The 115,686-nt window shown below is 39.5% G+C and overlaps 3 protein-coding genes and 1 long non-coding RNA gene across 12 annotated transcripts; 2 read left to right on the forward strand and 2 right to left on the reverse strand.

Annotated features, from left to right (window-relative positions):
* Positions 1–8,059: 8,059 nt before the first annotated feature.
* On the reverse strand, positions 8,060–13,765 carry LOC148846446 (L10-interacting MYB domain-containing protein-like). Of its 8 annotated transcripts, XM_088952985.1 has the most exons (7): positions 13,476–13,765; positions 13,165–13,207; positions 12,769–12,873; positions 10,387–10,706; positions 9,015–10,291; positions 8,690–8,924; positions 8,060–8,602 (listed from the first exon to the last, which is right to left on the reverse strand). In XM_088952985.1, the coding sequence occupies exons 5-7, from the start codon at positions 9,495–9,497 to the stop codon at positions 8,145–8,147; spliced, it is 1,176 nt and encodes a 391-aa protein (XP_088809111.1). In that variant the 5' UTR covers positions 9,498–10,291; positions 10,387–10,706; positions 12,769–12,873; positions 13,165–13,207; positions 13,476–13,765; the 3' UTR covers positions 8,060–8,144. The 8 variants fall into 8 exon arrangements, with proteins under 8 accessions (XP_088809111.1, XP_088809112.1, XP_088809113.1 ...); XM_088952986.1 differs by lacking the exon at positions 10,387–10,706 and having other exon boundaries at positions 9,015–9,501; positions 13,476–13,609; XM_088952987.1 differs by lacking the exon at positions 10,387–10,706 and having other exon boundaries at positions 9,015–9,501; positions 12,766–12,873; positions 13,476–13,607.
* A 158-nt stretch (positions 13,766–13,923) lies between these two features.
* Positions 13,924–17,212, forward strand: LOC148846447 (pentatricopeptide repeat-containing protein At5g27110-like). Its single transcript, XM_088952983.1, has one exon. The coding sequence runs from the start codon at positions 14,652–14,654 to the stop codon at positions 16,101–16,103; it is 1,452 nt and encodes a 483-aa protein (XP_088809109.1). The 5' UTR covers positions 13,924–14,651; the 3' UTR covers positions 16,104–17,212.
* Positions 17,213–20,556: 3,344 nt separating this feature from the next.
* On the forward strand, positions 20,557–21,636 carry LOC148846448 (uncharacterized). The gene is made up of 3 exons (XR_016102394.1): positions 20,557–20,798; positions 20,875–20,997; positions 21,135–21,636. It is a non-coding gene; the product is annotated as an uncharacterized LOC148846448 (long non-coding RNA).
* Positions 21,637–36,875: 15,239 nt separating this feature from the next.
* Positions 36,876–92,765, reverse strand: ALG3 (asparagine-linked glycosylation 3). 2 transcript variants are annotated; one of them, XM_088952994.1, is made up of 15 exons: positions 92,603–92,700; positions 92,300–92,506; positions 81,639–81,818; positions 81,512–81,546; positions 81,289–81,426; positions 77,989–78,057; positions 55,508–55,665; positions 55,363–55,429; positions 55,181–55,234; positions 43,084–43,172; positions 41,971–42,087; positions 40,330–40,418; positions 40,140–40,218; positions 37,328–37,384; positions 36,876–37,231 (listed from the first exon to the last, which is right to left on the reverse strand). In XM_088952994.1, the coding sequence occupies exons 3-15, from the start codon at positions 81,781–81,783 to the stop codon at positions 37,060–37,062; spliced, it is 1,269 nt and encodes a 422-aa protein (XP_088809120.1). In that variant the 5' UTR covers positions 81,784–81,818; positions 92,300–92,506; positions 92,603–92,700; the 3' UTR covers positions 36,876–37,059. The 2 variants fall into 2 exon arrangements, with proteins under 2 accessions (XP_088809120.1, XP_088809119.1); XM_088952993.1 differs by lacking the exon at positions 92,300–92,506 and having other exon boundaries at positions 92,603–92,765.
* Between the last annotated feature and the right edge of the window lie 22,921 nt (positions 92,766–115,686).

The raw sequence follows: 115,686 nt of genomic DNA on the forward strand, positions 1-115,686 counted from the left end.
TATTATTTCAACAGTTCATTTGAATTATGGGTTATTTCTTCTTCCTTGTCATGTGTGAGAAAATGTCTGTTCAAATGGCCAGTACCACCCTTGCTAAAATAGCTAAAGTCTTTTCCACATTTTTGGCAAACTTCTCTTTTCCCGTTTCCCTCAACATCCTCTATTTTAAATATTTTCCAAACCGGGTTACTAAACTTGGGGAATTGGTTTTGGGAAGATCAGACCATTTTTTTAAATTCTAAAAAAAATAAAATTAATTTAATTGAACTTACTCGGATTGCTGTTTTAGAAACCCGACTTGATTTCAACGGTTAAAGCCTTTCAATGTCCAAGCCTCCCAACTTGCTAACTTGAGATACTTGAGCTGGTTGAGCAAGGCAACAAGCTTTCTTCTTATTGAAACTTCAATAAAGTTGAGACTTGAGAATTGGAGAATCAGACTATCAAAGTTCACTCAGATTGTAGAGAATATATGAGAGAGAGGGAAGAGATTAAGAGAATTGTTGAATGTTGAATTGGTGTGATGAGAAGAATGGTGGAGGATAGGGCTATTTATAGGAATTGAAAATAATTTAATTGCCTAAAATACCCTAAAAACTAATTATTTTTAGTTGTTGGGAGGGGTATTTTTGTCATTGTAAAGTTATTTATAACTTAAACAAAAAAACCCCCCTAAACTAGTTGTTATATAGCTATTAGGGGGCGTTTGTGTCATTTTTCCCCTTCATAAGAAAAATACATAAATACCCCCCTATATAGTTGTTGGGGGGGTATTTATGTAAAAAACTCCCAAAAAGCTGAAACTAGCCATTGGGGGGAGGGGGCCATTGGGCCGGATGGCTAGTTTTCAGATAGGCCGTGTGCGGCCCCCTACAGGCCTTGTAGGTCATGCCGTGCCGACCCGTGATGGGCCGTGCTGCGGGCTGGGCCATGTCGGCAAGTGGGTCGTGGGTGACATGGCACACAGAGTCGTGTCATGTCGTGGGCAGCATGGCACGTGTGTCCATGCCATATTGGTCCATGGACTACGAACCTCCGGCCCAGCACAACACCGATCATTGTGTTGGGCCTGACATAGCTCGTGGGCTGTCGTGCCGTACCGAGTTGCAGACGGTACGACCCAATTTACACCTACTAGCAAAAAGACCTCAATGGGTCAACCAAAATACCTCTATTGGTTGCTTCAAGAATTGATGTAGAAAATGGGCCATAATGGGACAAATCGAAAAATGGGCTAACAAGGGCCAATAAAGACAAGAACTAGTCAACAAAATGCCTTCTGCGCAAGGCCACAATGAGTTTAAAAAAAAATAAAATTACCACAGTGTTTTTGTTTTTTTGTACTTGAGATGGCCTAGGCCTTAGAGGTCCAAAAGCATGCATTAAGAAGCACCAATATGCCTCAAATTAGTTGATAAGAGAAATATAATGGGCTTCAATGGACCAAATAGGAAACAAGAGGTTTATGGAGTCAAAATGGTTTGAACCGTTCATGCAGAATAAACGGCCCAAACTGACTGATTCAAGTTTGAAAGTGATTCACCATCTTCATCATCAAATTGTTGTCTTGTCAAAACAGACTAAGTATCAACGCTCTTAGCAACAATAACACGCTATTTCAAGTACGCTATGGAAGACATTGTTTTAAGAAACGACCAGAAAATAGAATAGTTCTCGCCACTGGTTTTTGGGTCCAATTGTCTGATTGGAACAGACGGTTTGTTCTAACAAAAAAATAAAAAATAACAATTAAAATAAAAAAAAAAAACTGTCAAAAATCATTGAATGGTTGATGATTTGACCATCTGGGTCAATAATTTGTTGACTTTTTCAACTATTTTTTGTTGATAATTTGACCACGTGAATCCTACATTCAAATATTTATTTTTGATATAAATTATAGGACCCCTTGTAATATGGGGCCAGTGACAGCTACACTTCCCCTGAACTTTCATTTACAACAAAAACAAAAACCACTTGAACCCACTTGAACTTTTACTTTGTGACAAATATTCCCATCATTAATGCTCCATCAGCTAACTTTGAAAAGGATTCTCATTCAATTGTTTAAAGTTTTTTAAAATTTCAAACTACCTTTACTCCAGTGTTTTCCATGGTTTTTAAAAACGAATTGGAAATAGAACCAGTCAGGGGACTGGTTTTTCGTTAAGCAGTTCAACCATATGAGTCGAACGGTTTGACTTGTGATGTCATAAATAAATTAAAAATAAAAACTATATTTATAAATAATAAAAAATAACATAAAATTAAATAAAAATCAGAAAATTGCAGAAAATAAAACTATCTAAATAAAAAATAATACAGCAAAAAACACATAGAAAATATAAAAATAAAATACAGAAAAAACACAAAAATATAAAAATACAAAAAAAAAGAAAAATAAAACAATCTAAATTCAAAAATAACAAAGTACATAACGAATAGAAAGTACAAAAAAAATACTGAAAAATACAGAAAAATAGAAAAATAAAACAGAACATATAGAGATTTCAAGAAGAAAACCCTCAAAAAATTCTAAGTCAGATTACAAGAATACAAAGCTCTATATTTGGATTCAAGAATCAAGAATCAAGAACCATACGAGATACTATTATTAGTTGGAATCTAATATTCATTGTGTTACTTAGAAATCAAAAGAAAAATCAAAGGAACTTCCCAACGTATCACATTTTGAGCCTGTTGTAAAAATCAAACAGCACCTAACAGGTGAACTCTTAGAATCATCAATCACTCGGATTTTTAGTTCAGTCCAACCTCTAAGCAATAGGACTGTTCAAAAGTTTAAATAATCAGAAGTTTGATGTCATTTCGTAGTTTATTATCCTGTTTAACTGAAAGCAAAACTTCCTTATGGTAAACTATTTAGAAGAAAGAAAACGTTTGTAAATAGACCCGTTTTATCATCTACCTTCAGGGTTCAAGAGAAGCAAGCAAGTTAAGATCCAAAGAAAGGCCAGTTCTGCATGTTTTGTTCTTCAGCTATCAAGAGTAGTCGGCAGTGAAAGAGTAATGGTGGTGTGACAGTGGGCTAGCCGCCGGTGGGCTCGGGCTTGGTCGCAGGTAAGTTGCCGCAGCAAGTGCTGCTCCAACTTGCAGAATCACCAATGGCGGCGTTACTGCCACTACAAACTCCCCACCCGCCACTGCAAACTCGCCGGACAGCCACTGCAAACTCGCCACCCGCAACTCTTATTGCTGGAGCTTGGGAGTGCTGCAAAATATGCTAGCCACCGTTGTTGGCCGCTGTAGGTGATCGGTTGGGTGTGAGGGTTGAGAGGAGGGAAGGGTTAGAACGAAAATGGGGTTCTAACCCTAAAGGGCCTAAACTGAAATTATTTTATTTTTTGTTTTTTATTTAAAATAATGAAGACAAAAAAGAATAACCTGCGAAACGTTGTCCAAGACTCAATCACCATCTTCATCGTCATTGTCATCCATTGTCATCTAACCTGTAGCCATCAAAATCCTCTTCCATTTCTTCTTTGACATCAACTTCTTCCCCTTCTTCGTCTTTCGATTGAAGTTGTTTTGGTCTTTTGTCATCAGCTATTGTTATTCTCGTGAAGTTGAAACTCTAGATATTGTTTACCTTATTGGCTCTTCAACTCCAAAAGCATGAGCAACATCTCCCCATTTTAGTGTATAATCATCAAACATCAAACCATTTTCTGTACCATCCACATCCCGTCCTATCTCCCTCATTAACCATTCATTACTCTTATCTATATCTTTTAATATAACAGGGTCATTGGTGCTACGTGAGTAAAAACGTTTTTTAAGCATTTGATTGAACTTAACAAATACCAAGTCATTCAATCGCTTCTAATCCAACCGATTTCTTTTCTTATTATGAATCTATAAATTAAAAAGATTAAACAAGTGTAAATATAAGATAGATTAATGTCGGTATTCTAGTGTAGTAGCTTGGAATACATGCTCAAATACGCTCCAATTTTGCTTACATCTAGATGCCCTACATTTAAACTTAAAACTTTCACTACAATCTTTTGCATATTTAAGGTAGAAGCACCAAATGTGGTCCACCAATCTGAAAAAACAAAAGTAATCGAATTTAGTGATTAAACTAAAAAATATATTAAGAATATAAAATATTATATTAAATCAATATTATCATTTACCTGGTGCTTTAATCTTCCTCTAGGAGATAGTCATATCAAAATGAAAAATGCCTTATGCATTCTTGTACTTGGATAATTCATCAATTATTACACTTCTCTTGTTCTTATCCTCAATTACTTTAAAAAAGGCAATCATAACCTCTTCATTTAGATTCAATTAACTCTTCATCATCATAATAAAATTGTAATTTGTTGCATGCAATGGTTTAGTGGAGTTGGCATTCCCACCTCTTGTCAATAATTTCAAAAATGCCTTATATTTTTCTTTCCTTCCACCAAATGCTTTGTCAATGGCTTCATAACTATAACCCAATGAAGGTTTCTTTTCACAATCCACCAACCTTAATACATGAACAAGATGACCATGCACATTAAGTGTAAATATGGCATTATTCCAAAATGTGGGCATCATGACTTAAACAATCTCTAAAATTCTTATTTTCCCTTTTGCTTCTTTTATCCATTTGCTATCATTCCATTCTTTTGACTTAAACAATCTCTAAAATTCTTATTTTCTTTGTATATACCCTGCAATGTGAAAAAGGTAGTAGTTAAATAGGTTTTTCCTGGCCTAATCAATTTTTTTTTTCTTTTTTGATTTGTAAACTTCCTCATTATGTTTAACAAACCTGGATGGTTATAAATGTACCTCATAAGTGAAATTGTCCTTTCAATTGTTCTCTTCACAGTAATCAACTTTCCAATGTCTTCCAATATTAAATCCAGACTTTTTTAAGTGTATGATATTCAAAAGAATATCAGCTTAATAAAACCATCTAGTAATTTATATATATACTTGCTATCTCCCTTCTTTATTATATGCATCACTAATAATGGTTTGCTTCATCTTTTCTGCTCTCTTTTCAAATTCACAATTTCTTCTGCACTTTGAGTAGAAAAGAATTTATCCAATAACCCCTTTTTTCCTTTTTATGGCGGGTTATTTAGAATTTCTTCTTAAACTTGAAGTAAAATTTACATTTCCACCAACACTAAAAATGTAATTATTACCAAGCACATCCATCTTGTCCCCCATCTCATGTTCATCTTCAATTATGTTTCAAAGTCATTAAAGTATGGAATTTTGCCCTCTTAACCTCCAGCCATGTCATTGATTTTTTTTTTATCTACATGTACGCTAATATCTCTTCTTTCACCTCTTTTAAACTTTTTCATTTCCCCTTCCACCAATTAAATGCTATTTTGCTCTGAAGATCCCTCCATTTGTCACTTTGCCACAAAATTTGCAAATAACTGAATTTGTGTTCTTTGGGTCTTGTAAATAACAATATTTCTATTCCGGGTCTTTCCTGTTGTTTTCTTGAGTATTGTCTAACTTTTCTCCCATCTCTTTACTCTACTTATAATAAATTAGTTATCAATCTAAAATTCTAAATTAAAAAAATAATAATAATAAAAATATGCAATTGGTATGGTTACAACTTGCAAATTGCAGCTATTAATAATCAAATTTAAATAGGCTCAAACTTTAGACTTCAAAAATAAAATAAAGTATTCTATTATTTACAAATAATTTACAAACTCTACTTAATAATAAATAAATAAATAAATAAATATTCTACTTTTTATAAATAACTTACAAATTCAAGTACTAGAATGTGTATCCACAAGAAAAATGGGTGAAGCCTCAACTTTTGCACAAAATTTGATATAAAACAGATACAACCCCTGTTTTAGAGGTAAAAAGTATGAAAGTATACAAAAAATAGATACAAAAAATCAAATCAAAACATGCACAACCCCTATTTTAATATAAAAATAGTGGAAAAATAATGAAGAAGAAGAATAAGGATGGGGTAGAGACCCTATTTTAATGTAAAAAAGCAGTGGAAATAATGGGGGCGGATCCCCTTTTTTGTGTAAAAAAATAATGGAAATAATGAAGCGGATATCTCCCGATTTTTGTATAAAAAGCTATTTTTAAAAAAAGAATGAAGAAGAAGAAGAATGGGGTGGATCCCCTATTTTCAATGTGAACAAATCCCAATTTTAGTGTAAGAAAAACAATGGAAATAATGGGGTAGATCCCCTGTTTTTGTGTAAAAAACTATTGGAAAGGAAAAAGGAATTTGGAAGAAGAATGGAATGGAGCCCCTATTTCAATGTTAAAAATCAACGAGAGAAATGGGCAGAGCCCCTGTTTTAATGTGAAAAAAATCAAAGGAAATAATGGGATGGAGCCTCTGTTTTCATATAAAAATCTATTAAAGAAGAATAATGGGGCAGAGCCCAGCGACAAGCTTCGGTCCATTCTTCATTGACGATGACAAAGAAACAAGCTTCAGTTTGTTCTTGACTTCTTTCTCTAGCGATTGCAACAAGTTTCAGTTTGTTCTTTCTTTTTCGGAGACAACGTAACAGATGTGAAAGGAATTTTTCTTATTGAAAAATTTTCCTTTCTTCGGCAACGGCATAACAAAGAGAATCTTAGTTGATGAACAAAAGTATTTTTCAAAGAGAAGTGATGGAGGCATAAGGATATTTTGGTAATTTAATGCCTTCTGTCATTTGTCATCTGATTTGACGATCAAGCTTTGTCACAATGTGAAAGTTTAGGGGTATTCATGGTTTTCAAAACCGGACAGGACCGGAAAAACTGGGAACCGGTCCATTTTTCTCCAAAACCTCTTTTTTCCCTAAAATCATTGATTTTGGTTAACAAATCATTGAACCGGCCAGCTAATCGTTCAAACCGTTTGAACGGTTCTAACTGTTTTTCAAATTTTTAATTTTTTTTTATTTTTTTGTCAGACGAACGACCGAACCGTTCGAACCAATAATTGGACCCCTAACCGATTCGGTTTTAAAATCCATGAGTATTTGTTGCAAATAAAAGTTCAAGGGGTAATTGTGATTTACCTTTATTTTTTTTAATACTACATGGACATGATCCTTGCCTACAACTATGCCACCTGTCTTTTGAATGCCACCTACATAAAGCTCTTATGTTTGCATGGCAGGAGGCAATTTCTATAAGGGTTGTATCCCTTGTCCATGTATGAAATGTATATGAATACTACTAATAAGAAAATGTAGATAGAAATGTAAAATTTAAGAAAGAATAATTTAGTAGTAAGAAATAAAATAAAATAAAAAAAAACAAACAAATTGAGAGAAAATGCCAATCTTTTAACTCTGTTGATGTAATGTATAACAATAAAAAATGCTAAGGACAAGTGTGGAAAGAAGTATGAGAGAATAACCTTCTTTCTTATATATGTATAGTCTTAACTGTCCTTGGGTATATATACCCAATGGCACCTTATGAGAAAAGGCACTAAACATAAAAAGACACCTATGAATAGTTACTAAGTTTAAAGTCAAAAGACACTTAAATAAAGAAAATGTTACAAATGAATGATTGGTAATTGTGAAAAATAAAAGGACACTTTCAGATGAAGATTTGAATTAAAAGAAAATTTTAAAGAAACTTTAAGGCTTTGGTTTAAAGGGAAAAGTAGGAAAAAGGAAGGAAAATGTAGGGAAATCTATACAAAGTTTGTAAATGTCTTCCTCCCTTTCTCTTCATTTCACTGCTTTTTCCTTCAAACCAAACACAGCGTAAATGAAAATACACTTTAAACTGAAAAGTCATTTAGAGTGAGAAAAGCCAGTTAGGGATGAAAGGTCTTTTCTTTTATAATTTAAATTTAAATTTAAATTCAAAAACTGTTCGAAAGAACTTTGGGTAAATTGCACATGTTTTAAAATTTGCAAGCATATGAAAAAATAAAAAGACAAAATTACCACTATAAAACCTTTGAATCACATACATAAAAAATAAAAAATAAAAAAAAATACAGCAATCTAATCAAGTATACTAGGTAAAAAAAAATTAATATTAAAACCGTGAACCATTTCATCTATGCACTATGTTATGGAACAAAAATTGATTCATCCATTTAAGTTCCACTTTACCAAAAAAAAATGTTCAAAAATACAAAAACATAGGAAATATTTAAGTTATAACACAACTAATTCACTAGCAATTTGGTCTCGTAAATTGTACATGAAGGTTTGATCGAATGGTGTAGTTTCCTCATTAGTAACCGGCATATCTTGAGTCTGGATGTTGTCATATTCTAATTGAACATCTTCATCCTCATATTGTTCAAACAATTTATCCATAATAGCTGATCTTCGAATAAAGTTATGTATTGCTACACATGCGATAACGATATTCCTTTGTGTTGGAAAGTCATAAGGTGCCATTGTCTTCAAAATTGGAAAACGTGCTTTCAATACCCCAAATGCTCGTTCTATAACATTTCTCAATTTTGCATGTGCATAATTAAATTTCTCCTCTTTAGTTGTAGGATGAGGACCATTCCGAAAGTCAGGTAGCCAATAACGTGCATTCCGATATGGTGTCATAAATCCACGTGTATGCATATATGCATCATCACACAAGTAATATTTATCTGTATAAAAAAAAAAAAACACAATAATTAATGTTATTAATATTAATTTCAAAAACAATAAATGCAAATTAAATGTGACAATTTCACCTGACGGAGGAAGTGGAAAGTTATTCTCTGGATTACTCATGGTCTCCATTAATACTTGAGAATCATATGCAGCTCCTTCCCATCCAGCCCATACAAATGTAAAAATCATATTAAAATCACAAATTGCGAGTACATTTTGACAACATACTCTCCCTCCTCTTGGCAAATATGATATTTGACTGTCTCTAGGTATGTATGCATTTACCAAGATTCCATCAAGTGCTCCCACAGCTCCCTAATCAAATAAGGCCATTATCATCAAGTTAAGACATAGGAAAGCCACAACTGTCTGTGCCAATAGATTATTATAATAATTTTTACTTACCTTGAATACTTGTCTTAGTTGTCTTAGTTGTGTATGGGTCTGAAATTGTAAGGAATCTTCATCAAAAGAAGGTGGCATAATCATCTCCTTTGAAAAGTGTAGCATAGCCCGCAATACAGCATGAAAATACTTGGACATCATTTGACTAGAGTGTTTAAACCTTTGCTTCACAAAATGGCTTCTTAAGTTATGGTTCAGTGTGAATATAAATGTTGCCATCTTTTCTTCAACGCTTATATACCGGCTATCTTGAAGCCAACCCTTTTCTCTGAATAAAGCACACATGTTTAGAAACACTTGCCCATTCATTCTCATAACTTCTTCACACATGTTTGAGTTGCTTAACAAAAGCCTCTTAACATACTCAGCTCCACTCTCTGTAAATGCAATATTTGTTTCCTTGATCCTACGCTTCTCAAAATACTTCTTCAGTATGAGTTTCACCCCTATAATTACGAACAACCTGTTCTGTTCTGGTTTCATGGTTCTGAAAATTCATATATAGATTGCCTTTCAACATAAAACATTCAAAACAACCATAATAAATATAAACAAAACATATTATTTATTAATTTAAACATAGACACTGAACATAACCATAAAAAAGCTTGATACAACCATCCAAAAAGTTTAAACCTCAAGTGTCTAAAGCACCTATTGGTCCGTACAGTGTGAACATAACCATAATACCACACAAAATAATACATCTGAAAAGTTAAACATCAAGCGCTAATGTACCCATGTTTTTTCGCTAACATGGTAAGCCACTTCAATTTGAGGTTTTCTGGCTTTAATTCCATCTTCACCCACTGCTCTCTATAGTGTTTGTTCTCACAAAAGACTGCAAGAGCGGCAGCATACAGATCATCTTCTTCTGTTAATGAAGTCCGTTCATCCAATATCTTATTGCATTGCTCTATGGAGGGCCCATCCTGGGTTGACATGGTATCTAAAAATGCCTGCAATTCAGCCCTAATATCCACATCTTCATCTTTCTTGCGGCGTTTCTCAACAGGCTTAGCCCTTGGGTTTTCTTCCTGTAGTAGAGGCATTTGTGCCAATGGTGTAATAGGGACATCTAAATCAAGGCCAACAGCTACCTGTGATATACCTTCTGCTGGTGTATTATTGGATGATCCTACAACATCCTCTGGCATTCCTTCTTTAGATGGACCCCATCCCATTTCTCCAGTGGCTACTACATCATCAAATAAAGCTCTCAACTCATTTGCAAACTGCAATCCGGCATTGCGAAATTGTCTCGCATCCGGGTTTGCCTGTCATACAATTAATGTGGCCACCACAATGTTAAACACTTGTTCCAATTTAGCAACAAATATTATTAAACATATGTGAGAAGATTCACAGTTACCTTCAAATACTCATCCCAAACTTCATCAGGCCAATCAAATGTGTTGGTCACAGGATTGTACCCACGCCCCGGTTTTTTAAACATCCGGGACCATATTTCGTATTTCTTCTTTAAGTAATCCCAACGATTCTTGACTTGTTTGTTGGTAACATGTACCCTCTTTTCATTTTTGAGTGCTGCAACGATCTTATTGCAGGTTGATTTTGTTAAGTTCCCTCCTTTCTTCCCTGTAGCATTTTTATCCTCAAGGACCTTGTCAATAATGAATTTTGTAAGCTCTGGTGTCCAATTCATTCTATCCACCTCATCGGAAGCCATCCCTATGAAATCAACATAACCAGTATGGTCCAGTCAAAATCCATTACCTAATCATCATACATCTATAATTTCCATCTGTTTGACAACCTTTTGTCGTCCAACATGTAGCAAGGGAAAAGTACCCTCAAAATAAGAAAAAAGAAAGAAACCAATGCATCCATGGATGAAGAGTGAAATAACACCCAAAGAATGTAAAAGACAAACACATGGAAGGATATTTTCTGTTCATCTATGGCAACACTTGAGAAAGATGCAAGTAAATGGGGTAATTGGGCAATCTGTTGATCTTTTCAAGTAATACATTCGTGGTTCTCATCCACCTCACGCTATAAGGAATGCTTATCCACTGTAGGTCAAAACAAGTATGACATAGATGATTGTTCATACTCACGTCAGCTTGGAATATCTGCTACGCTCCAATACCCAATAGGATTGTTTTGAACTTACAACCATTCATTCTAACTAAATGGCAATAAGGTATTTCAAACAAACCATTGCCCTCTAAAGCTCTAACTTGTTCATTCTGAATTCAACAATCAATTTTATGCAGTAACATGTAAGTAAGAATTCAAGTGTCCAATGCCATTCATCAGATCAGAGCATCTTTGAATCTTGCTTCCAATGCTAGAGGGTTGGTTAATCAGATTCCCTTTTGTTGATTATGTACTCGCCTTGGCCATAGAATTGGCAGTCCAACTTACTCCCATTCTATATACAAAATCAGCTTGTCCAGCCTAACCCAAACAAAACAACATATCATGGGATCTCCTGTCTTGAAACCAAGAGATTGGAATATGTATATTGTTTTTTTTTTTTTTCGATAAATATTGGAATATGGGTCCACCTCTTGTTCCAGTCTGATGGTTGTTGAAGTTTCCCAAACATTATGGTGTAAAAAACCATATATCTGATGCACTTATGTCAACTGCAACTCTTCAACTCCCCCCAGACTGGAACAAATATAATGTATGGTCAATTCATTACTCATTCCAATCAGATAGCCGTTAAGAGTTTTCAAATATTTTGGTTTAACAGCTCCATAAACCTGATGCACCTCTATGTCAATCAATACTCTTCAATGCCCCTCTTACTCCCTTAAAAAATAACAAAAAGGAACTATATCATATCAAATGGGTATGATTGTTTATATGCTATTGACATCCAAATCTAACAATATCCTATGATGGATTCACAAAAGAATTATACAATATTCTACATATAACTTTTGCACAGTGTACACTATTGATCATGAATATCGGGAAGGTATTATATTTTTGTGTTGCTGATCAAAAAAATATATCATGAAAGTATTTTTGATGATTGATAGCTCAGATACATTATCAATTAATTCAATCAACGTCACTTTCATTTATTTATTTATTTATTTATTATTTTTTGTGGGAGGAGGTGTCAAATTTGGAAATTATGTCACCTGTTGCACTTCTCTGGCCCCTTCAAGACATGAAAACACATCGGTCTTCACCGGTGAAGCACAAAGTGAAGATCAAGTACGCATTGACATTGTGAAGCAGTCAGATAGTGTTCCGTTGTGCAAAGACTCGCATGAATAGTGACTGATCTTCACCATGTCTTCAATGGTTAAGGCCTGCGTGTCTTCATCTCCTGAGCGCACCAGACAAGTAAAGCAAGAGGGAAAGCAGATGATCCAGACATTCAAAAACATAACCCCTTATGAGCACATCTGGACTTGCCAGTTGCCACGGTACATGCCAACAACTGACACTTACTAAGACAGACTCATATTGTACCGTTTCAGCAACCAATAGAAATGAAGAACACTCGTACAGTAGCACTCATTCCCAGTTTAAAATACCCCTTTAAAAGGTTCATATCCAAGGACAAACTAGTTAATCTGATTTCTAAAATTGGAAAGTAGCAGCCTATACAGAGCTTAAGTAAGAAGAAAATCTCAAGAATATAAACCGAATAAAGAGGGGGGAGAAGGAAAAGAGAAAAAAAGAAATGAAAAGGAAACGCATAAGGACAAATGGCAGAAAGTAAAAGCGGAACAGACAAGCTCAAAGAACGGAAATAACTTACAACCTCGGGGAAAGATCCAAATTTCCCAGCAAATGATGAGATGGATTCCCCAGAAGCAAATCCCAACAGCGTATTTAAGGGGTTCTCCTCCCCAGCGAGTTCAAATATCTGTTGGACACAGCAAGAACAAAGTCGGACAAGACGAGAGACAGGACATCAGTTTCCACTAAAAGAAACAGAAGATGACACATAAACAAAAACCCATTTCAGTTCCAAAAAAAAAAAAAATCGTGGATTATATCAAGGAGAAAAATCAAAATAACCTGAACTAGGCACAGTATACGTATCAACCTATTGAAATAAAAGCAATTAAGAAATCTCAAACTGTGGGTACGAAACAAAACCTAACTTAAAAGTAATTAAAGAAGGAATTAAAGAAAACAAAAAATCACTCCTAACCTGCTTCTTCTCCTTCGTACAACTGTTCGCGGGCGATCAAAACCTGAAACAAGAAACTAGATCAAAACCCTAGTCCGGCGAGTAAGGAACAAATACAGAGAATTTAACTCATAATGCCCGACGAGAGGACACCCAAGACCTCCATAAGAAACAGAAATTTCAAATTAAAGGACAACGCGACATAACAAGGAACAGAGAAGAAGAACTTTAGAGAGAGCGAGAGAGCCACACCCTACAGCCATCAGAAGAAGAAGAAGAGAAAGAAGAGGAGGAAGAATAAGAAGAAAAATGGTGAAAGCCCCTTTTATTACCAGCTCAGCTGTACACGCGCAGGCACAGAGAGAGGAGAAGAAGAAGACAATGAAGATGAAGATGACGAAGAAGAAGAGAGAGGAGGAGTTCTGCACCTCCGTGCAACCCCCGATGAAGAAATGCTGAAGCTCTTAAGAGGGTAGAAGTGGCCGTGAAAAGATTCACATCTTTATTCCAATCCTACGTCTCACAGTCGATCACAATCGAATGGCAGGTGTGACAGCAATTAGAATACCACCCACCAACCTGGGCCCACCAATCCATGCCTGATCCCCGTGAATCTCCTCCAAGGTCTAGTGTTGGAACTTCAGAGTTTAAACCATACAGTAGAGACATCTTTATCCAAATCCAACGTCCTATAATTAGCACGATCAACGACCCAAATGACCGGTGGGACCCACCCCATAAATGTATAACAATGTGAGAGAGAGAGATTGTGATGTACTGATGTGTAGTAAGAAACTTTCAGTTCTCAGGCTAAAGACAGCGGCATTCTCCTTCTCCACCTCCCCTTTCTCCCTCCTTTCCCTTCAAAACCACTCTAAAGACCAACCAACGTCTGTACTATGCAGAGAAAAAGAGCCCGTCAACCAGGGAGTTCAAATGCTTTCTTGCCACTCAAACCCAGAAATCGCTGCCTTTGGCTAAAAAGGGATTCTCAGAAAATACCAGTTTAATTACTGGGAGAATTGTACATGCGATTTGTATCAAGGAACGAATCCATTTAAGAATCTTCCATTCGAATACACTGATAAATATGTATTGAAAATTTGGGAATATATATGTTGCCCGGATATTGTTTGATAAGATGCCTCAAAGAAACAAGGCGTCGTGGTATATCATGATATCTGGTTATGTTGGAGTGGGCTTATACACAGAAGCAATTGAATTGTTTGGTGAAATGGAGAATCGGGGCATCAGTCCTAATGGGTATGTGATAGCCAGTTTGATACTTGTAACAGGTCTGCTTCGATAGTCTGTCAAGGATTCCAAATTCATGGTGGTGTTCTTAAAGCAGGACTATTATTTGATGTTGAAGGACTTAGTTGCAATGAGAACTCTTTGGCGACAGTGATTAGTTCATGTGGGTTGCTCGAGGATGAATCACTAGGTCGTCAGGTTCTAATGTTTCTGTTGCCAATTCTCTTATATTCTTGTTTGGCAGTGTTGGGAGTATGGAAGATGCATGCAACATTTTTTATCAGATGGAGGAACGTGATACAATATCATGGAATTCAATGATATCTTCATATTCACATAATATATTTTATGAGGAATCACTAAGATACTTTAATCAGATCCGTCATGCTACTGTGAAACCCAATTCTGTTACATTGTCTAGTTTGGTTTCAGCTTGTAGTTTCATTGAATATCTGAAGTGGGGCATGGGAATTCATGGTCTAGCTGTTAAAGTTAGACTGGATTCAGTTTTTTATGTTGGAAGCACTCTTATTACTCTGTATTCTGAGTGTGGAAAATCTGAAGATGCTGAGCTGTTGTTTCAAGAGATGCCTGAGAAAGACTTAGTTTCATGGAATTCCATGATCGCTTGCTATGCACAAGACGAGAACTACCAAGGTGTCCTAACGCTCTTGTCAGAATTATCTAGGACAAGCAAAATAATAAACCATATAACCTTTGCTAATGCCTTGGCTGCATGTGCTAGTCCCGCAACTCTGATCCATGGAAAGACCCTGCATGCCCTTATAATCCGAGCTTCGCTACATGATAATTTGCTTTTGGGGAATGCACTAGTCACCATGTATGGAAAGTGTGGCACAATGAGAGTAGCCAAACTGGTTTTCCAAGCAATGCCCAAGCCTGATGTGGTTACATGGAAGGCACTAATAGGGGGTTATATTGAGAACAAAGAACCGGGGGAGGCAATAAAAACCTTGAAATTGATGAGAGCACAGGGAACGATTGCAGACTTTATTACCATGGTGATTATTCTTGGCGCTTGCCTCACTCCAAATGATCTGTTGAAATATGGGATGCTAATCCATGCCTACACAATTTTAACTGGATTGGAAATGGATAATTATCTTAAGATTTCTCTGCTAACAATTTATGCCAAGTGTGGTAATCTAGATTCAAGCAATTTCATTTTTGATAGATTGCTTAATAAAAATATTGTATCACGGAATGCAATTATTGCTGTAAATTCCCATCATGGCTGTTGTGAGGAAGCTCTGAAACTTATTGTGGATCTGCGTCGTGCAGGATTGGAGTTGGATCAATTCAGCTTATCTGGAGGGCTTGCAGCTAGTGCTATCTTGGCAATATTGGAGAAAGGCCAACAACTTCATGATCTTGTTATTAAGCTTGGGTTCAACTCTAACCTCCATGTTATAGATGCAGCAATGGACATGTATGGGAAATGTGGAAAGATGGATGATGTTCTTAAGTTACTTCCGGAACCAAGCAGAAGATCACGAATATCATGGAATATATTGATATCAGGATTTGCAAGACACGGATATTTCAACAAAGCTAGGGAAAGTTTTCATGAAATGGTACAACTGGGACAAAACCCAGACCATGTCACTTTTGTTTCACTTCTCTCTGCATGTAATCGTGGAGGTTTAGTGGATGAGGGTCTTGCATATTATTCTTCAATGACTTAAGAGTTTGGTGTCACACCTGGAATAGAGCATTGTGTCTGCATGCTTGACCTCCTTGGAAAATCAGGGAGATTCACTGATGCCAAAAGGTTTATAAAGGAAATGTTAGTCCCACCAAACAACATTGTTTGGAGGAGTTTATTCTCTGCACCCAAAATCCATGGTAATTTGGAGCTTGGTAGGAGAGATTCCAAGCATCTTCTTAAGTTGGACCCATCAGATGACACAGTATTTGTTCTTCTATAAAATGTGCATGCAATTAGTGGGATTTGAGAAATGCAGAGAACATCAGAACGATAAAGTGATCTAATTTGTGATGAGAAATCAGTCCAACCCACAGACTATCCGGATCTATCTGAAGTTGAAGGAGCTCAAGAAGATTATATATTAAACAAGCAGGTTATATTCCTGAGATATCTGCATTACATGACACAGATGAACAGAAGTAACATAATCTTTGGAACCACAGTGAGGCTTACTCTAGAAGTTTGTTTGATTAATACTCAAGAGTAATCAAATATCAGAATATTCAACAATATTCATATTTATGTGATTGGCACCCTCCTTACAAGTTTGTTATTGAAGCTGTCATTCAGGAAATTGTGCTGTGAGATCCTATCCCTTTCACCATTTTAGTGGGGGCAGGTGCTTTTGTTCGGTTTTGGTAGTGAGGATACTGTGCTTAAAGAACAGATGTACAGAGATTTAATGCTAGAACACTGGAACAATTAATCAATGTTTTAGGAGATTGTCCCATAATCTCATTAAGGATATTGAGATCAATATTTATATCCTTATTATTATAATAGAGGGGAAAACCTGCTGCTTCAGAAAAACCCACTTTTTTTCACCCACCCAACACTTTCCACCCCATTTTGCCCTCTCAAAATTTTCAACCCCTTGAGGTCATACAATCTAAAGTAGGCCACTGCCTAAGCCCAGTAATGGTCATGCAATGCCCAAGGAGGAGGCAGTAGAATGGAATGCTCCGTCTTTCTCTCTTGGTCTGTATTTTTTGTTGCTTCTCACATGTATGGATCAGGTAACAGTCATTCAGGTCTTTCTCATGCTTTAATTTTCTTCTCTTTTTAATGATCATCTTTGTTGCTTTATGCCTTTATCATTTACACCAACAGAGACCACTTTTTCCTTGGTTTAATCCACTTTTTCATCTCAAGAAAAGTCATCCGACCCTAAACAATTGCATCCTACAACCCAAAAGGCTTATTCTTTTATGCAGATTTCTCAAAATACAATATCTGTATTTTCTGTAATTACTCAAAAAGGAAACAGGGGCTCTTCCCCTTTCAATTTTTCTTCTTGTGCATTGATTCTTGGTTATTTTTAATAGCTTTTAAGATATAGGCTTTATAGCAATTTCTTTTCTTTTCTTTTCTTTTCTTTTTACTAATAAAGTGCTATTGAACTGAAAATTGCCTTATGGAAAGAAGGTTGAACCATTGATATAAGATCATAAGAGTATCGCAGTCTTATATCCAATCTGGTTTGTCATCTCAACTTCTAAAATCCAAATTCTCTATGAGTTGCATGTTTAGATCAGTTATTTGTTAACTAATTGTTCAATTTTCTGGTAGTTTTTTTTCCCTTCAATTGCTCTATACTTTATTAAATATTTATTTCATTGTAATATTGTGCTTGAGATATTGATATCAGAAAAATGCATTTGTATATATGATAATGCTAATTATCCAACAATGACGACTTCATCTCCTTGTCCAAGTGACTCAATGACTCTCATGACATCAGCCTTACCAACTATCGAATTTCTTAATTTTCCACTTATGCTGTGTTTGGCTTGAAAGAAAAGGTAGATAAAGAATGGGGGAGTTCAATCCAAACACAACCTTAATGGTCCCAATAATGTATACCGTCTGCTATCGTGTTTGTCATTTTTTGGCTAACCGGCTATTTGGCTTCCATCAGAGCAAACCTGTGCCCACACTGTTCTAACAGCCTTTCCCAACCTTGCATTGGGAATATCTTCTCATGAAACAAAGCACATAAGTATGGAGATATTCTCAATGCAAGACAGTTTTAAAAGATACATTGTGATTAAGATACACATTGAATAGTTAGGACCAACATTGGATAATGAATTTTTTTAATGGAAAATAGAAATCTCGTTTCAACTTAATAAGCTGGATATATACTTATTTTACATTTTTAAAAGTATTAACGAAAGTTTAGGATATCTATACATGTATTGATTTTTGGATTGATATAGCGTGGGGTTTGCATGGGATTGAATTTGATATTGGCTGATAGCCTAACGCTCAGACAAATGTAGTACCTATAGATGCCCTACTAATATGAGCAATATAACCCCATTAATTTCTGTTATTTTACTCTGTTGAATCCCATGCTGAATTGCTAATCCTATTATCAGCTCTCTTAAATCGTACTTATTAAAATCATAGTAAGAAAAGGCATTACCAACCCAAAATTGTTCTCAGCTCTTGAGAAGGTAGATTGGATACAGTTCTAACGTTTGTCATTGTTTTTGTCATAAAGTGGCTGCTCTCAAACTCAAACCCATTATTGTACTTGTCACCCCAAGATTTTATAATTACATCAAGTAATGGTTCCTTATTAAAATCATATAAGGTTTAAAATTTTGATATGATATGCCCGATATGGGGTGTATGGTATTGTATCTTTGAAAAGCAGATATGAGATATGCATAGAAATCAGGCGTCTTGTCTTTTTTCATGTGTATCAGACTCATATCGGATGGTGTCAGGGGTGTATTGTTAGTGAAAAAAAAAAAACAAGTGTGAATCATTACTTCTTTTAAGATTTTTCAAATTTTGAAAAATATGGCAAAAATAGGTAAGTTTTTTAATTTTTTATAATATCTTGTGATTTATTTTTTTCTTGAATATTTAAATTTATTTTGATCTACATTTCTTGTATTCAAAATCACTTTTTTGTATTATAAATAGATTTATGGAAATTTCATGAAGATATTTGGAAAAAATACAAATTAACAAAATATTTGAAAATATAATTTTTTCTCTACCTATAAAGAATAAATAGGTTTTAGTTATCTATCATATCCATAGAGCAATTGGAAATTTATTCTCTAATATATTTTTTTTATTTTTTATTTTTTTAGAATTAAAAAATAAATAATAATTAATTATATTTTATCATTTGATCACAACAATTGAATATATTATAATTCTATGGATGATCTATCATATCCACAGACCAATTAAAAATTTTCTTTAATAATTATTTTTTTATATTTTAAAATTAAAAATTAATTAATTAATTAATTATATGTTATCATTTGATCACAATGATTAAATACATTATAATTCTATGGATGATCTATCATATCCACAAATCAATTGAAATTTATTCTTTAATAACTATTCTTTTAATTTATGACATAATGTTTATTTATTTTTTGGAAATAAATAATAAAAAACAATTATTTAAATATAAATAATTAATAATTATATTTTCACTTAAAATTTGTGCTAGTGCATGTATTATGGTTTGATAGGAGATTTGGGTTTTTCCCATCCCATAAAACATTAAAACTTAAGAATTATAATTTATAAATTATAGTTAACCAAAGGATTTTTAATGAAATTATAATTAACTACAATATATTTTCTCATAAAACCATTAGAATATATTACTTTAATGTATATACACCTCATTACGGTCTTATATTTCATGTTATTGATGTATTTTTATGATTTATTAAAGTATTTATAGCGTTTCCAATCATATTTATGCATATCTTAGTTTTTCTCCGATACACATGTGTATCCAAGACATAACCCGACACATCTCTTAAAATTGCCTTTCTGATACACTTAGCATTTCTGATACTTTAAACCTTGAAATCATACTAAAGAATATATGGTGTTGCTAAACTAAGTATTAAAATATTCAATACAAGACATATCATATCCGTTTTTGAAGAAACACACACAATGACCCAATTTCTATACCATGGACTAGGGTTGTTCATAATATATTGTAAACCGACTAAATCGACCAAACCGAACCAACCTGATCCAACATGGTCAATTCTAAAAAAAGACCGGTCGGTTTTAGTTTAAAAAATGGTAGAACCGGACAATTTGGTTTAGCTGCGGTTTTTGACCTTGTAATCCGACTTCAAACCGATCGGAACTAAGAAAAACTTTTAATGTATACGTAAAAGTTAAATAAATAAAAGAAAAATTTTTAGAAAAATATTAATATATTTATTTTGGTAGACTTTTGACATGACCAACTGACTGAGATGCAATTGTAGGGTATAGTTCGTATAGTTATGAGTTCAAATCTGCGCCCCACCCCCCACACGCCAAGCGTCCGCCATCCGTCCTTTCACACGCGGTCGGCATTCCCACGTGCGGGCTAACGAGACGACCGTTAACCTCAAAACTAACCCAAAACCAAGTCAAAACCCTCATTTACTCATTTCTACATTCCCGCGTGCTTGAACTGGCCTTCCCTGACCCCATTCTTCTCCCCTCACCCGAGTTCTCCTTATCCGGCACCGGCGACCGCTCCGGTGAATTCATCTTGACCAGGTATTCTCCAAAGATATTGGCCGTTCTCTGAGAAATAGTCGTTCTCACCCAAAGATGGACAAGTGTGGCAAATCAATGGCCAAATCCAGCATGAAAGCAATTGTTTCTAGCAAGGGAAACGGTAACTTTACTTCGAATCTTCCTAACTGTGCATTGATTTCGCAAAACCTGATAAATATCGATATAACTTTTTGCAGGTGGCGCTGGCAACCAAGAAGTGAGGCCATTGAAGCTGCATCTTCGTACAAAACAGAATTTCCACATTTCGCAGCACTTTGTGGAAAGCCGCACTTTGTGGAAAGTCCAGAAGAAGCCATATGGTGAGTTCTGGTCCTTATATTTTATTCACCAAAAAAAAACGAAAATTCTGAAAATGTAATTACTTTAATTTTGTTTTCTTCACATCTGATCTGATCGCCCTTTTGGTTAATTTGTGTTGGATGATGAAATAATTAAGGTTGTTCCAAAGGCTATAGCAAGAAAAGTTGGGATCACAGGCAAGGGAAAAACAGTGCTGTTGGATCCTAAAGGGAGGTCATGGCGTGTGAGTTTCTCTCCAAGAATGGATGGTCGTGTAGATATTATAAGCGGGTGGGCAGGTAGAAGGTAAAGCATGCCACTTTGAATTCATCCAAGGAACAGTTACAGGGAAAGTGAACATATGCGACAATATATTCCGAGTTGCGGGATTCGGAGAACTCGCTCGCTTCTCTAATGTTATACCTATGGCCTTCTCCGGCTTGCCAACTTCGATGGTGAAGATGTTAGCTTGTAAAGCAGAGGCCAGCGTATCTGAAACTGATGCTGCACAAATCACTTCTTCTCTTCTCTGTAATACTGTAATACTGATAATGAAAAACAAATGGACCAAATGATCGACTCAGGAATGCATTTTATGCTTTTGAATTGTAAATAAGATTATCCAGTAGTCTTTAATCTCTACTAAAATCTCGTTCAAAGTCTCTCTCTCTCTCTCTCTTCTCTCTCTCTCTCTCATACTTGCCTTTTCTTTTTTAATACAATAGTTAATTTGACCCGACCCTTTGAAAAGGTGACACATAGACATGACTCAACAGAAGTAACAACTCAGCACAACGTTCTGACTGCGACTAAGTAACAAACTTGCAAGACAGTTCGCTACGTTACAGCTCGCTAAAACACGAGCTCGAGGACCCCTGACGTATTGAAGGGGAATGCTCCAAGACAAGTCTATCCCAGCTCGCGAGCTACGATAACCAGCTCACTCTGGTACTTAGGCAAGAAAACTACCCCAAAGACAACCTCGAGAGGAATCGCCTCGAAGTGCCCCTAGGAGATCGCTACAAGGTAGCTCGTAACATGATAGATCGCTACAAGGCAGCTCGCTGTTAAGCAATGTAACGCTTTCAGGAAGCTTCTATCTGACAAGACCGTACTCGTCAGACTGCACCACGTCTCCTGACTGACGGCGTAGTCCCTGCCAGCCCGGCAGACTGCACCCACGTCTCTCGACAGGTGGTGGCGTGTCTGTCCTCCCGGGACATGTCACTCATCCGATTGGATAGTACTCTGCAACGGTTACCTGCGCAGCCCTAGTAAATAACGGATGCGACAGAGGTTCAGTGGCGGTTACGCCCGATTTGTCAAGAACGCCCATATTTAAGAGCCCCATGGTCGAAGGGAAAAAGGTATCTTGAACATATCTTGATCTAATCTTGAGTAAACCTCGAACTCTCATTGATCTAACGCTACTTGCACTCTTAGTCTTCTTTGCACTCTTTACTGCTCTCAGAAGCGTTCTAACTTAAGCATTGGAGTATTCCCATTGGGCAAGTCCCCTAGGAATCCTTCACCATCTTCTTCTCAGGTACGGTCCGTCGCCATCTAGGAGCCAGTCAACTGCCAACTAGGAGTGCCCGGATCGAGCAGCATCATTTGGCGCCGTCTGTGGGAATGCTTCAAAAAGCCTTCCTCTAATCTCTGCAACTCTCTCTCTGAAAACTTAGCATCCATGGCTTCTTCAAGTAATTCCGGGCGCGGTATCTACCAAAACGCTTCAGGGGAACAATCCCAGCTCCCAACTGTCTGCATTGAACAATTCATTGTTCCCATCTCTATGGACAGAATTCCCAACTTGAACGTGCCCCTCACAGTGGCACCCGTGAACGCTCCACTCCCTTCCGCGATTGGAGCAACCTTCGTTGAACCTTCCGTTGTTCCCTCAACGAGCAACCAAAACCAGTTAGAGGATCTAGTACAGTGCGTGCAAGCTATACAGGCTTAGATGTAGCGGTTCCAACAGTTCCAACTCTACCAGCAGCAAGTGTTGTATCAAGTTTATCAGTACCAATACCAGGACCAGTTCCCCTCACTGCCTTAGGCCCAGCAGCCACTCCCTCCCCGACATCCACCCTCAAAACAAACCAAGTCGTCCCGCCGGAGCGAACGTCCTCGTCGAGGGGAGGCCTCTCAAACCCATAATCCTTCCAAAAGCCAAGCCTCGTCTCATGGCAGGAAGGAGAGACCAGCCACCCCCGCCTTGCAGCCTGCAGGCAGGTCGGGGGCCTCCCAGCCGGATCAAGCCCACATCACCTCGGCACTTCCATTTCGATCTCCCGCTCGTAGAAAACCAGTTTGAGGTCCTAGCCATAGATTACAGGCAAGGGCCTTCGGTTCAGAGCTACTATCAGCAGTCCGAGCCCATCAAGCTAGGTAATACTGAAGAAAGCAGCACCAACGCTGAGCCGACGAAGCAGCAGTAGAGGCGCCGATGAGCTCGCCGAACTGCTACTCGCGTCTTGCCCGAGCACAGAGGTCAGGAGGAGGTAAGCTCAGATGAAGTAAAGGCTACTCCTCTCCTTTCAGTTCCTCCCCCCCTGTCACCATAACTTCTTATTGTCCCCATGTCAAGGGACTTCAAGCTCCCTCCTCTGAATAAGTACGATGGATCCTTCGATCCGAATGATCATGTGGACGCCTTTCAGTCCCAGAAGCACCATGCAAGAGCTAGTGAATCCTGTATGTGCGTGGCTTTTTCCACCACCTTCAAAGGGGTGGCCCACACCTGGTACCGAAATCTTGCGCCCGGATCAATAAGATGCTGGACACAGTTTGTGCAAATCTTCACCTTCCATTTTGTCACCAGCAAGAGATGCCCAAGAACCCAAGAAAGCCTCCTCGGCATAGTTCAAAAGGAAGGGGAATCCATTTGGAGTTACATCAAGTGGTTCAATGACACTTGCTTAGAAATACCCGATCTAGACCCTCCAGTTTGCCTCACCACGGCCAAGCGAGGTGTTACCCATAAAGAATTCAAGTGGCACGTGGTTGTCAATCAACCTAAGACCATAATCGAGTTCCTTAAGCTGGCAGATCGGTTTATAGGGACGGAGGAAAAGATCAGCCAGAAGGGCGAGTAGGCCCTTGAGAAAAGGAAAAGGGAAGCTGAGCCCCTAACTCAAGGGGATAGCAAGAAAAAGAAGGATCCAACTCGGGGGCAAGGCTGAATCAACCCTTCCGAGCTCCAGCAACAGAAAGAACGGACTGCACACCCCTCAATGCGAAGCGGGCCAAGATCCTCATGGTGACCAAGGATGCGCCATACATGAAGTGGCCACCTCGGCTGAAGGCCGACCCTAATGTAAGGAATAAAAATTTGTATTGTAGTTTCCACAAAGATCACGGTCATAGCACCGAAAACTGTAAAAACCTCCGTGGTGAGATAGAGGAACTCATCCGTCATGGATACTTGAAAATTTTTGTACAAAATAATAATAATAATAAAGCAGGTCGGCAGGGGGAGCAGAGTAGAGATGCTCCCGAACCCAGCAAGCAAGCAGAACAATCGTAGAAGCAGCCCCCACAAGAGAGACCAGTTCGGGGGACCATCCATGTGATTGTCAGAGGTTCGATTGTAGTGGGCTGCACTTCAGCTGCAACTCGGGCATCAGAACCCCTAGAAGCGACCAACACACGTGGGGTCCACTACCCCCATGATGATGCGCTCATCATAAAGGTAAAGATCAACGACTTTGAAGTCAGGCGTGTCCTCGTCGACTCGGGTAGCTCAGCAGACATTCTCTTCATAGCAGCCTTCGACCAACTTCAACTCCAAGAGAGCGACCTAAAGCCCGTGAACACTCCCCTGGTAGGCTTTAGCGGAGAGGAAGTCAGGCCCCTGGGAAGGATTACAGTACCTGTGGAAGTTGGCACTTGGCCTAGCATAGTGAGGCTCAACCATGAATTCTTAGTGGTTGGAACCCCCTCCCCGTACAATGCCATAGTAGGTCGGCCGATCACCCATGCCCTACGAGCTGTGGTCTCCACTTACTACTTGCCCATGAAGTTCCCCACGGACTTCGGAATCAGGATAGTGCGAGGTGACCAGCTTGAGTCTCACAAATGCTATGTCACCGCCCCCAAAGGGAAAGCCAAGGTGGCCGTCAACCTCGAGCTAGAGTGACCTACGGAGCAGTGTGAGGAGCGAGCTACGCCCACAAAAGAGACTGTCTCCATCTCAACATCGACGGAGGACCCAACCCGGATGATTCAGATTGATCTAAACTGGTACACTTCTTACTTGAAAACTTAGATGTTTTTGCATCATCCGCGACAGAAATGCCCGGCATAGACCCCAACATTATAACTCATAAGCTTAATATTGATCATGTAGTTAGGCCCGTTAGACAGAGGAAACGCAACCTAGCCCTAGAGCGATGGAGGGCAATCGACGAGGAGGTCGGGAAGCTCCTCGCAACCGATTTTATCAGGGAAGTCCACTACCCGAGCTGGGTGGCCAACCCCGTTCTGGTAAAAAAGGCAAATGGTAAATGGTGCATGTGCATTGACTACACCGACCTGAAGAGATTGCCCAAAGGACTGCCTCCCACTCCCCAGGATCGACCGTCTGGTGGACGCGACATCAAGGCATGAATTGCTGAGTTTTCTAGATGCCTATTCAGGCTACAACCAGATCAGGATGGACCCAGCCGATGAAGAAAATACTGCCTTCATAGCCGAGCTTGGCCTGTACTGGTACAAGGTCATGCCCTTTGGGCTAAAAAATGCCGGGACAACCTTTCAAAAACTGATAAATAAATTGTTTGATCCATTGATTGGTCGAAAAAAAGAATGTTATGTAGACAACATGGTCATCAAAACCCAGTTTTTGCATGATTTAATACAAGACTTGCATTCAGTTTTTGAAATTCTACGTAGATTTAACATGAAATTGAACCCGAATAAGTGTGCCTTTGGTGTCACCTCGGGTAAGTTCCTGGGATACATCATTAACCAGCGCGGCATTGAGGCTAACCTGGATAAAATAAAGGCCATCTTAGGCATGAGACCACCCCGAAAAATGAAGGAGGTTTAGAGGCTAAATGGCCGAATAGCTGCCCTAAGTCGCTTCATGTCCAAGTCGGCAAACCGCTGCCTACCATTCTTTAAATCAATTAAAAGCAAAGGGTTTGAATGGACCGAAGATTGCCAGCTCGCGTTTTATGAGCTCAAAAAGTACTTCGCTAGCATACCAGTCTTAACCTGGCCTGAGGAGGGCGATGTTTTAGAGTTGTACCTCTCGGAAAGTGACGAAGTGGTCAGCTCGGTACTGATAAAAGAGGTAGGTCGAGTCCAACGACCGATCACTATGTTAGCAAATTGTTGTAGGGAGCAGAGATGAGATATCCGAAGATAGAAAAGTTGGCCTACGCATTAGTTATTGCAGCCCAGAAGCTTCGTCTGTACTTCCAAGATCATACTGTTGTCGTCCTCACCAATAGACCCCGGAGGCAAGTTTTACTCAAACCCGAGGTCTCTGGTCGACTGACGAAGTGGGTCATTGAACTTAGCGAGTACGACCTCCAATATAAGCCACGAACTGCTATCAAGGCCCAAGCCTTAGCAGACTTCATCGCAGAATGTACTTTCAGCTCCGAAATCCCTAGGCCGATTGAGCACGAGGCCCCCAGTTTGGGCAGACCCGATGCTCCCAAGCCCGTTGAGCTCGAGCACCATGAGGTAGAAACCAGTGCGGCATCTCTCCTAGTTAGACCAAGGGCGAATTGGGATGAGGAGCCATGGATTCTTCACGTAGATGGCTCCTCAAACCAGTAGGGCAGTGGAGCCGGAATCATTCTGTACGGCCCAAGTCGCACAAAATTGGAGTATGTGCTACGCTTCGAGTTTGCGGCATCCAACAATGAAGTGGAGTACGAGGCATTAATAGCCGGGCTAGCTCTAGCCAAAGAAGTGAAAGCCAAACATATCGTCATCTGTAGTGATTCTCAGCTCGTGGTCAATCAAGTCACAGGCGAATAAGAAGCTCACGAACCAACTATGATTGCCTACTTAGCCAAAGTAAGAGAGACTCTGCTCAACTTCCAGTCACACTTCAACAAGCAAATCTCGAGATCAGAGAACGCTGAGGCCGACGCCTTGTCCCGGTTAGCCAGATCCAGTGATAATACCATGAGAACCGTGTACATAGAGAACCTGCCTCGGCCTAGCATTCTCAAGGGGGCAGAGGAGGTTGCTCCTGTCATTCAAGCAGAGCCGAGCTGGATCAATCCACTCACAAGCTTCCTGCTACACGGGACCCTCCCTGTAGACCGCAATGCTGCCAGAAGGGTAGAGTGCCAGGTGGCCAAATACGTCATGATAGACGAACGATTGTACCAAAGATCCTACACGCTTCCCTACCTGCACTGCTTGAGACCTTCTGAAGCCGTGTTCGTGCTTCGTGACACTCATGAGGGCCTGTGCGGTGGACACTTGGGGGGCAGGGCCCTTGCCCAAAAAGCGCTACGACAGGGGTACTACTGGCCAACAATGAAGATGCTATTGAGCTCGTCAAAAAGTGTGACATGTGCCAGAGGCATGCCAATATCCACCATCAGCCCGCTGCCGACCACAAGTATCTCACCGTCCTGTGGCATTTCGCACAATGGGTCATCGATATACTCGAGCCATTTTTACTAGCGGTAGGCCTGAGGAAGTTCTTAGTGGTAGCAGTTGATTGTCTCACCAAGTGGGTAGAAGTTGAACCTCTCATAACGATCACAGCCCGAAATGTATAGAACTTCTTTTGGAAAAATATAGTGTGCCACTACGGGTTACCTCGAGTACTGATTTCTGATAACGGTAAGCAGTTCAAAGACATTAAATTCTAGAATTGGTGCCAAGACATGGGAATTCGGCAGAACTTCACTTCAGTCGCACACCCTTAAGCAAATGGTCAAGCAGAAGTCACAAACAGAGCTATCCTCCGTGGACTGAAGACACAGTTAGAACAAGCTAAAGGACTATGGGCAGATGAGCTACCCAGCATTCTATGGGCCTACCGAACCACAATGAAGACCACCACAGGAGAGACCCCCTTCAACCTCACCTACGGCACTGAAGAAGTCATCCCAACCGAGATCGAGGTTCCCACGCTATGACTAGAAGCATATGATGATAAGGCAAATGAAGACGAGCTACGTACCAACCTCGACCTGCTTGGTGCTTGGGGTCGATCCCTCCCTAGCTGGCGGGCTCCTTCGTGAAGCCACGGTGAAATCGGCAACACTCTCCCAGTTCCCGGTAGGGAAGTGCGGGAGAGCGAGGGAGTGGGATTGCTCAGGCGGAGGGAACTGCCCTTGTGCCAGGAGCTCGCCTTCTTCAAGGCCACCTTCCATGGAAACTCCCTCGAACAAGACCGAGGGAACCTCAGGTGGTGGAGAAATGAAGGCTAGATCAGTAGCCTCAAACTCAGCGCCCCCAAAAGTGGAAGCTCGGTCAGGATGCGACCTCTTCATCTTGTGCTTCTGGTTGCTGGATAGAAGGTAGCAGGCGTCAACACCATACATGATAGCTACCAAAAATTACAAAGGCATTAGTCCAAAAAAAATTTGCAAGACACTATGCGACCTAAAAGGCAACCTATCGAAGCTTAGGCCGGCCTACACGAGCTTGTCCTCAGTCAAGTAGTCTGACAAATGAAAGCCAACTGCTGCCCAGGACTGCAGTGTTTCCTGAACTTTGGGATCCAAGTTGAACCCCGAATCCTAGATGGTGGCCCTCCAGTGAGTTGGGAAGGGCCACCCCTTGGGGTTGCAAACTACAAAATAGTCCCGCTTCAAGGCCGAGATCCTGTTCGAAAGCTCGTATAAGAACTTGAAGCCGCGACAGGGAGAAAAATAGTAGGAACACCTTTCTGGAGGTGCTCCGGGGGAAGCATTCTTAATGCAAAGAATGGTGGAGAGGGTGTCAAGGTTAAGGGGAATACAATACTCATAAAATAAAGAGATAGTCCCAACTACATTTCGGATGGAGTTGGGGTGAAGCTGGTCAACAGTGACGTTGAAGTGATTCAAAACCTCCACTATCAGAGGATGCAGAGGAAGACAAAGGTCAGCGATGAGCTACTCCTGGAAGATCACTATCTCATCAAGACCGTGCTCCCAGGGATAGTCACCGGAAGAGAGACTATAGATAAGGTCTCTAGGGAGGTTAAATTGGAGAACCAAGGCCCTAAGTCTCTCCATCGACATGGAGGAAGGACCAAAGCTATCTGGCTCCCTGGCCCGAGAGGAAGAAGTAGCCTCGCTAGAAGCCTGCTCCCAAGCTCCCCCTGAGTTCGAGGGGGCGTCATCATGGTCATCACCCCAGGAAAAGACATGGTACGGATACCCAGACATACTGACAAAATGATAAGACTCACTAGGGAAGAGATGAACCGAAAAGACGGTGTGAACAGAAGAAGAGCTCGGGTAGCTAGATGAAGACGCGGCCTCAGAATCCAAAAACAAGGCAAGTTAGCGTAAAAGAAATGAGGCCTGGGGCCCTCCAATTTATAGCCACCATGCCCTCAAATCGATGGCACAAATTGAGACGGATCTGACAGTTCATAGTCAAGCTGACCGCACACCTCCTGAAGCTGAAACGTGACCGGCTGCACGTCTCCCATGATTAAGGTAATGATAGTTGCACGTCTTCCGGAATTGAGAACCGCTTCGGCACATTTTTTGGCATTCAAAAGGTCCAGAGACCCCCTGACTTCTGTGTGCGTATTTAATGCGATCAATCAATCAAGTTTGAATTTCGGGTCAAATCCACCCGCCACACTCCATGAACTCCTCGCGCCAGAATAGAACCCTTGGCCCGAGGAGTGGGGGGCAATTGATAGAGGGTGATTTGACCCGACCCCCTGAGAAGGTGACATGTGGACATGACTCAATAGAAGTAACAGCTCAGCACAACGGCCTGACTGCGACTAAGTAATGAGCTCGCAGGACAGTTCGCAACGTTACAACTTGCCACAAGATGAGCTCGCTACAGCACGAGCTTGAGGACCCCCGACGTACTGAAGGGGAATGCTCCAAGACAAGTCTATCCCAGCTCACGAGCTAGGATAACCAGCTCGCTCTGGTACTTAGGCAGGAAAACTACCCCAAAGACAACCTCGAGAGGAATCGCCTCGAAGTGCCCCTAGGAGCTTGCTACAAGGTAGCTCGTAACAGGATAGCTCGCTACAAGGCAGCACGCTACGGAATAGCTCGCTACAAGGCAACTCGCTACTAAGCGACGTAACGCTTTCAGGAAGCTTCTATCTGACAAGACCGTACCCGTCAGACTGCACCACGACTCTTGACTGACGGTGCAATCCCTGCCAGCCCAACAGACTGCACCCACGTCTCTCGACAGGTGGTGGCATGTCTGTCCTACCGGGACGTGTCACTCATCCGATTGGGTAGTACTCTGCAATGGTTACATGTGCAGCCCTGGTAAATAACGGCTGCGATAGAGGTTCAGTGACGATTACTCCCGATTTGACAAGAACACCCATATTTAAGAGTCCCATGATCGAAGGGGAAAAGGTATCTTGAACATATCTTGATCTAATCTTGAGTAAACCTCGAACTCTCATTGATCTAGCGCTACCTGCACTCTTAGTCTTCTTTGCACTCTTTACTGCTCTTAGAAGCGTTCTAACTTAAGCATCGGAGTATTCCCACCGGGCAGGTCCCTCGGGAATCCTTCACCATCTTCTTCTCAGGTACGGTCCGTCGCCATCTAGGAGCCAGTCGACTGCCAAGTAGGAGTGCTTGGATCACGCAGCATCAGTAGTGATCCATACGAGGTATTGCACTCACAAGCCCTAGGCCTCTACCCAAATTTTCATTATTTGACTCGCCATTCCAAACCGTATATGGACGGTGGTTTCTCTGATTTCTGAAAAAACAAAATATCATAAAAAAATAAGAAAAAAATAAGAAAATGTGTGAAAGAGTGACGATATGAGAGTTGGAGAGTACCTGTGACAGTGAAATGGTTGGATGATCGCCAGTGGTTATTTTAGATGACCGGTGGTTTCTCTGATTTGAAATGAGAAAACAAAATATCAGAGAACAGGGGTTTATCTAAGTTGAAATGAAAAAATAAAATAGCAAAACAAAAAATAAGAGAATACCTGGTCAAGGTGAACTCACCGGAGCGGTCGCCGGTGCTGAAGAAGGAGAGCTTGGGTGAGGGGAGAAGAATGGAGGTCAGGGGAGGCTAGTTCTAGAAATCAGTAAATGAGGGTTTTGATTAGATTTTGGGCAAGTTTTGGGGCTAACTGAACAAGCTAACAGCCATCCCATTAGCCCCGCACATGGGAATACCGACCACGTGCGAAAGGACAGATGGCGGACGCTCGGCGTGTGGGGCGTTTTTGGGGTGAGAGGCAGTGTGGTGCGGATCGATTTGAACTTCATAGCTATAGGCTAGTAATAATTGTAGGCATAGCCATTAGAGATTGGGCCAATCAACAATTGACTTTTTTAAATAAACATTAATTACAGTTTGGTTTAATTAAAACCGATTAAAATGATTTCAGGTAAATGAAAAAAGAAGTCAGTTTTCTTTAGTTGTTGGTCAGTTTTGGTTGCTCTTAAAGATAACCCAACTTTTTTGGTTTGGTTGATAATATTAAGTAAAACTGAACTGAATCGACCCATGAACAGCCCTAACATGGACATATAATCCAACACAATGCCAAATTCTCCATTCTATATTTAATGCAATCTATATATTTAATTTAATGCATTAACTACATACAATATTTCAATTAACATTGTATGGGGCACAATAAAGCAGCCAATAAATAACATATTTAGAAAATAAGTGCTACAGAAATGAAAATGTTAAGATGGACAAGTACGAAAACTAGAAAAAGATAGGATCAGAAATAAAATCATGTAAAAACTATATTGCACTCTACCTCAGAATTCTAAATTCCATTGTAGATCTACAACAATTTAAAATTTTAAATATCCCGACCTATAACACCAATACCCACCCATGTACTGGCATCAATTCCGAGTTGGCACCTACCCAATTGTATAGTAGAGCTAAGATTTGTTGGGGTGGACTGAACAATAAAAGACCCTAAAATTATTTGTAGAAACTTAGGAGTAGATCCAATAAGTGATAAAATGAGAGAGAGAGAGAGAGAGTACTAAGATGATTTAAGTACGTGCAAAGAAGATCACCAACAGCTCTAATTAGAAGAAGTGATTTATTACAAGTTCAATGTTTTTTTGGGGGAAATTTATAGTTAGAGTCAAATGTACATTTAAATTTATGTTGCTGGTTGGTTTAGAAACCAACAAAACTCCAACAATCGGCTGTACAATTCAAATTATAAAAACCCCCGCCATGTCATTGGAGACTTATGTGGTTGTTGCCAACATGGGACTCTTAATCCATGTTGGACACACCATGGATTATTTGAAAAAAAAAAGAGTTTTCACTTTCTCTCCCATTCCCTTTGTCTCTCCCACTCCCACTCCCACTCCCTCTCGATCTCCCTCCCACTCTCTCACTCTCACAATCATCTCTCGACCTCCAACTCCCTCTGTCTCTCCCACTCTCTCAACTTTGGTCTACAACTAAATCACTCTCTCTCTCTCTCTCTCTCTCTCTCTCTCTCTCTCTCTCTCTCTCTCTCTCTCTCCCTCATTTTTTATTTTTCTTAAGAAACTTATACGATATTAATCAGACCGTATAAGTTATAAGTTAGTCAAGAGACCAACAACTTGTACAATCAAATTATAAATTTCTATCAAGTTTGTGTAGATTTCATAGCCAAGAATTTCTTGTGATTTTTTATCAAATTGGATTGAAAGAATTAGAACCGCACTAAGTTTGTCTTATATTCTTTAATATGGTCAGGTTAATACCATATAAGTGTATAAGAAAAATAAAAAATAAAAAAGAATGGGAGAGGGAGCACGAAAGAAACTAAGAGAGAACGATAAAGATTGAGGGAGGAGAGATTGACCGAGAGAGAGAGAGAGAGAGAGAGAGAGAGAGAGAGATTAAATGAGAAACAAAGTGAGAGATATTGAGGGAAAACAGTAGATTGACAAAGAGGGAGAGAATGAGAGAGATTGACTGAGAGAATGTAAAAACATTTTCTCAAATCACAGTCATTGAGTTGGGAAAGACGACTATTTGAGTGAGAGAGTGGGAGGGAGATCGAAAGAAAGAGGGAGTCGGAAAGGAAGTGAAAACCCTTTTATATTTTCAAATAATCTATGTTGTGTCCAATATGGATTAAGAGTCTCATGTTGATAACAGCCACATAAGCCTCCAATGACATGGTGGGGGTTTTTATAATTTGAAATGTACAGTTGGCTCTCAAAAGTTCTATTGGTTTCTGAACCAACATGTAGCGTCATTTTAAATGTTGAGCTGGCTAAAACTATAATTTTCCCTTTTTTTGGTAGGCAAGTGAAAAGCGGTTATAAGAGCTAGGGATAGACAAAAAAAAAAGATGAATTATAATAAGAAATGATTTAAGCACTAATAATTTTATAGTGGATATGACTTTAGAATGAATTGAAAATAGTCAACCCCATATAATATTGGAATAAGGTGTGGATGATGGTGATTCCTATTAACACCAACTATTTAACACCTTATTGAACTCTCCTATTGAAAGTCTATATTTGACGTCTTATTCAACTTTACTATCCAACTTCGTGTATCATGTCTTTTCTGCACCATATCGGGTTGTTGGTTGCAAACGTTTAATATGGAGTTTCTCTTTTGCACGGTTCTTTGGACTCCTAGGTAGGGCAATAAATCTGCCCATACACTTGCTAAACATGTCCTTACAATCTCTTATTGTTTACTTGAAATTCTACTCCTTCCTTTTTACAACATATTGCAATAAATGATCTGCCGAGCTTAATTAATAGATTCCCCCAAGCAAATTGCTGGGGTTTATTCTTTACTAAATTTATTATTATTATTATTATTATTATTATTATTTCAACTATAATTTAGACTTCACATAATACGCTTTGTGAGACTTAATTTCTGTATCATTTATATGCTTTGTGAGCACCCTAGAGTATTCATGTGTGGCCTAATCATTCCATTGTTTCCATGTGTCTCAAAGTATATCCTATGTATCTCAAAATTACTGTCTTTGAACTTTAATTTGAGTCCAAGTCATCCATGTAAAAGCAAGGTTGTATCAATATGCATGTGTGTCTTCTGCCTCTATCGATCTGTGTTGGTTCCTATTGGTCTATTCAATTATTACAAATTAGGAGTGATCATTTCTCGATTAAAACCAAAAAACTGAATCGAATTATTTAGGTTTTTGGTTACTTCGGTTCGATTTATTCAGTTTTACAAAATGTTTCAGTTTCAATTTTCGACTATGAAAATTCGGTTAACCAAAAAACCAAATAAATACAAAGTTATTATTTATATATAATATATATATATATATATATATATATATATATTTATATATTAATTTGATATTAACCGAAATAGATTAAAATCAAACCTACAATTTCAGTTTCGATTCGGTTTTTCATTTAAAACTTCGGTTTTAAAATTTCTTATTTATTCGATTCAGTTTTAGACCAAATAAACTGATTTCTCACCCCTATTAGAAACCAACATACAAATGCTACAAATCGACATCGTTAATGGGTCAATTCTGCCCTATTGAGCAAAATGAACCAAACCAATAATGCTGGTTATGGTTTCATGATTTTATCCTGGGTGATATAATTGGGTCAATTGTAGTTCATTCCTATTCTAAACCAATTCAAACCCGAAGCCAATTATTTTTTAAAATAAATATAAGATTTTCTTAACTTTTTTATAATTTTTATCATATTTTATGTTTGAAATGGAAACTTGATAGATAACATATAAGGTATTAAAAATATTTAATTTATTATCATATAAATAATTTAGTATCTTACCGTCATTTTTATTAAGGTTATATACTCAAAATTTAAATCTTAAGTTATTATTTCAATAAATAAATATAGTTTTTCAGTATAAACAGTGGTAGACCGACTATTAAAAAAACGGTTCTAGGTCTCTGATTTTGTCCCGATTAATAATCAGTTTGGAATTGGGACCACCCTGTCGGGCCTGTCCTGACCCAAACCCAACCTGTTGACAGCCCTAACCATGCTCATTTGTAACAAAAGTATTAAAAACCCATTCTTAACTGTTACAAATTACAAATTGACGTTCAATACAAAAACACTGTTACAAGCCCATACTTGAGCTTTACAATCCATCCTCAAAGGTGTCAGCTATTTCAAACCATATTCCACTATCACATTACATACCAAAAAATTGTTAAATAATTTTTATCCACTCTCAACAAGTCATTTAGTTGAAAAAAAAAATTGTATACGATGAAAAATATTCACTAGGTTTCTTTTAATTGTCCTAAACCCTGGTCCAATTTCAATTGATAGAAGTAACCTTATCAGACATTATTGAAAATTTTCACCTAACGTTTAGACCATTTTCCCCCCAATACCTTTCCATTGTGCAGGGGTGATCTGCTCTGCTTTAACTCACACGCTATTGAAAATATGGCATTTTATTTAGACTCAAAAATACAAATGTATACAATGCAAATGCATAAAAAATAATACAAAATATAAATATAAATATGCAGATTGCAGACTGCAAAGCCTTTTTATTTTGTTTTATTTTGTATGTATTTGTACTGCACATATTTGTATTTGTACTTCTTCGGGCCTAGATACAAAAGGTTATAAAGATTAAAAAAACAAACAAAATACACATATAATTAAGTAAATATTTAAGTTGGATTGTTGGTTATAAAAAATAAATTGTCTGTGTTTTTCATATGTATTTGTGTATACATACATAAACTAGAGTTCAAATATCAACCAATCCCATTAAGGGTCCGTTTGGTTCATAGCCAGAATCGAAGTTGGAATCAGAGTTCTTTGGAATCAGAATCAGAACCAGAATGGTCCAAGGTTCAAAATATCGATACGTCCGATACACCAATATGGGCGTCTCGGGCGAATCGATACAGCTTTTGATGCTTTTTTTTTATTTTTTTCGCAACCAGTTCAGGGTTCCTCCACCCCTTGAACCGGTCAGACCACCGATACACCCACTGTAGGGGCATATCAGAGGGGCCCCAGAACGATAAGTATCAACCGATACGGGCCGATACGTGTCAATACTTTGAACCTTGAAATGGTCCATTCCCATAGTCTATTTCAGACAGAAATGAGAATGGAAATTGAAATCAACAATAATATGATTTCATTCCCATGAGAAGCAGAGAACAAGAATGGGAATGAGATTCCAATTCCACCCAACCAAACAAATAGAATCAGAATAACCCATTCCGATCCAATTTCAGACCCCTATTCTTGCAAACCGAACAGGGCATAAATCCTATTTTTCATTAGTTCAGATTTTACAAAATGTTCTTTAACATTTACAAGACATCATCACATTCAACCAATTCCATCTTTCCTTGCACGGTGCAATGGACGCACCATAGATATTGGCTAAAACAAAAATATTATGTAAAGCCTTAGCCTCTTCAACACCCAACCACATCGCTCCCCCTTTACTCTATTAAAACCTTTATTAGCATTTTTCCATAGGGGGATATGCATTAGGATGGCCAATACAAACTGACATGGATAATATAAACGGCATTAAAAAGTGATCTGCTCCACTCATAACACGTGTCTATAAACTCGAAAACCACATGGTCAATACACATTGTATATAATGGAAAATTTTATTATACCGGAAGAGATTTGACCCATCAAAACAACCATAAATTTGATGAACAACACCTGATTGGTCACCTTTTATAGTCGAACCCATTATATAAAATAAGATGACTCAACATCCACAATCAACCGGACAATGCAATTAAACTTCAATCATTAAATTAGTTGGTGACTTACCCAAGAAAACAATAAATTAGTTGCACATAAGAAGAATATCAATATACAAGGGGCAGAATAACAAGTCATGAAAAGTACACTGCTTCAACTTTTCAAAAAAGCATCTTGAGCTGCTTTCTCCCGTACATGGTTCCAAGTTGAATCTTATTCCTCCTTTCTTTGAATTGATGATTTGATCTTCAAATAGGGGTATTCACTTGGTGCGGTCCAGAGACCCCACAGTATGGTTAAATGGATGCAGAACAGAACAAAAGAAGAGTAGAAATTTGAAGGATATATGTTCCAGCAAAGCTCTACGCCTAAGAACAAAATGAGCCTACATAACAAACACAAAAAGAATTACCGATATAAAAAGAAAGAAATGGATATGAACTCATAAAACCTTTTTAGAACTTGTTGGGTCATAACATACCGTAGTGAAGTAGAAAAATTTGTTTTCCACAGTAAAAACGGCAAGCTGTAGAAGTACCTGCACGCCAACAACTCTCACAGTGAGCTTTATAACAGATGGAAGCCCATAAGATGGCAATGGAGCAGGTTCGGGAGGGTTTTAAGAATTCTAGACCCTCTCCGCCTCCTCAAACCTCTCAATCCATACCCTTCCCAAAATGTACAACGGGTTGATTTTCAGAATCCAAACTCTCCCTGCACATGAAAATGCAAAATCCTCCCCAACCCTATCCTCATTGCATTTAAGGGTGGGGTGGGTCAGGCCCAGGACCTGCATCTAATTTCCTGTTATTATAAGCAATAAACAAGCAAAATCACATGAACAAACATCAAAGTTTCCAGTGATGCAATTATAAAATAAAGAAAACACAAACCATCAACTACCCTTGACATAAGATTCAAAACATTATTGAATTCAATACATAATACATAATATCCATTGTCCAAGATTGTATATTATGGATTGCAACAGATCTGGGAGGGTTGGGTTTAACCTAATATAATACTGTACCCTACCCCAAAATCTGCTTTTCAAACAAAAAACCCACCCCATCGAGACAGATAGGGGAAGGTAACCCACCAGGTAGGGTAGAAATTGCCATCCCTACCATCTAGAGAAGTGTTGACATGCAATGGTTGTGTCTGTATACTACCACAAACACTGCCATCTTATCTGCATAATATCAGTAGGTTCAAACAGATGACATTTTCAAAGGATTCATGCCCTCGTTGTTCTGGAGTAGAACATCCAGCTAAAGATTTGAGAAAGTACGATTTTTCAACTGATCTCATGCTGGCCATCCTATGTTACTTTTCCAACCTATACATGGAAAAAATTTGAGCTCAAAAATCCTTGCCACATGATCAAAATTAGCCCTTTTTACCAGTAAAGTTTATCTTTGTCAACTAACATAAAATTGAATAACAAATCAAGAAGAAATAGAGAAAGCACCAAGCTTTAACATGGTTCGTCTCAGTAGCCTACATCCACAGGAAGAGGGAAAAATATCCACTTTGAGAACAAGGCCATGTTTGGAAGTGCTTAAAAATAAATGCTTACTTGGGCCGGGACCACACCATTAAACACTTATTGGTGTTTGGGAAATAAGCCCAAAATAAGTGCTTATTTTAAAAATAAGGGCTTATTTTTTTAAACCCAAATATCCAGCTTTTTTTAAGTGCTTAAATAATAAGCACTTATTCTATTTTTTTCTAGCAACACTTTCCTCATTTAATTTTTATAATTCCAACAATGCCCTTCAAATGTAAAAAGGTATGGTTTGGGCCATCGATTGTTTCTTCTCCATTGCCCTCTGTAACCAGCAGCATAACTTGGTTCTCCTTGGCCGAATAATCATTCCCGAAGGCGGAGATCTATTACCGGCGTAACTTGGTAGGATTTTGTTGAGAAGTGGGGTTTTCTTTTGGGTTTTGTTTTGAGAAGATACACAGTTGAAGAAGACAAATAACAAGAAAGAAGAAGACTTTGGCGTTGCGAGTGGGTCGTTTCGTGTTGGAAGAATGTCTGCAGCTGCATCTTCACCGGTGGAAATGAGTGCGTCCAGATTTGTAAAGTGTGTCACAGTCGAGGATGGGGCCATTGGAAGCCGTAAACCAGGAAATTGTTCGAACCCAATATAAACAACAATGAAGGAAGTCGTAAACCACGGATTTTACTTCAATACAACGCAAAGTACTTGAAATAACCACAACAAATCTAAAATATCTCGTCAGAACAGACAAAACAACTGTGTAAAACAAGGGTTCAAATCTGCAACAGAGAAACAAGACAGAAACTGTAAAGTAACATTGATTTCTGTAAGGCTATGATGGAAGGTAGTAATGATCACATTGGAAGAGCTGCTAATAAGTTCTGAGAGGAAGACATCCTTGTTGCTGTAGAAGGTGTTGATGATCAGACTCAGCAGCTGGTTGATCTCAGCCTGGAAGGCAAACGTCTCGGTATCCACCATGATGAAGAAAAAATGAGAAAACAGAGTTGAGATCGTTGTTGATTAGGGTTTGTGAGAGAGAAAAGGAAAAAAGAGAGAATGGGTTTGGAGTCGAACTGTGTTGATATATAGGGACTTTACTCGGTGAAAAGGAGAAAAATGGAAATTATGGTATATTTTGAAAATTTAAAGAAAATGAAGGGAAAAAGATTACAAGTGCTTTTTGGAGAAAAAACCACCAAATGCCCAATATGAAATAAGTGCTTATTTTTTAAAATAAGCAATTGAAAAAGCTGGGTACCAAATGCAAAAAAGTGCTTATTTGAATAAGCACTTGTTTTTAACATAAATACTCCCAAACATGGCCTAAGAGATACACGGCTGACTTCTCTACAGATTCACAACAAAATATCCACTCTCACTCAACCTTAATCCCATAAAACAATGGTTTAAATTAGCAAAAGGGCAAATTATATCAGAATTTCACATAGGCCCCTCTTTCTCCCATAAATATATACAAGTCCCCAAAACTTATCAACATTACAAATATACCCCTATAACCTCCAAAAACCCAAATACAATATATCTCTCTACAATCTTTAAAAAAAAATGAAACTAGAATGGCTAGTGTAAGTTGGAAAATCCACCAAAACAATTAATTATGCTAAATTGACACATTACAAACCAGCAAGACCCTATATTAAGTATCCAATTGATGATAGTTGAAATTTGCTTTGAACTAATTAACATGCACAACATAATATATAAGAGTATCATCCTAAAACAAAATAAAACAAAAGAAAATACTCAAGGAAAAATTACCATGAATAAAATTGATAATGCAATGATCTGGCACATACAATTCCAATGAAGTTACCAACGAACATAGTAGTTGCAATATCTGCATTAGTTCCAAAGCCATTTTAGTCCTAATTCAGAAGAAAAGCATAGAAAAAAATGCCACTAGGAGCAAAAAGTATCATCTTATAACCCCTAGAAGTTTGTAACTTACGTTCATTAGTGAGAAGATTGGAAGTAGCAATTCTTAGAGGCATAGAGACAAGTCTAGAGCGCAAAAAACGGATAAGTCCACCCTCATGCCTGGAAAAGTATTATAAAGTGAGTAAAATATTGTTAGGTAACTAAGATACTGACAAACCCAATTGCCTTTTAATAGGAACAACTGATCAAAAAGTATATTTTTCTTCCATAACAAGAATTCTTCAACTTCATTTTTTTATCAATATTCTTCAACTTCATTTTACAACATCCTCCTGGTAACCTCAGTCATAAACTACCGAGATCCTTGAGGGCCATGGCCTTGAGACATGATGCTTTGGCAATCTTAACCATTTAGTCTAGAGATTGACATAAAAAAGGAACCAGCAGCTAAGACTTCAGACCAGAGGGTGTTGAATATGAAGATTTCCAGGCTATAAAGTCCAAGAGGAGAGTAACACAATTTTAGTTGAATAGACATTCCATAAGAAACTGTGAACATGCTGGGATAGTTCTAGCTCAAGTGGTAGCATGATATGGACCAATAGTGGCCCCATTAGTGACACGACTCCATCATAGAATGATTTGAGCCTATAGTAGCCCTGTTGGCAACATGACTCCATCAGAGCTTAAGTGATTGAACTCCTTAGTTGTTCTTAGTGCACATATTCTGTAAAGATTTAAACTATTATCCCTTGCTGAAACTTGAAAAAAACTGACACAATTAATTACAAAACTGAAACTGCCGGATTATCCAAAAAGTGCTTCTAAAAGCTAATAGGTTACCTACGGCCAAGATTGCGTAATGACCCTTGTGTCGATGCATGTGATTATCATAATAAGACACTTCTACATAAAATATTACTTTGTTTCCTTAATAATGTAACATATATGAACAGAAAATGTACAGAATGGGTGTCATTTTTTCTTGTAGAATGTTATTAAGTAATAAAGATAAACTTCTAGACCTATGGTGAGGAACTTTGCTACCTAATTACAGCAAGGGCACAGCTGGATTTGGTATTGCATACAAAATTTACACTAAAAATTGAAGTATGCAACATGATACAACACCCTTGTACAGGTAACCAGGTATCATAGGTGAGAACACAGCTGGATATGTTGTCGGATATGAAATTTACACTAAAATTTGAAGTTGTCCAACGCAATATAATACCCTGGTACATACTGATCAAAAAAAAATACAATACCCTGGTACAAGTATCCAGGAATCATAGCCTTTTCCTATGGGCATATAATGTTACAATTTAAGTAAGTATAAATATATATATATATATATATATATGAATTTTTAATAGTTTAATCTTGTCTACAAACATGTATGTGAGTTCGTGCTTTTTCATTTTAGCAAGACTCCTGGACACAGTTGGGTTCTAATTCCCCTGTCCTTGTCCATGCAACACTCGTACAAATATGCAAAAAAGTGAAAGTAGCACAACATACAAATAAAACACAAAACTTCCTTGTGTACCTTGCTTGTTTTTAGTTCTATACTTCTATAGTTCTATATTGTGCTATATCACATGTAAATCCCCTTCTGTACTTTTACCACCCATTTATTTTTTTCCAGATTCATTTTACATCCTGAATGCAGACATAGTGACACACACAAGACGAGATTTCGCATACTTACTTGCACCACCTAAAATGAGCAAATGCTGTAAGTAGTAGAAGATGAACAACCAGCAAGGAAAACGCAAACTCCTTTGATATAAAGATTGATTCACGGATGAATTTGAAGTTCACAGACCTGATAAATTACAGGAAATCTGATTTTTCAGTTTGATAGTTGAGTATATAGACTATGTTGAGAAAAATTAAAACATCACCAATGTTGGGCAATATTTTATGAGAAATTATAATGACAAAAGAAGTAGAACCAAATGAAGATACAGGATGTATGCTCCAATTATATTCATATTTCTCTCATTCTAAGGAATAAGTTGTTGACGAATTTATATTGTGTTAGGAATGGTGCAGCAATGGAAGCACAATATCCGTTTACAGCAAACTTTTGCCCCATTTTCTGTCATTCTAGCAGATTTTCGAATTTAGGGTGTTAGTAATTCTAGGAAAAAAACCTGATTTTTCACTTCCCATTGCCTCCTCAAATCCAAATGCAGACCTAAAGTTTATCACCCTATTAGCCCTATCAGAAGACTTATCACCTAAGGTAATTGTAAAATAGCTCAAAAAGGCAATCACGCCAAGGTCAGATGGAAGATTCATGATGAAGGGAGGGCTTCAATATCTCATCTACTATAGCAGAATATGTCAACATTAGTTGGGCCTTCTAGGGAGTAGATGCAGATTGTTGTAGCCACTCTTTGATTATCTAAAACATCTTCAGGCTTATAAATTTATCTTCTGATTAGACAAATACAACACTAGGAGGATGACCAGATAGAAAAATACTGCCTTTCTTAGGGTATAAAATCACCTAAATCAAAACTCACCTTGCAAGAGTGCAGTATAGCTCCCTTATTTCTAGGCCTGAAGATGGGTTAAAGTGCTCCATTTTTCTTTTACTCTATTCATTCTTCATTATTTATTAATACAATATTATATCCATAGATTAAGCACAGCCTAAGCAGAAAAAGTACATGTAATAATTACCAATAAATACCCAATCGGCATAACATTGATAATGTGTTGGACAAGATTCACAAGAAAACTAACCAAAGAAAAATACAATATTTCAATTAATAATGGAAAAAAAAAAAAAGCATCCAGCTAGAAGATGTACCAGAAGTGGATGAAGACACGACCAAGATTGAATGCTCTAGAGATATATGCTACTGGATGTGATAATAAAAATGGCAACCCCAACAAAATCTGCAGAAATTTCAACAAATCATAAGACCACTTATGGATGTGATAATCAATACAACACTCATGCTGCAGCAATGCTATTAAAGGTTTTTCCCACTTTGCCTAACCAAAATAAGAAGGAAAAATAACTCGACACTGCCCCATAAGCAATTTGTGGACAGCTCTTACAACCTTAAATTTTCAAACTGACCTACAACTGCCTTGTTCAAGCCAATATCCCAAAATCAGGAGAAAGCAGCTTTGTCTCTTCTATTGATCAAAGTGCACAACTGCACGTGTTAAGAGATCAGTCTTTCCAAGCTCCCACATTATTTTTTTTTCACCCCAAACGAAAGAAATGAAATTAAAATGGAACCAAAACATCTCTCAGTCCTTGTTAAAGACTGAGAAGGCACAACCTAATTAACTCCATGCACATAAGCTGGTTAACCCACAGGCCTTGTATGGGAGTAATTACAGGTGGTCATGAACATTGTGATTGGAAACCATAACAGACACTCCCAACCTCTTCATCTTTCCCATTCTGCAAAAAGCTTGGTCTAGCACCCAGCCCAAGTCTAACTACACCCTGCAAATTGTCTCCCATTTAGCTCTGAAGGTTTTCAGCAAGAGGAAGAAGAAACAAGAGAAGGATTTAGAGAATGGTGCAGCAGTCTTATTCCCTGTCCAGCCCTAATTGATATTTAAAGGAGTGTTTAAAATAATGTACAAGTAATAATGCCCCTCATTAGGAGGGCAGAACATAAAATATTTAAACATATAAAGCTCAAGGTCATTCTTCCCAATAAGAAACATAAAAGAAAAAAAGAAAAAAAAAATAGTGCAAGAAACAGCCAACCCAATAATAAACAAGTCTTACAATACTCCCCCTCAAGTTGAGCATGATATCTATCATGCTCAACTTGCCCAACAATACATGGAATCTTGTCTTACATAATCCTTTCATGAAGACATCAGCTAGTTATTTTCCAGAAGGCAAATAGGGAATGCATAAGGTTCTTGAGATGATCCTTTCCCAAACAAAATGCCTATCAATCTCAATGTGTTTGGTCTAACATTCTGAATAGGATTATTTGCTATGCTGATAGCAGCTTGGTTGCCACAATAAAGCCCCAAGGGACCATCCATCTGAATTTCCAACTCCTTTAGCAGAATTTGAATCCATAGTAGTTCGGTTACACCATGAACCATTTCTCCATACTTTGCTTCAGCACTAGACCCAGTCACAACCATTTGCTTCTTAATTCCCCAAGTGACCAAATTTCTACCCAACAAATGTGCAATATGCAATAGCAGACCTACTGTGCCAACAGACCCTGCCCAGTAAGCATCAAAATATGCTTCAACCAAGGTTCTAAACATCAATACAGGCTGATACGCCGGTAGGGCGTATCGACATGTATTGGTGCTTTTTTATGTTTTTTTTTCTTTTTTCAAAACCGGTTCAGAGGGGTCGGTTAAAGCCCCGGCTACCCTCTGAACAATGGCCTGACCTGATACAATCCCTGTAGGGGTGTATCGGGAAGGCCCCGATATGATACGTATCGACCGATATGGGCCGACACGTAACGAAATTTTGATACTTGGCTTCAACTACTAGCTTGAAATGTTTCTTGAACAATAAACCCTTTACTAGATATTCTTTTTGGTGAGGTGAGAAATTCTGGGAGCATGCACAAATTGGCTTACAATATGAGGTCTGCTGAGGGACAAATAGAGAAGTTTAACCACCAAGCATTGACACTTCTCTCTATGAGTGTACAGTTTTTTTTTTAAATTGAAATATATTCCTTATCAAGAAAGTATAAACTGACACAGTAGACCAGAGAGAGGTGCAAGGTCCGGCCCCACCCTTAAGTTAATACAACATCAATAAGTAAGGTATTAAATAAGATAAGACAAGATTACAAAGCAGCCCAAAAAGTTCCCTGTTTGCCCCTTGTTTAGCAAGACAATCAGAAAATACATTTGACAACCTACCCTCCCACTGCTTGAAAGTCAAAATCAAGGAGTGGAATATTCTCCACTTTGGAAGGTCAGTGGAATATTCTCCACTAAGGAAGAAACATGATGTTTTGGGGATCGGGATAAAGAACTGAGGTGGGAGCTAAGGAAGAGTCTGGAGGACACAATTTTCAAAGAAGAAATTAGTTGGAGGCAGAAATCTAGACATAAATGGGTGAAGGAAGGAGATAGGAATACAAACTTTTTCCATGCTATAGTGTTACAGGCCCGAGAATAGGATCTCGTCATGGGTCGGTCCACAGGGAAAACCTCCTGTTTTCCCTTGTTCCTCCCTTTTCTTGAGGAACCTATCTTGGCGCCTTAATGGTGATTTGTTCAAGAGATCACCAAACTCTCCATTGCTCTCTTTCTTGACTGAAATTTTCGATGCCTTTTATTGAATAATATCAGCTCCTTAAATAGGAGATTACAAGAGGTAAGAGTCCTACTTTTAGGAAGACTCCTTACTAATCTATACTACTGAATAGATAAGATAAGAACACTGAATAGAAAAGACTCCCTACTAATCCCTACTACTGAAACAGATAAGATAAGAATACTGAATAGATAAGACTCCCTACTAATCCTATTACTGAAAATAGAAAAGATAAGAATGCTGAATAGGTAAGATAGAACTTTATCTAGCTGGAATTAGATAAGATGAGAACTGAGAACACCCAATTACTGCTGCTGCCGGCGGAGACACTTCTTCCCAATAAATGCGTCCACATCATTACTCCCCTCCTGGACTAAGAGCTTGTCCTCAAGCTCGAAACCTAGATAGGTGTCTTGAAACACAGTCAAAGGAATCTAGGATAGGTGGAATGATTTTGCCCTCCCGGATCGAGTTCCAATGAAGGGGGTTCATCCTCATCTTCCTCTTGTTCCACCAGGAGGCAGAAAAGTCTCTTGCACTTGTGCCCTGCTGAGTAAAGTTCATCACAATTAAAGCACTGTCCCCTCGCCCTGCGTTCCGCCATCTCAACCCTGGACAAGTGCTTAATAGGGGGTGCAACAACTCTGCTCCCCACACTGGATGCTGATCTGGAATTGTTGCTCGTCTGTGGTTTCTGTTCTTGGCTGACTGCAGAAGAAGGGGCCATTCCGGGTGCTTTCGGGGGTGCCCATGATGTCGGCGGCCGCCCTATACTGAAGGTTCTACGGCTGAGTTGCAGCTTGCATTCGAAGGCGTGAGCTAGATTCATGGCTGTAACCAGGTTGGGGGGATGTTGCATCTCCACATCCACCCTTAAGGGTTCTGCTAACCCTACAATGAACATGTCTACCTGCTGGTCCGGTCGTACCGATGCTGCTCTGGCAAGGAGGGTCTGGAACTGGCGCTCGTATTCAGCCACCGTTCCCGTCTGTTTGAGGTTGATCAATTCACCTAATGGGTTGCTTGTTAATGGGGGCCCAAACCTAAGAAGTCAGCAAGATTTGAATTGGGTCCAACTGAGCCCGGGTTCCTCTTGTTCCAATCGATAAAACCAAAGCTGCGCCTCCTCCATCAAGGGAAATGCGGCTAGACTTACCTTGTCTCTGTCCTCTATCCGTTGGTTGCGGAAGAACTGCTCACATCAATACAGCCACCCCAAGGGATCACCCGCGCCGTTGTAAGAAGGGAACTCCAACCTGCTGTATTTGGGAATGACCGCGGCTCCCTGGGTAACGATCTGTTGTTCGCCGGATGAATCCGCCATGTCTGGTCGACGACTGTTAGTGGTTGTCGCCCCTTCTGGGTTCCTCTCCTTGTTAGAAAAAAATAACTCCATCAGGCGCCGTAACTCTCGGACATCGTCCTTGATTTCGCGTACCTCCGTATTGTTCTCCACGAGCCGGTGCTCCAGTTCGTGGACCCTGGACATCAACTACTCCAGATCACCCATGACGCCTTTGCTCAGATACCAAATTGTTACAGGCCCGAGAATAGGATCTCGTCACGGGTCGGTCCACGGGGAAAACCTCCTGTTTCCCCTTGTTCCTCCCTTTTCTTGAGGAACCTATCTTAGCGCCTTAATGGTGATTTGTTCAAGAGATCACCAAACTCTCCTATGCTCTCTTTCTTGACTGAAATTTTCGATGCCTTTTATTGAATAATATCAGCTCCTTAAATAGGAGATTACAAGAGGTAAGAGTCCTACTTTTAGGAAGACTCCTTACTAATCTATACTACTGAATAGATAAGATAAGAACACTGAATAAATAAGACTCCCTACTAATCCCTACTACTGAAACAGATGAGATAAGAATACTGAATAGATAAGACTCCCTACTAATCCTACTACTAAAAACAGATAAGATAAGAATGATGAATAGATAAGATAGAACTCTATCTAGCTAGAATTAGATAAGATGAGTACTGAGAACACCCAATTACTGCTACTGCCGGTGGCGATACTTCTTCCCAATAAACGCGTCCACATCATATAGCTAATAGCAGAAGAAAGAAAAACACCATCTCTAAGCTGGTGGTTGATGGGACAGTTTTAACTCAACAGAATGAGATTGTCGGGGCTTTTGTGGAATACTTTAAATCCATCTTTAGGAAGCCTTTGTTTAAGAGATTAAGGATTGAAGGGTTGGATTGGCCTAAGCTCCCTGATGAGTTGATTGTGTGGTTGGAAAGAGAGTTTGACCTGGAAGAAATAAGGGATGCCATTTTTTCTATGGATAGATCTAAAGCCCCGGGCCCTGATGGTTTCACAATGGCTTTTTATCAAAGACTGCTAGGAGATAATTAAGGCCAACATTCAAAATGTTTTCTCAGAATTCTTTGAAAGAGGAGTGATAAACCCTGGCCTGAACTCTACTTTTATTGCTTTAATTCCGAAAAAGGAGGAAGCTTGCCACCCTAAAGAGTTTAGACCCATCAGTTTGGTTAATAGCCTCTATAAGATCATTGCTAAGGTGTTATCCAAAAGAATTAGAGAAGTGCTTCCCACAATTATATCCCACAATCAAGGTGCCTTTGTGATGAATAGACAAATTGTGGACCAAATCTTAATTGCAAATGAGAGTGTGGAAGATTATAAAAGTAGAGGGGAGAAAGAGTTGGTGTGTAAATTGGATCTAGAAAAGGCATACGATATGGTTGATTGGTCCTTGCTATTGGAAGTTTTAAAGTCTTTTGGGTTTGGGCAGAGATGGTGTAATTGGATAAAAGGGTGTAACAGGACATGCCACTATTCTGTATTATTGAATGGCAAGGTGGTAGATCATTTTCCAGTTGTTCGGGGTATTAGGCAAGGGGATCCTCTTTCCCCCTTCCTCTTTACCCTAATTGCTGAAGTGTTAGGAAGGCTTATTGGGAGGGCAGATTCAAGAAGTTTGACAAGTAGTTGGAGAGTTGGGAGGGATAGGGTCCCGGTCACTCACCTACAATTTGCAGATGGCACAATTCTGTTTTGTGGTGGAGATGAGATTAGATGGGTTAGCAACCTAAAGATGGTGATTAAGGTGTTTGAACAAGTGACCAACCTCAAAGTAAACCTTGACAAGAACTGTGTGATTGGCATTAATATGAGTGCTGGAGAGGTGGAGGAAAGGGCCCAAGTGCTGGGTTGTGAGATGGCTCAATGGCCATTGAAATATCTGAGGCTCCCATTAGGGCATAATCCTAGAAAAAGGAGCTTTTGGAATCCGGTGATTGACAGATTCACTAAAAGGTTAGCTTCTTGGAAGAAGAACAGCCTTTCTTTGGGGGGCAAGATAACCTTGATTAAGTCAACATTGGCAAACCATCCAGTCTATTTCCTGTCTGTGTTCAGAATTCCTGAAGGAGTCTGTAGAGTGTTGGAAAAACTAATGAGGGCCTTCTTATGGGAAACGGGGAAGGAGAAAACGGACCATAGAGTTAGGTGGGATCTGGTTACAAAATCCAAAAGTGAAAGGGGACTCGGGTTGGGAAATCTGTAGAAGAAGAATGAAGCGCTTTTGGGGAAATGGTTATGGAGGTGGTCCAAAAAAAGGGAGAATTTGTGGGCTAAAATAATCCTAAGTATCCATGGGCAAGAGGCAGCTAGCTGGCTGGGATTCGGGGATATCATCTAGGGCTTCAAGAGCTTCTCCTTGGAAGTCGATCCATGCCATCCTTCCTTCATTTCTTCCCTTCATCAGGTATGATCTTGGCTCTGGTTTGTTTGTGAACTTCTGGGAACACACTTGGGTGGGAGACATTCCCTTGAAAGAGCAGTTCCCTTCTTTGTTTGCTCTTTCAAGGTTTAAAAATGATCTTGTAGCAACCTTTGTTACCTTGTCTAATTTTGCTATTGATTGGAACTTGGGTTTTAGAAGGGCTCTTAGAGATTTTGAATTGGAACCCATTTCTAACTTGCTTAAGATCTTGGACGAGGTAGTTCTTGACCTCTCCAGTGTGGATACTAGGGTTTGGTCTCTTGTTCCTTCGGATATCTTCTCCTGTTCCTCTTTTTTCAAAGCATTAACATAGTCTAGTCCGGTACTTGGGTCTCCTTTTCCAGTTAAGGAAGTTTGGGGTAGCCCAATTCCTCCTACGGTAGGTGCTTTTTACTGGGAAGCTATCCTAGAAAAGTGTAACACTTGTGACCTACTTCAAAAGAAAAGGCCAAATTGGTGTTTATCCCCGCACTGGTGCATCTTATGTAAGAAGAATGGTGAAAGTCGTTATCACTTGTTAGTTTCTTGTCCTTTTGTTTTAGATATCTGGTGTAGTTTTTTTCTTTATTTGGTTGCAGGTGGCCCTCCCCTTCAAGTGTGCAAAGCTTGTTTAGTTCTACTTCAGTGAGGGGTTTAAAAAAGAGAGATAAAATCTTGTGGAGATGTGTTAGAGATGATGTTTGTTGGACGGTTTGGGAGGAAAGAAATCAAAGAATATTTCATGAAAAAGAAAAAAGCAAGGAAGCCATCATTGATTAATATATGTTAGGGTGGCTCATTGAGTCAAGTCTTTAAAGCTCTTTGAAGCCTATTCAATAGGAGACAATAATAAGAAATTGGGAAGAAGTGGCTCGGTCAGCTCCCATGTCTACTACTCTTAGTCCAGCTTGGACTCCACCAAATTCGGGTAACATCAAATTGAACTTTGATGGCAGCAATGAAGGAAATCCAAGCCCTTCAGGCATAGGTGTTATTTTCAAGGATGAAGAAGGTCGAATTATTGCTATGTTCTCAAGACCTATAGGTTGGGGGGATTCACTGAGAGCTGAAATCTTGGCAGCTCTAGAAGGGATTAAAAGAGCTAAGCAGTTGAAGATCAGTTAATTTGCTGGTGGAAGGTGACTCTCAGCTGATTATTAGATGGTTGCAGAAGGAAGAGTCCAGTTTGTGGAAGTTTTCAAATGAAAAAAAAAAAGAAAATTAATCAGTTAACTCAAAACATGCATATAAGGGTTCAATGGGCCAAGAGGAGTGCTAACTCTATGGTAAACATTTTGGCTAAACAGGGGGTGGGAAGAGCAAAATTCTTTTGGGCTCTTTTGTAATCTGTTTTTTCAGTTTTGACAGGGAGGGTTAAGACTTTTTACCCCTCCATTCTGGTTGTAATTTTCCATCTTATTTCTTAATAAAAATTACTGTTATTGATCAAAAAAAAAAAAAAAAAAACTACCCTCCCATTGAATCCTAATAGTCATGTTTCTTGTTAGCCATTTAAATTTTTTACTGAGATCCCTGTAGCACCAAATGACTAAACCCAGATTAATCAACCACCTCACTACCACTTTGGAGTCTCCTTCAACTTATAAATTCTCCACACCAATTTGGCATGCAATCGTAACAGTTTTAAAAGCAGCTAGGTGTAAGTGCAGTGGTCAGGCTATGTGAGAGTAATCTCCTTGAAAGGCAAAGGAAAACCGGTGGCAGGAGGTAAGTTGAAGGCTAGGATAAATGAGAATGATAAGGTGATAAGGCCGAATGAGTAATGGAATGATTGAATGATGACTTCGTTATGAGATGGTCTCTAATTTATGAGGGATCTCGAGGTCCCGAAAGGAAAGAGCCAAAAGTGTTTAATTCCTACTAGGAAAGGGAACATTGGATTCGTTGTTGGTCATTAAGGAGCATTGCTATGGTTTCACCACGTGTCTTATGAGATCTATCAAGGTCTAACTTTCCTTTCGTCCGAAGATTCTCATAATCCGCGTGTGCTACTTCCTTTAGTGACCCATTTAACCAACGTGACACTGGTGACATCGTCATTTAGCGGGCGCACTTTTATTAGACCCATGTGGCACCTTATCGCATGTGTAATTAAAGATGGACGTGTAACCGATATTTGTTCCCAGTCTACAGTGATCCTGCGGTTCTGTAATGGTCTTGGATTCATTGCAATTCCCCGCACATCTGAAGTTCATCACAGAACCACGCGCCTAAAGTTCTTCGCGACTCGTCTTAAATACGAGTTTGTCTCAATCGTGCGATGAGTTATACATTCATCGCAGTCGTCCGATGGATTATAAGCTCATCGCAGGCAGTTGATGAGTTGTGAACTCATTGCAAGAGTCCATGGGGTACCAATTCGACCCTAATAGAGTTTCCAAAACCCACTAGGCCCAAGAAAAAAAGCTACATTGTTGTCCTTGTCTCACAAAACACCTCCTATGCCCAAGGGTCCTAGGTTACCCTATCTACTTCCATTAAAATTCAGTTTCACAACCCCTTTAGGGGGAGGAGTCCAAGAAACAATGGCCCAGTGCTTTAAAAGTGAAATGTCCAAAAAAACGCAAGGGCCATTTTGCACCTAATGCGCAACCTACGAGGCGAGGTGCACCCCTTTTTGAAACAAGGCACAAAAATGAAAAAAAAAATCTAAGAAATCCAAAAAAAAATGCCAAAGATTCAAAAAAAAAAACTATTATCTTAAATTAAAATACATAAACATAACATGTAAAACATATTCAAGCATGTAAGTTCTTAATCTCTTATTTTTTTCCCCTTACATTACATCAAATAGCTAATGTGTTGTAAAACATTATGCATTCTTGATTCTATGAGCCGCCTTTGTACCAAGCCCCTAGAGGAAAGCCCAAACAAGTCCATATTAGGGACTAAATTTCTTAATCCATATTAAAAAGAAAGATTTTATAACCTCAAGTATCTTTTAAAAATATAAAATATCTTTTATTAGGGTGAATAAATGAGTAAGATTAGCAAATATGGGGTTTTGAAGCTTCGGTGAGCGAGTGAAGTGAGCAAGTCAACAAATTGCAAAGGGGACCCTAGTCCCAGCTGCTAAACACACAACAAAACAAAAAAAATGCACAGATTTTCAAAAGGTGCACACCTGGGCTGAAGCGCACCTTAAAATACGTCGTGCCTATGCACCTAGGCGCGCCTAAGGGGCACCTTTTAAATCATTGTGATGGTCCTTCCATAGTAGAATGACTGGAAGCCACAGCCAACTAGCTCAACCAATGTATTGCCCTTGTCAAGATACAACCCTTAACTTCTATGAGACTCCTTTCCTTGAAAAATTCTAGCATTCCTTTCTTCCAAAATTGTCCAAAGGTCAGCAGCTCTAATACATCTCCACATAATACTCCCTCTTTTCGTAGGCCACACAAAGGAAGGCGACTCAAATAACAAAGCTACTTCATTGGCAAAGTCCACCTGCACCCAAACAAGGCAAAAATCCAATTCCAAATATTTGTAGCAAAGAGACATGATATTAGCAAGTGGTGAAAGTCATCACCATGTGATTTACAAAGAAAAACACCAATTTGGGGGCAAGCATAAAGAAGGCCTTCTCTTCTGCAAATTATCCGAAGTATTAGTCTTCCCATGAAATGCTTCCCAACAAAACACAAAGATTTTTAAGGGAATAGGTCTAGTCCAGACCTCCTCAACAAGGAAAACCTAAGGATTCGAGGAGGAGCAAAGGTAACTAAAGGAAGCAACCGAAAAAAGAACCTTTGGGTAAGGGGGACCAAGTCCATATATCTGGCTCAAGAGGACCCAAACAGACCAGATGCCAAGAAGTCTTTTAGCGTATAATTCATCATCACCTTCTTGCAACTTAAGTCTTTAACCTCAAATGTAATGCGAAGAAGTCTTTCAGTATTTGAACCTCCTCTGAGTCATTTCCAATGATCACCATATCATCAACATGCATAATCAAGGCAATTGGACTATCATTTTCCTTCCTAACGAATACGGTGTAATCAGCACTACTTTGCTTGTATCCCACATTTTTCATGGCTCTACACAATCTTTCATATTATGCTCTACGAGATTGCTTCAAGCCATGTGATACACTCTTCAATTTATACACATTTCCTTTCGCCCTATCCTAGAAGGTGCCTATATAAACTTCTTGAAGGCCTCCATTAAAAAATGCATTCTTAACATCTAATTGATGCAATAAAGTAGAACCCATATATCATTTATCTTTACAACAAGAGTAAATGTCCCCTTATAGTTAATGCCTTCCCTCTGTGTTAACGCTTGAGCAATCAAACCTTGCCTTATATCTCTTAACTAACCCATCTGCCTTGTTCTAAAACTAAATTATAAAACCAATTTTTGGCAGGGATTAAGAATTTAAGACCCTAGCATGGACTTATTTGGGCTTACCTGAAGGGCCACAATGCTTAAAAAAGTACAAAAAGCACCAAATGTAACAAAGGTGCACGCTTGGACTAGGTGCAAGGCACACCAAACACAAACCTTTTAATCACTACTAATAAGGTCATGTATCATGTCTTTCATATTCAATTCCATATCCAGCCATGTCCTCGTCATTAGACCTGTTCATGGGCCAGACTCAGGCTTGGTTGTTGCCAAAATTTCACTAGGCCTAGCTCGAAGCCCGAGCCCGACATAGTGTAAAGTCAGGCCCGAAGCCAGGCTCGTGAATCATCAATCGTCATATCTAGGTAATATAGGTCATTTTCCTTATTTTGATTATACTCCACTTGTTGGCCAGATAAAACACTTCCTTCTCTACATGAGTCTTCATGATTGTTTTCCATTACTTCACACCATAATGTCCTTCTTGGTAACTTGGTTCCTAGTAACCATTTGTATTTCTAAAACCCCTTTTACCCTACCAACATATAGAAGCCTATTATACACTAACCTAACACATGGTTAACAAATCTGATATCAATGGACATTTCTCCATGTAGATATTGAGAAATTTTAAAGATATGTCGTTAAGATATTTGAAAAATCTAAAAAAACAAGATTTTTTTCTAGAAACATGGAATTAATTATTAAACCATCAAATAATTAGTAGAATAAATATAAGTGCACATTTAAGGCTCAAAAAAACAAAGCAAAGAATTGGATAATCAAATAGGAGAAAATTTAGAGAATTCACTGATTTCTTTCTCTTTGTTTCTTTTTAGTCTTTTAGCCATCTTCTTTTCATTAACTATGTCAATTACTTGCAATATTGACCTCCTTTTTCTTTTTAGTTACCTTATATTTTGGATAATTTGAGAATACCCATTTATAGCTATATGAATGTTACTTTTTCTTTTGAATTATAATGACTTAGTAAGTAAATAATATCAAAATAATAAGCCGATTATCCAATCACCAATTCCCCATGGTCCTTTTGGGAAAATATTTAAAAAAAAATGATTTTAACAAAATATCAAAAATTTTTAGTAGTGTTCTAAAGTTTTAAACCTTAAATATATAGTCCATTAATGAAATCTGAAATATCACCAATTCCCCATGGTTCTTTTAGGAAAATATTTTTAAAAATAATGATTTAAATGAAATTTCTAAAAGCTTTTAATAGTATTCTAAAATTTTAAACCTTAAATATATAGTCTATCAAGGAAATCTGAAATACCCCTGACATATCAGCAAAGTACCAGAGATATTTGGGAAAAAAAGATTCTTGGAAAATTTTGTATTGCCACCTAGCAAAATGGGGATATTTCGCCAAAATCGTTGATGTTGCAAACCATGACTTAACACATGATAAGAAATTAAAACCTATACAAATTTAGCATGTCCATACATTGCCGTAATACTACATGCCTTGTGTAAAACAGAAAAGGAAATCATAGAATACAAACCTGAACCAACGCTGCACCTGCCAAGGCCATTATCACCCTGCAAATACTCATAGCCTGCACCAGAAATGTTCAACAAACAAGTAAGAATCATAAAAAAACTCACGTAAATAAATTCAAACTTCATGACCTATGAATACATTCTTTACATACATACACAATTTGGTTAAAATCATACAGTATACCTTTAGCATGAGGAGTAATAGAGGTGGTGCGTAAAGAAGCACATTCATCTTTATTGAAACAGCTGCACTATATGAAGAAAGACAAAATAAGTTGGACCAATTCTTATTACACAACTTAAATATATGGCAAAGATTCAATTTCAACCTGAATACCATCAACCCCAAATGCCATCTCTCGTAAAGAATTAATGCCAATGAAGCATGAAGGAAGGTCATGGCAAAACAATCATTGAAGAGCCGGAGCACAAAAATGGAGTGAACTCTTTTAGACAAACAGAGCAAGGAAAAAGCCCAGCACGGAAGCTGCAAGACAGTTCATAGTTCCAGAACAATCAAATACAAGAGTGACGTTGAGAACAGGCTGCCACACTCATAGGCATAATCAAAAATGTATATGTTAAAAGGGAATATATAATGTACAAAACAACAAAGTGATGTGCAACAACATACAAGTTTGCTTACTCCTATGGATCTATAAAAGAGATTTATCCATGTAAAGGATAACGGAACTTGTTTACATATATACAAGAAAGCGACATATACAAAGGAGTCTTTTCATCAGTAACCAAAATAATTTATTAAAATGGAAGTTAAAATACAACAAAATATACTAGCAGTATGATCACTTTTTTATGTACAATCACAGTCCTTGTTGTGCTGTACACTCTATACAGAGTGGATCCTTGATAACAACACCATTTCAACCAGTTAAGTACCAAAGTAGATTATTTTTTATCAATAACAGGAAAATTCCATTAATGAATAGGAATCAAGTACAAAGGAGGGGAGAGATAAAGAAATACAAGATTACAACGTAGCCCAAAGCAAATGATTTCTACCCACCCCTTGTTTGGCAAGAGCATCTGCAAGGAATTAGCACATCCTTTTACCCACTGCAATCTCACCTCCATACCATGAGTCAGCATCTTGAAAAGTCTTTGTTCATTGATGTAAGTCCACATACTATCATCTTCCTTCCCCAGCCTTCGGATTACAACTTTAGAGTCTCCTTCAATGATCAACCTGTTAAATGTAGTTCCCTAGCCCTTTTCATACCCTCCATCAAAGCCAAAATTACTCTCAGTGAGCATCACCAATTGGGCCAGAAAACAAAACTATGACTGAACCTCCCTCTGACCTAAAAACTCCACCAATCCCTGAAGGTCCAGGTTCACCCTCACTGTTACCATCAAAGTTTAGCTTGATAAAACCTGCACAAGGTGGAGACCATAAAGGCTGCACAATTCTTATGCCCAGAGCTGAGGTTACCATTTCCTGCCAATTATTCAATAGAGTCCCTATGTGAATGTCATTAAATAACTCCACTGTTTTTACCCAGTGAACAACCCTGGAAGTGATCACTTCTATGACTGCCTCTCTATTTCTCTCCTTTTCAGCAAATATTCTTTGGTTCCTTTCCTCCCAAGTTGTCCAGCAAACTGCCACTCTAGTACATCTCCATAATATTCTACCCCTCCTCTTTGTCCAGCTCATAGTTGTCAAGGCGACGCCTAGGTGGGCGCCTAGGCGACAAGGCGCCCTTGGAGGCTCGCCTCACCCAGTCACCAAGCAGTTTTGTGAAGTGGGTTATAAAATACTTTTATATTTTTTATTTTTTTACATTATAATTATAAAATAGCCATTGTTAAACTAGAACATTCATATTATGTGTTTATATACTAATTTCTTTTATTATTTCTTATTTTGTTAGGGTTTAATCAACGCAAACATTGCTAACTGCTGTATTGAACCCATGGTTCAAAGTATCGATACACCTCTGTGTATTGGCAGAGGTGTATCAGTACTTATAATGATACTCCCCCTATTTTATTTTTTTTATTTCTTTGGTTTTCTATTTCATTTTTAAATATATATATATATATATTATTTAAAAAAACGGGTCCCCAAAAACACCTGTAAAGAGGTATTGGGACCCCAAAGATACAATACAATACACCCGATATGGGGTGTATCATATCAAAATTTTGATCCTTGACTGAACCCTCAAAATTTTCAAAACCTGAACCAATAAGCAAAGGAAGAGCTTAAAATTTTGTCTAATCAACACATTTTCTTCTTCCACCTTTTCTTTTCTTCTTTCCTATAACAAAAGTAGGGGTTCAGGCCCTATATTTTATGAATTTTCTTTCCTTTGTTCTTTTTCTTCTCATAAAATGTTGATTTTCTAGACTTAAACATGAAATTTATACTTCTCTCATGAAAATTATGAATAATTATTAAGGAAAGATGGTTATGAAACCTAGGGAACTACCCTAGTATATATGGTTTTACTTGAAAAAAAATCCATTGCCTAGGCGTCACCTAGACGACTAGGGGACAAGGCGCCCCCCTGTTGCCTAGCCTCGCCTTGGCACCTTGAAAACTATGGTCCAGCTACCAGCAGAAAAAGTCAAAGAGGCCTTGTAGACTTAGTGGGGGAGTCCAGCTGCAACAAAACAAAGAGAGAAACCAAACCCAAATATAAGTAACAAAGGGCCATGAGATTAATAAGTGGTAGTAAGACTCACCATTGGCTTTACAAAGAGTACACCAGTTAGTAGACAAGCACCAAAAAGGCTTCTTCCCTTGAAGTTGGTCGCAAATGTTAATTCTTCCCAAGAATATTTCCCAACATAGTGCCCCAACCCTTGGGGTATGTGCCTCGCCTAGGTCCTAGGCGCACCCCTTTCAAAATCATGCGCCCAGATGTGCCTTGTGCCTCAAACCAAGCGTACGCCTTTTTAAAATTCTGTGCCTTTTGCCTTTTTTTGAGTCTAACGTTGTTCATTCATTCATTCCAATAAAATATCTTCTTAAAAGGCAATTGAAGTTATAAAATCATTATCCTTCATGTGAGAAATAAGAATTTCAAACCCTAACATGGACTAGTTCGAGCTTGCCTCGAGGGACGTGGTACAAAGGCAACTCATAGAATGAAGAATGTAATATGTTTTACATCACATTAGCTACTTGAAGCAATGCAATTAAAGAAAAAAAGAGATTGTGGGTTTTACATGCTTGAAAATGCTTTATATGTTTGCTTTTATTCTTAAATTTTCATTTGAAGACGCTTTACATGTTATGTTTATGTATTTTAATTTTAGATAATTGGTATTTTAAAACATTTATTTTAAAATTTATGTTTATATTTTTTATTAACATTATGTTTAATATTTTTTGAATTTTTTGGCATTTTTTTTGAAGTGTGAGAGTTGTGAGTTGGCAAAGCATTGTAGATCAACTTACTCACAAAGTAATAAAAGAAGTTCTTTTCATTTTGAAATTGTAAATACTGATGTTTGGGGCCCTATCATATTCCTGCTATGGATGGGTACAAATACTTTCTATTGTTTGTTGATGACCACTCTCGATTTTCATGGATTTACCTCATACTGAGGTTCCCACTTTGACCTGCATTTTTCATCAAATGATCCTGACTCATTTTGGGGTTAAAATAAAAAATCTCAAATCTGATAATGTCAAAAATTTGCAAAACCCTTATCTTCTTATCTCCTTGAACATGGAGTGATTCATCAGAGCACTTGTCCTAATACACCTCAGTAGAATGGTGTGGCTGAGAGGAAAAATAGGCACATCCTTGAAGTTGCAAGAAGCATCATGATGAATACTAATGTTCCTATTCATTTCCAAAGGGATGCCATTCTTACTATTGTTTATCTCATTAACAGGATTCCTTCACGAGTCTTGTACATGAAAGCTTCTTTTGACTTGTTGTATCCTGATAAGGAGCAATTTTCTATTCTTCCCAAAACCCTTGGTTGCACTTGTTTTGTCCAAATCCTTGGGCCTGCCCATTCAAAATTTGATCCTAAGGCTGCCAAATGTATCTTCCTAGAGTATGCACAAAATCAAAAGGGGTAATTTGTATCTATGGATGTCACCTTCTTTGAAGATGTCCCCTATTACCCTAGGGTTTCACCTTAGGGGGAGAGTGGTGAGCAAGGTGTGTTTGCTCAAGATGTTCCTTTGCCAATTCCTACAACGGGAGGGGAGTGTAATGAGGGAAATTGTCAAAAGTTTAAAGAATTGAGGGTGTTCCACAGAAGATGGTGGTGGAAAGTTGGTTCTAGTAATGATCAATCCAAGCTAGTTCCTATCTCTTCTACGGAACCAGATTCAGGTATTGCCTCCTCCTTACCCACTCTTACTATTGATGGCATACCCTCTTCCACTACTGTGCCTCAGCCATCCTTAGATGACCTTGACCTCCCGATTGCAGTACGTAAGGGGAAGCATCGGTGTACCTCATCCTCTGCCCATTGCATCTCTCATTTCCTTTGTTATGATCGCATTTCGTCATCATATAAGTCCTTTTTGGTCTCCATTGCTGCCATTCCTATTCCTAGACAAGTTCAAGAGGCCCTTTTTGTCCCTGAGTGGAAAGAAGCAATGAAGGTTGAGATGGATGCCCTTGTAAAAAATGGTACTTGGGAAGTGGTTGATCAACCAAGAGAGAAGAAGCCTATTGGGTGTAGGTATTCACAGTGAAGTATAATGTTGATGGTATAGTTGAAAGATATAAAGCTAGACTGGTGGGTGGTGGCTAAGGGATACACTCAAACTTATGGTATTGATTACTTGGAGACCTTTGCACCAGTTGCAAAAATGAATACCATCAGGGTTTTATTGTCTCTTGCTGTTAATTTCTCTTTGCCTCTGTTTCAAATGGATGCTAAGAATGCATTTTTAAATGGTGACTTGCAAGAGGAGGTGTATATGGATTTACCTCCTGGTTTTTATGATGCAAAGATTGGTAAGAAAGTTTGCAAGTTGAAGAAAGTTGTGTATGGTCTAAAACAATCTCCAAGGACATGGTTTGATAGATTCAGACTTGCTTTGGAAAGAGTTGGCTATGTTCAAGCCAAATCTGACCACACTCTGTTCATTAAGAAGAAAGTATTTACTTTGACTCTCCTAGTTGTGTATGTGGATGACATTGTTGTGATAGGAAGTGATGTTGATGAGATTAATTCCCTTAAGAAACTTCTTAATGAAGAATTTGAAGTAAAAGACCTGTGTGAGTTGAGGTATTTCCTTGGGATTGAAGTGGCAAGGTCCAAGCATAGCATTTTTGTTTCCTAGAGAAAGTATGTTCTTGATCTCTTGGAAGAGAGGAAAATTGGGAGTTAAGCCTGTTGATACTCCCATTGAGAAAAATCATAAGATTAATCCAGAGGATGGTGAGCCTCTAGAAGATAAAGGTATGCATTAACGGCTTGTAGGAAGACTTCTCTAACTATGTCTGACTTGCCCTGACATTTCTTATGTTGTTAGTGTTGTTAGTCAGTACATGCACTCCCCCAAGACCTCACACCTCCATGTCATCAAGAGGATTTTAGCCTACTTGAAGAGGTATCCAGGCTGAGGTATACTTTTTAAAAATAATGACCATATGGAGATAGAAGTATACACTGATGCAGATTGGGCAGGTTGTATTGATGATAGGAGATATACTTCAGGGTATTGTGCCTTTGTTGGAGGAAATTTAGTTTCATAGAGGAGCAAGAAACAAAATGTTGTTGCTCAGTCCAGTGCTGAAGTTGAATATAGGTCTATGGTTAATGGTGTTGCTGAAATATTATGGCTGAAGTCTGTCCTTACAGAATTGGGAATTGAGTTTGAAAGACCCTTGATATTGTATTGTGATAACCAGGTGGCCATTAACATTGCTCACAACCCAATACAGCATGACAAAACCAAACACATGGAAGTTGACAAACATTTCATCTGAGAGAAAGTTGCCTATCAAGAAGTGTGACTTCCTAATATGCAGCTTGCCGATATCTTCACCAAGGCAGTCAACAAAATCAAGCTTGAGTCAGATTTAAGCAAGTTGGGAATGATAAATATATTTTCCCAACTTGAGGGGGAGTGTAGAGAAAATGGTTGACCAGCTCGTGGTCCCCACTTGTTCATATGTTTATCCTTTGTTTATAGTGTTGTTAGAATTCTTTTTCTATTGTTTCTTGTGACAGGGGCATTCCTATCATTGTACCACTTATTGTTATAGACCTATTTTAAATATCACTTGGGGTGGCAGACCAAGCCTGACCAAACCCCTCCTTCTCTTCTATTCTCTCTTCCTCCTCTCTTCTTCTCTTCTCTTCTCTTCATCTCTGTTTTCTTTTGTTTACTAAACAGGTCTGGACCTCCTTGGTTTCAAACAACTGTGGGTAAAATAAGCACTCTTTCCCCACAAACTCTCCACCCTCTCACCAGAACACTCAAATCTGTTCTATGGATTAGAATGCCTAGCACATCAGCTACTGAGGTGAATAAAAAAGCTGATAGGGGGTCCCCTTGTCTAATTCATTTGATAGAAGGAAAGTGGTCCACAATTGTACCACTAACCAAAATTGAATGGTGTTAGGTCCTTACACAGCCATTAACCCACTTGCACCATTTATCTCTAAACCCATAGTTCCTCATTACTTCAAATAGAAAGTCCCAGTCCACCAAATCATAGGCTTTCTCCAAGTCAAGTTTACAAATCATCCCCTTCTTTCCCTTCCTTTTCATCTCCTCCACACTCTCATTGGCAATAGGGATTTGATCAATGATCTGCCTATTCATGATAAAAGTTCCTTGATTTGGGGAGATAATGGTAGGAAGCACTGATTTAGTTCTCCGACACAGCACCTTTGCAATGATTTTATACAAGCTATTCACCAAGTTGATAAGCCTAAATTTCTTAGGATGAGTTGCCCCACCTTTTTTTGGGATCAAAGCAACGAATGTAGAGTTCAAGCCTAGATTTATTACCCCTCTACTAAAGAATTCACTGAACACCCTTAGGATATCCTCTTTTATGATGTCCCAACAATCTAGGATATCCACTTTATTCTGTTTTTCTTATTGGATATTTACCCAAATGGCTCATGAAATCCGATTGAATACAAACAGCTCCAGTATTCTTATGTGGAATCACCATCTTCCATTAATGATAGAATGTTTTTCAAACACCCATGATGCAAATTCACAGAATAAGGAAATTCAAAAGATGCAATATTAATAGATGCCAGGTTTAACCATCAATGTGAAATAAACCCAATCTTGTTAATGTGTAACATTCTTTCAAAGAACCTTCCACCACCACATCAGAGCATAGTGAAGCAAAATTTCCATCAAAATTCAAGTTATATTCTACAGCATATAATTTTGACCAATAGATTACCCCTACTAGATTAATCATCATCTAGGTATATGTGCCAGCTACATGAATCCTATTTAGCCACTCCATTCTATTCAATGCCACATATGCCCTATCATGAGCATGAAAAGACAAATCAGGATCCATGACCATGAGAGTTTGGCAAAAGTTGTAGTGTCGGCTGCCAACCTGACACAACCCTCCTCCTTTATCCAGGCTTGGGAATGACAATGTAAGATAAGTTCACACTAGTGGAGTTTAGATTTCCCTATTATATACCCTATAAATATATTTGTGAACATATTAAATTCATGGAACCAAGATAGATCAACCTTATAAGTATATAGCAGGAAATGGCTTCAAATAAAATAGTTTAAAAAATGTCAGAATTGTTAGAAGTAGTTACAGGGGCAGTATTGTCTTTTTCATGTTATTCTTTCTCTCTTATATCTAACGTAATTTTCCTAAGGGTATTGTAGTCATTTCAGCCTTAACAGAATGTTAATACAACCTGGGTCGATAATAAGGAGAAGTGAACAGATTTCTCCTTTCTTGTCTTCCCTCTTTTCTTCTCATTTCAGCCTTAATAGAATGTTATACAACCTGGGTCGACAGTAAGGAGAAGTGAACAAATTTCTCCTTTCTTATCTTCCCTCTTTTCTTCTCTTTCCCTTCCCTTTCTCTTCCTATCATCTTCTCTTTCTTTCTTCTATCCTCTCCTTCACTTTTTTCTTACCATATTAAAGTTGGAACATGGTATCAGAGCCTTGAGGTTGACTGTACTGTTCGAGGCACTGTTCACGTCCCAAGTTGCAGTTTTGTGTGAGTTGGTGGTGTTTTTCTAAAAGCCCTCTATTCAGCAGTTCGAAGAGAGCAGCTTTGTGATGTGTGGTGATTTTGTAGTGGTTTGTGTTGTGGTGAGTATGCAATTTTTCCCAAGTGTTTCTAAAGTAGAAGGTTGTTGATTCTTGGTGTTTTTCCTAAAGAAAAAGGTGCTACAGTAGTTGCACACTAGCAGTTGACAGTTTGCCAAGGTGAAAAATCAGTGGTCTCCTCTCACTCATGGCTTCATCACATGGTAGCACTAAACCTACAGTAGTTGTACAATCAGATTTCATGACTTCTCAATTAACTACGGTGAAACTCAATGGTACTAAATATATCCCATGGGCCAAGTCGGTTGAGGTATCTCTCATTGCAAGAGGCAAGTTGAAGTACATCAAGGAAGGTTCATTGAAAAGTGAATCAAAAGAGTACAATGAATGGGTACAAGGGAATGCCCAAATTATAACATCACTTTGGAATATCATGGAGAATCACATTACTGTAAACCTTATGTTTCTAGACACGGCCAAAGAGATTTGGGACCATGCCAAGCAATTGTACTCTGACAAAACATTGTCACAAGAAATTACCAGTTGTACTAAGACTATTTTTCTCTTCAACAAGGGGATAAAAGTGTTGAAGAATACTATGCTTCTCTAAAAATCTTAAGAAATGAGCTCAATGTTTATCAACCCCTATCCACTGATTTGAAGACTCAACAAGAACAACGAGAACATCTAGATGTAGCAAGATTTTTATCTGGGTTGAGGTCTGAATTTGAACCAGTGCGAACCCAAATCTTAGGGAGTAGTGATGTCTGAGGTTTTCTCTCGCATAAGGAGAGCCTCAAATCCACATAGTGATCATCCCCCACCTTCAGAGAGAACAGCCATGGTGGTTTCCAAATGAGGCTTTCCTGGTAGACATATGCGTGTTAGAGATGGAGGAAATGTGAGGGGTTTTGACCATGGGCCCAGAGGTGCACGAGGAGGTGGTAGAGAGTTTGGTTGTGCAAGAGGTGGTGGTGGTCGTAGTATTAGTGGTCGTGGTTCAGCTCATGAGTACTCACATTGTGGACGAGAAGGTCACACAATCAACTTTTGTTATGATCTTCATGGCCCTCCATCCTCCTGGGCTAACCAAGCAATGATGGAAGGTGATTATGGGAGTCTTAGTGTAACTCAAGATGCTCATACTTCCGATGTTGGTAAGGATAAAGACATAATTTCTATCTCAGGTGAGGAGTATGAAAAGCTTCGCCAGTCTGCATCTTCTAGTTCTGCCACTGCGACACTTGTGAAGTCAGGTACTGCTTGTCTTGCTTCTAGTTCTTCACCTTCACCTTGGGTAATTGATTTTGGAGCTTTAAGCCTCATGACTGGCTCCTCAGATATGTTTGTATCCTTGTCACCACCTTCTACCTCTCAAACCATTATCTCAGTTGATGGCTCTTCTTCTACTGTTACTGGTACTGGTAATGTGTCTCTTGGTTCTGACCTTAGTTTACGCTCAGTTTTTTATGTTCCTAAGTTTCCCTTTAGTCTCTTGTCTATAAGTAAGCTTACTCAAACCGGTCATTGTTCAATAACATTTTAACCATCATATTGTGTCTTTTAGAATCTCAAGACGGGGAAGGCAACTAGTGGCGGTCGTGAAATTGGAGGACTATACTACTTGGATGGCCATGGTCCTCAAAAGGCTCTTCATTCCTCTCGTACACCATATCAATGGCATTGTCGTCTTGGTCATCCTTCTCTGCGTGTTTTGAAAAAGCAAGTCCCAACCTTGGAGTTTGTAACTCAGCTAGATTGTGAGTCATGTCAGTTGAGTGAACATCATAGAGTGTCTTTTGTTCCCAGGGATGATAAGAGAGTCTTGAGTCCTTTTGCTTTAGTCCACTCAGATGTTTGGGGTCCTAGTCGTGTGTCATCTTGTAGTGGATCAGATATTATGTAACATTTATTGATGACTATTCAAGAATAACATGGATTTACATAATGAAGGATCGTTTAGAATTGTTCTCTATTTTTCTACCTTTTCATGTTGAGATAAGGAATCAGTTTGGTGCATGCATTAAAGTGTTTTGTTCAGATAATTCCAAGGAATACTTTCATAATAATTTTCAATCTTATTTTGACTCTCGTGGTATTATACATCAATCCTCATGTTCACACACTCCTTAGCAAAATGGTGTGGCTGAGAGAAAAAAAATCGTCACGTGATTGAAACTACTTGAGCCTTGTAGATTCAAATGTCAATTCCTAAAATTTATTGGAGTGATGCATTTCTCACCTCTTGTTTTCTCATAAACCGTATGCCTTCTTCAGTCCTAGATGGCGAGTCACCTTTCTCTATCTTGTTTCCTTCCATCTTGCCTTTCTCTCTTCCTCCTCGTGTGTTTGGTTGTGTGTGTTTTGTTCACAAATTGGGTCCAGGCCATGGTAAACTTGACTCCAGAGCTATTAGATGTGTTGTTCTTGGTTACTCTCATACTCAAAAAGGTTGCAAATGCTATGATCATGTTTTACAGAAAGCCTTTGTTGCTCCGAATGTTACCTTCTTTGAGAGTTTACCCACTTTTTCTGGACGTGAACCTTCTCCTTCTATTCCTCTTCCCTCTAAATATGTTAATGTCTTTATTCCTTTGGTTACTATGGAGGAGCCTATTCGACCATCTATTCACAGAGTTTACTCTAGATGTGATAGACAACCAGAATTGTCGCCAGTAGTTGATCCAGCTCCAACTTCTAACATGCCAGCAGAGTCTGTCGTCGATAGATCCACAATCCTCAGATCTTGATCTTCCTATTGCCCTTCATAAAGGTAAGCGTACTTGCACAGATGACCCCCTTTCTCAGTATGTCTCCTTTGCTCACTTGTCTCCTTCACATCAACGTTTCATTTCCCTTCTATCCTCTGTTTCTCTACCATGTTCTCTATAGGAAGCCCTCCCATCTCCTAACTGGAAGAAGGTGATAGATGAAGAATTTCATGCTCTTTAGTCCAATAATACTTGGGATCTCACTTCCTTACCACCTGGGAAGCAGGTCGTTGGTTGTCGATGGGTATATACAGTTAAACACCATCAAGATGGTGGTATTGAGCGGTTCAAAGCTCAACTTGTTGCAAAGGAGTATACTGTATGAGAGCCCATTTCTTTAGCTGCCCACATTGGTTAGCCAAGGAGTATACTGTACGAGAGCCCATTTCTTTAGCTGCCCACTTTGGTTAGCCCTTATTTCAACTTGATGTTAAAAATGCATTCCTCCATGGTGATCTTCAAGAGGAGGTATATATGGAGCAACCTCCTGGGTATGTTGCTCAGGGGGAGTCAGGAAAGGTGTGTCGATTGAAGAAGGCTATCTATGGGCTAAAGCAATCACCGCAGGCATGGTTCGGTTGTTTTAGTAGTGTGGTGCAAGATTTTGGCTTAAAACAATGCAGTATTGATCACTCTGTGTTTAGTAGAACCTCATCATCTAGGAAGATCATTCTAGCAATGTATGTTGATGATATTGTTCTCTCTAGCAATGATACACATGGAATTGATGAGTTGAAACAGTTCCTACAGCAACACTTTCAAACTAAAGATCTAGGAACCTTGAAATACTTTCTTGGAATTAAGGTAGCTCGATCGAAGTGAGGCATCTCTCTGTCCCAAAGATGTATGTTTTAGATATGTTTGATGAAACTAAGTTGTTAGGATCCAAGCCAGTTGAAACTCCCATGGATCCAATGTGAAGATGACTGATAGTCAAGGGGAGCCATTAAAAGACCCTACAAGGTATCAGAGACTAGTAGGCAAGTTGATCTATCTTACCATCACTAGGCCTAACATCTCCATTAGTGTTGGAGTCCTTGGTCAATTCATGCAGAATCCAACAATTGCTCATTGGGATGGTGTTATGAGGGTGCTGAAGTATCTAAAGGGTGTCCTGGTCGAGGGATTTTGTATAAGAAAGGGGGATATATGTCACTAGTAGGGTACTCAAATGCAGATTGGGTAGGGTCTCCGATGGACAGGAAGTCTACTACAGGTTATTGTACTTTCTTGTGCGGAAATCTCATTACTTGGAGGAGCAAGAAGCAGAACGTAGTTGCTAGGAGTAGCGCTGAAGCTGAATACAGGGCAATGGCCCATGCTACCTGTGAGTAGTCTGGTTGAAGCATCTTCTTCGGGAGATGAATATCACAATTTGTCGACCCATTAAATTGTTTTGTGACAACTAAGTTGCAACACATATTGCCTCTAATCCAGCGTTTCATGAAAGGACTAAACACATTGAAGTTGATTGCCATTTCATGAGAGAAAAAGTGACAAGTGGAGAGGTTGTTACACCCTATGTTAAATCTAAAGACCAAGTAGCTGATATTTTTACTAAAAGTGTGGGTCGCTCAAGGATGGACTATATTTGTAACAAGCTGGAACTTTATGATATATATGCTCCAGCTTGAGAGGGGGGATGGTCAGAATTGTTAGAAGTATTTAACAGGGGCAGTATTGTCTTTTTCATGTTATTCTTTCTCTCTTATATCTGCTGTAATTTTCCTAAGGGTATTGTAGTCATTTCAGCCTTAATAGAATGTTAATACAACCTAGGTCGACAGCAAGGAGAAGTGAACAGATTTCTCCTTTCTTGTCCTTCCCTTTTCTTCTCCTTTTCTTCCCTTTTCTCTTCCTATCATCTTCTCTTGCTTTCTTCTATCCTTTCCTTCACTTTTTTCTTACTTTGTTAAAGTTGGAACAAAAAAACAGAAAGAAAGAAAAGGGTTCAACTTGAACATTTTAGAACAAATTTCTAGGTCCTTGAAAGCTAGAAGATCCAAAGGTTTCAAACTAAGCTCCCACCCTCCAGCCACAAAAAAGATAAAGGAGTGTCATTATCATTTAAACCTCAAAAAGTAAGCTCTCATTTTTTAAGAAAAATAAAGAAGAAAATGTATTTCAGAAGAAAAAGAATACAGAAAAGGTGATAAATAATCACCACCACCCACCAAAGAAGAGAAAAACGAACCCAAGAAACAACCAAATCAACCTTCCTAGCAGTTCCTAAAAATTTGAAGACAAATGCAACCCAAACCTTGACAAAAAAGAGTCCAAAGAAAAACCTTACTGCACACCCTCTTTCCCTTTCAACACTTTTAAGCTCAACCTAACCAAACTTATTTTCCCATCTATACTTCAACCCCTAAATCCCCGAGACAACAAAAAAGAAAAAAAAATGAAAAATGAAAAAAAGGAAAGCTCTATTACTCAACTGTTTCATCAGCTTGGAAAGAGATCTCATTGTTTTTCTTAAACAAGTTTCTTTGATTTCTTCATACTCTTAATTGAGCCCATCCCAAATAAACCCCCTTCAATCTTGCAAAAACTTTTGACACTTGAACTGAATCCTGATTCATCCACCTTCTAAACCTTCTGACTGCTTTAAGAATCCTCTCAACCCCTTGCATACCCCCTACCTTATCATTAATCCTCTCAAGTTCCAAAACAACATTTTTCTCAAAGACCTGAACTGCCTTCTCTACACTAACCCGATTGTCATCCTCTTCCCCAAATGTATTCCATTTCTTTTGAAACTCATCGTAATTTGCCAAAGAGCTCCCCCTCACCAATTTCCAGATTTGTTTTCCTTTTTCTCCTTCTTTTGCAAGCAATCTCTGCCCAGGAAGGATATACCCAAAATTTTACTCACCTCCACCTCAGCTGAGACCAATCTCCAAGTCAATAGCACTCTCAACTTCATGCATTTCATCAATAATTGTACCTTCCTTAGTTGAATTGAGTTTCCTACCATCCTCATTTTCCTTCTCTCTACCTTCTTCTTCAACCTCCTTTCCTTTCTCTTTTGTAACAACTCATGTTCTATACTTCCTTTTTCTTTTATAAACCCTTGACCAACCCACTTTGCTAACTCCTTTCTCCACGCCCCTTCTCCTTCCTTCAATTTCCCTTTCTCCAATCCATCCGCACCCTCTCCCTCTGTTTGTTATATCCAAGTTCTCTCCTTTCTTGTTTTCATCAACAACCTGTCTCAAATCCACGCCTTCGATCAGAGCGAGTTTCCACCAACACTTCACCAGTTTCTCTACCTACTTCATTTCTGCCACCACCTTGACACCCATCTGGATCCAATGTCTTCTCATCAGAGGAGGACGATGATGGACCTGGAATAGTGTCTATTTTTTATAAGCGACAGGGTAAAAATATTCATTCAACACCAAGTTAGTATACAGCCAGAAAAGCATGCAGCACTAGCCCTGCCAATAGAGGCCACCCTCAAATGACAACAGAGCACAAACAAAAGACAAAAAACAAACGACATAGATATTACAAATTAGCAGTCGATCCTGGGCATCCCCAATCTAAACAAGATTTCCCAACCCCAGCCTTAGCCAGAGAATCAGCCAACATGTTGGCAATCTTAGCCACCACCTTGACACCCATCTGGATCCAATGTCTTTGCATCAGAGGACGATGATGGACCTGGAATAGTGTCTATTTTTTTATAAGCGACAGGGTCAAAATATTCATTCAACACCAAGCTGCACACAAAGTATACAGCCAGAAAAGCATGCAGCACTAGCCCTCCCAATAGAGGCCACCCTCAAATGACAATAGAGCACAAACAAAAGACAAAAAACAAATGACATAGATATTACAAATTAGCAGCCGATCCTGGGCATCCCAATCTAAACAAGATTTCCCAACCCCAGCCTTAGCCAGAGAATCAGCCAACATGTTGGCACTCCTAGGCACCCATTTGAATGAAGCATTGAAATCAGCACCTAGAGCTTGAGCCATTCTGACTAAAGGTCTAAATTTCCAAGGAATCTGGCCTTGCCTTGTCATCCAGCAAAACTACACTTGACAGTCAACCTCAACTTCCACATTCCTTATTTTAAGGGTAAAGAAAAATTTATTGAACTGCCTAGTCAACGACTTCAAACCCTGAACCAAGGCCAAAAGTTCAGCTCTTGAAGAATTCCCTTGTCCCACCAGACCTGGAAAGGTTAGAATGATACTGCCCCCATGGTCTCTAACAAGTCCCCCCACCCCTGAGGGCCCCGGGTTTCCAAGGCTACCAAGTTAAGTTTGAGCACCTCTAAATCGGGAGGGGACAAATCTACTGTTGGGATTCTTTGCTGTAAATTAGCTATAAATTAGGCTACAAATCAGGTGTAATTAGCTATATAATTGTTTCCTTATTTAGAATATATTACACAAGATTTTCTCTTCTAAAATAGGGAACAAGTCCTAATGTTTAGGACTCCAACTGTATACAAAAACATGTTCTGCTGGAATATAAAAAAAAAACAGGTCATTCAAACCTAATTATTCACATGGTATCAGAGCAACCCTAGACGCCTCCTGTTCTTCCCACAGCCGTCCTAGGTCAGTTCTCTATCTACTGCTTTTCCAGCAGCATTCTACACTGCTTATTCCAGCAGTATTCATCAGCCATCCTAGCCTTTATCTCATTCCCGGCAGCAACATCAAATACCATCCAAGACAAACACCAAGGAATCTTCAATTGGAACTCCAAAATCCTCCTCCTCAAATGTCGAAACTGTTATGTTCAACAACAATGGCGGAGACTTTACAAACTACTCATCCACACCCATCACCATCTACAAATTGAATGGCTGAAACTACATCCAATGGTCTCAATCCTTCATGTTTCATGTCCGCAGCAAGGAGAAAGAAGATTATCTCACCAGAAATATCACCAAAACAGATGAAAAAGATGCTGGTTATCGGATTTGGAAGAGAGATAACAGCCAAGTTATGTCTTGGCTAGTGAATTCCATGGAGCCACACATAAGAGAAAATTTTCTCCTATATGAAACAGCTGCAGAGATCTGGGAAGCTGCAAAAGACATTTATTCTCACAAAGATAACACCCCCAAACTGGTGACAATTGAGGGCGTCTTGCATGATCTCCGACAAGGTGATTTATCTGGGACCGAGTATTACAACAAACTCCATCAAAGCTGGCAGCACCTGGACGCTTTTGAAAAATATTCCTGGGATACTACCGCTGATCTCAAACAATACAAGAAGATAATTGAGAATAAGCGGGTCTACAAATTTTGCTTGGGACTAAATTTAAGTCTTGATGCTGTAAGAGGAAGGATATTTAGCACAAAACCACAGCCAAGCTTACGTGAAGCATTCTCTGAGGTCCGAAGGGAAGAGAGTAGACGCCATTTGATGTTGGGGATGGAAAAATCAGCTGCTGGTGGTGAGTCATCAGCCTTGGCTGCCCGAAACCAGCAGCAGCCACGCAAAGGGGGAAGGCCATGGTGTGAACATTGCCGCCACCCTGGACATACCAAAGAAACCTGCTAGAAACTCCATGGAAAACCTGCTGATTGGAAGCCAAAGACAGCAGCAGAGAAGGAAATTTTAGCAAAGAGGAACTTGATGGACTGAGAAGGCTGCTGCAATCACAGCAAAATCCACCAGTTGTTGGGTCAGGTTCCATAGCTCAAAAAGGTAACTTTCTTACGGCTTTGACTGTAAAACAAGAGCACTATAAACCTTGGATTGTGGACTCTGGTGCTTCCGATCACATGACAAGAGATAGGCGAGTTTTCCACACATATTCTCCTTGTAATGAAACTCTCACAGTTAGAATTGCAGATGGTTCTTTGGCAAAAGTTGAAGGAACTGGTTCAGTTGTGGTATCCAGGGACATAATACTCAAATTTGTTCTATATGTTCCTAATCTAGACTGCAACCTACTCTCCATAAATAAAATTACCCAAGATCTTAACTGTATAGCTAAATTTTCTCCTTATGTCTGTGAATTTCAGGATTTGACTTCGGGGAGGATGATTGGCAGTGCTAGGAGTCATGTTGGGCTCTATCATCTTGAGGTTCAACCGGATTCTGTAAGACAATCTCATCTAGGAGTGAGTGAACCTATTTCTTGTCACAATAATTCTTGTGTGTCTGTTAGTGAGTTGAAAAGTGAGAGTGATGGTGTGGCATTACAGGTTAGGTCACCCAAGTTTTATGTACTTATCCAAACTTTTCCCAAGTTTATTCAGAAATAAAAGTGCTAGTTCTTTTCAGTGCGAAATTTGTCAATTTGCAAAACACTCTTGCATTTCATACCCAATTCACCCATACAAAGCATCGAAACCTTTTTCTATGATCCACAGTGATGTTTGGGGTCCATCTCAAGTTCCAAATGTCACAGGAGCTCGTGATTGATCTCTTTCATAGATGATCACACACGACTCACATGGATTTTTCTCATGAAAAATAAATCAGAAGTTCCTCAAATATTTAAGAATTTCAAAACAATGATTAAAAATCAATTTCAAACTTCTATTCAAATACTTAGAACTGACAATGGAAGAGAGTTTTTTGCTCTAATCTTGGCTCATATCTATCAATGAGGGAATCATACACCAAAGTTCCTGTGTAGATACCCCTCAGCAAAATGGGATAGCCGAGAGAAAGAATACACACCTTCTAGACATTGCCATGTCTTTGTTGTTTTCATCCAATGTTCCAAAACGTTTTTGGGGTGAGACTATACTTATAGCAGCATACCTAATCAATCAACTTCCATCCAAAGTACTAGACTTTTCCACTCCAAATCAAGTATTTTTACAACACTTTCCTCAAAGTTGGCTGATTTCCTCTCTTCTGCTAAAAATATTTGGGTGTACTGTGTTTGTGCATATCCATCAACAACATCGAACCAAGCTTGACTCTCGATCCACCAAATGTATCTTTATAGGGTACTCTCCCAACCAAAAGGGTTACAAATGCTTTTGTCCTAACAACCAAAAGTTTTATCACACCATGGATGTCACATTTTTTGAAACCAAACCCTATTACCCCAAAACTGATATTCAGGGGGAGAGTTCTAGTCAAAGTCAACCACAAGAATATCAGTTTTTCTTGGATAGCATAGATTGCACACCAGAAACACTGGAAACACCTTCTCCAAGTGTACAAATTGAATCTGAACCGAAACCAACTGATTTTGAACCTCCCGAGATAATTGTCTATCACAGAAAAAGGGGAGAACCGAAGGAATCAGAGACTCTAGCAGATTCACAAATACTGCCAGCATCTGAACCTGAGGTAAAAATCCCTACATCTGACTTACAGACTGTGGAGGAAAATTCTGCAGGTACTAGTTTAAGTGATCACGATAATTCCGATGAGAACCTACCCATTGCACTCAGGAAAGGGGTGAGAGAATGCAGAAGTAGGCCATTGTACCCTATTGGCAACCATGTGAATTATGAGGGACTATCTTCATCTTACCAAGCATTCACCAACAAAATCAATTCTATCTCCATTCCTGGTTCAATCCAAGAAGCCATGCTATCCCAGAATGGAAGACGGCAGTTAACGAAGAAGTTAATGCTCTAGTGAAGAATGGTACTTGGGAAATTACTGATTTGCCTCATGGAAAGAATGTGATTGGGTGCAAGTGGATCTTCACTGTAAAAACAAAGGCAGATGGTAGTATTGAGAGATACAAGGCTCGATTGGTAGCTAAGGGATTTACTCAATCCTATGGCATAGATTATGAGGAGACCTTTGCTCCGGTTGCAAAACTCAACACTATTCGGATACTTCTCTCTCTTGCAGCAAATTTGGATTGCCCCCCCATCAACTAGATGTCAAGAATGCGTGCTTGAACAGAAATCTAGAAGAGGAGGTCTATATGGACATTCCCCAGGGACTACAAAACTCATCAAACATCAACAAAGTTTGTAGACTAAAGAAGTCACTTTATGGTCTCAAACAATCACCTCGAGCTTGGTTTGAGAGATTTACCAGAGTTATGAAGAGTAATGGGTATATACCGGGACAGTCTGATCATACAATGTTTGTCAAACATTCTTCAGAAGGACTGATTTCTGCGTTGATTGTCTATGTTGATGATATTGTTCTAACAAGGGATTATGCTGAGGAGTTTCCAAGAGTCAAAGAATTTCTGACTAGAGAGTTTGAGATCAAGGACCTAGGTAAACTCACATACTTCTTGGGAATGGAAGTGGCTAGGTCTAAGCGGGGCATTGCAGTTTCTCAAAGAAAGTATGTACTGGATCTTCTTAAAGAAACAGGTATGCTTGGGTGTAAACCTGCAGAGACACCTATGGACTACACTACCAAACTCGGTTCAAATAAAGAAAGTGCTCCTGTAGATAAGAAGATATCAAAGGCTTGTAGGGAAGTTGATCTATCTCTCACATACTAGGCCTGACATAGCATTCTCAGTAAGCGTTGTTAGTCAGTTCATGAACAACCCTACTGAAGAACACATGACAGCGGTGTACAAAATCTTAGATACTTGAAAATGACTCCAGGAAAGGGACTGTTATTCAGAAAAAAACTCAAGTAGGGAAATGGAATTGTATTCTGATGCAGACTGGGCAGGCTCAATCACAGATAGACGATCCACTTCTAGATATTGTACCTATGTTTGGGGAAATTTGACAACATGGAGAAGTAAAAAGCAAGTTGTGGTGGCTAGGAGTAGTGGAGAAGCGGAATTTCGAGCTATGGCTCATGGTATTTGTGAAGGAATTTGGGTGAAAAGAGTATTAGCCGAATTGAAGATACCTTTTGAGGGAACAATCCAGCTACTGTGTGATAGTCAATCTGCCATCAATATTGCTAAAAATCCAGTTCATCATGACTGAACCAAGCATGTGGAAATAGATCAGCATTTTATCAGAGAAAAGATAGAAGGGAAAGTGATCAAACCTGTTTACATTCCTTCTAATCTTCAGACTGCCGATATCCTAACTAAAGCACTTCCAAGGGCGCATTTTGAAGATCTTAGTTGCAAACTGGGTATGATAAATATTTACAGCCCAGCTTGAGGGGGAGTGTTGGGATTCTTTGCTGTAAATTAGCTATAAATTAGGCTACAAATCAGGTGTAATTAGCTATATAATTGTTTCCTTATTTAGAATAGATTAGGCAAGATTTTCTCTTCTAAAATAGGGAACAAGTCCTAACGTTTAGGACTCCAATTGTATATAAAAACATGTTCTGCTGGAATAGAAAAAAAAAAAAAAAAAAAAAAAAAACAGGTCTTTCAAACCTAATTATTCACATCTACCATCCTTTGTTGTCATGTATGCTGAAACTCTGTCACCACCTGCCACTCCCTAAGCAGATCATTGATAGAAACCCCTTGAAAAGCCCCACAAATCATAGGTCAATGAGCTACCCTTACTTTTGTAAGTTCAAACACTTCCTCCACAGGTTTGCACTTTTCTTCAAAAATCTTCGCATTTCTTTCACACCAGAATCCCCATAGCACCACCCCACGAATGCATTGCCAAGCAATCTTTGTCTTTGTGTAGACCCTCCAAAGACATCAGATTTGAATAGATCTACCGCACCTGGTGCCACCCAAGTTTTTCCAAACAGCGAGCGGAAAAGCTGCAACAAACTAGAAGCATAGGTACAATGTAAAAGTAGATAGTATTTTCACCGCTCTTCAAGCAAAGAACACACACATGACGAGAGAAAGCCCAGTGTTTCCATTTCCATTGGAGCCTTCCATGGGTGTTGATGATTTGGTTAACAGCCTCCCAAGAAAAAGCCATTACTTTAGGGGAAATCGGGCTACATCATAGCTCCTTAACTGGGAAAGATTGAGCCTCTGTAAGGGGAAGTAAGGATTTAAAAAAGGAGGCACAAGTGAAACAACCATTTTTTAAGCCTTCGCAAGACTTAGTAACCGTGGGCCCAAATGTCAGTCCAACTTTCATGACCTCAGAAGATATTCCAGCCCTAATGGACCCAATAGAAGACCCATTCATCTGTTCTAAACCTCTAGCCCCACCCACGTCACGTGACAATATAAAGTAACGTGTGAAACAGCTTGAACCGTCAGCCCAGTGAAAGATCCTTGATTCAAGACATGCTCTGCCTCATAGATGGGACTAAGATGCTTTGAGTTCACATGAATTGAAACAAAAGACAGCCTAATAGAATCCCCTGCCAACACCTGTTCTTTGGGCCTGTCACTCTCCATGCTTGGACCTCTGACACCTTTCCCATTTTGTCGAAACTGAGCTTCCTCAATAAAATTTTCATTTTTCCAATTTATAAAGACCGAGTCCTTTCCACTTCCAACATCCTGCCCGGCAGCTTTTGGTCTTTCCAGCCTTTCCACCTAGTACCCTTTCAGACTTGAGTTACAACCTAATACATTTGAATTGGCCTCTCCCCTTCCACCATGTGACATCTCCTTTTCTATCACTTCATCTTCTTCTTTCTGTCCTTCCACAGTTCTGCTTCAACAGAAGTTGCTAACCAGACACTGTAGGACAAACCATCCAAAAGGATCTCCACCTTGGAATTTCTTCTGGTCTCACTCCAGTAGGTCAAATCAACTCAGAAGAAAGCCTCCAAGCTGCCCCCACAAATCAATGGAATGGATTCAAAGGTTCCTTGCAGCCACAAGTGGAAAGGCAGTCCAGAAGCCCTAACAATGACCCCCTTCCGAAGATTAATCTCCTTCTTGTTGGAAAGAGGGCGCCACTTAGCCACCAAAAACATACCACTTACCAGAAGGAGCTTGAAGATTAAGTTATACAACCTCAATTTTGTCTTCTAACAAATCTAACAAGGCTTTGAGCCTATCAAAAGGAGTGATGATTAATGTACCACTAAATTTTAAACTTTTCACAATAATATTGGCAATCTCAATCCAATTTGAAACTTCAAAGCTTACCACCACAACCAACTTAGATTCCCAATCTTTCTTACTCTGGGTTGTTACTTCAAGATCCAAAATCTTTGGGATCTCCTGTACTTCAAGATCCAAAAACTTCTCTTTGTAACTGCACCTTGTTTATCATCCGCACTGCTAAGTTCCAAAGAAAGGAGATACTCGTGGAGCAGGCAAGAAATCTTCCTCCAACCCTCACTTCTTCTACCTTCTGGGAAACATACAAAATGCTTTTTTTCTTTCCAAAAAGATCCAAACAAAACAATAAACCTGCCTTTTGTATTGAACCTTCTTTGAGCCCAGAATCTTCTATCTCCTTCAACCACAGAGCTTCTTTACTCTACCTCCTTATTGGTGTTGCAAGCGCCTGCAATGAAATCTTGAAACCGACCAATATAGCCTTTCCTACCAGAAAAACTGTCAACCTCTTCCGTTCTTCTATCTTTTAAGCATTTGGCCCTTCTACACTAATTTCCTCAACAAAAAAAAAAAGCTTTTACCTTGTACCTTCAGCGATCTTCTCCACCAAAACTCACGACCCATTTTCTTACAAAAATTAAAGTGGCAGAGACTAGTCACTAAGACTCTCACAATCATGGCAACTTCACCTATACTAGTTTTATGAATCAACATATATAATGAATTTGTACAACAAGATGCATAACAAGAGAGCAAGTAGTTTGACTGATGCATTAAACAAGGGGTAAACAGAGCTCAATTGTTTTGAGCTAATTTACATGTAGAAAGTATGTAAATAACAAAGGAATTGTTAGGTGGGATGCTTGGCATATTTTAAATATTCATTTTATCTGTATATTTAATAAAAGCATGACAGTACGATCAGAGAGAAAGACAGAGTATACAGTATTCTCATCAGAAAATCCAAAAAAGATTTCATACCACACCAGTCTTCATATATATGAATAAGATAATACCCAAATTAACAATGTAGAGAACACCAAAGAGAATCTGCAATGACATCAAAGGCAACACATTATGAGGTGGGTTATTTATGCAGAAAATAACAGAATCTAGAGAAATTTTTGCCTACTGAGATATTAAGAACCCTAATATTTAAAAAAAAAAAAAACAGATTTCATTATTCAAATCAGGCAAAGCTTAACCATTTAAGCAACACAAAAGAAAACTAGGATATATTGATAACATTTTGCTAATTTCACGATAACCGCATAATTTCTACCTTAAACAAGAAACTTGTAAGATTTGATGGCATTTAAATATTCCACAATTATGCCACCATAACACTATTCTTTTGCCAAGGGGAAAAGTAGGTAAATATTCTTTTTTGAATAGGTAAGTAAATATTGAAATAATTAATGTAAAAATAAGACTTTGTAAATCATTTCAATTGTTCATAGGTTCTATGTTCATCACAATATATCATGTCTTCAACATGAATATTAAAACCAAGGTTCAAAGAATCGATGCTCTCGATACACAATTTTTGTATCAAGAGTTTCAATCAAATGAAATACTTTCTTTTTTAATTTATTTGTTCCAACCTTTTGTCAGTGGAAACACCATGTCGCATACTATCGGTTAAAACAATTGATATCCTTCAAAACTTATCTAGCATATCAGTCACCCTGAAAACCAATACAATGCACCCCATATCAAGCATGTCATATTGACACTTTGAACTTTAATTAAAACAGTTTTCTTTTCTTTTTTTGAGTCACAAAAAAAATTGTTAAGGTAAAACCTTAAAATACAAAGGAACAGGCATCCGGAGGTTGAGATGACATGATTGCAGAATATATACATTAATGGGTACTACCATCCCCCCAAAATAGATTCCCTCTCTCTAAACCTTATTTGTCAACCCATCTGAGAGACCATTTGCAGATCTGTATACCCAGTGTGCTGCAGCCACTCTATTTCTTGTGTGAGTTCTTTTAATTCTTTCAGTAAGTTCTTTGTACTGCCAAGGACACCTTGCTTCATCTTGATCCCAGACTACAACCACTTCTGAATCCCCTTCTAATTCTAATATGATGGTTGCATAATTCATCCTCTTTGCCAATTTCAGCCCCTGTAATACTGCTAATATTTAGACTCTGATTACATTTCCTTGGTCTTCTGTCCCAGAAAAGAGTGTTAAAGTGTCTACATTACTGTTCCTGAATACTCTTATTATAGAAGGGCCCGGATAATCCCTGCTGCAACAGTTAATGGATGCCAATTGCCTGAACTTTTTAAGAATTTTTTTACTTTTTGTTTATTGGCTACCGAGTTTTTTTTTTTTTTTGACAAGAAACAGAAATTTCATTAAACCAAACACAGTATGGGGTACAAATTCAACTCAAGCCACCAGCAAAGAGGCTTAAAACAAGCACAGAAAAAGAACAAGAAGAGATAGAAATGCAATTTCACAGATTATAAGCTGGTCCTAAGCAACCCAAATCTAATACATCTCTCCCAACCCCAGCTTTAGCCAAAAAAATCAGCCACTGAATTAGAACTCCTAGGCACCTACTTTAGTTACCAAGTTTCCTTTTTCTCAGTTATTAAAAAATGGGCAAATTTCTTAAAGTACCCCTAAGTTTTAGGAAATGAACTAACTCTACACCTACCGTTTACATATTGTCTTAAAGTACCCTCAAGTTTTCTGACAATTGACTAAATCCTCCCTTGCTGTTAGCATCCGCTAGAGTACCATCACAATCCGTACACATGTGACACCACGTGATGTACAAAATATTTTTAAAACCCAATATTATGGTCAATTTTGCCCTCCATTATTCTTCAAATTTTCAAAATAAAACTCAACATCCATCTTCTTTTGTAACAGTGGAGGCCAGCGGGAGTGAAGTAGGAGAAAAAGGTTTCCTCTCTATGGTCAATTTTGCCCTCCATTATTCTTCAAATTTTCAAAATAAAACTCAACATCCATCTTCTTTTGTAACAGTGGAGGCCAGCGGGAGTGAAGTAGGAGAAAAAGGTTTCCTCTCTGTCTCTCCCTCCCTCCCTCCTCAATTCTCTGGAGATCAAGCTTGGTTGGGTTTGAAATCTGGGAATTTATTTTTGGATATCCAGACTTAACTTAGAGAAATTGTTCCGGTTCCAATGTTGAGGAGGTAGTGATTTGGTCATTATTTTAGCGACACAACTACTAGGTTGGTTTGTAGAGGTGGGGGCAATGATGTAAGTTTCAGTTTGGATAACACACTGATCAATAATGTGTTGGCTTAACACTTGGAGAGAGAGAGAGAGAGGATCAAGTTTGAATCAAGAATGTCAATAGCTTCAAGGTCAACGACAGGCTGTGGCTGTCTAAAGACATAGTTCAGAGCTCCTCTCTCCAGTATTTTGTCTACCCAGTACCCACATAAACAAAAATCCATTATAACCCTAAACCCAAAATAACTATGACTGAGAACAAAGACCACCTGCTATACCTTGTAGAAATTCCTTGTAGTGGACAGGATTTTTCCAAAACTGAACTTGACCGATGTTTTGGCCATCAGAGAGATGTTCCTCTTCAGGAAGAACACAGCCCAAAACCAGCTCCCAAAACATGTTTCTTCTATAAATTGCTAAAACAGAGGAGCTCACAGAGCCCTGTTCGAATTGAAGGCTTTGCACAGCTGTTGATAGGGCCCAAAGGAGGCAACGCATCCTGAAGGTGGCTTGAGACAATTTTTCTACCAACCTACTATTACTCATCATGAGAGAGACAGAGCAGGTTTTTGCAAGTCCAAACTGTGCATCTTTTATGATCATGTACAGAGTTCCTGTTTAAGTTGAAGTGTCTTTATTTGCACATTGTATTTGGTTCCGGCCTTGGGTATCAAAAGTAACTAAATAAGAGACCAACCAGATTTGATCTGGACTTGAGATTCACGAGGGGAAACTGCAACAATTTACTCCAAAATAAAAATTATCTTTTATTGAAATGTTTCATTTTGAAAATTTAAAGAAGAATGATGGATTAAATAGTCTTTTCCATCTTTCCGTTAATGGATGCTAACGGTGGGAGGATTTAGTCAATTGTCAGAAAATTTGAGAGTACTTTATGACAACTTCTAAACAGTAAGGGTGAATAAGTCAACTGGTACTTTAAGAAATTTTCCCTTAAAAATCCCTTTATTTTTTATCAGTTACTAAGTAGTACCTGTTACCAAGTCATTCACACCAAGATTGACAGAAAGAAATTTATTGTAGTTACAGGCAATTTACCTGTGCTGGATAGACATCCCCCCCAGTAACGAACTGAATGGCAGAGTACACATAGAGAAAACCAGCTGGATAAACCAGAGGCCCTGTATCCCCCTTCAAGTTCTGGTAATCTCTTTCTCCTTCAAGAAACCCACTAACCTGTTAATGAAGTATAAGCCGTCAGAATCAATCATTGATCATGTAATCCAAAACAAAAATGTAATTTTCTCTACTAAATTCATACCTGTGACATATAAGCATCCCAATCTATCTTTGTATCTAAAATTAAATAAAACAAAACAAATTAAGAAAGGCTAATAAACAGAAGGATAAAATTAGATAGAAGAGAAGGATTAGTAAGTCCAACTTACATGGGACATAGGCAATGATAAGAGCTACAAGAAGGGCATCTACAAAGAGCAAAGAAAAAGCAAAAGCTACTTTTGAGATTTTATATCCATTACAAATGGATGCATTTAATCTGTAAGAGTCTGGTAGTGCTAATTTGACTTCCATTGTTATGCTGTTGTTGTTGAACTCTCTCTCATTCCCTACATAAAAGAGGACAAGTCACATTATAAAAATTCATGCCATATGAATTATAACTACATAATACAAAAGATATGCTAGACTAACAAGGCGCAAATATTGTCTATTGGCTAGAACTAACTGCTGCTTCTACTCAGTACTGAATGCATAAACCAACTATGTTGGATGTACGCCACCAAGTCAGTTCTCATGCATAAGCCAATAGCATGGAGAACATGCATATTTGGAATTGGGAGTACAAAAAGAAATCCTGATACTAAATTATAATAATTGCAAGATTATATTTACATAATTTTTTCAGAATTAGGGAACATTACTGTGATTACAAGCATGAGATAAGGTACAAGTTACATCTTTTTTTATTGGTAACGGAATTTTATTACTATTTAAGAAAAAATAATATATTTGCAAGGTTCCATTGACCCACAAAAAGCCCCAGATGACCTGTACACCAAAACCTTGTAAATACTGCCAATAAGACTTATTGGCCAAAAGTTCTTGATGTCAAAGTTTCTTTGCAACATAGGAATTAGAGAGATAAAAGTAGAATTTGCCACTGATGTAATGTTTGCATTGTTGTAAAAGTTCTGCATCAATTTCATGAAATCTTCTCTCCTAAAACCCCAATGTCTTATAAAAGGCTATGGGAAAGCTATCAGGCTCAGGTTTTTTTTATCAGCAACACAAAAGATTCATTAATTTAAAAAGTCATGTACAACAAGAAGTTGTGGGCGGACAAGCAGTCCAAAGTGTCCCACTAAATACACCATTGCCACAAACAACCCAAGTGCCAATCCCTTTAGTTACAACACAGCCCAAAGGGTAACCCAACAGAAACCTCCGCTAATTGTCTTTGAACTCCTTGTTTAGCTAGCCCATCAGCCATGTTATTAGCTGTTCTTCTAATCCACCTTATTTGAATCACCATGTCTTTAGATGACCGTTTGAAGCACCTGAGCTCATTCCTTAGTTGCCAACTAATTCCTTCCCCTGTCTTCAACCAGTTCACCACAGTTTTTGAGTCCCCTTCAACAATCAGCCTCTCAATCCCCATTTCTTTAGCTTTCTCAACTCCAAGCACTGCAGCCTTCATTTCAGAAGTCACCACATCACCATGCTGAATAGGACCTGAGAACATGGCAACCAAATTTTCTTTCTCATCCCTAATCAGTCCACCAATGCCCACTGGCCCCGGATTTCCCAAACACCTGCCATCAAAATTTAGTTTCTTCCACCCAGCATCTAGAGGGGACTAGGATTCAATTACAATAGATTTTCGATGCAGTGTTTGCAATTGTTCCCCAAGATCTGAAAAAGTCTTCTATCTTAAAATCAGCAAACAATTTTAGTGTTTTCACCCGATGCGCCACCCTTAGAGTTATCACTTCAATCACAGTTTCATTACTCCTCTCTTTATCAACAAATATCCTCAGATTTCTTTATCCCCAAATTGTCCAAGCGATTGCTGCCCTAGTGCATCTTCCCATGATTCTGCCTCTCCTTTTAGAACACCTGATTAGTGAGAGGAAAACCACTCCCAAATGAAGTTATCAAAAGGATAGGAAATTAAAAGATGAAAGGCAGTCTCACCGTGCAGCTTACATAAGGAGCACCAATTTGGGGACAAGCACCAAGTTGGTCTTTTTATCTGAAGCAGATCACAGGTATTGATGGAACCATGGAACACTTCCCAACAGAACGCACTAACTTTAGGAGGGATGGGGCGAGTCCAAATCTCCTTGACAGGCAAAGAAGGGGAGGAATCAAAAGCAACTCGAGAGTTAAAGAAGGATTTGCAAGAGAAAGACCCTAACAGATTGAGTGCCCAAACTCTAGAGTCTGAACCACTGTCCCCCAAGACCACAGAGGTTAGTACATTAACCAAAGCAGAGACACTAGACAATTCAAATTCTCTCAAATTTCTAACAAAACCCAGATTCCAATTCAAATTTGAAAGTGAGGAGGAAGAAAAAATAAGGTCACTAATGGGTTTTCCTTTGAAGCTGGAGAGAGCAAAATGGGAAGGGAACACCTCGGACAAGGGGGAATCCCCAATCCAAATGTCCTCCCAAAATCTGATTTTCTGACCCAAAATCAAATCATACCTGATGTGGGTAGAAAGAAAGGAAGTATTTCATGGATGCCTTCCAAAGAGCAGTCAAAGTAGCTCTATGCAAGCAGCCCGCATCCCAGCCATTGCTTGACAACCCATGGATACTTGAAATAACTTTAGCCCATAATTTCTCATTTTCTTTAGGGACTCCAAAGCCATTTACTTAACAGAACCACATTTTTCATCTTCACATTTCCTATTTCTAAACCCCCTTCCTCTTTCAACTATCTCACCTTTTTCCACCTAACCAAATGATCTTTTTCCCCTCCACAAGCTCCCACAAGAAATCCCTCATGATCTTCTCAATTCTTTTAATCACAACTTGTGGCATCCTAAAGACTGTTATGTAATAGACTAGAAGATTAGCCAAAGTGAATTTTATCAATGTTATTCTCCCTCCCAGGGGGATATAATTCCTTTTCCAACCTGCCAACCTTTTTTCAAACCTTTCCACTACTGGATTCCAAAAGCTAACTGATCTAGGATTTCCACCTAGGGCAGTCCCAAATATTGCAGATGCCATTCCCCTGTTTCACAACCCAACACATCAACCCAAACTCTTAAAGCATCCTCTTCCATATTGATACCAGCCACTACTCTTTGACCAATTGATTTTCAAGTTGGAAATCCTTTCAAAAAGGCTCACAACTAGCTTTAGATTTTCTACACCATCACGGCTCTCTCCATCACAGAAAACCAAAATATCATATGCAAACTACAAGTGTGAGACCAAAACTTTGTTTCTCCCTACTGTCCAACCTTTAACCAAAAGCATCAAATTAGCCTAGAGATTAACTTACTTAAAACATCAGCCACCAAAATAAAGAGGAAAGGAGAGAGTGGATTTCCTTATCTCAATCCTCTAATCCCTTCAAAGAAATCAAGTATAGTACCATTGATTAGGACTGAAAAATGACTTGTTTGCAAACAACCTCTTATCCACTTGCACCACAGATCCCCAAATCCACACCTTCTCATGATATCAATCAAGAAATCCCAGTCAACAAGATCATAGGCCTTCTCCAAATCCAATTTAATTGCTACCCCCTTCCTCTTTAGTCTTTTTTGAGCCTCCGCACATTCACTTGCAACTAGAATTTGATCGATGATTTGTTTATCTTGGACAAAGGCTCCTTGGTAAAGGGAAATGGTAGAAGAAAGAACCTTTTTAAGCCTTAGAGATAGCACCTTAGCAATTATCTCGTAGATACTAGTCACTAAGCTTATGGGTCTAAAGTCACCTGGTTGGGTGGCAACTTGCTTCTTTGGGATCAAGGATAAGAAGGTTGAATTCATCCCAAGGCTGATTACTCCCCTCCTAATGAACTCCCTGAACACTTTCATCAAACCAAATTTCAGTATATCCCATCAATCTTGATAGAAAGCCAATGTGAAACCATCAGGCCAAAGAGCCTTAGATCTATCCATAAAGAATATGGCTTCTTTAACTTCAGCTTCCTCAAAGTTTCTTTCCAATGAATGTACTTGATTCTCATCCAAACACTCCCAGTCCAATCCATCCAAGGTCCACCTCTCAGAAATTACAAAAAATTGATCTAAAATGATCTACAAAGGCTTTAGCTATTTCCTCTTGATTTGTGATCTCAGCCCCTTCCACTATTAAAGAGGAAATATAGCTCTTCCTTTTCCTGCCATTTGCTAAAGCATGGAAAAATTTTGTGTTGCCATCACCCTCCTTAATCCATTTCTATCTTGACTTTTACTTCCAACCGATCTCCTCTCTCAACAAAAGATCCTCTAACTCCTTCTTTAGAGACCATCTTCTTTCTCTTTCATACCCTTCCAAAACACCTTGCACTTCTTTCCTATCACGCTCCACAATTTGAGCAAACAAGCTACCCTTTTTCTCTTCCAATCTCCCAAACTCCACTCTATTCCACTCTTTAATCTCCCTTTTTAGCCCATGTAATTTCCTCAAAAACTTTTCTCCTTCCCAAATAGGTTGTGGACTTTGGGAAACCCACCACTCCTTAACCTTTTTCTTAAAGTTCGGGTGGGTGAACCACATGTCAAAAACTTTTGTCCTTCCCAAATAGGTTGTGGACTTTGGGAAACCACCACTCCTTAACCTTTTTCTTAAAGTCCAGATGGGTGAGCCACATGTTCTCAAACCTAAAAGGAATGGAGCCCCCCTCACTAGACCTCTGAAACAAACAGATTGGCCAATGGATTGATGTGATTCTGGGTAGAGACTTCCCCCTGAGACCAACCCAATGTTGTTCGCAGTCAGGAGACAAAAGAAATCTATCCAGTTTGGAACAAATAGGATTAGCCTAGAGATTGGACCAAGTAAAGCAAGACTTCCCTAGTGGGATATCTCTTAACTCAAAGGCCCCAATAAAATTGTTAAATTTCCTCATACTTGAAGTGACCCCCTATCTTCCTCCACTTGACTCGCTCACAACTCAGGCCAGGTCTTTGTCCCCATCTATCTCTTATATTGCATGCAACACCTTTTCCTCATCAACACTTACTTCTAACCAATCTCATGCATCCTGAAGAATGATTAATGAGATCAAAATTAATGCCTTCTAATCTAGGCCTTATTGTTGAATGAGATGAACACAGATTTTTGTAAAAATCAACAATTGCCTTGCTTACTCCTTTCCTTCATAGGAAACATCTCCTACCTTAATTCTTGTGATTATGTTGCCTCTTCTTCTTGCATTGGTAATTTTATGGAACCAAGCTGTGTTCTTAATGCCTTCTTCCAGCCACATCACTTGAGATTCTTCTCGCCATGAAATCTCCATACAACTCAAACAACAATACTCTTCCTTGACCAGTAATGACAGATTTCTCCCTTCATCAAATATGGAAGACTTTTACTCTTTTTGATCAATTTCTTCAATCTGTTTGAAGCCCCATTCCAAAAGCTTCAATTTGTTCCAGAAATTGTGGCATGGGCCCAATCGATGGGGATACTGCCACCATGTCTACAATTCTCCTAAAAACCCAGAACCTCAGAGAGCATAAGCTCAAGCTATAAAGGAGCAGACCTTTCTGGGAAGCGCTTCTATTTGAAGAGCAATAGGCCTGTGATCTGAAATTGGTTGTGGTAAAGCCTCATGAATAATGTGGGAGTTTTCTTCCCAAGAATCTATCAAGTTTGGAAAAGTAGGGTTCTCCCTAAGATTACTCCAATGTTTTAAAACATGAATGCGTGATGCAACACTTTCCACTACCTGGAGGCGTGAGGCGTAGTTCAGAAAGCAAGAAGAGGAGGCCTGAATGCGAGGCATGAGTAGAGGAGTCAATTGACTGGGTTTGGGTTGGAAACCATCCAAATCAAAACCAATTTGAATGGATTGGATGGTATGGTCCAATAAAACATATTGAATTGTACTGGTCTAGACTTGATGGTCCAAAATATTTATTGGATTGGTCCATCTATAATGATATATATTGGACTGGGTCAAGTCAAACCAATATCCAGTCCATTGACAAAAGATAAGAGTAGGGGTGTCAATGAACCAAGTTTGGGTTGAACACAATCAGAATTAACCAATTTGAACAGGTTGGAGCTGGACAGTCCAACAAGACATTGAATTGGACCAATCTAGTCCAAAATATTTATCAGATGGGATGGAACCTTGTCCATCTCTAATGAACTCATGTTGGACCGTATTGGGTTGGACCAATATCCAGTCCATTGACAATTTGTCGCCGAATTATTCAATCTATCATGGACATTTTGTAGTCAAATTCTTCAGGTCAACTCCAAAGTCAAGGCTAGGTGAGATGAACTCAAGAAAAGTTCCCAAAAAATGAAAGGCAGGAAGTCTGGTCAACCTATAACCCGCTATAGGAAATAAAGCCCTTCACCCATCAAAAGAAATCAGAGTAGCTGAATGAAATGGGATTGGAGGTGTTCATTGACATCAAGAGAGTTAGCAAAATGGAGGAAAGAATGGGGGTGTTGAATGCATGTCTGGTCAGCAGAGTTATAGGGTGACAGAACTAGAGGTGAACAAAGTAGAAGCATGGGTGATCTTAGAATGGGGAAAGGAAAGGGTCGTGCGGGTGAGAAAGCTGAACGGAGGTTTGTTGCTTTTCCATAGTAGGCAGGGATAGGAATGGCAACGGGGCAGGTTTGGGACGAGGATCATATTCCCCGTCCCCGACCCCGATTTTGAAATTAACCTCCATCCCCGTCGGGGATAAAATTTGTCCTCCATCCCCGATCCCCAACGGGGATGCATTCCCCTACAAGGACCTGAATCCCTGAAATATTTTAAATAACAGTATTTTTTTGAAAAATAAATTTACTTAAAATAAATAAAAAATTAAATTATAAATAATGTTTTAAATATGTTTTGACTTTTGATATATAGAAATAATATAATATATTTAATATAAATAACATTTAATATATATAATCGGGGTCAAGGCAGAGCGGGGACCTCAATCCCCATCCCCGACCCCGACCCCAATCGGGGATTCCTATTATTCCCATCCCCGTCCCCGCCCCGCCAAAACAATCCCCATCCCCAACCCCATCGGATCGGGGAAGTCGGGGATGGGAAAATTGCCATCCCTAGGTAGGGGTAGGGTTGACAATGGGTTGGGGTTGGACCTGACGGGCCCGACCGGAACCGATTGGGTCGGTTAAGATTAGAGGAACTAGAACTGACATGATATGCTGTCCCGATTCTTATTAGTTCGGAACCGGTTCCACCCAGTCATGAACCAATTCAGACCCGACCCAATTAAATGTATAATTAATATAGATTTAATATATATAATATATTAAATTATATATATTATTTAATATATATATATATATATTAATTAAAGGAATGTTATATGTATATATAATATTTTCAATAGGTTTATTGTAATTGAGTCCATCAGGTCAAACCCGATTGTCCTAAGAACCGATCAGTTCGGTTCTAGGTCTAAAATTGCAGACCCTATCAGGTCCGATTTGGTTCCAAGTCCTTAGTATTTTTTGTCAGGCTGGTTTTGGTTCTAGCTAGACCTGACCTAGACGGCTAGACCCGACCCTTTGATGGCCCTAGGCAGGGGGTAGAGTGGATCATAGAGTCCAAGATATAAAAGAAGAGAGGTATTAATCTAAGACTTAATTGGTGGTTCCTAGCAGCAAGAGAGGTTTCCAGAGGTAGAAGAAGGGTGGTGTGGGTTGGGGTGATTGGCATCCCACTACATGCGTAGAGCATCTTAACCTTTGATGAAATTAGTAACCAATGCAGTAGATCGGTAGATCCCTAAGGTATGAACTATGATGATAAAAATAGATCTTGGGAAAACCTAGATATGGCAAGAATCTTGACTGAGGTGGCGGATGTTTCTATAATCCCAAACAAACTGAAACTTGAATTTGTAGGGGAAAGTTATGGTTTAAGAGTTATAATTGAAGAGGAGGAAGGAACGTTCCTAACAACAAAGAAAGGAAGTGTCGAGGGGAGAAGAGGTTGAGGGCGAGGTGTTGGGGAAGGAAGAAGGAGGAGCTAGAGTTATAGACAAGTTTGGTTTCAAGGTGGAGGAGAGGGCAAAGGAAAACAAGGAATTGGAGAGTTGTGAGGAGGGAAAAGAGGGTGAGGTGGCATATTTGAAAAAATTGAAAGATGGTAACATGGAAGGTCTAAGTCTAGGTGGACAAGTAAGAGTACACATGGTAGGAGAGTTATGTGTGGCAAGAGAAGCCCAAAAGTTGGGCAACAAGGAGGAGATAAATTACAAGTTTTAAAAATTAAGAAGAGTATTAGGGTGGGGCCCACATCTTTAAGAAATCAAATAGGGGCTTAAAGAAAGGAGTTGGTATAAAAAATTACAAGTTATAAGGGGTATTCTTGGAAAATTGAGGTTAGAGTTGAAGAACTTGAGAATCCAACACCAGCAGGTTAGAAAGAAGAACAAGGGGCGAAGAACTTAGAAGATGATTGGGTTTGGGTCGTGGCAAGATTTGAAGACAGAAGCAAAATGATAGGTGGAAAAGCCAAGGATTTGGAGAAGGTGGTTTTGTTGGAAGGGTTAGAAATCAAGTTTCACATGGCCAAACCAGATTTGGTAGCTGGCCGAATTTTTAAAATTTTTCAAACCCAACCCAAGAACCAATTTCCTAGTGATTTTGAAATCTAAAATTTCGGAGTCGATCTTGCACTAAACCAAACAAGATTTGAAACCCAAATTAAAATTCATCATACCTAATACGGAGAGGGTTTGGTGTTGCTTGAGTTTGCACAAATCTAGAAAGAAGATTCCTAGGGGCAGTTTATGGAAGGTTTTGAGTTTAGACGTTTGTAATTTGAACAAATGATCCTGATTTGTCTTTTTTTGTTTTCTTTTTTTCTAGTGGAGCATTGTATCTAGGTGTTGCCTTACCACCTATTTAGTCTATAACTTTTTTCATTTTAATGAAGTTTTATTTTTACTAACAAAAAAATATATATTCGATCCATTGGCAGCCCTAGGCATAAGCCTCCTCAAAAAGAGGAGGAGGAGGAAGATGAAGAAGAAGAAGAAGAAGAAGAGGTTCTTTGTTTTTCTTTTCTTTTCATTTCTTTTCTTTTCTTTTATCGAAAACTGTAGAACTTCATTAATGAGAAAGAAGATAAAAAAGAGTACAAAGAGTACCATTACTATATAAAGTCAATGAGAGACAAAACCTCTTATCTCTTCCCGCAACAAGTCCTCTCATTTACAAATGTGCCCAGAAAATAGTCTCTTTCCCCACCCCTTGTTTGGCTAATGCATCAGCCAATGAATTAGCACTTAATCTAATCATTACTTCAATGTCTCCTGTTAACCATTTGAACTTCTTGTTTTCATTGCTATATGTCCATAGCTTCATCTACTCACTTTGTATCCGGCTCACTACCAGTTTTGAATTACACTCAATAATCAGTTTTTCTAATGTTTAGTGTTTTCACCCTTTGTACACCTTCCATCAATGCCAATACTTCTGCTCAAAGAGAATCTCCTTCACCAACCAGTCCTGAGTATGGAGCAAACATCTTGCCCTTCTTATCTCTAAGTACACCTCCAATACCTAGAATTCCTAGGTTTCACATGCTACAACCATCAAAGATAAGTTTGATAAACCCACTTCTGGAGGAGACCATTGATAATTAATAACAATCTTATTCAGCAAGAGTCAGTCATGTCCTTCCAGTTTCTAAGTATATCATCCATTGAGACATTTGAAAACGTTTCCAAGGATTTCAGCCAATGTGCCACTCTAATCACTATTGATTTAATTATGTTTTCCTTACTCCTCTCCTTTTCCAATAACATTCTTGAGTTCCTTTCTTCACAAATTGTCCATATTGTTGTCGCGCTTGTACATCTTTACACGAGTCTTCCCCTTTTCCTTTGCCATGCAAAGGTAGTTGGAGCAAAAGAGGTTTTGAACATTCACCAAGGATTCCACCTACACCCAAACAAGGAGGAAAACCATTCCCAAATAGAAGCAATGAAGGGACAAGCAATTAGTAAGTGGTGGCAATTCTCACCATTAACCTTACACAAAGTACACAAATGAGCGGATGGATGAGCACCACCTTGGTCACTTTCTTTGAAGCAAATCACAAGTATTAACCTTTTCATGGACAACTTCCCAAGAAATAGCTCCAATCACAAGTATTGTTTATTTACTACCAAAAAAATAGAACTCCTTGTCACCCCCTGTTTTTCCAACCCATCTGCTAAACCATTAGCAGCCCTAGGTGTCCACCATATGGTGCACATATTACTCGCAATTCGCAAATGTAAGCAATTTGACTGGACCAAGGTCAGTTCATTGTAAATATAGACACAATTAAAACAAATTAGAATAAAAAGGAGCCCAGAAAAAAATCCTAATTCTTCAATATTACCTCCTCAAACCATCTTTAATAAAGTGTAAAGGGTTCTACTTTCCAAGGAAAAAACATGAAGCAGTAGTATGATTTAAGAAGGGCAAAAACTACACAAAATAACCTTATCAATATCTATTGTAGTGAGTAGCAAACAAGATTGACTTTCATGTGAAGTTATTTACCATTAACTGGTTCAACCATATATAGATACTAAAGATATAAAAAAGGGCATTCAAAGTTTCCTGACAAACCCCAACTTTCGTTTTGGTAGAAACATATTAATTTCCATCGAAACTGGCCATAGCTGAGGAAGGAAAGGATACAAGATCAATCCAAACAAGCTAAACAGCACAGACAACAAACAAACTACAACAAAGACCAAACAAACGGATTAAAAGACAAACTACAAATCAAAAAGACCGAGACGAGTGCAGCTTGATCAGATCAACAAGCCACTCAGGGCCACCAGCAACAAAAACACCCTGATCATTACAACCCCGATAAGAGAGGGCGTCAGGCACCTAATTACCAGATCTCTTCACATACGAGAACGAGCAAGAAAACTCTGCTAACAATGACAAAATGTATTTAAGCAAAACGAAAGCTTCAGCCGCTATATCAACACCGCTAACTTGAAAACATTTAACCACCAAGATTAAACAATCGGCTTCCACCGATACACTGCGGACCCGACTGAATCGCCGATACAGATGAACAATGGTAGAATTTAACACATCTATCAAAAGATTCAAACTGAATTAGAAGGCAATACAGGTTTCTTCGATCATTTCTGTGGATAGGAATGTATTGGAAAAAAAAAAAAAAAGCCTACCATTTCATTCTATGTGCGACCTCTCTGGGCTCTCTCCCCTTCCTCCGTCTCCCTCCCTCTCCCTCTCTCTCTCACTCTATTCGCGGAATGATGGAGTTGACATAATATCTCAATCTATTCGCGGAATGTAAAAGACTGAGTGATGCACACGGTTTAAATTTCAACGTCTGTAAACGAAGCCCTCCAAAGAAAATACCACTGAAACCTTCCAAATTTACATAATATCTCAATCTTACCAATTAAACAACGAAAATTAAAGCAAATGCGGTTAAAGTTCACCTTCATGGTATATGATGGTTGCAATCCGGCCGGTCCTATTTGTCAATGACCTTGCCTTTGACCGGAGCAATGAGGAGCCTAAAACGGAAAAGATGAGGAAACTCCGGGGGAACCCGTTGATATTACTCCGAAGTTCAAGTTAGTATTATCTCAAAGGCAAGATAAAACTAGATGGAGCAAAGTTCACATACCTTGTTGTTGGGGGTAGGGGCCTTTTATAACCACTTCGCGCACTCACTCCAAGGCTTCTGTCAGGTCGGGTATGATTACTTCTGTGCTTCTGCCAGTTTGGGTGTCATCCCTTATGTTGGGACAGAACCACCACTGCTCCTTGTCGGAGTCGTCTCTTTAACTGGAGATGGCGGTGGCAGGTGGCGGTGGGAAGTGGGCGTTTGAAGTGCGGCTGTCAAGCGTCAGATCCCAAGTCAGTCAGGTGCGCCGACCCTGGATACAAACTTCATCGGTGTCAGGCATGAGACGGTTGTTCAATTCGGCGTCTTGGGGGCGAAGTGCTGGAGTGGTGAGCAAGGTGAAGTCTTGAGTTCGGATAGAGGTGTGTCTCGAACTGCCATAGGGCAAGCCAGTTCAGGTTATTGTCCTTTGTGTTTGGCTCGGAGCCTAAGGGAGAGTTCGGGCTCCTTGTAGGGAGTTCGGGCTCTTAGTAGGGTGTTCGAGCTCCTAGTAGGGAGTTCGGACTACTGGTAGGGAGTTCGGACTACTGGTAGGGAGTTCGAACCACTGGTTCCTCCCTATGGTGCTCGCGCCTTGGGCGCACTATTGCGTCGAGCTGTTGCCTTTGCCACGTGTTGCATAATTACGAGGTCAGGCCAAATCTTCCTTCATCAATTGCCCCCCACTCCTCGTGCTAAGGGTCTTGCCCTAGCGCAAGGAGTTCGCGAGGTGACAGGTGGATTTGTCCCGTACTTTGTATTTTGATAGCGCGAGGCGCGTTGTTAGGGTTCTTTGGGTTTCTCGAGCGACCAAAAGGGGGGAGACGCGCCTACCTGCTTATAAATGCTGACAGACGTGGCGGCGCGCGCTTATTTCAAATTTTAAAAAAGCACGTCACTGGGAGACGTGACAGCGGGTCTTTTCGAATTTGAAAAAATTCATCGTTGTTGTTTGAAAGGCGAGGAGACGTGCGCTAGCATTCTGTCAGTTTTAGAAAGACATGCGTTGTCGTCTTGTTAGTTTCAGAAAGACGTGCACTGGCGTTTTGTCAGTTTCAGAAAGACGTGCGCCAATCACGTCTCGGTCTCAGGGGACGCGGTCAGCGCGAATGCGGGCCGTCGGATTGGCTCTGATCTGCACTGTTGGTTCTCAGTTACCGTGGATATAAATAGTGGGGCACCCCATTCGCCTTGTCACTTCTGTGTTTTGCTTCTTCAGCTCGCATCCAAGTTTCAGCTCGCGTCAAGGCTTTTAGTTTGCCTTCAAGGTTTTTTGCTTGTTCCAGTTTCCAAAGTCTGTTCAAACCTTTTTTTAGGTGAGTACTTTCCTGGAATCCACGTTTTCTCCTTGATGTCTAGCTTGGATAGCTCAACGGTTCTTCAAGTGGGTGTGATGCAGGTTCTACAAACCGAGTTGCATCCCCCGATGGCCTTAGCGAACCTGAGGTAGAACTTGAGGAAGAGTTTGAGCCCGTAGGGCGAGCCGCTTTGGGCAGTTTGGCATCTACCTCTCATTGAGATCGGATGTTAGATAGGTTTGGTCCTTCAACCATGATGCCTGAGGGGCTCCAATCCCTTATTACCTATTATAACTTGCTTGGGGAGTTCGCCTATTTCATTCCTTCGGGTAGCTTTCCTTTGGAACACGGTCCTGAGGAGATCGTGATATTCTGGGAGCAGCTCGCTGCGGGGCTGCGACTGCCTTTCCATCCCCTTCTTGTCGAGGTTATGAATCACTTCAGCGTTATTGTCGGCCACCTTCACCTGAACTCCATTCGTAACTTGGTGGGGACAATCTCCCTATTTTGCGAACAGGGCTTTCCTTTAGACTTTGAGATATTTTCTTCTATATTAATGCTTAAAAACAAGCGGGTCCCCTTCCCAGGCATAGGCGGGCATATTACCTGTCTCCTCGCCCGGGTTTTAAGCTCTTGCACGAACTTCCCAACAAGGTCCCAACGTGGAAGCGGGACTACTTCGGGGTGCAAAGTATACTAGGGTGGCCTTTTCAGACCAGGTGGGGGATGGCTGCCCCTGACTCCGGTGTTACGCTTGATAAAGAGATGGTGAAGGGCCTCCGGTAATGGGCATGACTAGGGCTAAAATGCCATCAGTATCTGACGGAGGCCAAGCTCATTGCGGCCGCCCTGAGTTCGGGTAGGTTCTTTGCACAGAGGTTTCTTGTTTTGCTTTGTTCTTTCATTTTTTCTGATGCCAAACTCTTTTTTGCAGGTGTGATGGACTCAAAAAGGACTCGCGGTGAGCACCTGTTCCAAGGCATGAAGAGGAGGAAGCGAGTCGCTAAACGAACTCATGCCGAGCTGCCCCAGGATGCGGAGCCTCATGTACCAGACTACCCGTCAGAGGATCTGCCCAGGGAGCCCGAGGTGGCTCCTTCAATGCAAGAAGCGGCAAGGGTCCCTTATGCCGAGACTACTCACACGGAGGCTCCCGCCTATTCAGGAGCGTGCTGTCGCCGAACTACGCTCTTCAGAAGAGTTGGGAGGCCACCTTCCCCGAGGAGATTGCGGCGTGGACTTATCTCCCTTTGAACCAGGTCGTTTGTCATGCTGCTACTCATGCTATGGTGGTGAGTCAGATTTCTTGTCGGGCTTCTTTGTTTTTATCCCTCTTGTTGTCGTTCTCTTAATCACTTGTTTTTTCCTTTTGGTGGTGAACTCTTCTATTCATGGCTTGGCGGCCTAGGAGGAGAGGAGCTCGAGGTAGGCGCGAGATGTCGAAGAGGCTTTTCGTGCCGTTGAGGCGACTACCCGAGCTGCTAAGGCAGCTGCTCGTGCTGCTGAGGTGGCTGCTCGCGCTGCTATGGCCAGGCAGGCGAGGTCTCAGAGTGATGCCAAGGCCATGGGGGTTGTTGTGAAGCACATGGCGGACCTGAGGCTGGATCTGCAGTATCTGGTTGAATACCTTCAGGAGGACATTAGGGAGAGGACGCAGATCTTTTCCCAAGGCATCGAAGATGCCAAAAAGAAGACCGTTGATGAGTACATCGCCTCGCCACGCTTTGATGACCTGATGGTGGACTCGTACAGAAGGGGACTTAAACTGAGCCGGTGGATGATCCGGAACACGTACCCCGAGCTCGATATCAGTGTCATATCCACTTCGCGCATAACTCAAGAGATGGCCAACGCTAATAATGGTGAGCCAGATTCCGAGGACGAGGTAGGACCTTCGGGTATCGTTGAAGTGCCTTCTGACAATGAAAAAGTAGCTCCGAGCCTGTGAAAATGCATTTTTTTCAAATGAACGCTTCCTTATTTTGTAATGGAATGACTTTTCTTTTGGTTAAGTGTTGGTTGTTCTTTCTCCCGAACTGACCGTATTAGCCGAACTGACCATATGACCGATCTGTTTCTTGCCCGGGTTACTGCACTTGCACGACCTGTTTCGATGTTTAATACTTAAGTCTCCACTTCGCCTGAGTCTTTGGTTGACTTTTCTTTACTTGCCTATGCCGAGGTTCCTTCGTTAGCTCAACATCCTGGCCCTTAGGCTTAGGTAGCGATTTCGTCCGCTTCGCTTGGCAGTCTATAGGTAGTATCACCTTATGTTGACGATGTTCCACGCTCGGGGTACTTGTTTGCCTTCTAAGGTTTCGAGCTCGTATGCTCCATCGAACGCTCTCTTTACTCTGTAGGGCCCTTCCCAATTTGGTCCAAGTTTGCCCACGCCGGGTTTAGTTACCATAATCTTACGGAAAACCGGGTCGCTAATTCGGAAGCTCCGCTTCTTTACTCTGGCATTGTAGTACTGAGCTACTTTATGCTGGTAGGTCATTGTCCGGATGTGCGCGAGGTCTCTTACCTCATCCAGTAGGTCGAGGTTGGTACGTAACTCATCTCCGTTTGTCTGATCGTCATATGCTTCTAGTCGTAGTGTAGGTATTTCGATTTCCGCTGGGATTACCGCTTCAGTGTCGTAGGTGAGGTTAAAGGGGTCCTCTTCCATGGCGGTTTTTTCTGTAGTTCGGTGAGCCTATAGAACACTTGGTACCTCGTCCACCCACAACCCTTTAGCTCGGTCTAGTCGTGTTTTCAGTTCGCGGAGGATGGATCTATTCATTACTTCTATTTGACCGTTTGCCTGCGGGTATGCGACCGAAGTGAAGTTCTGACAAATTCCCATATTTTGGCACCATTCTTGGAACTTGATAGCCCGAAGCGATATACTATACTCTTCCAAAAGAAGTTATGTACGTATCAGGCTGTAACTATTGATAGAGGTTCAACTTCTATCCATTTTGTGAAGTAATCTACTGCCACCACTAGGAACTTTCTCCCAACTATTGCTGGCAGGAATGGCCCGAGGAGGTCGATGCCCCATTGCACAAAGGGCCATGGGATGGTGGTATTTGAGGTCGGAAATAGGCTGATGGTGGATATTGGCGTGCTTCTGACACTTGTCGCATTTTCTGACGAGCTCGATGGCTTCTGCCTTCCTCGTTGGCTAGTAGTATCCTTGTCAAAGCGCCTTTTGGGCAAGGTCTCTACCCCTAGGTGTCCACCGCATAGTCCTTCATGAGTGTCACGGAGTACGAGCTCGTCTTCGACAGGTTGCAAGCAACGCAGGTAGGGGAGCGTGTAGGACCATCAATACAACCGTTCGTCCATTATGACGTATCTGGCTGTCTGGCGCTGCACCCTCTTGGCTGCATTGCGGTCCACAGGGGCGGTTCCATCTAGCAAGAAGCTCGAGAGTGGGTTGATCCAGCTCGGCTCTGCTTTAAGTCCTCTATGTACACGGTTCTCATGGCATTGTGACTCGTGCTGGCTAACCGGGATAAGGCATCAGCCTCAGTGTTCTCTAACATCGGGATTTGCCTGATGAAGTGTGACTGGAGGTTGAGCAGAGCCTCCTTTACTTTTGCCAAGTATGCGATCATGGAGAGCTCGCATGCTTCGTATTCGCCCGTAACCTGGTTGACCACGAGCTGGGAATCACTGCAGATAACTATGTGTTTTGCTCTTATGTTTTGCGCTAGGTTCAGCCCGACTATCAGTGCCTCGTACTCTACCTTGTTGTTGGATTCCGAGAACTCAAAGCATAGTGCGTATTCTAATTTCGTGCCACTCGTGCCGCATAGGACTATTCCAGCCCCGCTGCCCTGCTGGTTCGAGGAGCCATCTACGTAAAGGATCCAATGCTCCTCATCCCAATTCGCGCTTGGCCTAACTAGGAGAGATGCCACACTGGCTGCTACTTCACAGGGTTTAGACTCTATTGGCTTGGGAGCTCTGGGTTCACTCAAACTGGGGATCTCGGGCTCAACTGGCCCAGGGGCTTCGAGGCTGAATTTGCACTCGGCGATAAAATCTGCTAAGGCTTGGGCTTTAATGGCAGTTCGTGGCTTGTACTGGAGGTCGTACTCGCTGAGCTCGATGGCCCACTTCGTCAGCCGACCGGAAACCTCGGGCTTGAGTAAGACTTGCCTCAGAGGTTTGTCAGTCAAGACGATGACGGTGTGACCCTGGAAGTATGGGCGGAGTTTCCGAGCTACAACTATCAGTGCGTATGCTAGTTTTTTCTATCTGCGGGTATCTCGTCTCTGCTCCCTGTAGAATTTTACTAACATAATAAACGGGCCGCTGGACCCGATCTACTTCTTTTATTAGTACCGAACTGACCACTTCGTCACTCGTCGAGAGGTACAGTTCTAAGACCTAGCCCTTCTCGGGCCGGCTAAGGTTGGCACAGTGGTGAGGTAGCTCTTTAGCTCGTCGAACGCGAGTTGATAGTCTCGGGTTCATTCGAACCCTTTGCCTTTGATTGCCTTAAAGAAAGGGAGACAGCGGTCTGCTGATTTGGACATGAAGCGGCTCAGAGCGGCTATGCAGCTGTTTAGCCTCTAAACCTCTTTTACTTTTTGGGGCGGTCTCATATCTAGGATGGCCTTTATCTTGTCCGGGTTGGCCTCAATACCTCATCAGTTGACAATGTACCTTAGGAACTTACCTGATGTGACACCGAAGACACATTTGTTGGGGTTCAGTTTCATGCTAAATTGACGCAGAATTTGGAAGACAAAATCTAAGTCTTGTATTAATTCCTGTGAGAACTGCGTCTTGACGACCATGTCGTCTACATAACATTCTATTTCCGTGCCAATTAAAGGCCGAAAAAGCTTACTTACAAGTCTTTGGAAGGTCGCCCCAGCATTCCTCAGTCCGAAAGGCATGTCCTTCTAGCAGTACAAGCCGAACTCGATTATGAAGCTGATTTTTTCATCATCGGACTGGTCCATCCTGATTTGGTTGTAGCCTGAGTAGGCGTCCAAGAAGCTTAGCAACTCATGTCCCAAGGCCGCGTCCACTAGGCGGTCAATTCTGGGGAGGGGGAATCAATCTTTTGGGCAAGCTCGGTTCAGGTCGGTGTAGTCGACGCACATGCGCCACTTGCCGTTTGCCTTTTTCACCAGTACTGGGTTGGCTACCCAGCTCGGGTAATGAACTTCCCTTATGAAGTCTGCCACGATGAGCTTTTCTACCTCCTCGTCAACCACCCTCCAGCGCTCCAGGGCTAAGTTGCGTTTCATCTGTCTAATGGGTCTGACTACAGGGTCAGTGTTAAGTTTGTGAGTTATAAGGCCAGGGTCGATACCGAGCATATCGGTCATGGATCATGCAAAAATATCTAAATTTTGAAGTAAGAAACTCACTAGTTTGGTTCATAGAGGCTCTTTGACGGAAGCACCGATTTGTAGCGTTCAAGCCGGATCTATAGCCGAGGTCGAGATCGCGACCGTTTCCTCTGTGGGCGAAGCTTGTTCCTCGTCCTGCTCCGTAGGCCGCTCCAATTCGAGGTCGTCGGTTGCCTTGGTTTTTCCCTTCAGGGCGGCAACATAACACTTGTGTGACTCAAGTTGGTCGCCCCACGCTGCCCCCACACTGAAGGCTGTGGGGAACTTAATTGCCAGATAGTAGGTGGAGACCATTGTCCGCAGAATATGCATAATTGGCTACCCTATTATGGCATTGTATGGGGAGGGGGTCGCGACCACCAGAAAATCGTGGTTGAATCTGACCGCGCAAGACCATGTGCCGACTTCCGCAGGTATTGTTATCTTCCCGAGGGGCCTGACTTCCTCTCCGCTGAAGCCCACCAGAGGCTTCGCTTCTCTGCAACTGTAGCTGGTCAAATGCCGACTTGAAGAGAATGTCTGCCGAACTGCCTGAGTCCACAAGTACACGCCTGACTTCGAAGTCGCTGATCCTTAGTTTTATGACAAGCGCATCATCGTGGGGGTAGTGGACACCTTACGCGTCGTCTTTAGTGAAAAAGATCGCCTTTTTGTCTTTGGCCTCTTTGGAGGGTTTTGTTCTTCTTGGGCTGCCTCACGAACTGACGTCCGTGCTGCTGCCAAAATACACCCTGCGACCACCGAACCTCCCACTATCACATGGATGGTTCCCCGAACTGGCCTCCCTTCTAGAGGTTGTCGCTGCAAAGCTTCGACCGGTCTGCTACTAGATTTGGGGGCAACCTTTCCATGCTCCCCTTGCCGACCTGCCTTATTATTATTAACCTTATGCTGTACAAAATTTCTCAAGTATCCGCGATTGATAAGTCCCTCTATCTCGTCCTGGATATTATTGTAATGTTCAGTACTATGACCGTGATCTCTATGAAACTACAATACAAATTTTTATTTCTCTCGTTTTGAGTACTCTTTAAGAAATGTGGCCACTTTACGTATGGGGCGCCCTTGATCGTCATCAATATCTCAGCCCGCCTTGTGTTTAACGGTGTGTAATCCGTCCAAACTGCTAAGGGAGTTCAGGACGGCTGGCTTGGCTTCGCCTCCTGGGCCTAGTTTCTTCTGTCGCCTGGGTTGGAGGGCTCACCTTCTCTTTTTCTTTTCTCAACCCCGCCTTTGGTTCTTTGGTTGATTTCTTACTCTGTTCTCTTGAACTTGTCCGCGAGCCTGAGGAAATCGGCAACGGTCGCCGGCTGATGACGATCAAGGGCGCCCCATACGTAAAGTGGCCACATTTCTTAAAGAGTACTCAAAACGAGAGAAATAAAAATTTGTATTGTAGTTTCATAGAGATCACGGTCATAGTACTGAACATTACAATAATATCCAGCCCGCCTTGTGTTTAACGGTGTGTAATCCGTCCAAACTGCTAAGGGAGTTCAGGACGGCTGGCTTGGCTTCGCCTCCTGGGCCTAGTTTCTTCTGTCGCCTGGGTTGGAGGGCTCACCTTCTCTTTTTCTTTTCTCAACCCCGCCTTTGGTTCTTTGGTTGATTTCTTACTCTGTTCTCTTGAACTTGTCCGCGAGCCTGAGGAAATCGGCAACGGTCGCCGGCTGGCTGGCCACCATGTGCCATTTCAACTCCTTGTGCGTTACTCCTCTCTTGGCCACTGCGATCTGTACTGCGGGGTCTAACCGCGGTATCTGCAAGCATGCTTCATTGAACCGCTTGATGTAGCCCCGGATGGATTCTCTTTCCCTTTGGACTACTCCGAAGATGCTTTCCTCGGTTCTAGGGCACAACTTGCTGGTAACGAAATGTGCGGTGAAGACCTGTACGAACTGGGTCCAGCTTCTTATTGACCCGGGGGCTAGGTTCCTGTACCAGGTGCGGGCCACCCCCCCGAAGGTGGTGGTGAAGGCCATGCACATGCATGATTCACTGGCCCTAGTGAAGTGCATTTGGGACTAGAAAGCATCGATGTGGTTGTTGGGGTCAAAGGACCCATCATACTTGTCCAAGGATGGGAGTTTGAAGTCTCTTGGCATGGGGACTGTCAGGAGTTCCGATGCGAGGGGGGAAGGAACTGAGAGAATTGGGGCAGCTTTTACCTCGTCCAAGCTCGTCTCTTCCTTACCTCTAAGCTCGTGCCAGACACGGGTGACAGTTCGGTGACTTCGTCGGCGCCTTCGTTGTTGAGCAGGCCTGGTACTGGCGCTGCTGGCCTTTATGTTGCCGAGCTCGATTGGCCTGGAATGTCGATAGTCTGCTGCTAGGACGCTGAACCGGTTCTCCGTGAGCGGGAACTCAAGCTTGGAGTGCCGAGGTGCTGACTTTGCGGGCGAGGTTCCCGACCCACTTGCGAGCTGCGAGACGGGGGTGATTTTCCTTTCCTTTCGGCCTTGGGATGAGGCCTGGCTATTAGGGGGGTTCTGGAGTTGGGAGACTTCTCCTCGGTGAGGGCGTCCACCCTGAGGGGATGCATTAACCGGCTTCGGAACAGGGTGCCGAGGTGGAAGCAGTGACTGGTTCAGGGGTAGCTGAGGGAACTGCTGCTGATAATGGTGTTGAGAGATTTGGTGTAGTATTTGGTGCTGGTGCTGCTGGAGTTGATGCTGCTGGAATTGTTGCATTTGGGCTTGCATTGCATCTGGTTGTCCAACTGGTTTTGGCGGGTCGCCCGTGGGACAGCAGTTGGTTTAGCAAAAGTTGTTTCGATAGGGAGTGGAAGAGGGATGTTCATGGCAGGAAGGTTTAGGGGCGCCACTACTTGTAGCGAATTCAAGCTGGGGATCCCATCCACCGGAAGGAGGATGGTGAACAGTCCGATGCACACCACGGGGACTTGGAGTTGTTCCCCAGTGGTGTTCGTTTCTATGCCACGTCCGGCATTGCTGGAAGAAGCCATGGGTGTTGGAGTTTTTTGGAAAAAGAGGAGGTTATGAGAGTTTTAGAGGGAAGCTTTTAGAAGCGTTCCCACAGACGACGCCAATTGATGGTGTGCAATCCGGCCGGTCCTAGTTGTCAACGACCTTGCCTCTGACTGGAGCAACGGGGAGCCTGAAACGGAAAAGATGAGGGAACTCTATGGGGAACCTGGTGAGATTGCTCCGAAGCTCAAGTTAGTATTCTCTCAATGGCAAGATAAAACTAGATGGCGCAAAGTTCACATACCTTGTTGTTGGGGTAGGGGCCTTTTATAACCACTTCACGCACTCACTCCGAGGCTACTGTCAGGTCGGGTATGATTACTTCTATGCTTCTACCAGTTCGTGTGTCATCCCTTCTGCTGGGGCCACTACTCCTTGTCGGAGCCGTCTCTCTAACTGGAGATGGCGGTGGCAAGTGGCGGTGGCAGGCGGCCATTTGAAGTGCGGCTATCAAGCGTCAGATCCTAAGTCAGTCAGGTGCGTCGCCCCTGGATACGAACTTCCTCAGTGTCAGGCATGGTACGGTTGTTCTGTTCAGCGTCCTGGGGGCGAAGTGTTGAAGTGCTGAGCGAGGTGAAGTCTTGAGTTCGGATGGAGGTGTGTCCCGAACAACCATGGGGTAGGCCAGTTCGGGTTACTGCCCTTTGTGTTTGGTTTAGGGCCTAAGGGAGAGTTTGGGCTCTCAGTAGGGAGTTCGGGCTCCTAGTAGGGAGTTCGGACTGCTGGTAGGGAGTTCGGATCGCTGGTTCCTCCCTATGGTGCTCGCGCCTTGGGCGCACTGTTGCGCCGTTCATGGTGATCGGATGACGGGAACTAAAGTAGTTTTTTTCACAGATTTGCAGCAACGGCAAGGGGAATAGGGGTTAGAGGAGGAAGAGGAGATGGGAAACTGTCAGTTTCTCATTGAAGGCCAAAGAAGGCTTTGTCTTTTCCAAAGTTCTAGATGAATCTGAGTTCTTAAAAGTCGAATTTTTATTAGAACTAGAGAGTAGAGAGGGAAGGGTTGAGTTGATTAAAGGGGGCATCAATCATACATGAGATATGCAAATGTAAGATACAAATTACAATCCAATACCAACTGGTACTTGGTGCGGATGAACGGGGACGACTGACGAGATGGTGGTGGTGGTGCGTGGCACACGGTAATGCTAATTTTGAACCTCAATCTCGTTTTATTACAAAAATAATCAATCTCCTTTCTATATATATCTTTCTTAGGAGAGAGAATCGTCGGGAGTACGATGCATGTCAGCGTGGATTTCGGCGTTTCCCTTTCTTTACCTTCTTCGAGCCCAAGAAAATTTTTACTTTTTTCAAGAAAAGTTTTTGATTAGTACATGAAACGATTATGTCAAGTCAGTCCCGAACTTCAAAATATATTTATATACGAATTCAAAGAGAAAATCTATGATGTGAAAAGATATGAAATGGAAAGAGTTTTGACCGATAAAATCCATCCAGTGAATTTTTATAAATAACAACTGATTGCCTATCATGTTTATGATTTCATTTAACTACTCAAAAGCTTTTTAGATATCATAACTTTTTTCATATCATAGTCAAATCCTTTTCGAAATGTGTTTAATATGTTATTGACGTTAATAATCAGTAAGTTTTTGGTATTATGTAGTAATCTAAACTTTCAAAATGTGTTTAATACGTTATTGTCGTTCATCAACTTTCTGTATTAATGTTGTAATCCGAACTTTAGAAATGTATTTAATAGGTTATTGCTGTTAGCAGTCCGTCATTTTTCTTTTTGTATTACGTGATGACATGTGCCACTTAAAACTTTTAAAATATCAAAATTCTTCTTAGCATTGTTACGACGGTATCAAAAATTGATGATAGTGTTATAAACAAATTGGAAGTAACCAAGTTTTGACGACAGTTGAAACAACTATTGCTACGGTTTCCTAAATATTCTTCACTTTTTTTTTAATTTTATATAGCTAATGAAATTTTCCAGTATATTCTAAAATCCATCTTGGATAGTTGTTGCAGCCTACCAATCTCAACTAGGATGCAAGGGAAATGATATTGATTTTTGCTTATTTCCAAATTTACTTGTATTTGGATTTGACTTCATTTACCATAGGTTTGTCGTCAATAATTAGTAATCTATCGTTTCACACGCAAAAAAAAACAAGATTGCTTGGAATCAAGGTGGAACGATAACATAGTTTATTGGAATTAAGATTTAATCTAAAAGAGTTTTGTTTAAATTGGTTTATGTGAAAGTGGCAAATAAAGAAAATTAGGTGACTCCTTATGGATACCTTTGACATTTCCAAAATTAACCGACAAATTGTTAATGGTAGAGAACTATTCGACACATTCTGAAAGTTTGGCAAACTGCATAAACACGTTTGAAGTTTGGGGACTCATTTGACACAACCCCTATTGATCAGGAATTTTCCCTTTTTATGTATTCATGTGAGAGATAATAATTTTTGTTAAAATAAAATTGAAAATAAAAATTACATTATGAAAAAATTGTTTTTTATTATCGTGATATATAAAGATTATTGCAAATTTAAAGAATAATTGATTACATGATAATTACATCAATTGATAATTATGAATAATATAAAAAAAATAGTCTAGATAGTGGATAATCATGTTTGTTATATTAAAAAATAATGTTATGTTATAATATGTTAAAAAGTAATATGTAATAATGAACTTGGGTTTGTCGTGGAACCGGGTTTGGGGTATAACAAAACTGGTTTCCTAGACAATTCCCAAGTTAAACGGTCCAACTGTCTAGGTCAACTTGGGTTCGAGAAGCATGGAATAGAGGACTCATATAATCATCAAATGGCATCACATCCAACTTCTTTCCTTCTTTTAAAATGTATGTCACTTTTTGTTTCTATAAATCTTAGTAGAGCAGACTATTTTTTAGGGGAAATTACAAAGACCCCCTGTTCTATGGGGTTTGTGACAACCTCCTGTACTTTGTTTTGCGACAAAGACCTCCCTGTACTATGACCATGAGACAAAGACCCATTTTGATTGTTGAGTCAGATGATGGAATGCATTAAATTACCAAAATACCCCACTAAACTTTTATCTATTTTCTTTTTTTGCCCTTTTTCTCTTAAAACCTAGTTAACTTATTGTTTTCCCTTTCTTCTCTTATTTTCCCCTCCATCACCGTCTTCTCTCATTCTTTCTCTTTCCCAACTCTCCGAAATGAAAGGACAGAGGAAACCCATTTCTCATCTTCCCTTCTCTTCTCCATCTTCAATCTCCTCTTTATAGCCGTCATCGATGATGTCGTGATCATGGGAAACTGCAATGCTTGATAGCCCAACAATAGATGCCTGCCCATATCATCGAGAAATAAATGTCTCTTTCTTTCATTCCCCGTATAAATTTGTCGGCGCAAGATATGGATTTCTGTAACTAGGTCACTACCTCCGATTGACTCGGGGCAATTTTCTTGTAATAGGAGATAGGTATCGATGAGCGAAGATGTCGTTGAAGTAGAATTGTGGTCACCACCACCATCACAAGTGGAAGAAGCTATTTTCCTGGCAAGTATTCGTTGTGATTTTCGTATCCATCATTGTAATTATGTTCGCCATCTTCCTTGTATGGCGGTTGCCTTGGATATCAAATTCATCAGTTTGTTTATGTTCTCTGATTGCTTTGCAGCCTGCTTTATTAACCAGTGGAACTCACTTTTGTTCTGAGCATGAGGATTGAAGCTTGTTGTATCTAAAGAAGACGAGCTCACCACTCCGAAGCTATCGAGCAATGAGGGGTTCCTCCTAGTCGATCCCATTTGTATTGCCTTCTGTAAAAGTGCAGTCACTGACATGTGGGTTGAGTTTGCTTGCTAGTTTTGGTTGTTGCTGGAATACAAAGGCGCTAAGCTTTATACCAATTGGCCTTTGTTTCCATTCTCCTCTTTTTATCCACGTGGGGATGTTGATAAAGACAGATTCCCACACATCGATGGCCACTGTGGCTGAAAACATCCTCCATAATCGTCCAATGAAGTGGAGCTGAACATATTGGTCGATGCCACTTGCACCAATTCAGGCAAACCTGTTGAACTCGTTGCCAAGAAAGCATTAGAATTAGCTACCACATCATTGGGATTCAAATGAGAATTGGCTTGATCCAGCCACAGCGAATCTCCGTTTGGCGGTAGTATTTGCCTGCTTGTACCAGCAAGATTGTACCAGTAGCCAATCACTGTTTGGCTGTAGTCGGGATTAAATGGGTTCAATATTGACGTTGTAGTATTATCAATTCCCATCTTCAATGGTAGTATGGGGATTAAAAAAAATATTGTAACGGCCTTTTTGGATAAAAGGCTAATGAAAGGGAGTCTTTGTCTCATGGTCATAGTATAGGGGGGTCTTTGTCACAAAACCCATAGAACAAGAATTTACCCTATTTTTATTGAAGAGCACAAATATGTTCGACATGTCGATGCTCTACGTACTGTGAGACATGGAATAAAGTTATCTATGCAAAATGTTCTCTACAACCTCGATCTCTCCCAGCTTGACCGAGTTGAGGAATTTTCCAGATCAATCCATTGAATTTCAAGGAGGATCGGTAGAGGATTGAAAGAGGAAAAAGAAAATAATAAAATTTCTCTCAGGGTTCCTCTCATCTTTAGATAGTGCAATTTGGAGCAGGGATTTATGTCGATGGAGTTTAGCAATGAGAGATTGAAAAGACGATAAAGCGATCAAAGGAGGTTTTTGCCTACTTTTTAAATGGAATTATTTCAATAAATTGTACGTAAAATAATTTATAAAAGAGTAAAATGAATATTTAGAAAAGTTGATACATCAATTTAACGATTTCCCTTTGAGTTAGTGATAGAAGGGAAGTCTTTGTCAAATTTTTGAAAAATTCACAGGAGAAGTTTGTTAAAATGAAATTAAAAGAGAGAATTTTATTATTATTAAAAACTTTAGTAGGTTTTTGTATTTTACTCTAACATTTAATTATTTATCATTGGACCTGCTCGTGAAAAAAAAAAAAAAGGTTTCTTCAAGATAAGGGAAAGTTTTGCCCTTAATGTCAATAAAAACTAATATAATTTTATATAATAACTAAAATGGGGTAAATTTTTGAAAAAATATCAAGAAAGGGCACTATTATTCATCTTCCTCCTCTGCTCTCTATTTATGCGAATGATCATAACATTCTGGTGCTCTACCCCTTTGAACCCATCGTAACCCTCCAAGATCGCCTTCATGAACAGCACGGATACTCCCGACATGGCCTTTTGAATTAGCTCATTCATCTCTGGCTTGTTTCCATAATACGACTACGCTGGATCACCATCCACTCAAAGAGTCAAGATCCAAATAAAGATTTGGATAAAAAAAACTCTTAATTAAATTAGGAATGTTGATCTTTATCTACAGATAAGATAAGAGATTATCCTTATATCTTAAAGAAAGTTCAGATCCAAATAAAAGATTTGTATTAGGAAAACCGTAATGAAATTTGAAGAACCTCTCTTTAAGGCTATAAATAGAAGAGCAGGGCGAACCTCCAGATCATCTAAGAAATTGCTGAATTCTAGATAGAGACAACACAGTTTGACTACACTGTCTTTTTCTCTCCTACTCTTGCCGCCATACCAATTTGATCTCTACTTGTGGGAGCGATTAAAAATAATTCTTGATATTACCTTTTGGCAGAAAAAGTAATCTGAAGTCGTCTCACTAGCCCTCCATCAGATTTTTGCTGAAGAACCATCTTGCTGATTCTGCTTCATCATACACCGTGTCATCTTCGTTGGAAACAGTCTTTGGATTTTTCCTTAGGTGTGAACACCTTCATCTTCGGGCAAGAAGAAGAGGAAGGCAAAGAAAAAGCCTCAGAACAAAATTAGCAAGCCCAAAAGGTAGAGGAAGGACAAAACATCAGATGTTTGTCACTTCTACAAACAAGCCGACCACTGGAAGAGGAATTGTCCTCAGTACCTAGAGACCAAGAAACAAGGTAATTTCGAATCCTTTGTCATAGAAACCAATTTGTTGGTAACTTCTGCTTCGTAGTGTATTGACTCCGAGGCTTCAACTCATGCATGTAACTCACTGTAGGGGTTCAGGACAAATAGAAGACTAAGTAACGGAGATGTGATTACTTGGGGATTTCTACAAGTGTTGCAGCTACAACCATAAGGACTGTAGAATTGTATTTCAGAGAATGATCAATTACATTAAAAAATTGTCTTTATGTACCTAATTTGAGAAGAAATTTGATTTCTGTTTCAAAACTCAATGCGGATAGATATTCTATTCTCTTTAGTAATATGATTAATATCAAAAGAAATAACAAATTCCTCGCATACGAAGAACTTGAGAATGGTCTCTATATTTTTTATCATTTTTTGGAACTAACATAACTGAAACTATGTCGTATAATAACCCCAAGAAAAGAATGCGTGATACATTCAATCCCACATGCCTATGGCATTACCGACTTGGCCTCATTAAGATAGATCGTATCACAAGGTTGGTAAAGGATGGTCTTTTGGATTTTCTAACTGTAGAAGATCTTCCAACCTATGAACTTTGCCTTCAAGGTAAGTTGATGAAACAACCATTTAACGGTAAGCCTGAAAGATCGACAGGCATGTTTGACCTTGTACATAGTGATGTATGTGGTCCTAGGAATGTTAGGACATGTAATCAGCACGTTTACTTCATAACATTTATCGATGATTATCCATGGTATGGTTACATGTAACTAATGAAACATAAGTCTGAATCTTTTGAAAATTTTAAAAAATTAAACAAGAGGTCAAGAAGCAGTTAGGGAGAGAAATTAAGACCCTTCGATCAGATCGAGGTGGTGAGTATCTCTCTAACAAATTCATATACTAGTTAAATGACAATGATATAGTACTACACCACAGCTAAACGGTTTATTAGAGAGGAGGAACTAGACTTTATTGGATATGGTCCGATCATTTCTCGTACAGTCAAAGTTACCCACGTCATTTTGGGGTTACGCATTAAAGACTGCAATATACGTGCTGAACTGTGTTCCAACCAAATAAATTCCAAAGACTCCCTATGACCTTTGGACCGGAAAGAAACCAAGTGTAAGACATAAAAATTTGGGTTTGTTCGGCACATGTTAAAATAACGAGTACGGACAAATTAGAATCCAAGACCAGTCGTTGCCTATTCATAGGTTACCCCAAAGGCTTTATGGGTTACTTATTCTATGACCCAGGAGAACATGAGGTTTTCTGTAGTCGAAATGCCCATTTCTTAGAAAATGATTACATCCTGAACAATCATCGTCTAGAAGTTGTTCTTGATGAGGAGAGCTCAAAGGTAGTGGGAGATGTCCCACAAGCTCTAGTAAATGACCAACCTAGGAGATCTACCCAGGTGTCCAGGCATCCGGTTTGTTTTGGCTATGACCAAGACAGTTAATTGGTGGAAGCCATGACCAGTGAGGAGGATCCCGTGACTTATACAAAAGCTATGTTGGACATAGATTCCTTGAAGTGGGTAGACGCCATGAGAGCTGAGATGGACTCAATGGAGAGCAATGGAGTCTGGACTCTGGTAGGTCTGCCATTAGGGTAAAAGCAATCTGTTGCAAATGGATGTATAATTGGAAAAAGGCCTCGATGGTAAGGTTAAGACCTACAAGGCTCGTCTTGTGGCGTAAGGGTACACTTAGAAAGAAGGAATCAATTATGAGGAAACCTTTTCGTCGGTGGTCATGCTTAAGTCCATGATTACGAGATTTGGCAAATGGATGTCAAAACTGCGTTCCTAAATGAAGATCTTAGTGAAGAGATCTATATGCAGCAACCACAAGGTTTCATAGCTGCGGGTCAGGAACACATGGTATGTAAACTAAACCGATCCATATACAGACTTAAGCAAGCTTCTAGGAGTTGGAACATCCAGTTTGACTCTACCGTCAAACAATTTGACTTTGAGCAAAATCCGGAAACTCCTTATCTCTTAAAGATTTAGATAAGGAAACTCCTAATTTGGTGGAAGCAATTTTTGGATATTTCCTTGGGTGTGAACACGTTCATTGGAGGTTATTACTACTTTGTATCAGGTATATCCCTCAACTTCCTTTTGGTTTTAGATCTGGTCTGGTTTGGGTTCAAGATTGAAAATTGAAAATGCAGTTTTCTAAAATGGGGAATGTGATTCCCACATGGGAGAGAGATAAAATTTTGAAATTTCGCCCAACCTTCCTGCAGGGTTCGGCCATCCATATGATGGATTTCTCATCCCTTCACATTCACCTTCATGAACGGTTCCTCTTTCGGGTCCACCACCGCCTCATGTAGGATGGGCCACGCCTTCACCAATGTGTCCTGGTGGTGCTACAGAACGTACACAATGTTCGATAGACCCTCTCTATCGGTGACCAGGAGGGAGTACTTGCACTTTGAGGTGCCATCAACGATGTGCTCTGAGAAGACATCGTAGTTGGTGAGCATTTGAAGGATGCGTTGGAGGTTTTTTTGATCGCTACTTGGGAGGACATGCGCTAGGATCTCGGAGGCAGAGAAAGGGATGTTAGAACTACCTTGCCAGATGGCGTCAAGGACCTTGATGCGGATGATGGTGTTGAGGGACATCGGGACGCTAATGGACGTAGAGCTCTGCTTCTGAGATCTTACTTCTCAGAGACAACAGTCACTGCTGTTGTTGGTTTTTGATAAGGAAGTGAGAGAGCGATATTATTAACTACACCGACTGTCCACTGTTGTTTTGTCCGCGGGCATAGTTGTCATTGGCGACCTTAACCTCCCACGAATATAGAGGACGAGGAGGAAGACGAGCAATGCCCTTTCTTGATATTTTTCTAAAAAATTTACCTTATTTTAGTTATTATATAAAAATATTATTTCTTTTTTATATTAAAGGCAAAAAGTTGCCTTTATCTGGTAGAACCGAAAAAAAATGCCTCTCATTGGGCCGAGTACTAGATTTCATCGAGTTATGAGTGCAAGCCCACTTAATCAACATTACGTGCGAAAATTGGCTCCAGTTCTCACAGGATCATGTTCACATTGTTCGCACAGTCACTTGAAGCCTTGCATTGAGAATATCTTACCCATTTATAAAAACAAAAATGGATGAGCGTGCATCGTCCAACACCCTGATTTTACATTTCCAATTCTACCCCTCCCTGATTTCATATTTCCAATCCTAACCCCTCTTAAAATGCATGAATTATATATATATATATATATAAATATATATATATATATATATTTATTTATATTTATATTTAACTTATATAATATATTTGTATCTGTACCATTTATAAAAATAAGGATGGTGACAATGTTCCGTCAAATAGCCTATTCTTTTACTTTCCATTTTTGCCCTTTATTGTATTTTTTATTTTTCTAAATTTATTTAATTAACAATTAACACTTGTAATTGTATAATCTCAGTATCTCATCATTTATAAAAATGAGGATGGAGACAATTTTTTGTCAAAAAGCCTAATTTTCATTTTCCATTTTTACCTTTTATCATGCATTTTATTTTAAAGCTTGATTTTCACTTTCCATTTTTTCCCTTTATTATGTTTTTGTTTTTCAATTTTATTTATTTGATGGTTAACACTTGTAATTGGATAAAACAAATAAAATAACAATAAGACTACTGTGGAACCTATTCCTTGCCTTATCTGATCTTCTTCCGAAGCACCTAATTAATTAATGAACCTCTTCATTGATTAGAGCCAACACGTATCGAGTATCGGATGGTTTGCCCAAATCACGAATTTGAATTGAAGGGAAGAATAGATTTTTTCAACCTCTCTCTTTTCATTAGGGAACAATCAGATGATTAAATGAAGCTTTTTTTTTTCTCCATATTTTTTTCAATTGTATTTCTTAACGTACTAAGTTGCATTGGATCAAGAAATGCTCTTAGGTTCATTATACGTCTATTTGGAATCGTTGTTGCTCCAGAAAAACAGTGCCACATCAATGCCATGTAGGAAAAACGGTGCTCCAGGAAACAACCATATGTTTGGAACCATTTTTCCATAGAAAACAATGCTCCAAGCCATGACTTGGAAATCAGGAAGGCATGGCTTGGAGCAACGCCAAATTTGGTGTTTCCTGGAGTTGCAGCTTGTTGCTGCCAACAGGGCAGTGATGTGGCAGTGGATAACGGGTAGAAGTACGTAAAACATTTTCCTGGAGCATTGGTACCAAACAAAAAAAAGTTGTAGTTGCTCCAACAAACGTCATACCTGGTTGCAACTATTCCAAATAAAAAAAGGAGAAAACGGTGCTCCGAGCCACACATTAGTGCTGCAACTGCAGCATCGATGCCAAACATTTACTATATTGATTCATTTTAGGTGTTTTTTCTTGATGATCATGTGACTAATCTGGTAATCTAACACCCACCAACGTAATATCGTAGGGATTGTATTGGGTAGGGCCATAGGGGTTTGGAATGCATTTTGTTGGCAGGAGATCCAGATTCTTCTATATAAATTGAATGGATGTTTGATTCGATTTTGAATAAAAATGAATCAAGATGAACCTATATCCTAATGCTAAGCATTAGATATGCAAATAACGGCCCCACCATTGACGAGTAAAACGACAGGAGGCAAAAGGCCAAATGTCATCATTCACACATGAAGCGAAGATATAAATCCTAAAACCCCAATTCTCTCATTTAAACCATTCTCTTCATAGTGCATATCTTATCCACTCCCCCTACTTTACAATAGGAAGGAGGAAACAGAAATGACATCTCTCTTATCCTATGCACATTTTTCCTCAAAATGAAGAAAACAATATAAATTATAGAAGAAACAAAGAAATATGCAAAAAAATATAGAAAATCATAAAAATTTCTATACCATACTAAAAAATGAGATGTTGTTTGTACCATTTATAAGAATGAGGATGGTGACAATGTTTCATGAAAAAGCCTGATTTTCGTTTTCCATTTTTACCCTTTTTAGTTTTATAATTTTATTTAATTAATGGTTAACACTTGTAATTGGATAAAACAAATAAAATAATAATAGTTTTTTATTTTTCCAATTTTATTTAGTTAATAGTTCATGCTTTTAATAAATAAAATAATAATAAAATCGCTATGGAACCTACTCCTCTCTCTCCCCTTAGGCTTTATTTAATCTTCTCCCCAATAGGGCTGCAATCAGATCGGATTCTGATTGGATGTAGCAAAATCCGCATTCAATCCGAATATTAAGAAACTACATTCAAAATTGATCCAAAATTCAACTGGATTTATAGACTCAAATTCGAATTTGAATCCTAACAAACTCATATCGGATTCGGATTTAATCCGACTCCACTTTAAATTCTCTAAATTACTAGTAAAATTAAAAAAATATTTATTTTTCAACTTCTATATATAATAAATTAATATAAATATAACATACTAAGTCTATTATATTTAAATTCATATATAATATAATATTTAAAATATATTTTTATAAATTTTAATATAATTGTATAGAATTTATATATTAAAATTAATAAATATTATAATATAATCATATTCAAATTTTAATCAAATCATATTGGGCCAAATCCAAATCCGATTTGATTATTAAATGGAGGTAGATTGTAACATCCAAATTTGATCCAATTACATAAATACATAATCTAAATCCAAGATAATCAGATTGGATGTCGAATTAGGCCTTGGATTTTCGGGTATCTTTGATAGGCCTACTCTCGTCGGGCTTACCTGACGAACCTCTTCATTGATTAGAGCCAATATGTGTTAAGTATCGGATGGTTTGCCCAAAACCTAGAAATTGAAATTGAAGGAAGGAATGGATTTTTTCAACCTCTCTATTTTCATGATCGAACAATCAATTAGATGATTAAATGAAGTCTTATTTTTGTTTTCTCCCCATTTTTTTAGGTATTTTTCCCATTTTCCCTATATTTCATGGTCTGTGTTAACATAATAAGTTGTATTGGATTGGGAAATGCTTTAAGGTTCATTATATTGATCTGTTTTAAGGTGTTTTTTTCTCGACGATCATCAGGCAAGTCTAATAATCTAACACCCTACCAACGTAATACCGTAAGGGTTTTGTACTTGGTAGGGTCGTAGGGGTTTGGAATGTGTTTTGTTGGTAGGTGATCCAGATTCTTCAACAAAAATCAAACGAATGTTCAATTCAAATCCGAATATAAACAAATCAAGATCAACCTATATCCAAACACTAACCGTCAGATATGCAAATAACAGCCCCACCATTAATGAGCAGAACAACATGAGGCAAAATGCCAAATATTATCATTCACACTTGAAGCAAAGAAGTAAATTCTAAAACCCCACTTCTCTCCTTTAAACTCCTCTCTGTATAGTGTATATCTTATCCATTCCCCCTACTTCACAATAGGAAGGAGGAAATAGAAATGGTGTCTCGTTATCCTATGCACCTTTCTTCTCAAAATAAAGAAAACAATATAAATTACAAAAAGAAACAAAGAAATACACAAAAATATTTACAAAATAATAAAAAATCATAAAAATTTCTATACCATGCTAAAAAAATGAGAATGTGAAATACACAAGAAATTTACAAAAAAATATAGAAAATCATAAAAATTTGTATACCATGTATATCTTTTATGTATATATATACACACACACACAATGAGAATGTTGCAATTGGTTTGGTCAAAACACCATAATTTTACTTTCCAACTTTATCCTCAATTTTCTATTTTTTTCATTATATATTGTTATTATAAAATAATTATGAAAAATATAAAATGAAGAAAATAATATAAATTACAAAAAACAAAGAAATACATTGAAAATTTACAAAAAATGTAAAAAATCATAGAAACTTATATATCATACTGAAAAATGAGAATGGTGCAATTAGTTTGGTCAAAACACTTTAATTTTACTTTTCAACTTTACCCTCAACTTTCTATTTTTCCCATTGTATATATATTATTGCAAAATAATTATAAAAAAA

This window comes from Nelumbo lutea, chromosome 7 (assembly GCF_056320005.1).
Source record: "Nelumbo lutea isolate HS-2025 chromosome 7, American lotus-T2T, whole genome shotgun sequence".
In the NCBI taxonomy this organism is placed as follows: Eukaryota; Viridiplantae; Streptophyta; class Magnoliopsida; order Proteales; family Nelumbonaceae; genus Nelumbo; species Nelumbo lutea.

Bases quoted from the DNA above. Each gene is read 5' to 3' on its own strand.
- LOC148846446 (XM_088952985.1), bottom strand. From the start codon at position 9,497: ATGAAACCAGAACAGAACAGGTTGTTCGTAATTATAGGGGTGAAACTC. The intron at 8,925-9,014 runs GTAAGTAAAAAT...TTATTTGATTAG, and splicing joins AACTAAGACAAGTATTCAAG to GGAGCTGTGGGAGCACTTGA. The intron at 8,603-8,689 runs GTGAAATTGTCA...TTTTTTATACAG, and splicing joins CTTTCCACTTCCTCCGTCAG to ATAAATATTACTTGTGTGAT.
- LOC148846447 (XM_088952983.1), top strand. From the start codon at position 14,652: ATGGAAGATGCATGCAACATTTTTTATCAGATGGAGGAACGTGATACA.
- ALG3 (XM_088952993.1), bottom strand. From the start codon at position 81,783: ATGGAAGTCAAATTAGCACTACCAGACTCTTACAGATTAAATGCATCC. The intron at 55,666-77,988 runs GTATGAAATCTT...ACTGTCTTGCAG, and splicing joins TATATATGAAGACTGGTGTG to CTTCCGTGCTGGGCTTTTTC. The intron at 55,235-55,362 runs GTATACTGTATG...TTTCTGGTGCAG, and splicing joins TATTACTCCTCATGCTAAAG to GCTATGAGTATTTGCAGGGT.